At 42.2% G+C, this 144,179-nt stretch overlaps 1 protein-coding gene across 3 annotated transcripts; it reads left to right on the top strand.

The window, feature by feature from the left end:
• Positions 1-930: 930 nt before the first annotated feature.
• Positions 931-116,673, top strand: LOC148018098 (SET domain-containing protein). Of its 3 annotated transcripts, none has more exons than XM_087662291.1 (15): positions 931-1,283; positions 27,387-27,496; positions 44,394-44,457; positions 44,788-44,898; positions 45,021-45,080; positions 54,942-55,052; positions 61,506-61,578; positions 68,380-68,426; positions 68,535-68,615; positions 70,200-70,235; positions 101,298-101,381; positions 104,003-104,136; positions 104,237-104,325; positions 104,439-104,587; positions 116,447-116,673. In XM_087662291.1, exons 1-15 carry the CDS (start codon positions 1,125-1,127, stop codon positions 116,633-116,635), a joined length of 1,497 nt encoding a protein of 498 aa, XP_087518417.1. In that variant the 5' UTR covers positions 931-1,124; the 3' UTR covers positions 116,636-116,673. The 3 variants fall into 3 exon arrangements, with proteins under 3 accessions (XP_087518417.1, XP_087518418.1, XP_087518419.1); XM_087662293.1 differs by lacking the exon at positions 931-1,283 and adding an exon at positions 43,936-44,078 and having other exon boundaries at positions 44,788-44,893; XM_087662292.1 differs by lacking the exon at positions 27,387-27,496.
• The last annotated feature ends 27,506 nt before the right edge of the window (positions 116,674-144,179 follow it).

Raw genomic sequence — 144,179 nt, forward strand, 5'->3', positions numbered from 1 at the left:
CATGTCATTTTAGGGTGATGCTTTGCCTTATGGACAAAGGGGTCAATACATTAGCTCCCCCTTGTTTCTCACTCTATTTGAACCAAATGCGACACAAGTTTGTATCAATTCGGGTTGACTTGCATAAGCAATTGCCTATAATTGACGCTAAATAAAACATTAGGCGACCTTAGCAATTATTCAGATCCTTGTTTATAGGTCGATCCTTGTGGTTATGGAGTGGAGCTTCCTTTGTGAGAGACTCAAGCGATCCTAGAAAACAAAGTTCGTGATATTCCAAGGGAGCTCTCGATGGTGTCGCCTAGGTCTACTTAATGGACTACTGGAATCATGTCGTCAAGGGTTCGGTAGATAGGCACGTCACTATAACAAATAGCATCACCGAAGAAATCTTTGCTTCACAAAAATGTCTCAAGATAAAGCGTGCTTTACTTGCATATTTGTCTAACACATTCATAGAAACAATAGATGTATGTGTATATATCTTACACACAAGGGACAAAGGCGAAAACACATGAGAAAAATCCTATGTAGATATCACTTTTTTTAATCAATGCGTTAGTATGTAGAAAGAGAGAAAAATTCATTTCTAAACTAGTAACCACAATAGGAAGAGAAATGTGATAGGTAGAAGTGTTTTTTTTATTTCAAAACGAGACATCATCGTGCGTTTGAACCAGAACGTGTACATGCGGTGATATTTACTCATTGCCATCATTTCACCTCAAGTGTGCAAGGTAACAAGGAAGCCATGGCAAATTGGGATATGCCAAAAATTGTTTTATTTTCCAATTTGTTCTGCTTTCTTTGGTAAAATTTGTGCCAAGGCCCAAGGGGGGGACCCTTATTTATTTAAAAAAAAAAAAACAAGAAATTATGTGCCGGGGCCCCGGGGCCCGCCCGGCACGTTCTCCTTTCATGAGTCGAAATTCAGACAAAGCAGGCATGCGGACAGAAGAGGAGGTTGTCGTATCGGCGGGTGTTTGAACGCCGTGCGATGGGTTGCTGGTGCAGGGTTGCGCTCCTGCGTTCCTCTGCGAGCTCCTGCAGGCACTGGCGCCCGCCAAAGCCCGAGAGAGCGGTGTCGTGATTCCAGATGAGCAATTAGAAATGCCCCCGTCCCAATGAGCTTCCATGGGAGCGAGTCTTGCACAAAGAGAGGACGCCGCCCGCACAAATATCGTTCCATGTGGTCCAAAGGCAGACACTCCATCTTATGCTTGCCCCGGCCTGATGGAGTTTGCAAGAGTATCCGTCCTCGCTTTCCTGCCACTCTCTCGCAGGTTAGTTGATTCAACATTTCTCATATGAGGTCAGCTTTATCCAGAACAAGTGCCTTTGTGTCCCTCTAAACAAGCGGAGAGAGAGAGAGAGAGAGAGAGAGAGAGAGAGAGAGAGAGAGAGAGAGAGAGAGAGAGAGAGAGAGAGAAGCCAGAATATGAGACAAAGAAATTAGTACATTTGACCATGATGTCTAACAATGAAAAGAAAATCATGGCAACCGCTGATCGTTATGAAGTGGGTGTCTTTGGAGGTTTAGATGTGGACTTTGAGTCTCAATAAGCTTTCTTCTATGGTGGAGTATGTCAATAGGCTTCAACAATTGTAGATGCAGGTCCAAAACAGAGGAAAGGTGATTACCTTAGAGGACATGGCGATTACTTTTGCAGTTATCACCTCAATTTGGTGCATTCTATTCTGCCTTAATTGCTTTAGGATGGATATATACCCTTAAGTGGGAGGAGTTGACTCCGATAGTCTTGGACTAAGAGGAGTAACTCAAAGGTCAGAATGCTCCCAAGTCGAAAGCATTGATAGGTTAGTCTTCCCAACAAAAAGAAAAATAATAATTTAATATTTTGATTGTTAGGTATCAAGTGGAACACGTGCGCAGGTTATCAAGGCCTCTTGACATGGTGTATCTATTGGTTGCAAATATGTAGGCAGTTGGGATGGGCTATGTTTAGGACATGCAGCATGGTGGCATGAAATAACTAGGAAACATGTAGGAGACAGCCAGCAGGTTGTTAGGTACATGCACATGAAGGATTGGCAACGATGGATTTGAGAGATAATAGTGATGATCCAACAGGCAGTAGTTCACAAATTGCTAGTGACGGGCAGCAAGACACATGTGTGGCGAGGACAAGCAACAACCAATTGATAGACAGATATCGGTTGCATATATGATGTGACAGAACCTGTCGGGCAATAACAGGCAGATAGGAACTGTTGGGCTGCAATGTGGGACAGCTGGTGAGGAGGAGAGTAGTCGAGCTTAAGGCTCAACGGTAGCTCATGCGGCAATGGTGGCAATTGAAAGATATTGCTTTGATACTGTTGTTAGGTTAGGGTTAAGTGCGCACGCGCAGACACACACACATATACACACTCACAGTGAATGAGTGAACATGCGTTTTGGAATGTCGCATTCACTATGTGAGAATGATATGAAAGTACAATCCCTAAGGTACTACAATGAATGAGTGAATAAGAGGAGAATATTTGAATGTCACATTCACTATGTGAGAATGATATGAAAGTACAATCTCTAAGATAGTAAATACTACACCCATTGATGGGTGTTCACACGGTGAACCAATCCTTCTCTAGCTAGAAGATGAAAATTGCTTGTGGATAAGGGAATGTTCTCACCAAAACTTAGGAGGATCATGATAAGTGTAACAGTAATGCATGCAATGCATGGGAAAATCTATCTTGCTATCTTTGGCACTGTATAAATTTCCATACACAGTTAGATTGGAATGGTCCAAAGTATGTAAAGAAAAATATTTTCTAGTGCATTTGGTACTTCTAGTATGTTAGGTATACACGAGGGGCTAGTCAATAGAATGCAATGTTGCATATTAGCTATGTTGGAACTGTAGCAATGTGAAAGCATAAAGTATCACAATATTCAAGAAGGAAAAGGGCCTAGAATCTAGTGATGGATGCAATGGATGGAGGAGGATGACTTGGTAGATTATCCTAAGTGATGCACTTAAGTGATGTGTTTCCATTAGAGGCCATGTTATAGGGATATGAAATTTTGAGACGCTTTAATTTTGTTGATAACATTTGATAAGTTACTAATTAAATATGTAAGATTGTATAGCACATGTGATGCACATGGCAATTATTTTGTGGTAATAGGCCAAGAACCTTTGTCATGAGGACATGTATTTTTGAAACCTCACTTATCATATGGATTAATTTTTAATCACATGGTTAAGTAAATGTTGCATATGAGGTGTAACTGGGGTTAGAGTAAATTTACAAGCTTGGGACCCGAGGATATCATGGGATGTCAAAGACCAAAGTTGCTATAAGTTATGTTACACAGGTACTTAGTGGTGTTTGGTGCGAGTTGTTGGCCTAGGTTATTTATTTGGCCATAACGTTGATAACACTAGAAAAGTGACGTTTAATGGAGCCTAATGGCAATTTGATAGTCAAAGATGGCGCAGAGACACTCGGGAATGGAAGTTTTTTAGCCCATTTAATTATTGGCTAGTTAGATTATTTTTTTGGGTACGGAAATAATGATTAGATTAATAAAAATTAATATTTAATTATGGATAATGTTGAAAAATGAGATTAGAAGGTTGTCACTTGGCAAAACTTGCCCATGCAAGTGGAAAAAACGTTTTTAGGGGCTAACGGAGTCTATTCCAACCATTGTGAGAGAGGAGGAGGCTGTTAGAGAGCAAGAAGAGATTGTTGATGTGATTTGTAGCCATTGGGGGTCAGTCCTACAATATGTAACAGTAGTTTGGAGCCCTCCAGGAGCAAGTGACAACAGCCCTTCCAAGGTCCTTTTGGTGTAAATGATAGCATATAGGATGGGATAGCAGTCTGTTTGGTCGTCCTAAGCTATAGGTGACAGCTTCCATGACTATTTGATAAGGCGACAACAGTAAATGATTGATTTTCTTTAGTTCTTTGTGAAGAAAGTATAAATTTTATCTCTCCTCAACATTCTCTCTCATCTCCAAGCCTTTCTATAGCCTTAGTCCGAAGATTACAGCATTGAGATCACCATAGGTTGGGAAATTTGATTTCTTTGTTGTAAATCCTAATCTGTAGTAGAAATTAGGGTTTAGTAGCACCCTTGGGAAGTGTGCCATAAATTGGAAGCTTTAGACTTGGATTCAATAGGGCTGAAGCTGTTTACAATCAAATTTAAGTGGAGGGACCAACCAATCAATGAATTGGGGGCATTTTCCATCTCCATCAAAGTGGATGAAGGCCAATTGATTGCCCAAATCAAGGGGCAAATTAGATCGAAGACTTGCTGTCATTTTGGACAGCAAGAGGAGCTGGAATACTGAAAGGGATTGGGAAAATCCCATTGTACATCAAATTCTTCTTCCATTAAGTTAAAGAAATACCAAAAGGGGTGAGTTTTGGGGCCAATAGGGTGTCCATTGTCCCAAGATTGTGAGTTAATTTGCATTTCTCAATTTTGTAATAAATGTTGTTGATGTAACTAAGTTGTAATTAGGGAATTACTACCCATCCACGGAAGGAAGGTTGGTTTCATGGTTCCATTGTTGGGATACCATCAAATCCTTTGAATTGGTGGGCCCGAGGCACTCGATTGTAGCTTGGGACTATTGTATTAGTGTTTAAATTGCTCTTAGCAGTAAATTACAGCAAGCATGTCTTCACATGGTGATATGGGATCAAGTGGAGAGGATGTATCACTCCTTGGTTAGTCACGTAGTGAAGGGGAAAATGCAATGACTAATGTTGGGGATGGTTCTTAGCATAGACAACAAGCTGAAAGTGTGGGAAATGACCCAAATGTGGAAAATGACCCAAATTGTGAAGCTTCACCAAGTACCTTTTGGAAACCTTACCCTTGATTTACTCTGTGTGCTAAAATCTGTTGAGATTGAAGTTTCCCATTCCACGTTCCTCATTCCATGTGGCTATGCCAAGGACCCCAAGGATGCAGTGGGTGTGAAAGGCAAAAGTTGTGACAAGTTATCCCAGCTAGGCTTTGGTGGTCAGTCGGTGTTAATTTTGACCCTAGGATAGTTTTTTGTTTATAAGTGTAAATGGTGACACTAGGGACTAGCATTAATTATCTAATTAATGCGAGTGTAAGGGTCAATAGAAGTTAGAAACCACTCCAGGTTGCAAATGGCCTAGCCAATTTAATTATGGATGGGCATATTTAATTTTGGGCAAGATCAGAAGGTTTGAAATTAATTTTTAAAATTATTTAATTCTGAAAAATTAATTTAATGGTTAGATAATGCTGAAAATTGGGCTTAGAAGGTTGCCATTTGGCAAAAATACCCATGCAAATTGAGAAAACGTTTTTGGGGTTTGATCTTAGTCATTTAGATTAGTTTTCAGGTGGAGGAGAGAAAAAAGGCTGTTGGTCCATTTTTTGAGCAAAAAACAGTAGATTATAGTAGACAACAACCATTTGGAGCCATCAACAGGCAGCCCATAGCAGGAGAAGGCCATCAAGGGCTGGCGATAGCAATTTTGGTGTTTCTAGGCTACAAGTGACTACTTTTCTTGCTGGTTGAATCAGACAGTAGGTAGATTGGAGGGTTTCTCCATGGGAAATCTTTGAATTTTCCTTTTTGGCATGCTCTCACCTCCTTCAATCAATTCTCAGAAGATCTTATCTTATCTTAGCCATTTGGAGTAGATCTTAGGACAATTTGTTTGGATAGCAGAGGGAATTCTACAGTAAACCCTAAGTTTTTGCAAAAATTAGTGTTTAATAGCCACCTCATCAGTAGAAGGCATTGCACACTAAATTCTGGACCTGAAATTTTTGGAATTATAAGGGAATCTAGATGCCAACCTATCAATTGTGAATTTGGGGCAGCATTTGGCTTGGGTGAAATTCAAGGGGCAATTTGCCCAATTTTTGTGTCGACTGTGTCTACGGTAAGGGGCTTTTGGATCAAGCTATCAGCCAAGGAGATTGTGAAATCCGATCTTATACCCAATCTATTAGTCGATAAAGTTAATAAAGTTAAAGAAATACTAAAAGGGGCACAAGTTTTAGGGCCAACAAGGTGTCTATTGTCTAAGAATTTTAAGGTAAATTGTGCATTTTCAGTTTATGTTTATTTATTTATTGCTGTAATTAAGTGCTTGATCAGGAATTACCACCCTATCCGAGAAGGAAAGCTCGCTTCATGGTTCCATTGTCAGGATACCACTTAATAATTTGATTTGGTGGGCTTTAGGCACTTGATTGCAAGCCAAAGCTGTGTGCTATTACTGATTTTTGTGTTCAGCTGAGAAATTACAGCAAGATGTCTTCATACAGTGAGATCGAACTTAGCAGTGATGATGCCTCTCAGTATGGATATTCACATGGGAATGAAGGAAATACAATAGCTCCCAAACGTGTCAATGAAGTAAAGCAATTGGTACCAACTGGAAAAGGAATGCAAATGTAAGGCTAACGTGGAAGTGCCAATCCAATGGATTTTGGATAGCTGGACATGCATGCTATGATGGGGCAGCTAGAATACTTTGGTAGTAGCGTGATTTTTCATGCTATGGTTGGACAAGGATCGCATACTGGAATATATGGCACAAATCCCTATGGTATGCAGTAGCCAATTCATGGTGTGCAAGGCCCAATGTATTCAAGTATGGCTGGAAATGTGTAAAACCCCATGTATAGGGGCATTGACTTGATATCTAGGGTACAAAGTAGCATGTTTGGTAATGCATTTGCACTCCCAAATGTTTATTGGGCTTAAGGAACGAGTGTTGGTTATGTAAATGTTTGGTTTGTTGTTTGTTTTGATGTAAATTCAGCAAATGCTCCCTTTTTATAGCAGCCAATGTATGATAACTTGACGCCCAAAGGGGCAGCAAAAGACTATGATAGGGGTGGAAAAGTAGTGAAGTTTGAGTCCATCAGTGGTGCACAAGATAGGCTGAAAGCTTCGACTTCCATTCAATAGTTTGATGTAGTCTATTTAGGGGGAAACTTCAACGAATCTTCAAAGATTTCAAAAGTTAGTGAAACCAGCCTTTCTTCTCAGAAAGGGTGGTAATGATCTCATTTAACATTAATTACAACGAGCATAACATTCACGTAAATTGAAAATGCACACTTTACCACTTTATCTTGGACATTGGACATTGTGTTGGCCCTAAAACTAGCACCCCTTGCGGTATTTTTTAATCTTATGTTGCAAATGAAAGGAGTATAGCTAAGATAATTTGATATTCTCCACTAATCTTGATACCTCTTGTTGTTAAAACTGACCATCAAGCCTCCAAATTAAATTTCCCCTTGATTTGCTTGGGGATTGGCCCTTACCTTGCTCTTTGAAAGATAAATTTAGCCCCAAATTTGATATTGGTTAGCTAATTCCTTGAATCTCCTTGAAATTTCTTAGTTTCAACTTTTGGAATTCAAGTTCTAGGCCCTTAATTTTGCGCATGCATCTCGAGGTGGTTGTAAAACCCTAATTTCCAGAAAAGGATTTACAAGGGAGATTGATTGAGATCTCTTTCTTTGATGACTCAAATGATTGAATTTTGTTGAGATAACTTAAGAGATGGCTGGGGGATGAGAGAGGATGCTAGAGAGAGAATTTTCAAAGTTTCATTGCGAGAAACGTTGAAAAGCTACTATTGCCTTGCTCAAACAGCCATGGAAGTTGTCACCTATAGGTTAGGACTGCCAAAAAGATTGCTACTCTCTCATATATGTTGTCATTTGCACCAAAAGGACCTGTTGCAAATCACATCAATAGTCTCTTCTTGCTCTCTAACAACATGGGCAAGTTTTGCCAAGTGGTAGCTTTCTAATCCCATTTTTTAGCATTATCCAGTTTATTAAATTAATAGATATTAATTTTAAAAATTAAATTAATAAATATTCTAATATTGATAAAATTAATTTTAGTAGCCAATAATTAAATTGGCTAGGCCAATTTGTCTTCCAAGTATCCTCGAGCAATTATTGATCATTAAATTGGTGTCAATTAATTAATTAATGCCCAATCTCTAATGTCACCACTAATGTTAGTGGCCAATAAATTGGTCTAGGTCCAAATCTAACACCAGGTACTACCTAGTACCTATTAGGCATAACTTATTACAACTTTTGTCTTTGATAGCCATTGCATTCTTGGGGTCCTTGGCTTGTCACCGTGAAGTAAGTGCCATGTGTATTATAGGTGCTTAAAAACCTTGCACATTTGATTAATAACTTAATCAAATGGTATTGGCAAGATTAAAGCATCTTAAAATTTCACGTCCTCGTGACAAGTAGCCACTTTCTTAAAGGGGAATGCATTGCAATGGTGGTCTTTCTTTTGATGCAAGGTAGAGCATCGTCAACATGGGTACAATCCAAGCAAATATTTGCATCAAATTCGTTGACAAGTACCTTTGAGGTGGACATCATGACAGCTTGGAACAAGCTTGATTCTAAGGAATGTAAAAATTTGGAGCAATATAATACGAAGGTTTGGAGTGCATTGCTGCCCATTACTTCTTATCGCTCCATACCTGTTTATGAGCAAGTAGAAAAATGTATTTGTGGGTTGCCTAAAGGAATTAGGGATTTTTGCATTAAATGCATTGTCTCTAGCATGTCTTAGTTAATAGAGATTGCTGCTACAGTAGATGCTTTGCTATGTGGGAAGGGTTCAGGCTTCCTAGAGAGTAGGGAGAAGCTGAATAAAAAGTTATTTAAGATTGAGAAAAGGGGTAGATTTGAAAATCAGCATGAAAAGAGGTCAAAACAACAAAAAAAGATCTTGAAAACATTGGCACAATGAAGGGAATTGATGGTTGCAAATAAATGCTTTAGTTGTGAATAGGAGGGTCACATTGCAAGGGACTATCCTAATATGTAGCAAGCTGGAAAATCACAAAATCAAGGATTTTCTAAGGAAAAAAAGCTCGGGATTGATGCTTGGTGTTGTTAGTGATCAACCTAATGATGATGCTACTAAGTTGTGAAGAGTATTGGGTGAAATTAGGAATCAGCATGTATTGATATTCTTTGATAATGATGCACGAGTTGAAACCAGCTTTCTTTTTTGGATAGGGTGGTAAATAATCCGATTTAATACTAATTACAGCTAGCATAAAATTCATATAAACCGAAAATGTAAATATTACTATCTTAATCTTGGACATTAGACTCCTTGTTGGCCCCAAAATTGGCGCTCCTTGCGGTATTTCTTTATCTTATATTGCAAATGGAAGGAGTATAACTGAGATTCTCTGATTTCCTCCACTAATTAAAATACCTCTTACTGTTAAAATTAACCAAGAAGCCTCCAAACCAATTTGCCTCTTGGTTTGCTTGGGGATTAGCCTTTACCTTGCTCCTTAAAAAGACAAATTCAGTCCCAAATCTGATATTGGTTAGTTGGCCTTCAGAATCTCCTTGAAATTCCTCAATTTTAGCTATTGGAATTCAAGTCCTAGGCCCTTAATTTTAAGCACGCATCTCGAGGCCGTTGTGAAAACTCTAGTTTTTCTGTAAATTAGGATTTACAATAGAGATTGGTTGAAGTCTTTTTCTTTGATGGCTCAAATTGTTGGAAAATGCTGAGATAACCTGAGAGATGGTTGGGGGATGAGAGAGGATGTTGTACAAAGAGAAATTTTAGAGTTTTATCATGAGAAACGTTGAAAAGCTACTGTTGCCTTGCTCAAACAGCCATGGAAGTTGTCACCTACAGCTTAGGACAACTAGAAAGATTGGTGCCTCCTCATGTATGTTGTCATCTACACCAAAAGGACCTTGGGCTGCTGTCACTTGCTCTTGGAGGGCTCCAAATTGCTGTCATATTGTGTAGGATTGATCCATAGTGGCTGCAAATCACGAGCAGTCTCTCCTTGCTCTCTAATAGTCTTCTTCTCTCTCACAATAGTTGGAATGGACTTTCATCAACCCCTAAAAACGTTTTTTTTCACTTGCATAGGCAAGTTTTGCCAAGTGATAGTCTTCTAATTTTATTTTATAGCATTATTTAGCTTATTAATTTAAAAAAAATAATAAATTTAAAAATTAATTCAGTAATAATCTAGTGCTAAAAAATTTAATTTCACAAGCCAATAATTAAATTGGCTAGGCCAATTTATCTTCTAAGTATCCTTGAGGATTTTTTAGTCCTTAGACATGCATTAATTAATTAATTAATGCCTAATCTCTAATGTCAATTGACCTTAGTGGCCAATAAATTGATTTCGCCAAAATTTGACACTAGATACCATCTAGTACTTGTTAACTATAACTTATTACAACTTTTGCCTTTGATACTTATTGCATCCTTGAGGTCCTTGGCCCATTACCATGAAATAATTGCCATGTGTACACGTGCTAAACAACCTTGCACATTTGATTAATAATTTAATCAAATGCTATGAGCAAGTTTAAAGTATCTCAAAATTTTATGACCTCGTGACATGAGCCAAGTTCATTTTTGTAGACATGGCAGCTTGCCTAGGCATCAGAGAGGATGAGATGGGACCCATGGGGGAAGTTGGAATGGCATGTAAGGGTTATGTGGAGCTCGTCATGCCGCTTATTGGAAAGCTTTGGATGCATATAGAGGGATATGTGAACAATGAAGAGTTCTTCATTGAAAAGCCCTAAGTTTTGTGATAATATTTGGAGAAATTTGAAAGGGAAATAAATATGTTGATAAGACTTTGGTAAATTTGAGTGATTATATGAAAATTTGACTAAAAAAGCAAAATTTTCAATTTCATGCGAACAACCCCTTGATCAAAGCTTTGATTTTGAATAAATTAGGGTTTTAGTAATACAACTTTATTTGTGAAAAAAAAAAGATGATGAACAAGCTGGAGACATGAGGCAATGGCGAAGAAGTGGCATGACGAACATCAACGGTAGCATGTGGAGAAAGATAATGATAGAAAGTAATGTGGTTGGGATTGTTAGCCAGAGTAGCATGCAAGCCGGAAGAGTAGTGAAGCGATGGATAGAACTTTGATGCATGCAGTAGACACCACCAACCGAATCATTAGGAGATGCACGCTAAAGATGTGTAGTGCAACACTTGAAGCTCTTGGCAGGTGATCTTGTTGTAGCTGGGGGATATTGATGTGTTCTATGGCAGGCCTCATGGTATAGTAACAAGCAACATTGGTCATGTGGCAGAAGGCTTGGGTGATGGCTGGAAGGACCACACGGTTGTGTTGGATAGGTTGGATATCTCCTCTTCTCTTCTTTTTTTTCATCTTCTTGCTTTTACTATTATTAATGGCAAACAACTATCTCATAGGGCAGATTGTGATAGGGAGGTTGACTATTGAGCTGATGGTAGATTTGTGGCTGTGATACCACTGTTGTGTATGGACCTAGCAAGCTATGGTGGATGAAGCTCCATACTATGGATAGAGAGAGAGAGAGAGAGAGAGAGAGAGAGAGAGAGAGAGAGAGAGAGAGAACTCAAGACTAGGAGTTAGATTTGTCAGAAGTGGATGCAGGGATGGAAGAGTGGAAAACTGTTGTCATAGATTGTTGAACTCGAGAGATAAAGGAAAGAGAAACATTGCAAAAGAAAATAACGTTGCACAAAGAATTGAGAAGCATCTCTTGAGAAATGGAATCCATATACCAAGATATGAGACAGTACAGACCCAATGTGAGTCACTGGCTGTGAAGGCACTGGCACTTGCTCCTCTCCCTCTACTAGAATTTGTCAGATGATGAATGTGATGACTGTGGAGGAGTGCGTGAAATACATAGGCAAAATTAATGCTATATTTAATGTTGGTCAACCAGCATAAAATGCTAAAATAGCCACCATAAAATGCCAGATTAAATGCCTAAATAATCTAGGAAATAGATTGGTACCCTAGCCCGCTGAATCACATGCACAAACTCAACCATGAATTGACAAATCTCCTAATACCCTCTCTTAGATCATGGGTGATTTGATACAATATAGTATACAATGGTAATGTCCCATTATAGTACATATAACAAAGACTACTGGAGTAGAACCATGGATACCCAAGCAGTGGGTGCGCAAGCCACCACCAAGGTGCATCAGAGAGAACTTGATGTCGATGTCAATCATATCAACTCCTGAAAATAGAGAAGAATCATATCAGCTCTCAATATCTATTAAGAATGTCTTGTAGTAGCGTATAAGACCAGCCTTTCAAAAATGCCTCTAAACATATCTGACCATGGATTTCCTTGGGACACTTGGGTCAGACAGCCAAAGTGTTCCCTCATGTGAGCTTAGACTAGGAGTCAATTCTGCTCTTTGTCAAAGAACCGGCTCATCATGAACCTGGATGTCAATCCTAGTTCTAGGATTTGAAGCTCCGAAGGCAATGCATCAGGGAAACCCCTCTCGAGAACTTGCGCACTTGTGTACTTGTAGAGATGAGGTGTGGCTGTCCCATCTCACCATCCTCTCACACTTCCTCTCTGGCATTGGAGAGTTGTGAGGGATGACTGCATCATCTTTGCTAGTAACTTGTAAGGGAGGCCTTTGCAGCCATCGTTGGGGCCACATAGTTGGAGCCTAAACCTGGACTTGGAGATGAGGAAGACTCGCCCGTCAAGAGATTCGTCACCATGCATCACCATCCGTTCTTGCTCTTGCTGTAAAGTTGCTAATGTCTTGTAGTCCTTTTGGAGGTGTCCCTTTGTGCAACAATAATAGTACTGAGACTTCTTCTTCTGCTGCTGTATGGCACCTCTCTCTGAAACTGGAACATCTGAAGCACCAAGTGATAGCATCTTCATAGAAACTTGAAGTTGAACACAACAAGTCTCCTAAATAACACTGGTAAATGAGTAAATAATGTTTGCATGCTGACCATGAGGTGGAGATGCCGGAGGAGCCATGAGGAGGGAGGTACAGAGAAGATGAAAGTGAGCTTCAGGTAGAAGAGTATGCTAGAAAGACAAATGCACAAGGATTGCATGAGTCCTTTGCAGTAAAGAAAGCACATAAAGAAACGAGCAACATCAATAACTAGAGTGTAGTGATGAGAACATGACAACTGGATATACATGAACCCTCTCTAAAGCTGAGCAGTGTATCACGAAAGGAAAATATGGACCAAACATAGCCAAAAAACAGCTTGAAACCCATTGTTTGATTGTTATCCCTCATGACTCTCTAGTGCCAGAGAGGGAGTGTGAGAGGGTAGTGTTGATGGGACATCTTAGTCTCATTGATATGTAGTTATAGTGGACCCAGAGTGCAACTTCTGAATTCTAATAGCTTTTGGAATCCTAGAGTTGGGATTGACATCTCGGTTTATGGTGGGCTGTTTTGCTTGATTGAGAGGTTTGAGCTTACATGAAGCGACACTTTGGCAGTTTGTCCGAATGCGGGGAATCCATGGTCATGTGTGCTACGGCAGGGCATTGGTAACATGCATTGAGAGTTGCCATGGCTACTATTTGTTTTCAGGGATTGGTATGATTAACATCGACATGGTGTTATTTTGAGGCACCTTGGTGGTGGCTTGAGCACCCAGAGCTTGGTTTGTGGTTGAGAGAGAGAGAGAGAGGTTTGGAAGCTGAGAGAGATAGAGGGAAGGCTACCATAGCTGCTACAATAGTTGATAGACCATTTCCAGCCAGCAAAAACTCTCCAAGATTAGGTGACATGCCTTGAAGAGGGTGTAGCAATAGGTGAGAGACTAGAGCAAATTGAGGGCTGTTTTAGCCAAACAACATTGTATGAAGGTTGATGGCTGAAAATTGCACTGAAAGAATAAGGCTGAATGGTGGCCAATCGGTCTATTTATAGATATTGAAGGGTGCCTCAAAAAATTAGGGTTTTGGGGGACCACTAAACTCTCTCAAACCACGCACCAAATTTGTGTTTTTCATTAATTAAGCATGTTTTGGGGTTGTTAAAAATGCTAATCAGCCATAAAGTGTGTTTTAGCTCAACATCGCTAAAGGGCTATGATGAAGGTGGCAAAAGTGTGAAGTTTGAGACTTTCATTGGTGCACAAGATAGGCTGAAAGCACTAACTATTATTCAGTAGTTTGATGTAGCCTATTTTGGAGGCAACTTCATAGAGGCATCTAAGATATGCAAGGCGGCGACATTCTTCATTGCAGTGGTAGTCTACACTTCTCATTTAGCGAAAGGTACCTACCACTTGGGTCAAGTTCAAGCAAATTTTTACTTCAAATTGGTTGACAAGTATCTTTGAAGTAGACATTGTAACAGCATGCAATCGGTTGGATTTCAAAGGATTGCAAGAACTTGGATTAGTATAATAAGAAGTTTTGGGATGCTTTGTTGCCCATTACTTCTCATCAGTCAATACCCCTCCATGAGTAGGTGGAGTAGTATGTTTGTGGTTTGCCACCAAAGTGTATATGGGATTATTGCATAAAGTCCACTGTTTCTAGTATGTCTTTGCTCATAGAAACTGCTACTACAACTGATGCATTGCTGCATGGAAAAGATGCAGGGTTCCAAGACATTGATGCAAAGTCACATGTCAAAGAGGCTAAGGCTGAGAAAAAGGGGAGGTTTGAAATAAAGGCTGAAAATCAGGGAAGATCTGAAAATAGGGCTGGAAAGAGGAACATATGATAGAGAAAGAGTGCGAAAAATGATGCATGACATAAGGAATTGATGGCTACAAATAAATGCTTTATTTGTGAGAAGGAAGGGCACATGGCAAGGAACTATCTTAATAGGCAACAAGCTGAAAAAGATAATTGGGGAAAGAAAGGAAAAACCATTACTAGTTTAGTGTATGATATAGTGGTAGATTAGCCCAATGTTGATAGTGCTGAACTTTGTAGGACGCCGGGCAAACTTAGAGATTAGCATGCTTTGATTTTTCTCGATCCAGGGGCACGATCAAATTTCATCTCTCTTGATATGGCAGCTTGTTTAGGCATCGGAGAGGATGAGATGGGGCCAATGGGTGAGATTGGTGTCACAAGGATGTGAAATTTCGAGATGCTTTAATCTTGTTGATAACATTTGATTAAGTTATTAATCAAATGTGCAAGGTCATTTAACACATATGATGCACATGGCATTTATTTCATGGTAGCAGGCCAAGGACCTTGAGGATGCAGTGGGTGTCAAAGGTAAAAGTTGTGATAAGTTATGCTGGCTGGGTTTTAGTGGCGAGTTGGTATCGGATGTGAACCTAGGATAGTGGTTTGACAAATGAGTGTCGCTGGTGACACCAGGGATTAGCATTAATTCCAATCTAAGAGTCAATAGAGGTTGGGGATCACATCAAGTTGCAAATGGCCCAGCCAATTAAATTATGGATGGGCACATTTAGTTTTAGGAAGGGTTAGAAGGGCTGAATTTAATTTTCAGGATTTAATACTGAAAATTAATTTAATGGCTAGATAATGTTGGAAAATGGGTTTAGAAGATTGCCACTTGGCAAAAATGCCCATGTAAGATTGTAAAACGTCTTTGGAGGTTGGAGAGAGGGATTTAGTGCATTTAGCCTGCAAAAGAGAGGAGGGAGAGGTAGCTGGTCTGATTTGCAGCCATTGGAGGACCTTTTGAGGTAGCTAGGGGTAGGAGTAGACCCAATTGGAGTAGATGACAGCAATTTTGGCCTTCCTGGGATTTGGCGACAGGAGCTTGGAACTTGTGACAGCAGTTTGGGCCCTTCTGGCAGTTGGTGACAACATTAAATGCTGCCCGGTACATGCATCAATCAGATTTTGGGCCTTTCTCTCAAAGAACTCTTGAATTTCTCTCTTTTTTGGCATGCTCTCACCTTGTCCAGCTTGTGCTCAGTCAATCTCAGCATTTCTCAGCCGTTTGGATCAGATTTTAGTTAGATTTGGTGGACAGTAGAGAGATCTTTGCTGTAAATCCCAAATTTTTGCAGAAATTAGGGTTTGATCGCCACTTTTGGACCCGTGCCAATTGGGGAAGGCATTGTGCATTGAATTCAGCGCTTGAAATTTGTGTAATTGTCAGGGAATTTAAATGCCGACCTATTCATTGTAATTTGGGGTAGCATTTAGCCAGTTGGTGGTTCCATTTGTGAAAGTCCTGGGTGAAAATCAAGGGCAATTGGCTTGAATTGATTGCTGATCGCTGCTACAGCAAAGGGGCTTTTGGAACGGCAAAGGAGTGAATCTCAGCTTGTACTCATTCCATTAGCAATTATGTTAAAGAAATACTGAAGGGGTTGCGAGTTTTGGGGCCAACAGGATGTCCAATGTCCAAGATTATGAAGGTAATTTGCGAAATTTAAGTTACGTTCGTTTGCTGATTACTGTAATTAAGTGCTTGATCGGGGAATTACCATCCTTTCCAAGAAGGAAGGCTGGTTTCAATTGGTATGGCATGCAAGGGACACGTAAAGCCGGTCACTCCTATCATTGGAAAGCTTCATTTGCACATTTAGATATGTTTAGACAGCGAAGAGTTCTTCATTGCTCCTTTGAAGGGATGTGATGTCTTGCTTGGTATGACTTGGTGGCATCATGTGCATGCATTGATTAATGCTCACGATAAGATTGTGACCCTCTTTTATAGAGGCAAAGTTCATACTTTGGATGTAAAGTTGAAAGGGGAATCTGTCCTTGTTATATTTGCTTTTGCTATTTCCAAAGTAATGAAAAATCATCTTTTAAGTCACTTGGTTTTCACTAAGGATAAGAGTGATAATGAAAATGTTTAGAATGTGACTTGTTTGGACAAAGATCGCATGCCAATTTTGCAAATGTATATTGATTGCTTTTCTCAATCACTTTTGAGACACTTGCCACTTGAAAGACCTGAGGATTATGGCATAGATTTAATCCCTGGCAGTAGCTCTCCTAATAAGCCACCTTACAGAGTCTACAGCCTAGCAAGAGGAGATAATGAGTTAGGTTAATGAGCTGTTAGAGAAAGGGCTGATTTAGCTCAATTCATCTTTGTTTTGTTCTCTAGTGTTTCTAGTGCAAAAGAAGGATGGGTCATGGTGCATGTGCATCGACTATCGTGCTTTGAATAAAATCACGATAAAGAACAGATTTCCGATCTCTAGAATCGGTGATATCTTGGACAGATTGCAGAGGAAGCCATTTTCAGTTACATAGATTTGAAAAGTGGTTACCATGAGATTCGGATTAGGCCCAAGGATGTATCCAAGAGAGCCTTCCGAATATCTTTTGATTTGTATGAGTTTCTTGTCATACCATTTCGGCTTACAAATGCTCCTGCCACGTACAATAGAAAGATGAATCACAACATCTTACGGTAGCATAGGGAATTTGTGGGCAAATTCTTTGATGACATGATTGTCTTTTTGAAGAATGGGGACGAGCATTGTAAGCATTTGGCAGTAGTATTCAATGAGATGCATAGGCATCGGTTGTTGATGAATGAGAAGAAAAGTGAATTCTTTTTGCATGAGATTCACTTTTTGGGCCACATTGTATCGGCTGATGGCATTTGTTTGGATCCTAAGGTTGAGGCAGTTCGTTCATGGGCCATGCCCACATCTTTGGAATGTTCATGAGATCCATAGTTAGGAAGTATGTACAGACCTTTGCTGAATTTGCTTCTCCATGGCATGTTTTGCAGAAGAAGAATGTGCCATTCCGATAGTCAACAGTGGAAATTTCAGCATTTAGTGCATTAAAGAATAAAATGATTTCGGATCCTATGCGGATAGGCGTGTAATTACTTATGAGAGTTGTGTTTTCCATGGTGCAGTGAGAAATTTATAAGTCTTTGAGAAAGAGCTCTTGGCTATAATTCATGCACTTTCTACATGAAAACACTATCTTTTAGGGGTTGCTTTCACGATGTAGGCAGGCCATCAGACTTTTCGCTACTTCTTGACTAAGGCGAAGTTATTTGAGAAGTATATGTGGTGTGCAAACTTCTCGTCTATGTTTCACTTTCAGATTGTACACATCGATGGCAAAAAGAATGTAATGACTGATGCACTGTCTCGTAAGCCTTAATTATCAGCTATCAACATGGTTTATCACACTGAGTTGGATGCCATGAAGCATCAGTATGTTGTTGATTTGGACTTTGCTAATACATATGATCAGCTTTGCAATGGTTAGAGACATTACCACTTTGTATTTTGAGAGCGCGCTCCCATCATGTGTGGACAACTATGTGTCACAGAGCAATTGAGGACTAAGGCGATGACTGAGAGTCATGCTCCTTCTTATGCGGGTCATAGAGGTATTGATGCCACAGTTAAGGCAATCGAGAACTTTTTTTATTGTCTAGTTTTGAGGCATGATGTTGAATAGTTTGTCAGGATATGCATAGAATGCCAGAATGTCAAGTATGATAGGCAAAAGATGTTAGGTTTATTGTAGCCCTTACCTATTACTGATAGGTCTTGGTAGAGCATTGCTATGGATTTTATCTTTGAGCTTTCACACACACACACACACACACACACACACACACACACACACATATAAATGATGAGATATGGACTATTATATGCAGGTTCAGTAAGTAGGCTTACTTCATTCTAGTGAAGAAAATGATTAAGGTTAATCATATGGCATGCCTTTTTATGCAACATGTGTTTGAGTACCATGGTATGTCAGAGTCGATCATTAGTGATTGTGACCCATGGATGACAAGTTTGTTTTGGAAAGGATTGTTTGAGAATATGTGCACAATGTTGAAATTCTCTTCATCCTTTCATCCGCAAATTGATGGTTGGTCTAAGGAGGCTAACTTTACACTTTTAGATATTTTGAAGTGCTATGTATCAGACCAGAAAGTGTAGTGGGAACAATATTTGCAGTTGGTTGAGTTTGCATATAACACACGATAGTTCCCCTTGTAAGGCGCCTTTTGAGATGGTAGAGTGTGGTAAGAAAGTACCCCCTATTTTGCACACGAAAGATAAGATCTTTGAGGCTGATTGCTATGTGGAGAGAATGTATACAACTTATCAGAAGGTAAAGTATGCGTTTCAAAGATTAGATGATAAGCAAAAGAGAGCAGTTGATTGTCATAGGCATGCTTAGTACTTTGCGAAGGGTGATTATGTACATTTTGAAAAGGCACGGCTGAAAAAGATAAAGGACAAAGTGAGATTATATCGAAAGCTGAGAATGTGATACTATGGGCCATTTCAAGTGTTGGAGAGGATCATTGATGCATGTTATAGAGGATGAAATTGCCTCCACACTAATGGATACACAATGCCTTTCATTTGAGCTTGCTTAGGCCCTTTGATGGTGATGTGCCAGAGGATGTATTTACTAAAATTCAGCTTGAGGTTGAAAAGCTTGATGAGATATTGATACCAGAGTAGATTTTGGCACACAAAGAGTAGAAGATTAGAGGTAAAGTTTCGAGACAATACTTGGTGAAGTTTTAGAACTATTCACCAATGGATGCCGAATGGATGGAGGAGGAAGACTTGGCAGACCATCCTTAGTTGTTGCAACTTTACCTTAGTTAGAGCCGACTTTAGATTGGGCTTAGTTAGGTTCAACAGAGCAGGGGTCCAGAGTAATACTTGATGCTCGTTAGGGAGCTAGCACCTTTGCTCCTTAGACATGGATAGCTCTGTGTTGGGTTTGACTCACGCCTATGCTCATAGAGGAGCGTCAGTGATCTTCAGTAGGATATTGGGGCACTTTTTACTCTCCGTACGAGAGGTTTTTCCCCCTAGATTTATTCCTTTTATTTTATGTGCATATGTTACATAGTTTTAGGCACTTATCGTGTTTCACACACCTTGGGTGTGAACACCCTCTTACAACCCTAAGGTTCAAGGGTTGTAATTTGTACTTGCATCTTACACTTCAGATTATTGGATTGGGTGTCGTGCTCTCACACTCTACATTGTCTACTTCACTCTTAGGTGAGCTTCGATTTCTTCTTGTTTTTACATTTGGTATCAGAGTAGATTTCAGCCCCACCAGCTGAGCCGCCATTTGTTGTCCTCAGCTGAGCCACTAGTGCAGCTGCTACTTCTTGCGCGTGGTTGTGTAGGAGCCTGCTAGCCCAGCTTCTGCCTGTCTGTCTACGCCGCCACCAGAGCAGTGCCTTGTCCTCCCTGCGGGAACTTGTCCTGTGCACCGCTGAATGCCTAGCCCCAGTCTGCTGCCTATGCCCGCAACAGTGCAATAGGCGCCTGCCCCTTGCGCCAGATCCCTGTGCATTGCCTCTAGTGCGCTGCCTGCTTGGCCTTAAACTGCTCGGCTGCGCCTCCACTTGGTGTGGCTGAGCGCTACTTGCACACTTGCACGACCAGCTCCGCCCCTGTCCTGTGAGCTGAGCTCCTACAACGCTCGCCAAGTCTGCCAGATCTCCACGGGTCCAGCTTTGCTCAGACAGAGTCAGAGGTAAAAAGAAAAAATATAAAAAAAATATTTCAGATTTGATCTACAGAAAGGGGCTTGTGCGCGGGAAGCATCTCTTTGTTTCAACAAGTGTCTGGGACACATTTTACGCAGAGATTTTGTGTAACTTTGGATCAACATTTTGGGGTTTTTGTTGTTAGCTCAGAGATTAGCAAATGTACATCTGTGACAGTCTGAAATAGACTGACTTTGTGCATTTTGGGACAAGAAATTTTGGGGCTTTTGCATTTTCAGTGCTGTTGAACATTAATTGCACCTTGGACAGTGTGCATTTTTGACAGTTTTGACAGTGTGTTTCAATTTGCTAATTACAGCGAAGTACTTGCTGTAATTTTTGGAAATTCTGAAATCTCTAGGTTGGTCCAACTTGACACATTGCTCTTTTGCTCTCTGATGAGCATCATTTATCATGGCAAATCAAGGAGATGATGTATTTACTCACGTATCCAAGGAGGATAGGTTGGATGGTAACAAGTATTCCCTTTGGTCCTTCATGATGAAGAATGTGCTGAATGCGAAGAATCTTTGGGATTGTCAACGGTGAAGAAGTTAGGTCCAGAGTTGTGGCTTCTACTACTCCTTTAGGAGGACGTGGACAACAAACAACTCAGCCTGTTCAGCTTGCTCCAGGTTAACCGCTTTTCCAAAGATCAGTAGCACAAAAGGCATGGGATACACGAGATGCATAGGCTTTGTTACTAATTGCATTGGTAGTTCAGCGATATATCATCCCTCACATTTGGTCTGCAACTTCTTCATGAGAAGCCTAGCTGACCTTAGAGCAGATGTTTGCTGGAAAGAATGAGACGTGCATCTCTTTCTTGAAGAAAGAGATTGAGATAGCGAAGATGGACGAGGGTGATTCTATGCAGGATCATCTAAATAAAATTCAGGACTTATATGAGCAGCTTATGAATGTAGATGAGTATTACTCAAATGCGCAGATGATATCTACTACCTTGAATTCATTGCTGCCCTCGTACTTGGCCTTTCATACGGCCTTGAACCTCACCATGAGGATTGCCCCACAGCCACTTACTTTCCTTCAACTAGTTAGTTTGCTCTTAGAGGAATAGCAAACATGAAAGAACAGTGGTATGGATGTTATAGCCTGTGAGTAGGCTTTTCTAGCAATGCAGAAGGGCAAGGGCAACCAAGCAAAGAATGCTCCGCAGAGCTTTGGGACTTCAGGCACTTCACAGGTCAATAAGAAACGGGGGGCCACGCAAGCCAAGAAGGGCAAGTGTCACTATTGCAAGAAGCCAGACCATTACATCACTGAGTGTAGAAAGCGTATAGCTAAGGAGAAGAAGAAGAAGTCAGGGATGCCTGTTTCTGATGTACCTTCTATTGCTATTGAGTCCGCGTTCTTTGTTGTAGATAGGGACTATTGTTTTTACTCATGCAGTTATGACTCTTCTTGTGCTGATAGAGCATTTAGCTCTACTAAGGGTGGGGGCACATGTTTTTTTGATAGTTTTGCTTCCAGGCACATCACATCTTATAGAGATTTGTTTGCTTTTGTTATTGCAGCCCTGGTTGGCAAGTTTGTGTACTGTACTAACAATGCATCATACCTTGTTAGAGGTATTGGGGAGATTGTGTTGACAACCATTGATGGCTCTATTTTGTGCTTGCAAGATGCCTTGTTTGTGCGAGGTATAACGAAGAATTTGTTATCTATTTCTTCTTTGGCAAGGTGTGGTTTACGGGTCACCTTTGATGATGACAGATGCATGGTGAGAGATAAGGAACACATGACTTTGGTTTTGATTGGCACTCTATGTCATGGGTTATATGAGTTGGATGCTTTTTCAATTGATCAGTCAGTCTATCTAGCATCCACTCTTACTCCTGCTATGTCACAGGTGGAGTTATGGCATGCTCTTATAGGGCATGTAAACTATGGTAGCTTGATGCTTATGCAGCGTACACAAATGCTTGATGATTTACCTCTCTTGGAGAGACCTCCTTAGCACTTATGCAAGGGATGTATCTTGGGGAAAATGCCATTTTTCGTTTTTCCATGATGTTACTTTTAGAGCAATTGTCAAGTTAACAGATTGTGCACTCAGATGTATGTGGCCCTATGTAGACAAAGTAGTCATTGGGTGGCTATTACTATTTTGTCACTTTCATTGATGACTTTACTCGTTTTTGTTGGGTCTACTTTTTGGTGAAAAAGTCAGAAGTGTATGATGCATTTTTGACTTTTGTAGCACTTGTTGAAAATCAATCTGGCTGTAAGGTGAAGACTCTCCGTTCGGACTGAGGGGGAGAATACATGTTCTCTATGCTGAATTCTTTTTTGAAGCAGAAGGGCATTGTTCACTAGTACACTATTGCTTATACTCCACAGCAGAATGGGGTTGTAGAGAGAAAGAAACGGTCACTCATGGAGATGGCCAGATGTATGCTAAAAGCAAAGAGCTTGCCACATAGTTTTTGGATGGAAGTAGTTATGTGTGCTTGCCATGTCTTGAATAGGTGCTCCACCAAGGCATTAAAGAATGTCACGCCTTTTGAGGCTTGGAATAGCCGGAAACCTTTTGTTGGGCATTTTTGTACTTTTGGGTGTCTTGCATTTGCACACATTCCCAAGGTACTCAGGAAGAAGTTGGATAACAAGGTTGTTAAGGTATTTTTGTGGGGTATAGCAATGAGAGCAAAGGATATAGATTATATGATCCTATCTCTAAAAAGGTATTTGTTAGTAGGGATGTGGTTTTTGATGAAAAATTAGAATTATCCCTTGCTAGTTTTGACACGTATTAGGTTGCCAGTGATGTATTTGAAGGGCTGCTGCCCAATTCTTTCGGTGATATAGCTAGAGCTTCAACAAGTCAACTTAATGTTCAGCCAGCTACTTCATTGGGTATTGCAGAAAATCAGCCCATGGCTGATTTGAATGCCCAACAAGGTGCTGAATTTGAAATTCAGCAAGAGCTTGTACACAGTCAGGAGGCTAGACAAATGTCTAGATGGTATTTGCAGACTATGAAAGACAATCATTTGGATGCTCCTATTGCTGGTTGTACTAGAAGGCAAACTCGTATGCATGATGGTGCACATAGCATGGAGTTTGTTATGGTAGCAGATACATTTGATAATGAGGAGCCTAAATGTTTTGAGGATGCACAACATAGTGTGAATTGGATGGTAGTAATGCAAGTTGAGTTTGATTCCATCATAAAGAATCAAACATGGGATTTAGTGTCTTTGCTTGTTGGGAAGAAAGCCATTGGTACAAAGTGGGTCTATAAGCTAAAAAGGAATGCAGATGGATCGATTGACAAATATAAGGCCAGGCTTGTGGCCAATGTCTATGCACAGAAGAAAGGCATTGACTACGAGGAGACATTTGCTCCTACCTCCCGCATGACTACCATTAGATGTATAGTTGCTTTGGCTGCCCATTATAGATGGACTGTGCATTAGCTCGATATAAAGACTGCATTTTTACATGGGGAACTTCAAGAGGAAGTGTATGTACAACAACCCATTGGTTTTGCACCTGAGGGATCCGAACACTTGGTCTGTAAGCTGAAAAATGCTTTATATAGCTTGGAACAAGCTCCTCGAGCTTGGTATGCAAAGATTGATGCCTTTTTACTCAGCCAAGGGTTCATAAACAACTCATCAGAGTCTACCCTCTAGGTATGTAAAGAGCAGGGATCCTTGCTGGTCATATGTCTATATGTTGATGATCTTTTGCTTACAAGGACACATGCTGATCAAATTTCAGCATTCAAACAAAATTTGTAGCAAACTTTTGAGATGTCAGATTTGGGGCCTTTGCACTATTACTTGGGTATTCAGTTCATTCATGATGCTAGAGGCATTGGATTGTCACAGTTGAGATACATTGGTAAACTTCTTGAGAGGTTTGGCTTACAGGATTGCAAGCTAGTTTGTACACCAATGGAACATGGATTGAAGTTGTTATTGTGTGATGATAGTGACTTGTTTGACATCCATACATATGCTCCAGTAGTTGGATGTCTTATCTACCTATGCAATACAAGGCCGAACATATAGTTTACAGTTTCAGCCTTGAGCAAATATATGCATTAGTCACACATGTCACATTGGCAAGTTATCAAGTGTGTTTTTTGTTACTTGCAGGGTACTAGGACTCTTGGGTTGCTTTATGTCAAAGGGGGACCGCTGTACTTACATGCTTATAGTGATTCTGATTGGGTTGGTGATATGATTCTAGTCACTCCACTAGTGGCCATTATTTCTTTCTTGGCTCATCTTGCATCTCTTGGCTTAGCAAGAAACAATCCACTGTTGCCACATCGTCATGTGAAGTTGAATATAAGGCAGCTTTCACTACCACAGTTGAATGCGTATGGCTTAGACGCTTGTTAGCTGACTTGGATGTATTTGTCACTGAGCCTACTCCTTTGTTTACCTGCAGTCAGAGTGGCATTGCAGTTGCACGGAACCTAGTGTTTCATGCACGCACGAAACACATTGAGATCCATTATCACTTTGTCAAAGAGAGGCTATATACAGGTGATATCAGCCTTGTCTACTGTCCTATCACCAGTAATGTGGCAGACATCTTCACCGAAGCTTTTCCTTGTGACAAATTTGAAGCATTTTACAATGCTTTAAATTTTATCTCCTTTGGTGGATGACCTTTGTATCTTGATCACTCTTCACTCCAAGGGGGTTTGTTGGGTTTGACTCACACCTACGCTCACAGAGGAGTATCAGTGATCTTTAGTAGGACAGTGGGACACTTTTTACTCTCCGTACGAGAGGTTTTTTCCACTAGATTTATTCCTTTTATTTTATGTGCCTATGTTACATAGTTTTAGACACTTATCGTGTTTCACACACTTTGGGTGTGAACACCCTCTTACAATCCTAAGGTTTAAGGGTTCTACTTTGTACTTGCACCTTACACTTCAAATTATTGGATTGGGTGTTGTGTTCTCACACTACACTATCTACTTCACTCTTAGCTGAGCTTGAATCGTTTCATGTTCTTACACTCTAGATATAGTTGATCTTGGATGTATTCAACATGCATTCAGGGTGTTGTAGCTAACAGTATGTTTGCCAGGAGATCACTAATTGGTGTCTTAGGCACCATGTTTGGTATGCATATGGTATGGCTTATTATTTGCAGCTCTGAAACTGTATATTTGCATCAACTAATGATCATCAGGGGTTGATTATCGAATGCTGGTTTTTAGTGTATGGTTATTAATTTTCAGTGGTATTTAGCTGATTTTATGGACAACAACATATGTTATGATGCATTGATGTTTCAGCCATGATTTATGCTATATTATGGTTTAGTTTTGTTAGATTAGTTGAGCTCATGATTAATGGATTCATTGCATGATAATTTGGCAATGTTTTTGAGATTCATTGTGGGTCTTATGTTATGCTATGTTGGCTGGTAATTTCCAGTATGTGTTGGGCATATAGAATGGTTGAACAACAGTGCATAATGTTGTGTTGACTATTGTGGAAATTCTAGTGTAGTACTTTGCTTTTGATATATCTGACAGTGCAATAGGGGACGATTGCAAGGATTTTAAGGAAAGGGCTATCATGAGGACATGCATTTTTGCAATCCTCACTTAACTTATGGATTAATTTTTAATTACATGTTTAAGTAAATGTTGTATATGTGGGGTGCAATTGAGGTTAGTGCAAATTAGTGAGCTTGGGACTTCAGGGAATCAACAGATGTTCAGACAAAAGTTGTAGTTAGTTATGTTGCACAGATACTAGGTGGTATCTGATGCCAGTTATTGGCCTTAGTCATTTATTTGTCCATAAGTGTCAATTGGTGACACTAGAGATGTAGTGTATAATGGTACTTAATACTGATTTGAGGGTCAAAAATGTCACAAGGATATTCAGAAGATCAAGTGGTCTAGCCAATTTGATTATTGGTTGGTTGGACTATTTTTTTGGGCATTGAAATAATTATTATATTAATTTTTTGTCATTTTAGACTGAAAATTAAGGTAATAATATGGACAATGTTGGAAATTCAGTTTAGAAGGCTGCCACTTGGCAAAACTTGCCCATGTAAGTTTGGAAAAGCTGAATTGAGGCTGAAGGGAGAAGGAAATCTTGTTTTGCATTTTACAACTGTTGGGAAAAGAGGTTGGGCTACTATTGCCTACTTTTGAGGGCATTTCTCAGCCAGTGAAGATCATTTTGTGAAGACACTTGCATATTTCTCAAAAGGGAAGCTAGTGATCGCGGTTGATGCAATTTCGCCTGAAGATTACAGCCTCTGATGCTCCCTTTGTTGTTGGTGAATCCATTTGGGGATGGAAAATTGGGTTTGCAGCTCGATTTCACTAAATTCTCACGACGAAACTTTGAATTTTCTCTCTCCTCAGCATTCTCTCTCATTCCCAGCCATTTCACAGCCTTGCTTTAAAGATCTCAGCTTTTGGACCCTTAGAGGTTGAGGAATTTCAGTTTTCTCTGATGTAAACCCTAATTTATAATAGAAATTAGGGTTTAGCAGCTATCTCAAGAAGTGTGCTAGACATTAAAGACTCCAAGACCTGAATTATTTAGGGTTTCAGTTGAAATCAGGTGGAGGACTAGCCACCCATCAAATCTGGGGCATTTCCATTTTTCTTGAAGTGAATGAAAGCTACTTGATTCCTCGAATCAAGGTGCAAATCAGATTGAAGTCTTGTTGGTCACTTTGGACAGTAAGAGGAGTTTAGATTGCGAAGGGGATTGGGAGAATCCCGTTGTACATCAACTTCTACTTCAATAAAGCTAAGGAAATATTGAAAGGGGTGCCAATTTTGGGGCCAACCAGGTGTCCATTGTCGAAAGATTAATAGGTAAATTTGTATTTTCAGTTTTGCAATAAATGCTTAGTGCTGTAATTAAGTTGTGATTAGGGAATTACCACCCATCCATTGAAGGAAGTTACAGCATTGCTCCTCTGATAATTGTTTGGCTCTCCCTATATACAGTCCATTCTCCATTGCATGAGAGAGGAAAGGAGAGGAGGGAGGAAGGGAGGCTATATAAATCTGGTAGTGATTGCATGTGTATGATGTTGTAGGGGCCCAATATTGTGGCTAAAGAAGAACATGAATTTCTGTCATGGTTGAAGAAAAGGCAAGAGCATGAAGCATGCTCTCTAGTTACCATTGGCACATCTTTGTATGGAAGGTACTTAGTTCACAGCTTCACTCTTACTTTTTTTGTTGGTTTTGTGGAACAAGTGATCAAGGTGGATTTTATGTTTTCATGTGTGTGTCCCTTTGCTTTTCATGGGATATACAGTTTGTAAATAAAGGAATGTAGGAGAGTTTTGCATTTTAAACCTTGCTTGTGAATTCTGTGGTTTTCCATGTGCAGGGTGCTCTATACTCAGATGTACCATTGACAATGTGTGACATAATGGTCATTACCTCTTGAAATGTGGTGCACAAATGGGAAGGCAATCATATCTCTATGCATGTGTACATTCTTTGTGTTTGCAACACATCTTGAAACTGTCTACGGGGCAATAAGTCTGATCATAGGCTTGATTTGAAATATTTATCTATAATTAAGCATCTGAGATGTTTTCATATCCGGAGGTTTTGGGGCACATTCTCCCCTTCATTCCTCTTGAACTGGGGTGCAGAGTTCCTTGAGAGTTTTGTACATGTAGGAACTCATAGTCAACTTAAGGAAGACTTCCCTGAACACCATTGACATATTGAGGGAATTGAGTGATGATAATATGTCACCATATGTGTATTTGGGTTTACATTTAGCAGACCAAGCTTCAATGTGACACAAGTACTCGATGCCATGCAGCTTTGGCTTAATAGAGAGACAATGCTCTTAGGTTCTTTCTTAGAACCTTGAATAAGGAGAACATTTGATACTATTGAAGCGCAACCTCAGCTCCGATGTATGGAGCCATTTCCTGGGGACAGGACTCCAAGAGTAGATATAGCAGAAGATTGAGTCCTTGCATCATGATTTTATCTGGAATGGTGGGCTAAGAGTCTGTTTATATCACATAATTTGGGCTGAGTTTGCAGCCACCTTGATGGTAGTATTCCAAACAGGTATATACTCCTCACTCATCCTAGTGGCCAACTACACAGCACCTGCCCTCTTCATATAGAATTTCTAAGCGATACACGTGCAGGCATAATTTTGTTGCAGGTCGAGAAAGTGCTGCCCTTCTGGCATGTGTAGGCCACTGAAATGCTGCTACGAGTAACGAGCAGGCCAGGTATTCATTGCCCCCCAGTCATGTGCAGGCCATTGACTTGCCTCTTTAGGGCCTCCTAGGTTGAGGGCGATATGTACTTTTCCATCTATATCCATATTTATCAAGTAGACATCTATCTTTACAATGGTGTGTCTCAGAATATATAGCAATGTCTATCCCTTTGAAAGTATCCTCAAAATAACTTGCATCTATCTTAAGGGATCCATTGCAATTCCAGTGTGAACTTCAGGGTCTCATAGGCCATGCATCGTCATGCTATCCTTTTCTCAGAGAGAGAGAGAGAGAGAGAGAGAGAGAGAGAGAGAGTATATTAATGTCTCTAAAAGGCCAATGTGGCCTATGAGACCAAGGCAATACATACAATGATGGTGTACTTCTCAGCTGGAACGAGAAAAGAAGAAAAACATGTATATAAGATTGAAAGGTAAAATAGTGTCCTATAAAAAGAGAGCGCGTCGATCTAAAAAAAAAAGTAGAAAAAGGAAACTCTCCATCAATGAGATGTTTGTCCTTTAAGAAGATGTATCTCTGTATGGCTGAGGCGTCTCGGCGTTTGTCTCTTGTGGCACTCAATGATGGTTCTAATTTGTCTGTGGTATGGATGCCCAATCCTTCATTTGGGTGGATGTGGGCGCCTAGACCGGCTGAGTGCCATTGCTCTATCCAAAGGGCCCCTACAAAAGATGAGGTCGAATGATGATGTACTCTTGTAGGTTGTGTGTGTGTCAGTAGTAATGGTATGTGCCATACTCGATCGTGTAGCTGTGAAAAAGTCAGTGATCTCTCTGTGTCTATGTGAGCCGAGCTGTGGGGCCCTCCTACTCCGTAGAATAGCTGCTCTGCGCCTTTGGAACTCCAGGAGGAAGAAACCCAAGCATCTCTAATTCTCAAACTGCATGATTCATTCGAAGAGTCCAAAACCCTCTTGAAACAAACAATGGTATTTGCCTCATATATCATAATATACCGTGCATGATGCATCTACAGATGGTATTTGCCTCATATATCATAATATACAGTGCATGATGCATCTACAGATGTAGTGTTCCTCTGACTTTGGCTCTCTGTCGCGTAGTGGGCATATGTGTTCCTCTGCTTGTATGCCCTTCCATCTTATTGTCTCAATCCTCAAGTGGTGGGATGAGGTGTGGATCTGACCAATAATTGTTCGCAATCTGTGAGGCAGTTGTGTTGTTGGGAATAAAGGCCTCGTGCCTTTAAATGTACTCGGGTGTGAACACATCCTTAGCACTTGTACTTACACATATATATCTATCTAAAAACCTGAAGGTACACACTCGTCATTGTATCTACAAACGTGCTCACTCTCTACTCTTGTCTATCTCACTCTCTCTGTCTCTCGCTGCGCGTAAAGACTGACTGTCTCGATCTCCATGCCTAACCCGTCACTACAGTAAAGACTACATTTTTACATGGTGATCTGCATGAAGACATATATATGCAGCAGCCTGAAGGGTTTGTTGAACAAGGGAAATAAAAGATGGTATGTAAACTCAAAAGGAGTTTGTATGGGTTGAAACAAGCACCAAGAGAATGGTATCATACGTTTGATACATTCATGTAGTCCCAAGGCTTTCATAGAAGTCAAGTGGATCATTGCCTGTACACCAAGAAGGCAGTAGATGGCAGTCTGATTATCTTGGTTTTGTATGTTGATGACATGCTGATTGTTGGCAGGGATACTCATGCCTTGGATTCATTGAAGTATGTCTTCATGGCAGCTTTGACATGAAAGATCTTGGTGATGCAAATCACATTCTTGGCATGCGAATACTCAGAGATAGATCAAAAGGCTTACTCTATCTATCTCAGTAGGAGTATATCTCTAAGGTTTTGCAGCGTTTCAATATGGAGGGGGGAAAAACTATTGGGGTTCCATTGCCTCCATATGTGAAACTTAGTGCAGAGGATAGCCCTACATCTGATGATGAGAAGGCTGAAATGGCCAAGATACCCTATGCTTTAGCTATTGGCAGTTTGATGTATGCTATGGTTGCTACACGTCCTGACATTGCCTTTGTAATGGGAGTGGTTAGCAGATATATGGCAACCCCTGGCAAGAAGCATTGGGATGCAGTGAAAGGTATCATGAGATACCTCAAAGACACAAAGGAGTTGTGCATCTGTTTTGGGAAGCAGAAGGCATCTGTTGTTGGCTTTACGGATGCAGACTATGCTGGTCATGCGGATTGCAGAAAGTCCACTTCTGTGTATGTGTTTAGTTTCATAGGAGGAGCAATCTCTTGGATCTCCAGGCTACAAAAGTGTGTTGCATTGTCTACTACAGAGGCAGAGTATGTGGTTGCCACTGAGACATGCAAGGAGGCTTTATGGCTTTCATGTATGGTGGGAGAGCTTGGTATCATAGAGTTACATGTTGTCCATTGTGATAGTTAGAGTGCTATCATGCTAGCACGGAATCCTGTCTTTTATGCAAAGACAAAGCACATACAGGTGAAGTTCCACTTCATTAGAGATGTACTTGGCAGCAAGAGCATTGAGCTTGTCAAAGTGCATATAGATGATAACCTTGCAGACCTTCTCATGAAGGGTCTTCTAGCAGAGCAATTTGCTCATTGTCGATAGATGATGGGAGTTGGATAGATATATGTATTTCAGCTTTGTACATACCTAGACTTAGCTGATTCTTTTCTCCTCTTAAGGCACAGTGCCTTTAGGATCCATATAACTGGGTCGGGTGATGAAACCATCCTTAGATACTTGAAGGAAATGGGTTGGTAGTGTGCCATCCTCGTGCCGTGGGGGCTCAGATCCAAGTCTTCTTTGTATCTAACCTCAGTATGTCTACTCTGATCACATGGTTCAGCTTTGATCGGCTAAGGTCACGGTTAAGGTTAAGTTTAGGAAAATCTAGGTTATAGTCAAAGGGAGGTAGTCTGTCAATTTGCAGCCCATGTAAACTCATCCATGTACTCATTTGAGCATACCAACAATGTCTGTTACCATTTGCTGCTAGTTGTCTAGAAGAGGTCAGGGCTAGCTGTGGATATCTATCTTGAGGGAGCTCCTATAGTTTATGCATGAAAGTCATTGCTTGGACCAAGGCCTCAACCACCATGGGTGATCCTCCCAACTCATCTCTAATAATCTCATGTGGGGTCAAGCTCTTCGCTTGTATTATACATGAGATCATCATAAACAGTGGTCTTTCCATATGCTCCCACCCATCATAGTATTTCTTCTTTGATCTATCCTGGGCTCCCAAAGGTTGTCTCCTCGTGTGGAAGAGACTCGGACCCCAATAATTGCCCCATGTAGGAGTGTGGGTGTAACCAGGGTGTCAAAAAGCCACAGTTTGGTGCGTGGTTCATGAAACTGTATGTGAGCACATTGCCTCTCCAATGCACCTAAGGTTGCATATGCTTTTGCCAAACAAGTCTTTGATGTCTATCTCCAAGAGAATTGTGGTCCCTTCAATGTGACCGCCCAAATAAACACACTACTTGACCATCTCCATTGGTTCTCCGTCAAAAGTAAATTGGTGCTTAGCTCTCTTCATGCAAGTAGCTAGAGAGAGAGAGAGAGGGGGGGGGGGGGGGGAAGAGCCGTGTTTGTATGCGTAGGCTGCCGATGCTTTCGATGATTTTTAGAACAGGATTGGGAACATCCTCTGGAGTGTGCTAACTTTGTTCTTGGAGAAGTAAGGATAATGAGGACTAACTCTTTACCTAGAGAAGTAAGCATAATCAGGATGCTCCTATGATGATTGTTGATAGTTGGGAACCTAAAAATCCTCAACGTGTCCGTATGCATTGGTTGGCAATGCTTCGGATGATTCCGCAGAAGTGGATTGGGAACATCTTCTAGAGTTTCTTGACTCTTTTCTCGGAGAATATGTTCAACACAATCACAATAATCTTCCAAATTGTGATGAGCAGGACATTCTGGATGCACATGTTGATGTACAGAAAGTGCTTTGATCTTTCTTTGCACTTTATGAACGTGGTGCCATATTTTCTTCATGGGTAGGATCCCAGTGATCTCTTGGATCTAGCGGTGGTTGGCTTCGATTCTTAGGTGCGATTGTGTTGACAAGGTTTTTGTGGGCGTTAGGGGTTTCTATGAGGTCATGCTTACATTGACCACAAATAGAGATGATCTTTTGGGCAGGTTGCCCCTCTTTTTTGATAGATACTTGGTGCATGTGGTACCATGGAGACCTATGGTGGATTTTCAAAATCTGCTCAAACAGGAATGTTAGTGTGGGTTGAAGTAGAAAGCTGCTCTATGGTTTATTGGCCCCTATTAAGGGATGCAATGGCAATGATTGGGATTGTCTTGGTGCCTCTTGGTACGAGAGTAGGCAACATGAATCGTTTATGCATGCTATGGGACACCTCCGAGAAAAGGCCCACTTCTGTGTCTTATTTGCGTTGGCATGCATCCACTATGGCTTAAGCTTAACTGAAGCACCTTTGTAGATCACTGTTTCACTTGTGAAAAGCTTGGTTGTTTCATGGTTGAGTGTCTGGGCAAAAAGGATGCTATTGTTTGTCTTAATGGGGTTATTGAAATGATGATGGAGGCATTGCCTATTGGGGAATGGCCTCCGCAAAAGGATGTGGTTCAGCAAAAGCAACTTGTGCTTTATTCAAACCCGCATGATTCGGGATGGGTTGATGTACAGGGTAGAAAGGGTAAGAAGGTTGAAATTTAGTAGCTGAGGGGTTCATCGTTAGGCACTCAAGATGCCTTTCGTACATATGTGTGTAGAAAGGATAAATCTTGTGAGCTGCCACTTTCAACTATCATGGACCATTCCAGTGCTCAAAGTAGGCTGCGTAGTAGAGATCGCAAGTTGAGTGTCCTTGAGAGCACCTGAAGGATTCTTAGGCATGCCTTTATTTTGATCATAGAGGCAAGGTGATCACCCTGCTGCGGGATCGTCAATACTCTCATTTGCTAATGACAAATGGAAGCAATTCTTCCCTTGGGAAACCTCCTCGCATGGGACAAAATGCTATTGCGGTTTTGGTAGTTTTTTTGGATGAAGGAATTTTGGAGACTTTAGTTGAGGAAGTGCAAGTGACGTGTGAGAAGCCTTGCCCATAAATTCCTTGATTTTACAAATGCGGATTGCCACTTTGAATGTTCGTGGGATTTGTTCCCTTAGTAAGCAACATGACATGTGGCATATTTTGCATGAGAATTGTTGGGATGCTTTGTTTGCTGTGGACCACAAAAGCCATGATGATACTGTTAAGGCTTTGGCTTGTCATGGATTCCGTCTTTTTGATGTTGGTGGCAAGGCTAAACACTATTTGGGTGTCCTCATGGTTGTACACGAGAAATTTCAGCTAGTGCTTGTTAAGAATTATGTTCACAAACGCTTCGTGGTGATCGAGATTGTGTTTGAAGGGTAGGTCTTATTGCTGGTTGGTCTTTATTTACCCAATGAATCGTTGCATTTTTAGACCCTATGGATCCGTTTGCGGGATTCTCTGAGCTTGGGAAGATCGGGCTTACTTATGGGAGATTTTAACGTGTGTATTGACCTGTTTCAGACCACTTGGAACAATCTATGATGGATAACCCAGAAAGCAAGGCGTCACAGGCCTTTACCATGGATGTCTTGAAACAAGATCTTTGGTCTTGGCTTTCTCGATTGGCTTCAAGATTAAACTTTCACTAACCTCAATACATGGCCGCGTGGTCTTGATTAGATAGCATTTATGCCATGCACGAAGACTCCTTTCTACGAGAAATTTTGGAGATGTGTCTTGTAGTACTATGTATTATTTGACCTTTTTCTTTGCACCTTGATATGATTAGGCAGCTGATGGATGCTTTCACTGGTCTCTTGGGCATTGTGCAATATGCCTTTATAATGGAAAGAGGGGTTGATCAAGCCGATTCCGGAAGTCCCCTCCCTGTCCAAACTTACCTAGTGGAGTTCCCTTTCATTGATGGGCTCTATGTATAAGATCTTCGTGAAGGTGTTGGTAAACTGTCTCCAGAAACACTTGTCCAATGTTCATCCTCACCATTATGGGTTTATTAAGGGCATAAATATTTTTCATAATATCCTCAATGCACAAATGGCAATAGACTATGCCCTGCACACGCAGCATGAGGTTGTTCTGGTGCAATTGGACTTGGAAAAGGCCTTTGACATCTTGGAATGGCCTTTTGTTGCAGATCTCATGGAAGTTATGGGTTTTGGACCTTGCATATCAAGGTTGATCTACACTATCAGTATGGGTGCCACCTCTCGTGTCATGCTAAATGGTGGAGTCACCAAGTCTTTTTCCCTTGCGCGATCAATCAAATAGGGTTGTCCTCTCAGCCCCCTCTTCTTTGCACTTGCTACTCACCCTTACATCGCATCTTGTGGATACCAGGAAGTTAGTTGGTCTTACCTTTGCAGCAACAGTTTGTTGGCCAGGATTATACTTTCATGATTCTGAAAGCTGATGCTTTTAATCTTTGGTTAGCCTTGGATGTATGGGAGTTGTTTGGGAACGTGTCAGGCTTGTGACTCAACACTACCAAATCTTCCCTTGTTGATGGCCTCCAATATGCCAGATTTAGGATGACAGGATAAGCTTGTACAACATTGGGACATTGTAAGGCATCTTGGTTACCCCTTGGGGGTTGATGTGCAGTCAAAAGTCTTGTTGAAATGGATATTGCAGAAATTGGAAGCCAAGTTTGTCTATTGGAAATCTCAAGCTTGGCCATTCCATGTGCGTCTAAAAGAAGCTAGACCATTATGCTTCCTATTCTCACGTACTTCTTGCCATTGTTGCCTTGGAGAAATGTTGCCTTGAAGGATCTCGCGTGCCATTTTTGTTTGATTCTCTAGAAGAAGGATTGTGTGCAAGCAAGTATGTCTTGGATATTGTGGAGTCATGTTTGCACCCCGAAATCCATGGGAAGTGGGGTAGTTTTGGATGTGGGGACCTATGTCACAGCCCTCCATTGGTCACTATTTCAGGCCTTGTGTATTGGTCAACAACCGTGGGTCCTTAGTGCTTGGGGCTTTCCTTGAAGAATGGGGCCTTTGCCATGGCAATACAAGGATTTATGGTTCCTGGTGGCATGTCCTTAATGTTGAGGCTCACTTTCTATGTCTACTACCTCGGGTTTGACCCTGGGTTTACTTAACCATTTGGTGACTTTGTGGAAAATTGCCTCTCCAAGGCTTGTTGGCATTTGGCAGAGGACAATCAAGCAATCAATTCATTGCCGACGGAAATTCTAGTAGTCTCTTTGATTCTTTCGTGGGAAGGCAAATTGGAGGAGAGACCTAAATTTAATTGCATAGCATGCCTTGGATTGACCTCGGTGGCTGATGGTACTCTCTTGCCCTAAGGCACCTTGATGTCCTTTTGCACCATCGGAAGAGTCTTTTGAGTACTGTATGGCTATAGTGATCTCTAAGGTAGAGTCTTTGATCTCTTGTAGGACCGGTAGCCCTATCTTGTTCTAGATTTTGATTGCCCTTGGCAAGATTGGGATCTTGCAAGGCGTTTGACCCTTCAGTCCTCTTCAGTTAATTAGATCTATCATCTCATAATTAGATACTGCATGGATCACCACCAAAGCCAATTCTCTTTTTGGATTGCGCACATCTAAAGCTTGGTGGAAATCGACAATAATGGAGGGATGGACCAATAAGACGCCATTCAAATGTAAGGTATTCATTTGGAGAATGTTGGTGGGGGCTCTCCCTCTTACGTCGGCCCTTCACCGTAGAGGTATATCTTATGGGAATTTTCTCTTCCATACCACTGTAGTGGAGTCTTCCCGTTATAGACTCATATCTTGCCCTTTTGGTCAGAAGATTTGGGCCCCTCTCGAGCATTTGGCATGCAGTGGTGGGCACAAGGATGCATCCTTTTGATTGGGTGTTTGGAAAAGCTAAATACAATGGTTCACCTCAGCCTCACATGAAGATTTTGTTTCACTGTTTCAGATTTTGGTGTTGCTTGCATATTTAGGTCACTTGCAAGGTGTTCATTTTAAATGCTGCCTTCGGCATTCAAGGTCATGTTGCGAAACTTAAGGGTCTTCCCCAATGGCAGCTTGACCTTCTATAGCATGTTGACATCTTGGTCAGGTATGATTTAGTCCCTTGGCATACGGCAATCTCTTGGGTTCCTTTGTCGTGACTTTGTATCTTTTATGCATGATGGACTAGAGCCATCCTATATCTTATAATCTTGCAATCTTGTACTTGTATTTTTTCGTAATTAATACAATTATCTATTACACAGAGAGAGAGAGAGAGAGAGAGAGAGAGAGAGAGAGAGAGAGAGAGAGAGAGAGAGAGAGAGAGAGAGAGAGAGAGAGAGAGAGAGAGAGAGGAACGCGACGGACCTGTTCGGCATCGCCCGTGCCTGCAGGCCCCGCCGCCCTCGCCTGCAGGCCCCGTCGCTGTCGCCTGCGCCTGCAGGCCCCGCCGCCGTCGCCTGCGCCTGCAGGCCCCGCCGCTGCCGCCTGAAGGCCCCGCCGAAACCACCTCGCCTGTGTGCCCCCCCCCTGCTCCAGCTCCGCCCGCACATCCTGCAGAGGTGCGTCTTGCCAGATTTCCGCCCCTTTACAAGTCGCCTCTGTCCACCATTGTCGAGGGCTGCATCGACGTCTGTTGCTGACTGTCGCGCCTGCTCCCGGAGCTGTCCAGACGCCCTGTTTCCCAGCTCCTGTGAAACCCTAAACCTGACCTTCGTTAGAGAGGCAGAGTCCGGAATCGCGTGCCCTCTGCTCTGTACACAGAAAAAGAGAGAGAGCGAGAGAGTGTGTCGGTCAGTCCTTCTGTGGGATCAGTTCGTCATACACGATGGCTGGTTTGGATCTGGATTTCCTAGACCAAACGGTGGCAGCACTTGGCCCGGACTCTGTTGCTGAGGAACCCGAGGATATGGTTCCGTGCACTGAAGAATTGCCCCCGGGTCCTGACATCCAGCCTGCGGGCAAACGTTCCAAGCTCACCCCGGAAGAGATAGGCGTTACTCCCGATCGTTCCTATGCGCAGGTTGCTTCGGATCCGGCGGACTCTTAGGAGGTGGACTGGGAGCATCTGTTGGAATTTGCTAACATGCTGCTTGGTGAATATGTTCAACACAACCAGGAAGCCTTCTCTGCCTCTGCTCCAGACGATGTTCTGGAAGCTACCGTCGAGCCAAAAACTGTCCTACGCTCCTTTTCGGTATTTTATGATTGCGCGGTGATACTTTTCTTCACCGGTCGCATCCCGCTGCTTTCCCGTATTCGCCAATGGCTGCAGAGTTTGCTACAAGGGGAATGTGTTGAAGAGATTTTTGTTGGATCCCGGGGTTTTTTTGCGGTCCTCTTGAAAACAGAGACGCACCGTGCTGCTCTTCTGTCTAAACTGCCTTTGTTTTTTGATTGTCGCTTGGTTCATGTGGTTCCATGGCGCCCGATGGCAGATTTCCAGCGCCTCCTGCAACGTGAATGCCCTGTGTGGGTAGAAGTGGAAAATTGTCCGGCTGTTTATTGGCCGCTATTAAAGGATGCTATGGCCGCTGTGGGCACGGTTCTAGTCCCTCCTAGTCTCAGGGCTGTGAATCGCAACCGCTTGTGCATGTTATGGGATACTGCACGGAAACGGCCGGCATGGTTACGCCTCAATTGCTCTGGCATGCATCCGTTACACTTTCGTTTGAAATGGGGCAATTTTGCTGGCCATTGCTTTTCCTGTGGACAGTTGGGGCACTTTATGGCTGAATGCCCCGAGCAACAACACGTTTCAGATACAGCTCATGTTGCTCCGCCCATGGAAGATATGGTGTGTGATGCTCAGCCGCTGGATCCTGCCCACCCGCCCCAAGTTCTGGCCAAAGGTAAACAACAGGTTTCGGGTCTGGATTCCCGTGCTACTGATTGGGTTGAAGTACGCGCCAAAAAAGGCAGCAGGATTGGTGCTGGCATGGAGAGTACTGGGCCTTCTACCTCACACGATTCCATGCGAACATATATGCGCAGGAAGGAAATGATGTCGTCAGAGCGCTCTGCTCCTGCTATGGTTTCTTCAGCTCCCCGCCACCAGCCCGCCAGGAAAATGTATTCGGATCGTCTCAAGGGTCCACCAGCACAGCTGGCTTTTGATACAAGAGGCAACGTCATTACTCCGTGGGACCGTCGTTACCCACGTTCCAACCCCAAGCAAGCCGATATGCCCTCGACCTCCAAATCTGGTCCTCAGAACTCTTTTGCGGTGTTGGCAGATTTCTTGGACGAGGGAGTCCTGGACATTCTCGCCGACAAAGTCAAATCGAGGCAAGCTGTGCCTCGTACCTGATTGTGTTTTGTATACACATGAAGATAGCCACGTGGAATGTGCGATGAATTTGTTCTCGCCACAAGCAACATGCCATGTGGACTGCATTGTATGAGAATCAGTGGGATGTCCTGTGTGCTGTTGAGCACAAGAGTCACAGTGACGCCGGTAAAGTTGTGGATTGCCATGGCTTTCGTTTGTTCTATGCAGGAACACAGGCCATGCATTATTCGGGTGTGCTCATGATTGTACATGCCAAATATCAGCCGGTTCTTATTAAAAATGATGTTCATGGCCGCTTTTTGGTGGTCGAAATCTTATTTAAAGGGGAAATCCTATGGTTACTTGGCCTCTATGCTCCGAATGATTCGTTATCTCGCCGGGAGCTTTGGCAGACTTTGCAGACTTCCTTGTCACTTGGCAGACGCGGCTTCTTCATGGGGGATTTCAATATGTGTGTTAATTCTTCCCAGTCGACATCGGAGCACTCGGTCATGGATGCGCCAGAAAGTCGTATGTGGCACGACTTGACGCTTGCTGTTCTTAAGCAAGATCTTTGGTCCTGGCTACACCCGTCTTCTCCAGGCTTTACTTTCCATTCAGCCCAGTATGCCACAACATGATCGCGGTTGGACCGCATATATATCATGCAGAATGATGATTTTCTGCCTGAGATGCTTGAAATAAAAGTGTTGCAGCAATATGTCTTGTCGGACCATTTCCCTCTGCAGTTCGAGTTACTTGCACAACCCATTGCCCCCTTCAAGCAATTTCTGGAGAGACTCCCTTTGCGTTTCAACTCCTCCCACTTAAAGCATACAATTTTTCAGGGCTATATGCAGCAAATGCTTGACAGATTCTCCTTGGACTTTTCCTCTCAGGGCACTGCCTCCTTTGACCGATTGCTCTCTAATGTGCAGCGGGTTGCTCGGCAATATGGGATCTATCATGCCTCTCTTTGTCGACGCCGTCGACAGGCAGCGGAGGACCTGCTGCTTTTAGTTCGCTCCCTGCTGATGGACACTCCGGATGATGCATTTCTGCTTGCACTGGCCCTGCGAGTGGCCGATCTTGTTAAAGAATTCCAGTTAAAATCGTATCAGCAGGCCAAATTGCAACATCTAACAGAGACTTTGCAAGACAGTGCATGTCAGACCCACAAGTTCTTTCGAGCCCTCCATGCCTCTCCTGCTCGAGAGAATTTGACCAGACTCGAGGATGCACAAGGCCACCTTATCCTGGATCCACAGACTATTGTGCATATGTGCAAGAATTATTTCCGTGACCTTCTTGGTTCCGCTTCTCCTCCTTCAGCCCAAATTACTCAGGCCCGTTCGGTCTTTTATGACCTGGTCCGCAATCAGTTACCCCAGGACATGCAAGCCACTCTGGAGTCAGATATTGGTGAAGCAGAGGTTATGGATGTCTTGTTACACTTGCCCAAAGATAAAAGTCCGGGTTGGGATGGTCTCACCAATGAGTTCTTTGAAGCTTTCGCTACCCAACTGGCGAAACCATTGCAGGCTCTGTTTCAGCAGGTGTGGGAAACGGGGATCATGCCTCCCTCATGGAAACAAGGCCTTATTAAACTACTTCCAAAAGTTCCTTCGCCATCCAAGTTGACACACTGGCGCCCCATTTCTTTGATGGGTTCCATGTACAAAATCTTTTCCAAAGTAATGGCGAATCGGCTCCATAAGCATCTCCCTGCCCTTGTGCACCCTCTCCAGTACGGTTTCATTAAGGGCCGAAATATTCTACACAATGTTTTGAATGCCCAATTGGCCATTGATTATGCCCGGCATTCTAATCAGGAGGTGGTGTTGATTCAACTGGACCTGGAAAAGGCTTTTGACTATCTGGATTGGTCTTTTGTTGCTGACCTTATGTCTGCTATGGGCTTTGGTGCTCGGATGTCTCGTCTGATCTACACCATTAGTGCTGCGGCGTCTTCGCGAGTCATGCTGAACGGAGGTGTTAGTGAGCCATTTGTCCTTGCCCGTTCTGTCAGACAGGGGTGCCCTTTGAGCCCTTTATTCTTTGCCCTTGCGACACATCCAGTTCTTTCCATGTTATCACATATGGCCGCCTCTTTCCAGTTGGCCGGACTGTCGCTTCCTACAGGGCAACATTTCATTAGCCAATCCCTGGCAGATGATACTTTTATGATTTTGCGTGCGGACAAGGATAACCTTCGAAAAGCATTGGATGTTTGGGGTCTCTTTGGCCAGGCGTCAGGCCTTCGTATCAATCCGCTCAAATCAGCCATTCTAAGTTGCACGGAGTCGGACTTGCAATCCTTGGACTGGCAAGGTTTGGTTGTTCCTCGAGGTTCTATTGTCAGGCATCTTGGATACCCATTGGGGGTTGATGTTCCCCCAAAGCAGCTTTTGCAGTGGATTTCTCAGAAGATGATGGCCAGGTTTATGTACTGGAAGTCTCAGGCCTGGCCTTTTCATGTCCGCCTCAAAGTAGCCCAGATAATTATGTTGCCAATGATCACATATTTCTTGCCATTGTTGCCCTGGACTCCTACGACCCTGAATGCTCTCACTCAGGCTATTCGCTTCATGCTCTGGAAAAAGGACTCATTGAAGGCAGGTATTTCCTGGATCTCGTGGTCGCATGCGTGCACCCCCAAAAGCATGGGTGGCGGAGCTATTTTAGATGCCCAAACTCACGTGCAGGCACTCCGTTGGTCCCTTTTCCGCGCCATGTGCTCGGATGATCATCATCCGTGGGTCGCTATCGCCCGTTCTTTCCTTGAGGATCATGGGCTTCGGCATGGCAATACCCGACTCCGGAGTTCTTGGTGGCACGTTCTTAATGCGGATTCGCGGTTTTCCAGTTCTTCTTCATCGCTGCTTACTCATTTGGTGTGTTCCTGGAAACACGTCCTTCGAAAGGCTCAGTGGCACCCAACGGAGGATCGCCTGGCTACTAACTCTTTTCAATTGGAATTACTGGCAGTCTCGCGTCTACTTTCGTGGGAAGGTAAACATGAGCTTAGACCACAATTCAACCGGATGGCACGGTTGGGCTTGTCTTCAGTTGCGGATGCCACCCTTGCCAGTCGCAATGTGCTTATCTCCTTTCGTACTGCTAGGAGGATTTTCCGGATCCCTCGTGGATATAGGCCTTTATGGGAACAGCTCGTCACGGTGCTCCAGAACAGACAACCCTTTCCTGCTCTTGCTTTGGATCATCCCTGGCAGGATTGGGACCTACAAGGCCGGCTGCCTTTGAGCAAAGCCTCTGCTAATCAAGTGTATCATCTCCTGATTAAAGATAATCAATGGCTGGTTACTAAAGCGAATGCTTTATGGGGATTGCGTAAATCCCGCTCCTGGTGGAGGGTCACGGTGATGGAGGGCTGGGTCAACAAGACACCCTTTAAATATAAAGTCTTTCTTTGGAGAGTGATCATTGGGGGTCTTCCGCTTGCTTCGGCTCTTTCCAAGCGACGAATCTCCAATGGCACCTGTTTCTTTTGCACCACTACTATGGAAACCGCTCGCCACCGATTTATTTCCTGCCCCGTTGCTAAGAAGGTCTGGTTATTTTTGTCGGCTGTGTGGCGGGGGGTGGTTGGTATCACACTGCGCCCCTTTGATTGGGTTTTGGGCCAGCCCAAATACCCTTCTCCCGCACAGCCACATATGAAGCTCATGTATCACTTTCTTCGATACTGGGGCTGTTGGCATAACTGGACCATTAGGAATGCTTTTCTGTTTGACTCAGCCAATAATGTTCAGCGACATATTGTGAGGCTTAAGGGCCACTTGTATTGGCAGTTAGCTCTTCTCCATCGTTCTGATTTGCTCTCTACGGAGGACTTCCGTCCTTGGCATATGGCAATTTCCTCCGCATCCTTGCCATGAAATTGTAACTTGTAGTACTTAGCACCTCGTCGCATGACGACTTGCATTGTCGTCATGTATCTTGTAATCAAGTAATCTTGTATTTTTTTCGTAATTAATACAATTACCTTTTACGAAAAAGAGAGAGAGAGAGAGAGAGAGAGAGAGAGAGTGTGTGTGTGTGTGTGTGTGTGTGTGTGTGTGTGTGTGTGTGTGTGTAACCTTTTAGTACCCTAGTCCGGGGATTTCCCACACGTTGGCCTACGGCCCTCGTGTCTCTTGTACTCTTGTAATCATGTAATCTTGTACTTATTTCGTAATTAATACAATTACCTTTTACGAAAAGAAAAAAGAAAAAAGAAAAAAGAGAGAGAGTGTGTGTGTGTGTGTGTGTGTGTGTGTGATTGCAAGATCTCAAGCAGTAGATGTGTCTTTTGTATTACATGTGATGAGAGTCCTCCTTATCTTCTTATCTCTTGTCAAGTGGCTAGATGGATCTGGGATTTCAGTTCTGAAGTATGGGCTTTAGTGGACAATCATCCGCTCTTGGGTTTTGGGCAAGATGCCGTCCATGGCCACTTTGGAGCCACAACGTTGGGCTGGTCTTTGGCACATTTGGTGAACATGCAGTGCTTTTATTTTTGATTCGGCCTCATATATCCATGGTCATGTGGGCTGTGTTCGAGGATTGTTATGGCAAATTACTTCCATGGTTTCAGCTGGTGTGGTTCTCAGAGAGATGGCTGCTCCATGGATGGATATTATCTGCACCATACCGGTTGTGCCTGTCTTATGATCCCCTTCTATTCTTGTAGCCTTGTGTTTTTTGTAGTGTTTTGGTGCTAGATGTTGTTTTCTACTTGTCTTTGAGTGTGCTTGGTTGGCCAGAAGCCCCTTGTAATATTTCAATCCATTAGTTGAGGCCAAAATGGCCTATGAGACAAAAGGACTGATATATTCAAAACTCGGGGAAACTAAATGTCCTGAGTTGAAAATGAAAATCATGAACTTGAAAATTTGATGTGCCTCACTACATCTGTGACCAAATTAAAAAGAAAAAGAAAGTAGGTTAATATCTTGAAAAATGAACTGGCTGAACTGTCAATAGCACGAGATGTAAGTGTAGTATCCTACGATCGAGACATGAAAAATTATTATGAAAATTGTACAATGTTGATCAGCAAGAAAATGTAGTGCTACTGATCAGTGGGGCTGCTGTCATCTCCTCCAGTCAAGTATATCCCTCTAGGGGTAATCCAAGATGACTAGGCTGCTGAAGCGGCTTTTGTGGCTGGTGATAATGGCTCTGATTTGACAAAGATATGGTGGTTGGGGTCAAGGTCCGGATGGGGGATGTGGTGTGATCTACATAAGGTAATGGTCTGGTCCATTGTGACTCCTGTTTAATGGAAAGTCCAAACCCTAAAGTATATAACCTACATCCAAAGTAGGTGTTCATATGGGGAAAATGGCTTCCTTGCATAAGGGTAAAATTGCACAATAATAGGGTGTGTTTGCATTAGAATGACTTGGAGGAATACAAAGTATGTAAGTTATTTGAGCTAAACTTGGGTCAATGATTTTGTTTAGGGGAAACCTATGCTTTGTTAGAAAAAATTGCGGAATAACGTTTTCACTTTAGTAGGTGAATTATGGTCACTGAAGCAATCTGTTTTGAAATTTGGTCAGGGGATTAGTTGCTTTGAGGCCAATTCAAGCAGGAGAGCGGATCTTAAGGATTTCAAGAAATTTGGTAGATTATCTCTAACTGTTACTTTTCAATTTTTGTTAGTCCTTTTCATCGTATGAAATTAACAGCTGAAGTCATCATAACTCTATATTCGTCTCTCTTTTTCCTTTTTTGTTGTGGTTGGGGGAGGGGGGGGGGGGTTGGTGGTTGAATTAAACTACATTTGTCTTTTAATTGTGGATCATACTGTTCTCTGACTTTTTTGTTGTGGTTGGGGGGGGGGGGGGGGGTGTGTGGTTGAATTAAACTACATTTGTCTTTTAATTGTGGATCATACTGTTCTCTGACTTTTTATGCTCTGATTGTTCTTGGACACAACCACAACTTTTTCAGATCATAACTCCTGACAAGCTGCATGAGGACGTAAAAAGTTATCTAAATAAAGACATCAGCAACTGTGCATGCCTTGCACTCATCATCTTGGCAGAACAACATGCAGGCCAGGCATAGCTGTGTTGCCCATAACCTTTTATTGCCTGTCCTTAAGTAGATAATATTGATATGAAGTGGTCGGCAAGACTGCTAGCACAATTTACCTTGAACAGCATTTTACTTGCACTGTGCAGGCATCTGAATGGTTTCCTTACATAAGGTCCTTACCACAGCTTGGGGCTCTCCACAACACTGTAAGTGACCATTCTTCTTTGTCTGTGACATTGTCAGTTTCTGATCATTGTCTTGTTTACCTTAATCTGGGTGCATCAGCAATTACACTCAACAGAGTCTAAACACAATTATATGGATGTTAGGGGTCCCCTAGACCTGTTAGATATTGCTTTAAAATCCGGAAGTTTGTGCATGATGCCACCAATTTACGGATAGCAATATTATTGTTCTTTCTTTAATCACAATGACACATGAAAGTCATACATATCCTCTTGGAGCTTAATTTATACCAATGCCAACAATGGCATCAGAAGATGAAGGCACATTAATAGGATTCGGACAAGAGATTGTCCAGACTCTCTGTGAGAGGTGGGAGAACTGTCGCCTGCATGCACATAGTTTGGCATTACAGAACTTCTGATTAGCTATTCATTCAGGCCTTGTAATAGATGTCCTTTTTTAGTATATTGGTTTTTCAGAAAGTCCCTTAGATGGCTGATTTTGTATTGTGCCTTTGGATATTTTGTCCTGATGGGATTTATTAATAGAATCATAGTTTTATTTTTATTTTTGTAAAATGGCAAGAAAGTAATGATGAAGCATTTGAGGGAGGCAAAAAAGGTTTTGTATAAGGGAAGGGAAAACAGGAAGTAGGTGAACATTTCCAATGAGAATACTATTGTTTACTTGTGGTATGCAATATTCTATTTTGTTTACCTTCTTTTATTGACAGGTGCACATAGTTGAGCATTGTAGACGGCCTGGTTATTCATTCAGGCCTTGTTATAGATGTCTTTTTGCTGTATATCGGTACTTAAGAAAAGTCCCTTACACAGCTAATTTTGTATTGTGCCTTGGGATATTTTGTCCTGAGGGGATTTATTAATAGAATCTTCAATCATTGTTTTATCTGAAAGAAAAAGGAAAAGGAAGTAATGATGAAACATCTTTTTTTGGGGGGTTTTTTTGTAAGGGAAGGAGGTATAGAAAGAGGTCAAAATTTTCAATTAGAATATCATTGTTTCATTTGGTATATGCAAACGTATCCTGAGGGAAATTTCTTATCTTGAGGAAGCTCTTTTGGTTGAGGATTAGTCAACTATGGCTTTGTTTTAGTGTAGGGAGACTACGTCAACAACTCATTGTTTTATACACTAGCTTTTACTTTGAACTTTGGACAACATAACCCAATGTAGTCATCTAGCCAACATCCGGCCCACCTTTCAAGCCTACAAAATCCATGGCATGCGCTTTCTCAGTGGGCTACTTGGGCCATTGTAATGTCATTCTCTAGTAGATCTTCTTTTCCTTGAGGGCATTCTCTTGGAGGGAGAGGCTTTTCATGCATCATCAAACTTTGAGGGTCAAAGTCCTCTTCTTTGTTGACTTTTTGCCAACTTGCCAGGCTCCCACTATAATTGGTGTTTGTACAAATTCAGCCAATGTGGAACAGCTTAATGACCCATTGACTCACCTTTGCCAACATGTGTGGAGATCCATTTTGATGCGTTCGGAATGGAAGATTGTAGTTATTTTTTTGCTGCCCGAGGTTCCTTCCCCATGTAGTTCAAAACAGTGGAGATCCATTTCTGTTATGGGTAATCCCCAACTAAACATATCTTTGGACCAGCTCCACTATCTCCTCTCCATATGTGAAATGGGGTATTAATCTTCGAATCCACTGGGAGGAAGTGTGAAACACCATAACCTTGGTTTTTCCAAGGTTCATTGTGAGATCCCTGTCTTGGCAAAAGGCCTATAGTACATCTAGGTGGTGCTGCGAATCCCCCCCCCCTTTACAATGCTAGTATCCCCCATTGTTAGCGATCGGAGCCGTTAGGCCGGAAGCCAGTCGGACTGCAGTCAGACTGCCACGTGGCAGTCCGACCTGTTCCTGTCGACCTGCATATTCTGGCGCCCAGGTTTTTGACTATTTATAGCCGAGTTTTCAGTCTTCTGCCTACATTCTTCTGCTCGCAGATTACAGGCTGGTGGCTTGCACAGATTCCGTCTCTGTTCTCAGATTTCAGACAGGAGACAGTGCAGACTGCAGCGGACTTCGAGGTGAACAGCAGGTTGCATCGTCGAGGTGGAGACACGTAGTCCAGTGCACTGCGCCCGTGTATGTATCTGCATATCTTTGTATACAGCACACTTTATACAGCAGATCTTCATCTTCCACTGTCTCTTTCTCTCTCTTCTCTCTCTCTGCGTTCTCTGTCTCTCAGTCCTACGCTTCCGCACCGCTGCACTCTGACATGGTATCAGAGCAGTGTAGAAGGGCTGACTGAGTGCAAAACCAACCTAAAGAGGAGTTTCCATCGCGACACAAGGCTGCGTTTTCAGCGTTTGAGGGCAGGCAGGAGGGCTGCGCCTCGGAACAAGGCTGAAGTGAGCGTGGGCGTGCGGGAAAGGAGTCCAGGTGGTAGATTTGCTGCTGTTTGACGAGGAGAAAGTTTGAGTTTTCAGCTTTCAAGTGCAGGTTTTGCTTTTTCATCGCCTTCGGCGGGTGAAGAAGGTTCGGGACGCGGAAGAAAGAGCCCTAGCAGGCTGCGTTTTCACAGTCAGAGGGGGTTGCTTTTGCGTTTGTGAAGGCATTACAGGTCAAGATGTCTACAGAGATTGACTTGGAGTTCCAGACGATCATGGACCGGAAGGTGCTTGTCTTACCGGCTCTTCTCGCAGATCAGAAGCTCGATGGCGATAACTACCGCATCTGGTGATCCGGGTTTTTTACAACCCGGATTATTACCATAAAATTTTAGCCAAAGCCCCTATCAAGAGCTTACCATATCACTTTGGGTTTACTTTTCAAGCACTAGGTATGCTACATTGCTTCTCGATTACGATAACTCTAGCAAATGGGGGGAACAAGTTCTTAGAAAGCATGTCAATGTAAAGGGTCAAAGGGATGGTTATCTTAGTGAAGATGAAAATGGATTACACTTAGGAGTTGAGTGAATGCATAGATTTTTCAAAGGACTAGCCTCCAACTACACATGGGCTCCGTCTGTATCACTAAGATTTGGAATCTATCACCATCATTAGAGGACACCTCACCCTAGCACACAAGTCAATATCCACATCATGGTGTCATTTGGATCTTGCACAAAAGCTTACAAGCATGGACCCCTTTTGTCACATGCTTATATGTATTTATATACATATGGGGGGACTAAAGTCAAAGCAGCTTTTGAAAGCTATTTTTTATAATCTCAATAACTCCCAAGAAAAAGCGAATTTCAAGAAAATTCTCGTGAAGGCCGATCGGTTTCGACCTAGTCTACAAAGTTGCAGAAGAAACTTTTTTCAAATTCCTCACGGATTTGAAGTTACGAAGATGCAAACTGCTGGCTACATGCAATTTTCTTCTCTCTTTCACCACACCAACTTTCCACTCTGTTCTTCTTGTAAATATATTATAATAATGTGCTTTGGGCACCCACCTCTTGTAATCTAGCTCAATTTCTCTATTTTGTCTACCACTACCCTTGGCTTCTTGCATGATGACCAAGGTGGGGACTTGTCCCATCCACTATTTTTCATATTTTCAAAGATGCTATACATTATCTAGGATTATGTTAATCATGAAGATTAGCTTAATCTAATCCCACATGGAGGCTATATAAAGAGCCCATGGAGAATGAAGAAGGGGAGGGGGAGGACAATGACAAGTCCATGAGAGCATTCTAGAATATCCTCATCTCTTTGAGGTAAGCTATGAGTAAGTTCTTTTATTATGTAGTATAATGGCAAGCTTCTTCTACCTCTTCTCCTATTATCTCCCTCTCTTCTCATCTTCTCATTCCATGTAGCATAATGGCAAGCTTCTTCTACCTCTTCTCCTTTTGTCTCCCTCTCCTCTCATCTCTCTCTCTTATATTCCAATATGGTGTCTAGTACATATATTTTCTCTTGTAAATTTGTGTCTTGGTTCTCTTGATTCTCTTTGAGAAAAGGGATGTCCTAGCCCATCCTCCCTTTGGCTAGGTGGTGCCCCTCTTTAGTTCTCTTAGTGAGGATTGGAGGTTGGATGGGTAAGAGGCAACTCGTTCATCATTTCAGCTCTCATTTTTGGTGCCCCCACTGAGGAGTTCTCAAGCTATGCTCTACAACTTCCATGAAGAAAGAAACATCTAAGGAGTTGTCCTCTTCTTCAACGAGTGTTTGTCAAGAAATCACTAAGGAGGAATCTTCATCAAATCCTATTCAAGGGATTCATCGCTCAAGAGTACCGCTATAGTCTCCAAAAGAAGCTCAAGAGAAAAAGGATCTTTATCGACAAACGGCACGTATGCGGGTAAAGCAAGTTAATTACACACACCCTTCTTTGATTCATGAGAAATCTTGCTCTCATCAAGTCTCTAGGTCAAGGCATTGTGTTGAGTGCTTGGTGTCTAGTGTAAAGACACTCTCTACGGAGCTTCGTCTTCAAGTGGTGAAGGCGCTTTCAAATTCGGGGATTAACAAGTTTTTGGAGGGTGAGTTACACATCAATGGTGTGCGGTATTGGCGAGAGGCTACATATGGTGATGCGCTTCAACTACTACTAGCAAGAAGACTCAAAGTAATTGAAAAGATAGCTATCGAAGCCTATGAACTTTACAAGGCTGATGATGGTCACACAAAAGCTACGCTAATCAGTGGTGAGCAAATCCTTCGCATCTCCCGAATGGTGGGATCTAAGAGGCCATAGCTTCAACGACACGCTTCATGAAAGTTTGTAGTGTAAATTTATAGTTAATGCATAAATGACTACTCCTACTTTTTACAACTTTCAATCGGTTCAAAACATTCGGGTGGATGTGTGCATTAGTAGAAAGATACATTTTCAGCAAAGGTTGGTCTTCTATTTTGGAGCTGAGAGGTTGAGAGAGATCTTGTTGTCTCCTGATCCCATAATACTCCCTATTTTGGATTATAACATCTCCTTTAATGTACACATATTCATTCTACTCTAAGTGTATCCCATGAACCATAGAGACTTGTACGGACTTATCCGTCCACTTGCTAGACAAACCGTGCATATAATTGTTAGCACAAAGCTCAGGTTTCAAAATATTATAAGGGTCTTATTAGGCCCTCGTCGTCTTGCTGAGATTAATGCATCTGTAAATCCATTTATTCTACCCTTAATAAGATATGACTTGGGCCTAGACGTGTTCATCTTTATTTTGTATTGAGCTAGATCAACATCTTCTTATCATGGTTTTTCCAAGTTTTTTTGGGCACAAAGGGGAGAAATCTTTGGACTTTTTTGATGACTTAGAAATGGCCTTTCTAGTCACAGGCCGGGATGATGAAGCAACCAAAGTACGGGCCTTTCCTTTAGTTCTAAAGGGTGATGCTCGAGTGTGGTATCAAGCTCTCTCAGAGGCTACAAAGGGTAATTGGGAGGATCTCAAGACCGCATTCATGCACAAGTATCAAGATATAGAGCCACCTGAAGATTTTTGGAGACAGCTCTTCGATCTTCGTCAAACTATAGCAGGGGAGTACCAAGCCTATGAAGGCATGTTTATAAAATTGTGGGATAAATGGACAGCCTCTTTAGCCGAGGGAGAAAGAGTACCTGATTGCCTTAAGAAAGATTGTTTTCTAGCCGGACTCCATCCTCTACTAAGGGAGAAGGTCAAAGGAAAGTTTCCCACATCCTATGAAGAATCAGTCACTTATGCGAGGGAGAAAGATAGAAAATTGAAGTATCAAGCTCAGTTGAAGGGGGGAGTTGAGCCCATACAGGTTTTACCAACCATGCCAAGGCCTAGAGAAATAGCAGAGGCTCCACCTGAATCGGAGATACCACAGCAATAGCTCCTACAACGCATTACTAATCAACTTGAAAGCCTTTCGTTAAATTTGGTGCAAGGAGTAGGACCCCCTCCCCTCATAAATGAAGGCAATCGAGGTCCAAGAAGACAAGAAAGAGAGTATGTTTGCTATAATTGTGGGGAGACTGGCCATGGTATGTATTTTTGCCCTCATCCTAGGCGTTTTCCAGGAAATGGGTTCCAACCAAGAAGGAGGGGACAACAAGTGACACCACCTAGGGAAAGGTTTGTTCCATCGAATCCAAGGCCTCCACCACCGGTTCAAGTTCTCCAGCATCCTCGACCACTTGCAGAGGTGCCGCCCTTGCCTGTCCAACCGCCAGAGAATCATGATGTTAGGATAATTAGTTTAGATGAGAGTGATGTCAAGGGAAGGCCAAAGTAGTAGAGGTTGAAGCAATGCTGGTGAAGAAAGCCCGGAGAATTGAGAGAATGGAGCCTACACCACCAAAGGAGGTTGAAAATATGGAAGAGGAGGCAGAGTCATCAATGGCTGCAAAGACATGCAACAGTAAAAAGAGGAGGGCTCGCTCACGCCGACACATTGAGCCAGATGATTTTTCCCTGGGTAAAGGTACTAGAGCTTATGATTTGCTTGCTGATGTGAGGAATCAAGGGCTAAAAATTTCATGGCCCCAATTACTAATCTATCTCCAACAGTGCGGCGACAATGGTCAAAGATGGTAAGCATTAGACCCATGAAGAATAGACATGTGAATGCAATCCAGGCTAGAAAGATGAAAGATATTGTGCCTCTAGTGGAAGCCGAAATCAATGGGCAGAGAGTGTCAAAGACATATGTGGATGGAGGTGCAGAGATTTGTGTCATGACGGAAAAGTTGATGCATCGTTTGGGATTAGAGGTAAATGAAACTACTAAATTTGGGGCCAAAATGGCTAACAATGTAGTAGTAAATTGTTTGGGAGTTATAAAGAAAGTCAAGGTAAAGGTGTCAATTGGAGCTCGACATGTATGTGATGCCAGTGAAGGGGGACGGCTATCCGCTCATTCTTGGGCGACCATGGCTAATGGGAATGAAAGCCAGACAAGATTGGGAGACAGGGGCTTTAGAACTAAGACCACAAAAGGGGCTGCATAAAAAATGGAAGAGCACTATCTACAACATGAAGGAGGGCCGACAGGAGGATCTTGTGTTAGAGACCACCGCTGATGAATGGAGTTCCAGCGAGGATTGGTCATCTATGACAGAGTGAGAGTCTTCTAATGAGGAGGAAGAAAGCTCTCTAGAAGTGATGGGGATTACATTAAAAGGGCCTTCTAGTAGTGAAATTCCGCAGCAGCTTCCAAAGGTCGAGAAGGAGGGGTTAGAAAAAATGTTGGCTAAGGATCTATCAGTTGAGGAGAAGGCAGCCTACATGGAAGTGGTGATAAAATACTCTACACTTTTTATTTCTGATTATGAACACATCACAGGTGTGACAGCAGTACAACATCACATTAATCTAAAAGAGGGAGCACGGCCAGTGGTGCAGCGACTACGACGATTGGGAGTAGTTCAACAAAACGCTCTACTCACTGAGATGCAACGACTTTTAAAGGCAGGCTTCATCTATCCAATAGGGGATTCAGAGTGGGTTTCACCTGTGGTGGTGATACCCAAGAAGAATGGAAAATGGAGGATTTGTGTGGATTACAAGCCGCTAAATGTTGCAACAAAGAGAGATCACTTTTCTCTTCCCTTTCAGGATGAAATACTCAATGAGGTGGCCGGGCATGAGAGATACACTGTTTGTGATGGGTATTCAGGTTATTTCCAGATCCGAATAGCTGAGGAGGATCAACAGAAGACCACCTTCATTACACCTTGGGGTTGTTTTGCTTACAAAGTAATGCCATTTGGATTAACAAATGCCCCAGCTACCTTCAAGCGATTCATAAATTATGTCTTCCAACCATATTTTGGGAAATCCATCAGGGTCTTTATTAATGATTTTTGTATTTATAGTTCTAAGGCTCTACATCTAGGGAAGGTGGATGAAGCTTTCAATCGCCTTGCACAAATGGGGGGGCAATTAAATCATGAGAAGTGTCGCATTGGCGAAAGCAGTGTAACTTTGTTAGGGCATGTCGTAAGTGAGAGGGGCATTGAAGCAGATCCAAATAAAGTTAAGGCCTTATTGGCGGTGCCATCACCATCTTTTGCGTTTGGGGTTTGAGTCTTGCACATCATTGTCTAAGTCTTTGTGTTTCATTCATTGTTGTACTTTCAGTGTTTCCTCAGTGCGAACCCTAGCATATCTTCACAAGGGGCTGTAGTTTTGGAGCCAATAGGCTGTCCATTGTCCAAGATTAAGTGGCACATTTGCATTCCAGTTTATATGAAATTTATTATTGTGGTAATAAGTGTAAATTGGGTCATTACCATCCTTTCCCTGAAAGGAAGGTCGGTTTCAGCATGCATCTCTCTTGTGACTAGTGATGACTCGGATGTGTTGGTGTTGAGGGTGTTGGGGTTGTCTCCTTGTCAACGTGACTCTTTGTGAAGATGATTCCTAAGCTGAGCATGTGAGTGTATGATAAGTATCAAATCACACACAAGAACATTCCAATACTTAAAGTTAGGATTATGCATGAATAGTGAAATAAAATTAACTTTCAAACACAAATCGGGACATGAGCCTACCACAAGATACCGTAATTTAGCTAGGAGCTGATGATAGGTAAATTGAAGCATATATTTATTCTTTTTATTGAAGGTAGGGCACTTAGTAAGTTGGAAATGAAATCCCAAATTCTTATAGCCATTGGGCAAAGAAGAAAAGTGGAGATGCAATCTTCATACAAGTAGTACAAGTTGAAGAGTACGGCATTTCTTGTACCCAAGATGTGCCAAAGCCTTATGTAAAGCAAGAAATGTGACACATGCAAATGGTTTGATGATTGTGTGAGAGTTCAAGAAAATCTCCCCAAGACCTATGTTTAACTAGTAGTTCTTTGGAATGCCACGATAGTCTAGAACTTGGAGGTGATATCCCAAATTCTTATAGGCATTGGGCAAGGAAGAAAAGTCGAGATGCAATCTTGATACATGTAGTACAAAAAAGACAACCACAAGCAATCATGCTGCATTGTTATAAGGCACCAAAAGTACAATATGTTATAGTATGGTAGAATACAATACTAAATGGTACCTTAAGAATTTTAAGGTATGCTATGATAAAAATATTTTCTCTCCTAAAAGGTACTCAAAACCTTTTTTTTTCTAACCAACAAAGGTAGAGAAGTTATTTGAATCCCAAACAACATAGCCCCATAAGAGATTCATATCAGTATATGGAGCATTTAACTCATTCCCACATTGCAGAATGGATTGGAAAAGAAGTATTAAGTTGATCCGTTTTGGTATTAATATGTATGGTATGGTATCTATTGTACAAACTAGTATGAACCCTTTTGTATGTGGTACTAGTGCAACTATGATCGTGCATTAGCATACCATGGTGCTTGTAGCAAGGCCTCAAAAGAACTCTCTTGAAAAAAACCTCACTTTGATATGGGATCTTGGACTTCTGTTACTAGAACAATCTATCCTTCATTTTGGACGACAATCTCTACATGTTTACCACCTTGTTTGTATTGTTCTCTTTTTCTACTTTGAAGACCTTGAGCTCCCTTTGGTCAAATCCTTAACTCTAATATGACTGCTCAAGTATATGTTTGATTTCCTTGCTAGATCTAGTCTATTTAAAGTGGTGGACTGAATTATTGCCAATGTCCACATGTTTGAGAACTAATGGGTCAACTGGAAAGAAGAGAGGGAGGGAGAAAGGAGGAGAAGGAAGAACAGAATTAGGGACAAAGCCTTATTTGAACATGGTTGTTCTCACATGAAAAGTTTAAAGGGCTCAATATTTGTTGTTCTATTTCTTGTTGTTTGTTTAGGTATGCTTTCTTTGTATAGTGTGGTCTGCTTATTTGTTTATTCATGAACTTGAGTTTTTGAATGGTCTATTATGTTGATGTATAGTTATGTGGGTGTGCATATGTGTAACTTGAGTGCTTAACATCATTCTAACTATCTTGTCTAGGTATTGTGGACTGATGATGAGCTGGGGATGCTGCGACAAAGCTCGAGTGCATATCGCCAAAGCTTGCTGTTCAGAGCAAGTATTCTTGAAGAGTTCTCATCTTTGCAACATGTTGGTGTTGCACAACTTTTTAACTTCGTTATGCCACTTGCAATATTCGAATTTGTTGGACATTACATCTATATATTTTAAGGTTGATGGGTCAAAACTATAAGGCCTTGTATATTGGGAGTTTCAAACATGAAGAATGGCACTTGTCAATATCTATAAATTTTAGATACAACATTGACAATGGCACTAGTCAATATATAAACTTTTAGATACATGTATTTAAATCCTCCATTTTCATGAAAACAAATAGGCAGGTGTGGGAAATCAATAGGAAGGTACTTTCAAGAGACAAAAGTTCTCTTCAAATTACACAATCAGGAATTGTGTAGGATGAGGGTCCTTAAGGGTGGGGCTTTGCCTAGAGGACCTTTACTAGAAGATTTGGCCTTCTGGGCCTTGCAACTTGCTTTGCAATAATGATGCACCAAAGGAGTGTCTAGAAGTTATCTTGCTTTTGCAAATCAAGTTGCAAGTCAAAAAAGGTCACATCTTCTGTTCATAAACATGAGGATCATATAGGTGTTGCTTCTTTTGGTCAACTTGAAGGAAGAGATGTAAATTAGCTTGGGTCTTATTACAACATTGGGCTGGCTTGACCTAATCATTAATAAGACCTATCAGCTTGGCCCTATCGAAAAGACATGTTAAATAACTTGACATATTACAAAATTGGACCAGCTTGACCCTAAGGCCAAGATAGATCTATTACAAAATTGGAGGGGATAGAAGCAATTAAAAGCTTGAGAGTCCTCCAATTCTTAAGAGAAAAATGTGATGCAAATTCATATTGATGAAAGAACTCCACTATAACCAACCTAGGTCCTTTTATTTGATACAAAATCCAAATTGTCTATGAACTAACTTAAAAAGTTTGATTCCCTTCTAAGCAACATTCAACTCTTGTTAGAATGGCTTTGGAAAATATAGATGTTTCTCTTGATAGAATGACTTTGGAAAATATAGGTGTTTTCATTACTATATGTTTAACTTCAAATAGTTGAGGTTCAAAGAGTTTCAATGAAATCCAATGATGATTTTGATGAGATTGGAGGTTGCTTTCACAATGAACATTGTTTTGCTTTTGAGAATTTACTAGGGGAGAAGTAGAGAGAGATTGTAGGGCTTTATGGGTGCTAGAGGCAAGGAGGCAAAGGAAGTGCCTCTGGGGCAGAGGTCAAATACAAGCCTCTCTTAGACCTAGTCATGTCTCTTTTCCAAAGAAGGCATCCCACTTGGTGTGGTTAGGAGTGGCAGTGAGAATATTTTCGTTTACCATGGCAAAGGATGGTTAACTTATGAGAGAAGGTTGGGACCATGCAAACTTTAGGCTGCTTCTAGAAAACAATTAGGGTAGTGGCTCTTTGCAATAAGAAATGGTACATTGACATGACTCAAGTTCTTTGGATATTGGAGGGATAGGGTGACAAGTTAGTGGGCTTATTAGAGGAGGCCCTTGTAGGGATCATAGTGACACCCAGGAGAGTGGGTTTGGAGAGATCTATTCCTCACTAGACTTTGTGATGTTTAGGCTACTTCTAGCAAACAATTAGGGTAGTGGCTCTTTGCAATAAGAAATGGTACATTGACATGACTCAAGTACTTCGCATATTGGAGGGATGGGGTGACAGGTTATTGGGCTTATTAGAGGAGGCCCTTGTAGGGATCACAGTGACACCTAGGAGAGTGGGTTTGGAGAGATCTATTCCTCACTAGACCTTGTGATGTGGCCTTATTTGGCTACACCACCAGGTTGGGGAGGTGGATATAGATGAATAGGATCAATGTAGGGCCTAGTGTAATTGGCATTAGTACACACACGGTACCTTTGTGCCTTCCTTGATGGACTTTTTGAGAAGATTGGACGACAGCCTTAGACCTAGGAAGATTTTTCTCTTCTTGGATTTAGTAGTACAGGAGCTTGGCAATTGACACATGGCTTGGTTATGGCAGGTTGCTTGTAGCCTACAAGACATGCAGAGTTAGAGAAAACTCAAAGATATTGGCTATGGGGTTGATCCAGGGCAGAATAGATTCGGAGAAGTAGCCCTTAGTATGGTCTTTCATTGGACAACTAAGATTGTAAAAGTGATTTGAGGGGTAGTAGCTTGGGTCACCGAAGGAGGCCCAACTTGTGAGCACAAGGATTTTTAGGGGGCAGATGAGAACACATGGGCAGGCTATCCAGCAATGCAATGGGAAACACGGTGGTTGTCATAAGATAAAATAGATTCTCTTGTTGTTGGGGCAGAGGTGACGTGAACGATGTTGTCGGTTAATACTATGCAGCTTGTCGATACAGGCTGTTGAGCCTGATGAGAGGTTGGATGTGGCGAAGCTGAAGTTCACGTAACTGTTGTAAGGTGGTGTTGAGTAGGCTGCGATTGGTGGGAGAGGGAAGGTATGCTGATTGATGAGCAAGACACATGTGCATGTGATTGATGAGCTGATTCTCAAGCTCTTTGAGCTAACTATCAGGACGATTTGGCACAATCTGCAGGATAGGTCTTGCTGAACTTAAGCGAGTAGATGATGGTGGCTATTGGGAACAGATTTGAAGCTCCATGAGCAAGCTGCGTAGGTAGATTTCCAAGACAGATATACCATAAATAGTAGTCCAAGCTTAAGACTCAATGACAGCTCGCCAACAAAGTGGTGGCTCTTGAGAGGTATGGCTTTGATACCACTGTTAGGTTAGGGTTCAGCGGCACATGCACACTCCTACACACTTAGAGTAGACAGGTGAAGAACAAGAGAACAGATTGCCAGAAGGCCACATCCATGTGTGAGAATGATATGAAAGTACAATCCCTTTAGGTGTGTCAAAGGGCTATACCATACCTACTTTAAGGTCTTACTTGCATTGTCTATGCAGAGATTGATGTATTGCAATTACTAAAGCTTTTGGATTGAAGTGTTTGGGTCTCAACTATCACCTTAGAAGTGATATCTGAAATGAGCTATCATCTTGGTCATAGGGTTGTAAGTTTGAAAGTGATAGTGAAGTTGTGCGGAGCTTCAAACAAAGGTTCTTTGCAAGTAATATAGGATACGGTTAGATTTCTCTCCTGCATCTTTTTTCTGTCTATAGTTTCTTTTGTCTTTCTTTTGTTGAATCATATTTTTAGGACCCTAGTGGTTTTAGGCCCGACACTTTACCCCCCTCCCGTTGACACCGGCAGACTGGCTATTAATTCTGCTCTTGTATTTTTTTGATGGACTTTGTATTTCTTTACAAGGCTTATTTTATACTTTGTATGTTACCTCAAGGAAGGTTTGTCCTAAGGTAGTTAATCTGAGTAAGGTGTTAAAGTAAGCTGACCACAAACTGCACTTTCTCTTGTATTGTGTATGACATTTTCAAGGCATCTCTTCTACACAATGCCAAATGGTAATACGTGTATTGTGATGTTATTGAGAACTTTGTCAACATATGTCCAGATAAGAAAGATGCTGCTGACTTTTCACATGGACATGTTCTATTATTGCGTCTCACAATACCCCCTTTGCAAATTGATGAAATAATGAATAGTGGTTTCAGAAGGGGAAAAAAGTGATTATGGTGAGTGCATGTTCTTTTGGATTTGTGGATTTTTGTGGTAGAATACGCCTATGTGTCTCATTGGAGAACTATGTTTCTGCAACTTTTTCTGCATTTTATAAGTTGAGATTTGGAAGAGATCCATCATGGAAGATACATTCACATTATCAAAGGCAAGGTTCTCTTCTTGGAGAAGGATGATCTTGAAGGTGTTTGCATCCACATTTTGGTTAGGCGACTTTTGCAGTCCTTATTTCCCTCATTTTCAAGGTCTTTGCTTTATCAAGTAAACAGAAATCTTCAATCCCTTCAAAAGTATTGGAAGGATAGAGATGTTGGGATTGACAACCTTCATTATTAACAAGTATGCAAGAAACTTGTCAATTTTAAGCTTGACGGACCTAGCCTTCATGAACGACTTTAAGAGCTTATTGATTTGACATGTCAGTTAAAGAAGGCTGATAAGACGTGCAAAGATGATGCCATGATGATTATGTTGTTTGTATTGTACTAAAGTTTCTTGAGTCTATTCTCGCTTCAAGAGTGCCATTAATGCTTGAGAGCTTGTATAGCTAGGATATGGGTGGGCGACATAGTTTTTGCCTATCCCCTTACCTTGCAACTCGATGCATTGTGCCTTAAATTGCCACTAGCATAACTATTCTACCTAACCCAAAGGCCAGATCCATAAATGTTACTTGTTTGCCATTCGGTCACCATAGTTGTCAGGTACGAAAGGTACAATACGGTACGGTACAATAAAATACGGTACTAAATGGTACCTTAAGATTTTATAAGGTATGGTACGATATTAGTATGAAAAAAAACATTATTATTTTGGACTAAGATAATAGAATAGATGTTTAAAGTCTAAATAGCAATGCTATGAGAGTATATAAGATGAATATTTAAGGGTAACATGCCAAATCCTCATGCTGCATGCTCAACGTGCGCACTACTATTACCTACAAGTTACAAGTACATAGATGAGAGTGCATACATCATACATGAAGGATCATACAAATAGGAGTAGGCTTGAGAGAGAGAGAGAGAGAGAGAGAGAGAGAGAGAGAGAGAGAGAGAGATTTTACGAAAAAAAAGAGAGAGAGAGAGATATGTAGGCTTGGAGGAGAGTGGCCAAAAAGGGCCAATTCTTTTATACTAAATCATACGAATACATACGGTACAGTACATAGATAGGAGTGGATATATCATACATGAAGGATCATACAAATAAGAGTAGGCTTGAGAGACAGAAGGTTGAGAGAGAGAGAGAGAGAGAGAGGAGGGGGGGGGGTGTGAGAGGCTTGGGGAAGAGAGAAAGAAGAAAGAAAGGAGAAAGAAAAAGAGACAGTTATAGCCTTGGGGAAGAGTGGCAAAAAAGTGCTAGTTTTTTCGTACTAAATCGTACGAATACGTACGGTACGGTACTGTACGGATCATACCGTACTAATCAATCTGCACTACGTACAGAGATAACCCTGTTTGCCACATAGACCTCATCTGACATACAAGTCAGGAGCCCACCAATGTGTTGGTTCACACATGGCTTCTCCTCATGATGGGGGCCTTACAACTGAAAGCACCATGGATCATTGGTAGCATTTTACTAGGGTGGCGCATTCAACATATCTAATATTATAGACACTTATCTTATTGGAATTATGATAATCTGTTAGAGGCAGATGGGAAAGTTTATGAGGCGACTCATGAGTGTATGAGAAGCTGAGATGATTTGTTGCCTCGTGAGATACAATCACCTCCTTTTATTCTAAAACTTCATACATGGTTTGACATTATGTATAGACATTAGCTCTTTAATACAACAGTTGTCCTACATATTCTTCCTAGAGAGTAGCCAGCGTGCCCTTCACTTCATAATTCAAGGTCTTTGTTTTGTAGCTTAGACTAATGATGTTTATCGCTCATGTGCAAGAATTCCTTTTCTTGGAGACAAAAATAGAAAGACAAGGCAAAAGAAAGATGGAGAGGAGGCCAAGCTATACACTACCAATTGCCATGGCACCTACCTTATCCTCAGCCATACCAGCAACAACACATGGTTGGCAGTATTCGTGGATGATCTCTACATTCACACCAATTGAGAGGAACACTCAGAGAAGCTTCGCATTGTCTTTGAAAGGTACAGATAATATGGTCTCTCATTAAATCCCTTGAAGTGCCACTTTTGAGTTAAACATGGATGTATACTAGGGCACATGGTGTCAAGGAACATAATTTTTACTAACTTTTCAAAATTCGAAGTAATGTTGAAATCCCACCTCCAACCAACTACAAGGGTGTGCAATGCTTTCTCGATCACACGGGTTACTATCGGCGGTTCATGAATTATGCATTGATTGCTCCAACTCTTATAAACTACTGATCATCTTCAAGTGGACTGAGGAATGCCAACAAGCTTATGAAAAGCTGAAATAGGCCCTAACTTTGGTCCCTATCTTGAGTGCCCCTGATTGGTCAATTACCTTGCCAAGAGGAGGAAGGGTAGGTGTGGGAAGCGTGTTAAAGGTGAAGGAGCTGTTAATAGGTGCTATCTTGCTGATGGAGAAGCCAAGGAGTGGAAAGATGGGGCTGTAACAGAGGGAGGAAGGAGTTATAGGTCTGAAAGGGTGCATGTGCAGAGTAGAGTAGTTGATAAAAGCAAGTTCCTGGCAGTGGATAATCAAGAGCAGCATATTTGACTTGTTTTCTTGGGACCAGCCAGTTCCTGCTGGCAAAGACTTTTGCCATTACACTTAAAGTTGTGGTGACACCTTAAGACTTGGTAACAAATTTTCACTTTACATTTTTGAGCTTGCATTTTGTACTTGTAACTCGAGAATTTAAAATTTAGCTCATAGGCTGTGATTTTCAAACAATAAATTCTTGGTAATGGAAGGTAATCCTCTTTACAGGTCTTTCAACAATTTCCAAACCTCTTTGGTCAGAATGTCACTTCTTCAAGTTTTCGACATGCGTATGCCGTGGGTATGTGATAATAGATTAGATTGATGATGATTTGATATGTCACTCTCTCTCATCTCTTTTTGTTGAATGAAAGCACAATTGATGTACAAGTGTCCATTGAGCAATATGCAAAGCCATCACAGCTAGGAAAATAGCCCAAATAAGACAGTTCTACTAGCAGAAAAACGAAACTTGTGGAGCTTGATCTTGAACAGTGAAAGCAGTAAGGTCACGGGAATTATGCACGAATTAGTACCATGGAACCGATTTGCTTGAACAATAATATTCAAACTTGACCAATACAACGATGAACACTTGAAACCAGATTGGAGATAAAAGCTTTCCTAGTTATGCAAGTATGCCAAAGTCAGTCCAAACTCTTGCATGCTATGTGCTGAATGGGATGCTAATAATCACAGGTGCCATTGTAGATGATGGGTCACGAGGAGTCATCTTTATGTAGACATAGGACACTGGCACCTTATGGCACCTAGCACCGCATATGGTCTGGAGTTCTAGCCCACTGGATTGGTTGTTCACTCAACCATCATATTTATGATGTACCTTGCTGACCCCTTACAGGGTATTACAAAGAACTGTACATTTTATGTTGGGGGTTTTCCCTCCCAGATTAACCCACTGGATTGGTTGCTCAGTCCACTATCATATTTATGATGTACCTAGCTGCCCCTGACAGGGTCTTCTTTGTATTGCATATTTTCCCTTGGGGGATTCTCCTTGGAGGTGTCATCACCATCTTTTCTTTGGGGGGTGGAAAACATTATGCGAAAAACAACTTTTTAACTCAGTAATCCTTTACTGGGCCAGCTGGCTTCACCAGTTTAGTGACTGATTAGAGGAAAGTGCACTCCTTGAGACTGCTATAAGGAATTTCATCTCCCACTTGTCCATGAACTGCAAGTTGATTCAACTTTCTGCTTTGCCGATTTGGCTTTCATTTGTTGCTTTTATAGGTCTCATTCTCCATGGGCTCAGCTATTCCATTTTTCCTATATCTATTAGGGGCCAGCTCTTTGTCATATTGGCGATAGTTCCTGGACTCACCTTTGCGGACGTAGCCCGTGAGCTAGTGGATAGCTCACCTTTTGCCTTCACGAAGGGGGTCATCTATATGGTTCCCTGGTATAGTGGCTTCATAATGGAGGAATTCGCGCTCCACAACAAGTTTCTTAGACACCCGGTCATCCTACTATTCCTCGGATTGGCGGTAGAGTATCGTTAGTTAATGGAGGACTTTGGACGGCTCTTTGGTACAATTCTTCAGGCCTCCTTCGCAGATGTAGTGATAGCCGCAGGAGTCCCGAAGGTACGGGTGGTTGTGAAAGATACAAAGAACATACCAAAGTTTCTGGAGATTGAGGTAGGTAGACACTCCTTCAGGTAGCAGGTTATTGTGACCGGGCAGCCAGGGTAGTGCCTACGATGCCATGACTTTGGGCATCAGGCAACAGATTGCATGCACTTCGGAGCCAAGGCGGTTGTCCGACAGGCCTGTAGGTGGATGCTAATAGCTTTACACGGGTCTAGTGACGATAGAGAGGGAGACGACAGGGGGGGCCTCAGACAGCCCCTCAAACATAGCCACGGCACAACAAAGAGCAGGAGGGCAAGCGAGGGAGCTTCGACAGAGAACCCGCAGTCTCCCCCCCAGCCCGTTCCACCCAGCAGGATCACAGACCTCCATCTCCACCACCCACGGAGGCGTCACAAGCTACCCCACCCAAGATCCCACATCCACCTCCTTCTCATGGATCCCCCCCCGCACCCCACCCCCCCCCCCCCCCCCCAACCACACACACACACACACAGCTACTAGCTCATCTGACCTAGCCATGCGTCACACTTTTCCTAGACAGGGGCAACTGCATCCACTAGAGTTCTCCCGCAATGGTCCATGGTCCTACTTAAGAGTTGCGGAGCGTGGAGAGTTTGCACTACCTCTAGAGGTGGAGATCTTCGTGATCGTAAGTCAAGGAGCAACAAGGTCCATTTACTAGCACCACCGGATGGACCAAACTATGCTTTTTTCCTTCAAACCTCTCATTTAGGAGACTGGACGATGACACAGATAGAGGAGGAGGTGAAGGGCCAGGTTGCAGACCACATCTCCCATTGGATGGGAGAAGGAGGATTAGCACTCTTTTCCCAGCAGTGGCCAGGGTGCATGATGGACATTAACTGGTGGGCTGGAGTTGAGGTCCCACATTTGAGCATTATTTTTCGAGCCCCTCTACAGTGGAGAGCACCGATGGATGTGATCGAGTGGCCCCTCACATAGGCTGTCTGCTTCTATCAATGTATAGAGTCACGCCTCTCAGCCTGGCTGATAGATATCCTGGTGGTACCGCTTGGAGCATCTATTACCGCGATGGTCCGCTCGAGAGCCACCATGGGGGAATGGAGTAAACCTTCCAGGTCTATGGCAAAGCGCATTCGCATGGCCCATAGCTCTTCTTCTTCATCAGCAGCTTCCACACTGAATAGATGCTTGCTCTGTCAATTAGAGGCTTCCCTATGAGTTTACATCTAGTATCTTGGAATGTGAATAGCCTCCACTACAGTGGGACACGTGGTTCCAAGAAGTTGATTGTTTGGCAGGAGTTGCAACCTGCCCTTGCCGGACAAATCGACATCTTACTTCTGCAGGAGCACAAGCTCACCCCCGCCCAGGCCTATCGGGTAGGGAGGCGTGGCGGGACCTAGCTTTTCATAGGAGGGAGAGGTCGCTGGACTTCTCTTGGGGATACAAGCGGCTGGGCGGAGCTCTCCTGGAACTGTTGGGACCGGTTTTATGTGGGAGAGTGGGGGTGCTCTCGAGGAGGCCAGGCAGGGTAGTTGGTTGGCACCACCTTGTTTGATCACTGCCCAGTTCTTCTCACACTCGATGCTCCAGCTTCAGCCCTTGACACGTGATCCTGTCGGATCCTTGACTCAATCTAGAGGTGGAAGGAGACAAATTGAGCAGCTCTAGACTAGGGAGTGGGACAGGAGGGACCGGATCGCAAAGGAGGTTGCAGAGGTCTTAGTCTAGTCGAGTAGGATCTGCCAGGAGGCAGCCCTATAGGCCAGGAAGTAGAGCTGGGAGGAGGAGAGAGCACTCCGACGAGACCTAGCAGCCATGCAGAGACTACTCTAGGAGGCATTAGGGGATCCCACTCCACACATAGGAGGTGCGCGCACGGGTAGCCCTCGCTGGTCTCGAGGACATGCGCTTCGAGTTTTCCTTCCGTACCTTAGCAGCCTTTTGGGCGCGGAAGGGAACATGATGTGCAGAGAGTTTTTTCAAGTGCATTAGCCTCTCACCTCAGGCGATCAGATTCGCAGCCTTTGTGATCAGTATGAGAGGATTCACTCTAGCTTTGATGAGGTGATGGAGATTGCCATTGGCTACTACAAACACCTTTTTTAGCAGGAGGCAGTTCAGCTAGAGGACAACGTTGTAGCTAGCAGGTTTGGGATTGCATTCCATCCCTCGTCACAGAGGAGATGGGACGCTTCCTCCTAAACCCCTTCACAAAGAAGGAATTAGTGGAGGCTTTCCATGCAGAGGATGGGGAGAAATACCCAGGAGAGGATGGTCTTTCTAAGGCCTTCTTCACTACTATTGGGAGGTGGTGAAGGACCCCCTATTGTGGGACTTTTAGGAGATTTTCAGCCCAGGACGGATGCTAGGGAGTCTATCGGCAGGTCTTATCAGTTTCCTCCGCAAAGGGGGAGACCGGTTGGAGCTATCCCAGTGGAGATTGATCACCTTGTTGTCAATGGTCTATAAGGCACTGACCAAGATGATCGGTAGGCGAATTCGCTCCGTGCTTCTAGACATTATTCATGACACAGAGATAGGTTTTGTCAAGGATAGGAGCATCCCAGACAATGTTTTCACCTTCTTCGAGGCGACCGAGCACAGTGGTTAGGGATTGGTTGTACTTCTTTGGGACTTCTTAGAGGGCACCATGGTGAGGCTGGGCTTCCCCCATGCATGGATCTGCGAGGTTTTTGCAGTTTACAGATTGGCCACTAGCAGGGTTCTCATAGGTGGCAGGATGGGGGAGGAGTTTCGGCTGGAGGGATCTGTCTGACAGGGCTGTCCTCTTGTCCCGTATCTATTCTTACTCTTTGCAGAGGCAATGTTCTACTTCCTTCGGTCACGTGTGAGCGGGCTATGTGGCTAGATTTAGAGTATGCAGATGATACCACCCTTTATATAGAGGATGATGAGTTGATGTTGGAGAGAGTGAGACTAGCTTTGGAGGTGTTCTGCATTACAGCTGGAGCGAAAATCAACTAGCGAAAGTCGGTTGGTTTTCTTACAGACCCGGACTCTAGCACGGAGGGGGGCGTCCACTTGGGGTTCAGATGGGTGTGCAGGAGGCAGACCATTCGATACCTAGGGTTCCAGGTGGGACTCGACATCACTCCTGCCCAACAGTTTCTTCCAGTTCTGGACTCTATCAGGCGCGGAAGCTGACCTACTCGAGTACTGTCCGCCTTTCCTTAGTGGGCCGAGCCCAGGTGGTCAACCAAGTCCTCCTAGCGATGGCTTGGTACATTGCCTCATATGGGTGCTTCTCCTCGTCTTGTGTAGTTCAGCTTCGCCGCCTAGTGCGTTATCCAGGGATCCTCGGGCCAAGGTGGCGTGGGCGACCATCATTCGGCATCGGTCTGAGGGAGGGCTTGGGATCATAGACCCAGAGTTCTAGAGCCTGGCCTTTTTGGGCAAGCTAGTAGTGCGCGGGCTCACACCAGGACGGAACACCTGGAAGGTCCTTTTGTAGGAGGGTCTTCTGTAGTGCAGATTGAGGCTTGGGCCATCCTTAAGATGGATCTTCATGATTGTTCGGATTACGCCACCTAGATCTTCCCTCCTTTGCAGCCTACTTCGTGTGTGGCAGGGCCTCTGCAAGTCCCTAATTCAGAGGCCCCCAGGATGCCAGGAGGAGATAGACCGCCAGCCGGTTGTCTGGAACCCCTAGGTGAGAGATTGGGACGTGATACAGATTGGAGAGCGCCCCCACATCCTGCGGGCTGGATGGGAGGTTGGCCATGCTCGTACTATTAGGACATGGCGGGAGGTGTACAGGATGGTGGATCATGAGGTGTTGCAACAGGCATCAGGTTGTCAGCGAGGGGCTAAGGTGAGGAGAAGGGAGATTGACTCAGCGATCCCTCAAGAGTGGCTTGACCCCTTGATCCGAGAGCCAGTGGAGCTTGGTGAGGTGTGGGCAGCTAGATTCTCATTGGCAGGTATCCCCCTATAGGTGATAGGTAGAGTGGGCGGCGCCTCCTACCGGATTTTCTTCACCGTGCAGAATGGAGGGCATTTGGTCCTTGACAAAGGGCAGCATGACGAGGAGATCGTTGTCCTTCCTTGAAGGAGGATTCGTGTGGTTGGTCTCCAGGGGAAGACCCGGCATCTGGACCCTTGTGTGCTTTGCGAGGAGTTCCGTGAGTGGCGCCTATGGATATTGGAGAGGAGGCCACTTGATGAGCTGGAGTGGGACCCTGGAGAGTGGCTATGGCCGGCCACTGCGGTCGCCAAGAAGCGAATGAGGTTCTTAGAGTACACAACCAGGATTGGTAGACATGTACTAATGCAGGAGGACATGGATTGGGCACTTTCGCGTGGTAGATACTGGGCGGAGCACAGCATCACGGATGCCTTCCATCGGACTTTTGGTGTCGCCTATGGGACAGCTGGTGGTTGAGGAGGGTGTTGTATTTTCTTTGGCTTTTGGCACATGGAGGTCTGCTGGTAGTTGGGAGTTGGGAGTTGGGAGTTGGTTGGCCTAGATGCAACAGGATGGAGGGTGTAAGCGCTGCCCACAGTAGCACTTGGAAACCCCAAAGCAGTGCCTTTGGTCTTGGGAGGTGCACAGCTCGTGTGGAGGGAAGCCTGTCGTATTCTCCGCCGTGTGGCACGCAGCCTTGGATGTATCTCGTGGGGGGACTTTTTGTTGGCAGGTAGTCAGCTAGGGCCGTCACCTATTGTATGAGGCCGGGATGTAGGACACGATTTTCATCATTGAGGTTGGGTCTTGCGTAGTGGTGGGATTTTGGAGGCTTTACCCAGCCGCCAAGTACTGGAGCCCACAGCAGACCGCTTAGAGGTATGAGAGATCGTAGGGAGTCTTACGGGATGGCACAACTGGAAGGCATGTTGTTAGGAGGTTTTTGGAGGGAATTGCCTTTTAGTACATGTGACTTTGGCAGAGCTTTGGACCTCCATCATCCACTCCCTCTGCAGCCTGTGGGACCAGGTGCAGGGCGAGTCTCGACGTCGTTAGGAGCTCCGTTTTCACTTTATGCGCACTTGGGGCGGCCAGGACCTGTTCTTCATGATGCAGGCAGGCAGCCCCAGATGGCGATACGCCCCGCCTCCATGGCTTCTTGCCCCCATCCCCCCTAGACCGCTTTGAGAGGCTTGTATACATGGTATATTTGTGATTTGCATCAGCTCCAGCTAGTCTGTTGAGCATGAGCAGTCCGTTGTAATCAGCCTTCTGAGTAATATATTTAGCCACATTTTACTTGCAAAAAAAAAAAAAAAGATGATTGATTGTGCTGAGTTGAATGTCCCACTAACTGCAGAGTCTCTTAGAAATTCCATTACTGTGTTTACTGCTTACCTGGATGTTCACTATGGTAATGTTCAACTCCATCTAAGTGAAACGAGTTGTATCTGTGGACTTGGGAAGTCATAAAATAATAAAGTTTGCTGTAAAATTAGCTTTTAATGGTCAAGTGCTCAAAAAAGAGCAGATGTTTGAATTTGCTTCTGATTTTTGAACTGTTTTGAGGCAGTGAACTCACGGGCCTGGGGTGTTGATGAAGCAAATACAGTGGGCTTGGTAACTTCTTTATGGACTTGTTCTAACTTCTTTGCATGCATTTGTTGCAAGAATGAAATCTAAAACATTTTCTTCTATCAATTGACACATATTCAATGTCTTTGTCAGGTACCATTTGTCGATTTTCTCAATCATGATGCAACATGCCAGTCATTTTTGTCCTTTGACAATGAGTACGAGCATGCAGAGGTATGCTGTGCTTATTGATACATTTGCTGACAGCCTGACAGTTGGCCCTTCATCTTGTCATCCCTTGTTTTTATGAACAGAAAGATGTGGGCTAGGTAAACCAGCTTTTTGAGCAATGCAGACTCATCAAGACAAACCATTTTAATGTCATGCTGGTGTTCATCCTCTAGCAGAGTTCCCGAATACTGTTTCATCTGTAAGCAGAAACTTTATTGACAATCCACAGTTAAACTAGCTTTCTGACCAATGCAGACTCATCAAGACAAACCAATTTGATGTCATGCTGGTGTTCATCCTCTGGGTGGCGGAGTATGCGAGTACTGTTTCCTGTATGAGCAGAAACTTTATTGACAGTCCATGGTTACATGAACAATGGATTTTTGCAGCTATCCCCCTGTGCTTGTGCATCTAGTTTGGCCCCTAATACATCATTCATGATGCGATATCCACTATATAGCAGCATTGCAAGTATTTATGAGATCAGCTGTGCACACAAGAAAAAGTGTCACCTGATCAGGATCTCAACATTGTCTTGTAAACTACCTGAGTAGTCTTTCATGTATGAGCAGAAACTTTATTAACAGTCAATAGTTACATGAACAGCAAATTATTTTACACGAAATACCTTGCATCTTCCCTCCCCTGCTTGTGCATCTAGTTTGGCCCTTAATACATCAGGTCTTTCTGCTCTGTAACTGTAGTCCAGATAACACAACATGCAAGCATGAATTATCTGGATCTGAACACATCTGGAACGTCTGAAATGTGTCTCTTTCATACACTGTAATGGATTAAATATGTGGCAACCTTATATGAATTGGGGAAAAACAGGTTTCTGTAATTTATGTTCAAGCTGATGTGCAGGCAGAGCTTTCTCCTATTTAATGTTCAGGTTAATGATAAGGCAGAGCTCTTTCCGAATTAGTTGCCTAAGAAAAATCAATGAGAAAACGGAATGTCCATGTCTAGATGTCCAATTGAATGGTGAAGAGTTCTTTTTCCTTGCCAAGATTACCAACGAATTTGGGCATTCTACAAAAAAATTCCCAAATTGAATTTGAGGGCATGTTCCAGTTGAATTACCCAGGAATTTTTTTCTTCCTGAGACTGAAATCGAATCAATTCCATGAAAGGTTTCTAATTTGAATGCTGCTCAAGAAAAATACAAAATTAGGTCTCAAATGCTTATGTTGGGAATTCAGCAACAATGTTACTATTGATCAAAAGTCTCACAATTTGACAGCAGTATTGGGAGGTTTCAAATTTTCACCTAGGGCAAATTCCTGATTTCATTCAGCTAAGGAAAAACTAGGTGTGTTGGACATTTTCATAATCAAGAAAAATTTGAGAGTTTAGAGAAAAGTCCACATTTTTTGATTTGTGGAGGAACCTATTTCTGTCTTTCCTGAAACACACATCATTTTGCATGATACTGCGTCTTCATCAAACAAAAGTTTTAAAGGCTCCTTTGGCAGCATTGTGGAGTGTGCTGGTCCAATTATCACTTAGCTACACTGGAGATGTTATAAAAATCTCTGTCAGAATTTTAATGTCTAATTTTGGTTTTCTGAACTGGCTATGCAGGTTATAGCAGATAGAGACTATGCTCCTGGTGAACAAGTAAAGCAAATTTCCGACCACCGTTTACTGTCAGTTACCATGATTCATTAATGTTTGTCATGATACAAGAGAATGTTTAAAAAATTGTGTTAGGTCCTTATTTTCTTGTTTTGTCTTTTCATGAAGCCTGATTTATCGCTGTCAACATGGAATTATGGGATTGTGTGATGCCTGAAAACTGGTTTCTACTTTGTACTGCAGAGTTGAAAAAGAGAACTGTAATATATCTGTGTGTGACGGTTTTGGGGTTACTCTAAAATGAAATGCTGTATGGTTATAACGTATCTTATAATGCGCCAAGGTGTTAGTCAGAGACTTCCATAATGAAAATAAGGCCCGACAAACTTGCAAATAACTGAGATTTACAATGAGGAGAGCAGTTGAGGATAGATTAACCCAAGGTTATACACATTAGGAGCCATGGAGAACCAGTTTGCACATGTTCAGTTCCAAGATCCTCGGATGATGCTCTGGCTGTTTGACTCACTGGTTACACCAGCACTCTTATATGGAGCTCCTATCTGGGGATCAAGTCTCATAAGAGGAGATCTCCAGCAGAGCAGTTACTGCCAGATGGAGGGGATGTCTATGATGGATGGAAGCAGATGGCGAGGCCCCCAGTAATGATGATCTCTCAGATGATCAGGAGTAAGCCCTCAGTGCCACATGAGATAGTCAGAGTAGATATGGGAGCACCACTTATTGTGGGTGAGGCCCTTTTCCAGACAGTGATTCTTTTGCAGAGGTTTTTGAGCCTCCCGAGACAAAGATATTTTAGACTTGCTCTAGAGTCATCCAGGCAGCTAGCATTGCAGGGTGACATTGAGTTCTGGTATGCTTAGACAGCCACATGGTTGCAGCTACATGGGTTATGTATGGATCACCTTTCACTTCTATACTATAGCTTGGATTCCCCTTTCTTAGAGCTCAATGGAGGGGAGCTCAACAGGATCACTAGGATGCACATTTTTCTACCATGTATAGCTAGAACATGGTTGGCGCCTTTCCACTATCTAGGGATGAAGATGGCTTTCTACTAAAGACATCTCCTGAATATATCCCTAATGGTTTTGTGATCCGGCCAAGAGACATGGACACACACCTGTGTAAAGAAAAATACCCTAACACAGAAACATAAACAGAAACCGTACGACAAAGCACAGACTGATAAAAAGAACACAGTTAGGGTTAGGGTTAGAGTAACTCAGAGACAATGAACACAGTCAATAAATGAAATGATATGACTACTAATAATACGATGCTCATGCAGCAAACACACTATGCAATGAATGAATACTGAACCTCGAACTCGTGTATCTCTAGGATCAAGGCAGGGGTAATGAGCTGGAGAGTGTGTCGTGCTTCGAACGGATCCCGAATCGCAGCAAGGCAGCCTCTGGATGTCGAATACCAGCAAACACAGCGTGAGAAGCTGGATTTGATGCAGACAGCAGTGAGGAGAGAGAAAAACTAAAAACGGAGCTTGCAGGAGAGAGAAACACTAAAAACGCAGGCAGGACAGCTTGCAGGAGAGAGAAAGACTGCAGCGACTGCAGACAGAAGAGAGAAAACTGTCAGGACGGCAGCTGGAGCCTGTAAACGCAGCAATTTGCTGGCGTGGCAGGCTGCACGACAGCAATGTAGATGAACAGCAGTCAGTCGCCAGGCAGAAACAGCAGCAATCAGTGTGTGGAGGGCTGGAAATAGGCGCTAGACTGTAGGGAATAGTGATGGACAGCAAGGGCTGAGATGTCCTCCGTGACCGGGGTGTGGGCAGCAAGCTGGTAACACCTGAAACCTTCAAAAACGAGATTATGAAAGAGTGGAGGGCTGGCTGCCAATTTATAGAAAATTAGGGTTCTAGATCCTCTCCCACTTAACTTTCTCGATTCGCTCCCTGTTTTAGGGTTTTTGCTAAAATATGCCTAAAATAAGCATGTCTTGGGGCTGTTTAAGTGTCTAAGTGCATTTCTTAGCACAACACCCCCTCTCAGGTCCAAAATAGGGTGAGAAAAGTAGGCCAGCCTAAATTTTGATTTATCCCAAGGCGTCCCACCCCAAAGCAGCCAGGGCATTGGACAAAAGGTGCACGTCGGCTGCCCAGTGGCCTACCAAGACTACGGAGGTGATAGATATCTTTCCAAGGGAGCCCAAGTGATTACCCCAGAGAGGTTAGGGCATCGGACCAAGGGTGCTCGTTGGCTGCCCAAGGGCCTACCAAGGCCTACAAAGGCGGATGGAATCAATAATGGACTTGTTTGTTTTGTTTTGTTTTATTTTTTTATTTTTTATTTTTTGAAAAGTGTTTTGAAAATACATAAGTAATATAGGGGTAGCAGTCGATTAAGTGACAGATAGGAAAAGATAAAGAGAGTTTTAACACCAAGTTATTTACAAAACTAGCAAGCTAATCCCTCATATTGACGAGGATAAGTGCCTAAGAATAATAAAAGTGAGTGTATGTGCCAATCATGCATTGAATATGTGAGAGGTAAAAAAAAACAGTGGGCTTAGCAAGACAAGCAAAGCAAGCAAGCAAGCAAGCAAGGGTAGGGAAACTGCCTTTAGGAGAATTGCCATGTGCTATGCTACGAATATGGTGGATCCTAGAGTTGACCACTCCAAAAGACCGAAAAGGGATAAATGCGCACAGATGCATGTTGACATGAAGAGAATGCCAATGCATAGGGTAATGCAAAGGGAGATGCAAGATGTCATGCTCATGCAATATGATATGCAACGGTGCCACTGGGACAGTGCCCTCGCAGGGGAAGTGTTCACTTGTCAAAGTGCCCTTTTACAATTAAGTCATCCTGATAGTGCGGATGAAGTTACAAATGCCCATAATATAATACAAAAGAATAAGTGAATGTAATGTCTAAAAAACTGTAAGTATCATTACTATCACGATTAAGAGTAGGAGCCGCCCCCTCTCAAACTGGAAGGAAAAGCAAGAGGGAAGCACCCTCTCTTCGTCAAGCTGAAGAAGTAGGGGAGGGTGTACCCAAGCCGATCCTAGGTAGCATGTACCGAAGAACCGGCCGGTTGACCGCTTTGGTCAAGATATCTGCAAAATTATCTGATGAAGGCACAAACTCTAGGCGAATAATGCCTAGCTCAACTTGCTCTTTGGAAAAGTGGTAGTGGACTCCCATATGCTGTGTCCGTGGTGTGATGATCGGATTGCCCGCAAGGGCAATGGCACTCTGGTTGTTGCAGTAGACAACTGTGGGAGAGTCACATGGAAAATGAAGCACCGCCAGTAAACTCCTCAGATAGATGCCCTCGGTGGTGCCATCGAAGAGAGCCCGATACTTAGCCTCGGTTGAGGAAGCTGCCACCGTCTCTTGCTTATGACTGGATCAAGAAATGGGAGCTGTGCCCAAGGTAAAAAGGTAGCCGCCATGGGAACGTCGGGTGTCAGATCTGCCCAATTAGAATCAGTGTACCTCTGCGAACATAAACCAGAACCATATGTCAAGCCATAAGAAAAAGTACACCGCAAATAATGCAACACACGAAGACATGCAATCCAATGTGACATCCTAGTTGCTGTGAAATACTGACTGAGTATGCTAAAACTGAGTAAGCTAAATTTGGCCTAGTGTGAATTAAACAAAGAAGTTTTTCTACAACAGAACGATAGGTGTGTGCATCAAAGGGCTGTCCTAGGGTATCCCTCTCGTCAAAAACAACATTTCGCCCAACAATCACCTTGTTTGTGCGAGGATTGAACAAACGATAGGCTTTTGCTTCAGAGGAATATCCCACAAAAATAAGGAGATTAGCTCGGGGAGTAAGCTTACCTATCTTGTTATCAGGTGTGTGTATGTGCGCACGACACCTGAAGGCTTTGAAATGGAAAACAACAGGCTGAGAGCCAGAAAATGCCTCATATGGGGTCTTCTGAGGAAGAGCCGTAGTCGGGCACCGGTTGAGGATGTACACCGAAGTGTTAACAGCCTCGACCCAAAGGCGCTCAAGAAGCTCTGCTGCGAACAGCATAGAGCGTGCCATTTCCATGACTGTGCGGTTCCTATGCTCTACGGCTCCATTCTGAGTGGGGGAGTTGGTAGAGGTGAGCTGGCGAGAAATGCCATGCTTCTGTAGAAACTCGGAAAACTCGTGGGAGATAAACTCACCACCGCTATCACTTCTCATGCACCCAACACGACGACCAGTCTGGTTATGAACCAGCAGTACCCAAGCAGAAAAATATGTGAAAGCATCTGACTTATGCTTGAGGAAGTACACCCACATGTATCAAGAATGATCATCCATTATCAAAAAGAAGTATAACGCGCCGTTCAAAGCAGCAGTGGATGTCGGCCCACAAAGATCAAAATGAATCAATCTAAGAGGCTCCTCAACTCTATGTGTAGACTGCTGAGGAAATGGGGTATGCTGCTGCTTCTCGAGGTGACAGGCTTTACAGACATCTCGAGCTAGCTTTATGCATGGAAGACCCTCAACTAGCTCATGTGGTGACAACTCATAAAGTGAGTCATAACCAAGATGCCCTAAGCGAAAATACCAAAGACGCTCATTTTGCGTAGGCTCCCGAGATGTGGCTAAGGCGTGGAAGCTATGGAACACGGAGCCTTCGGCGGTCGGCTCGGTGAGAAAGTGTGTCATGTGGTATAGGCCATTAGGCTGTGCCTCACCGCGAGCAATCACTAAACCAGTCAGAGAGTCAAGGACCTCGATTGTGGTCGCTGTAAAGAAAACTGCTCGCCCCAACCGGTAAAGCTGCTGAACAGATAACAAGTTCACCCCAAGCTGAGGGACATGATATACATCGTCCAGCGAAGCCAGATCCGAACCCTTGTCAGTGGCAAAACTAATGCAAGCTTGAGCTTGAATCTTGACCGAGGAGTTGTTTCCTACACGGACCTGCCCGGCTGCAGAGGCTCGGGTACGGAAAATGTCCTCTATAGGAGTCATGTGATGTGTAGCTTCACTGTCCACAGTCCAAACTGGAGCTGAAGTGCTCGGCTGTGACGAGTGGGCCTTTGCAGTAACCTGTCGAGAAGAAACCACAGATGTGGACGAGACTCGCATCTGATGTCTCTATGGAGACGATATGCGCCTCTGCAGATCAGTCAGAGAAGCCCTCTGGAGTTGAGAACGTTGTCGACTGAGATGATTGTGCGGTGGCAGTGCGAGTCTGACCTTTAAACTGCCCCTTGCCTTCACCCTGCCTCCCTTGCTGGGGGTTGCCCGACTGAGAGGCAGGGGTCTGAGACTTAGGTTTTGGTGTTGTGCCTCGTGCCTTTGATCGACACTCGTCGTCAAAATGGCTAGCCTTTTGACAATGTTGATAATACCTATTCTTTTTAGGTACATTCTGCCACCTAGGTTTGAGTTGTGACTGGGAGTTTCCTTGAGAATCCTTAGATAGATTTAGCTTTTGAGTTTGATTTTGATTTTGAGTGGAGGTTTGGTTTGGTTTGCCCTTCCCTTGTTGCTCTTTCTGAGAATGAGCAAGAAGAGCCCCCTCTGAAGAGGAATTCATATGAAACTGATCGAACAACCGTGCGTAATGCAGCAGCTGACACTCAAATTCATAGAATGTAGGCATGGTAGGCTTTGAAACTATTCCTTCCACAAAATTGAAGTATTTCTTGGGAAGTTTAGTTAGGAACAATGTGACCTGATCGTCAGATGACTTGGGAGTCCCCGTAGTGGAGAATTCAGCGAGGAGACCTCGATACTCAGCCAACTTGACTTTCAAGTCATCCCGGTCAGTGATTTTGAAAAGCTGAAGCTCATGGTCAAGATTAATACAACGGGTCCTATCTCGAGCCGCATAGCGGTCAGTCAAGTGTGCCCATCTCTCTGACGCTAAGTCAAAATGCTGAAGCTGAGAATGAAACTCTGGCAATAAGCCCTGTATCAGATTGACAATAGCGGAGGCATTCCTAGCCTTCCATGAGCGGACGACCTTGTATGGAACAAATGCGGGATCGGGTTGGGGTTCCAACCCCTGCACTAGATCCCATAGGTACTGTGAATCAAGGACATGGCTCATCAAATTTGACCAAGTAGTAAAGTTTGACCCGTTAAATCTAGTCTTGTCATTAAATGCATTCTTAGCAGAAGATGAGCTAGAACCATGAGGTGTCGGGTGGGTGGAGTAAGATGATGGTGTGAAAGATGGTGGAGGTGAGAGTGTCTGATAAGAGTAAGAAGAAGGGGGAAGAGGTGGATAGGCACAAGCAGACTGTAAGTGTCCAATGAGTGCCGATTGATGCGGAGGCATTGGAACATGAATGTTTCCATAAGGTGTCGGTGTAGGTGGAGGCAGTGGGACATAGTTGTCAGAGTGCAGCAGTGCGGAAGCGTAGGACTGAGAGAGAGAGAACACAGAGAGAAAAGGGAGAGAAAGAGACAGTGTACAATGAAGATCTGCTGTATAAAGAATGCTGAATACAAAGATATACACGGGCGCAGTGCGCTGGACTGCGTGTCTCCACCTCGACGATGCGACCTGCTGTCCACCTCGAAGTCTGCTGCAGTCTGCACTGTCTGCTGTCTGAAATCTGTGAACAGAGACAGAAATCTGCACGGCACCGGTCTGTAGTCTGCGACAGAGAATAGTGGCCAGACTGCTGAAAACGTCAGCAATAAATAGGCGAAAAATCACCTAGAACGAGGCTCAAAAATGGGGCGCAGCCTGATAAAAATAGCTGCAGGCAGTCGGACTGCCACGTGGCAGTCCGACTGCACAGTCCGACTGTGCAGCTGGTCCGACTGCTGGACCAGCTGTGCTGCTGCCTAAAAAACAGGCTATGAACTCTAACACCCCCTCTTAGAGCCTGGACAGGGCAGAAGCCTGAGGGATCTGGAATGTTGCCGAAGTAGAGCCTGAGGAAGCGCCTTCGTAAACAAATCCGCAAGATTATCCTCCGTCTTGCAATACTCCACAGTGATGGTCTCATCCAGAAGCTTTTCTCGAATGAAGTGATACTGAATCTCAATGTGCTTCGTCCGGGCATGTAAAACAGGGTTCCTTGCCAAGGCAATGCAACTCTCATTGTCACATCGCAGCAATGTAGGACGAGTCTGGGGGCACCCAAGCTCCTCCAACAATCTCCGAAGCCACACAACCTCGCATGTGGTGGAAGATGCGGCGCGATACTCCGTCTCAGTAGACGAAAGGGTTACCGTGGGCTGCTTCTTGCTACTCCATGAAATAACACCTGCACCCAAAGTAAAGCAGTAACCTGTTGTAGACCGCCTGTGGTCCACGTCACCGGCCCAATCCGAGTCGCTCCAACCTGCAAGTACAAGATCTGACCCATCTGTCCCTGCGGGGTAATGAATCCCCAAATCAGACGTCCCCCTCAGATACCGAAGTATCCTCTGAGCAGCCTGCCAATGCACCGTCTTAGGTTCACTCATGAACCTTGCCAAGAGCCCAACAGCAAAACATAGATCAACCCTCGTGTTGAGAAGCCAAATCAAGGACACTATCAACTGTCGATAGCGGGAAGCATCCGCCAAAGGAGAAGCTGAGTGGGAAGTGGCCTTCCAGTTCGGATCCATAGGAGTAGAGAGGGCCCGACAATCTTCCATCTCAAAAGTCACCAAGAGCTCCTGTACATATCTCTGTTGGGAGAGAAAGAGCCCCCTCTGAGACTGATAAATCTCATGGCCTAAAAAGAAATGGAGTAGCCCTAAATCCGTCATCTCGAACGTCCGATGTAAAGCTGACTTTGTCTCCTGGACCTGCTGTGCATCATCACCTGTGACAATCAAATCATCAACATATAATACAAACAGCACACAACCTTCCCCGGAAGTGTGAACATACAGCTGCGGATCGGCCTTGGACCGCCGATATCCCAGCTGAGTTTGGAGGAACGAATCAATCTTCTCGTTCCAAGCTCGCGGGGCCTGCTTGAGACCATACAGGGCCTTCTTCAACCTGTAGACTTTCCCATCCGAAGAACCAAAGCCAGGAGGCTGCTCAACGTAGATCTCCTCCTTCAAATCACCATTCAGGAAGGCCGACTTCACATCTAGCTGATAAATAGGCCATCTCCTATGGCCAGCCAAAGCAAGAACAGCTCTAATGGTTGCCATACGAGCTGTAGGGGCAAAGGTGTCATGACAGTCAATCCCTGGGCGCTGGGCAAAACCCTTAGCAACAAGGCGAGCCTTGTGCTTATCCAAAGTACCATCACTGAGATATTTGGTCTTGAAGACCCACTTGACTCCAATCACCTTCTTCTTCGGGGGGCGCGGCACGAGTGACCAAGTGCCATTCCTCTCAATAGCCTCCAACTCAGCTTCCATAGCTTTCTTCCATGGGGCGGACTGTAAAGCCTCCTTCACGGAGGTGGGCTCTCGATCCTGCATAACTCGGGACATCAAACAATAATTGGAGCAAACAAGCTCCGAAGAATGCGCCTGGTGCCTCCGTGACCGCCGCGGACCATCCTGCGGTCCCCACTCCTCAGGAACCCCCTCGATCCCTGAATCACGGAGTGTGTCACGGGCCCAGCGAGGAGGAGGCCGAACCTCCCCTCGTCGTTCTCCATCAGTAGAAGACTCTGGAATGTCCACCGGTGGTAACTCCTCAGAAGGATCCGGTGGAACAGTAGACTCTGTGTCAGAAACAGAATCATAATCAAACGGCACAGGCTCCAGCGGAACTGTAGAAGGAGCCAAACTCTCCCCTGGATCTCCAAGAACGGGATGCTCCTTACCCGTTGAAGAAGCCGGAACCTCCACAAACCGCACATCACGGCTAGTATATACATCCCGCTTGACGGGATCATACAGTCGGTAGCCTTGGGACTGGGAGCTGTAGCCAACAAATACCTGTTTTCGGGAAGCCGCTTTAAATTTGTCACGGTGAGCCTTGGGAATGTGAACATAGGCATCACACCCAAAGACCCGAAAGTAAGAAACATCTGGCTTCGTCCCAAAATAAGCCTCAAATGGAGTCATCCCTTCCACGGCCGAAGTAGGAGATCGATTAAGGATGTGGACTGCAGTAGCCACAGCCTCGGCCCACAGAACCTGAGGGGTCTGTCGGTGCTCCATCATGGTGCGCGCCATCTCGATCACACTGCGGTTCTTCCGTTCTAGAATACAATTTTCTTGAGGAGTATTGGTATTGGCAAACTCCTGGTGAATTCCTCTATCTGCACAAAACCGAGCAAATTCATTAGACACAAATTCACCTCCCTTGTCGGATCGCAAGGTCTTCAACTTCCGGCCTGATCGGTTCTCCTCAAAGAGAAGCCAATCCTTGAAGTGCGAGAAAGCTTCTGACTTTAGTGCCAAAAAATAGGCCCATGTCATCCTGCTGTAGTCATCCACGATCAGCATGAAGTACGAGCTCCCACGCAGGGACTCATTCCTCATAGGGCCACATAGATCCGTAGATACTAGCTCCATCGGTGAAGTAGACCGCCGCGAAGCTGTGTGGGGAATGGCATCCCGATGCTGCTTCCCCCGTATGCAGGAGACACATGGCTGCTGGCTCACCACTATATCCGGCAACCCTCGAACAAGCTGTCCACGTGACGCCTTCCGAAGATAGTCATAGTTCAGGTGACCAAACCGAGCATGCCATAACTCGGGACTGTGACTGTGAGGTAAGAAGAGGAGAAGAGAGGGCAGTGGAAGACTTCAGTTTGTAAATGCCGTTCTCCTCATATCCAGATGATAGAACCTTCCTCGATTCACGATCAAGGACTCGCATAGTAGAACTGTCAAATTCCACTAAAAGACCAAGGAAGCAAATCTTATGAACTGAAAGGAGATGGTACCCCAATCCTGGTACATGCAAAACCTCTGAGGTATGGGTGCCACCTCGTCCATCCGGAATAAGCTGCATCTTACCCCGACCTGCAATAGAAACTGAAGAGCTGTCTCCAATAAGAACCTGCCCACGCGAAGGTCGCAGCTGGGCAACACCATCTGATGAAGGAGTCATGTGCCGTGAGCCACCACTATCAATAATCCACTCTCGAGATTGGGGAGCCGCCATTGCAGGATCAGAAGCATTCGGTGAAGCGTCCTCAATGATAACTAAATGTAGAAATGCAGTTGATGAGGGTGCAGCCACCGCTCCAGAATCCTTGGTTTCCTTCTTCTTGGTGTTCTTCGAGTCTTTGTCAGGGAAATCCTTCTTCCAATGGCCAGTCTTTCCACAAATATGGCATGTGGAGTCTTTGTCCTTGTCCTTCTCCTTGTCCTTCTTGGACTTGTTGTCCCCCTTCTTCTTCTTTTGGTCCTTCCCCTTCTTCTGAGAGGCTTGACCTGTCAACGCCTCCGTCTTGGAAGCATTCTGTCCCTTTAACTGTTCCTCTTGGTCCAAGACCATAGGAACCAACTCTTCCCACCGAAGAGTAGACTCTCGCCCCAAAGCAATAAGGGCAGAGTAAAATGTACCGAATCGTGGCGGCAACTGGGACAAGAGTGTAATCGCCATGTCTTCGGAGGAAATTGGCTTCCCCGCATTCTGAACCTGCATCTGTAGCTGCCTTAGCTTGTTAATGTGTTCCCTTAGCGAAGAAGACTTATTGACGGACAAGGTCCGCATCTGTACCTCCAAAGAAACCCTCTTCATCAGGGTCATCCGATTGTACATTTGATCAAGCTCCAGCCCTATCTCACGAGCCACCGTCAAGTGCTCGATGTGAGCGATCACGGCTGTAGTGCATGATAGAAAGAGAAAAGATCGAATCCTGGCATTGAGTTTGTCCCAATGAGACTGGGCCCTGGCCAACTCCGCACGAGCATCGGAAGAGAGTTTGGACTCATCTCTTACCGAAGGCCGGTCAATATCTTCCTGTACCAACTCCGCCAAATCATAGGACTCCAGAATGGCCAACATCATAACGCGCCAAATGCGGTAGTTGTCGCCGTCGAGCTTCTGATCTGTAGGAAGAGCCGGTAGGACAGGCACCTTCCGGTCCATAATCGCCTGGAACTCCAAGTCCATCTCTGTAGACATCTTCACCTGCAATGCCTTCTCAAACGCAAAAGCAGCCCCCTCTGACTGGGTAAACTCAGCCTGCTAAGGCTCTTCCGCGTCCCGAAGCTTCTTCACCCGCCGGAGGCGATGAAAAAGCAAAACCTGCACTTTTAGGTTGAAAACTCAAACTTTCTCCGCGTAAAACAGCAGTAAACAGCAGCAAATCCACCACCTGTACTCCTTTCCTGTGCGCCCACACTCGTTTCAGCCTTGTTTCAAGGCGCAGCCCTCCTGTCTGCCCTTAAACGCAAAAAACACAAATTTGTGTCGCGATGGAAACTCCTCTTCAGGTTGATTCCGCGCTCAGTCAGCCCTCAAACACTGCTCTGATACCATGTCAGAGTGCAGCGGTGCGGAAGCGTAGGACTGAGAGAGAGAGAACGCAGAGAGAAAAGGGAGAGAAAGAGACAGTGTACAATGAAGATCTGCTGTATAAAGAATGCTGAATACAAAGATATACACGGGCGCAGTGCGCTGGACTGCGTGTCTCCACCTCGACGATGCGACCTGCTGTCCACCTCGAAGTCTGCTGCAGTCTGCACTGTCTGCTGTCTGAAATCTGTGAACAGAGACAGAAATCTGCACGGCACCGGTCTGTAATCTGCGACAGAGAATAGTGGCCAGACTGCTGAAAACGTCAGCAATAAATAGGCGAAAAATCACCTAGAACGGGGCTCAAAAATGGGGCGCAGCCTGATAAAAATAGCTGCAGGCAGTCGGACTGCCACATGGCAGTCCGACTGCACAGTCCGACTGTGCAGCTGGTCCGACTGCTGGACCAGCTGTGCTGCTGCCTAAAAAACAGGCTATGAACTCTAACAATAGTAGCCTTTTCCAAAGTAAGTCTGGGACACAACATTATGACCAGAAGGTAGGCAATGCCATGGAGGCAAACTGTGGAGGCAACTGATCCACACTCGGGAGAGACTTAGTGGGATACCCAGGCTACAATGATCCGGAAAGTGTGTATGAGGTAGGTGAAACACCACCCGGCTGAGGGAAGGAAGAGGTCCTAAAGGATGTGCCTATGTTTCCATAATCCCCCGGAGTGATGTGCGGTGCGACATGAGGTGTCTGAAATGGAAATGTAAATGGTGTAAATGGAAGCGGTGAAGCAGCGGAAGAATGTGGTGGGATGGGTGGGTTTTGAAAGTGAGGTGTATGAGGGGCAGATTCTTTTTGTTCATTTTTATCATTTAAAGATTGAAAATGAAACTGTGAAGATGATGATGCACCATGTAATGAAGTGAAAGGAACACCAAATTCATTCTGATTATGTGAAGTAGACGGAAAAGAAAGAAGGGCAGAAGAAGAGTTACTTGGCTTTTTCTTATAATCCCCGCGACGTGTGTTAACATACAAGAATCGGTCCTCTAGAGGACCTTTTCCGTAGTCAACAGACTGGACTCTTTCTTCCACACGATCTCTACCAGCATATTGCAAAATAGAAGAGGTGAAAGAAAAAGGCACAAAAGATGAATCAAAAGTACCTTACACCAGAGAGGATGGAAGAGTCTGAAAAAATGGAACATACTCCGGATCTTGCTCTCCAAGAGAGCGGCCCATCCCTGATGGAGGTCTCGACGACCCTGCAACATCATCACACTTAGGCGCAACATCTGAAGAGTGAAATCCATGCGTACCTTCATTTAGAAGCTTTTCTTGAAGGGCAATCCTTCGGTCGAGCTCCTCAATCTTCTTTTGTCAATAGGCTATGATTAGTTTATATTTCTCAGAGGTCAGCTTGCCTATCTTTTCTTCCATGTACTCAGATGTTTCTCCCACCATGTCGGAACTTTGTGGAGCAAGCTGATCGACCCACTCTCGCTCAATTCTCGGCATAGGCTGATCTGGAGACTGAATCGGTGTTGATGTGTTCGAAGTCATTTGAACCTACTGTTGTTCTTGCTTCTTGCAAAGAGCTTTCAAATCAAAGGCCTAGGTTTCTCAGAGAGTACTAGGCTCTAATACCATGTAAAGAAAAAAATACCCTAACACAGAAACATAAACAAAAACTGTACGACAAAGCACAAACTGATAAAAAGAACACAGTTAGGGTTAGGGTTAGAGTAACTCAGAGACAATGAACACAGTGAATAAAGGAAATGATATGACTACTAATAATACGATGCTCGTGCAGCAAACACACTATGCAGTGAATGAATACTGAACCTCGAACTCCTGTATCTCTAGGATCAGGGCAGAGGTAGTGAGCCGGAGAGTGTGTCATACTCCGAATGGATCCCGAATCGCAGTAAGGCAGCCTCCGGATGTCGAACACCAGCAAATGTAACAGTGAGAAGCTGGATTTGATGCAGACAACAGCAGTGAGGAGAGAGAAAGACTAAAAACGGAGCCTGCAGGAGAGAGAAAGACTAAAAATGGAGCCTGCAAGAGAGAGACTAAAAATGGAGCCTGTAGGAGAGAGAAAGACTGAAAACGTAGGCAAGATAGCCTGTAGGAGAGAGAAATACTGTAGCGACTGCAGACAGGAGAGAAAACTGTCAGGGCGGCAGCTGGAGCCCGCAAACGCAGCAGTTTGCTGGTGTGGCAGGCTGTACGACAGCAGTGCAGATGAACAGTAGACAGTTGCCAAGCAGAAACAGCAGCAATCAGTGTGTGGAGGGCTGGAAATAGGTGCTAGACTGTAGGGAACAGTGATGGACAGCAAGGGCTGAGATGTCCTCCGTGACCGGGGTGTGGGCAGCAAGCTGGTAACACCTGAAACCTGCAAAAACGAGATTATGAAAGAGTGGAGGGCTGGCTGCCAATTTATAGAAAATTAGGGTTCTAGATCCTCTCCCACTTAACTTTCTCGATTTGCTCTTTTTAGGGTTTTGGCTAAAATAAGCCTAAAATAAGCATGTTTTGGGGCTGTTTAAGTGGCTAAGTGTATTTCTTAGCACAACCACCTGTCCCATGGAACATTGTGTACCATTGGTTAGCTTTGCATATCCTCGCATTAGTTATGGATAAAGACCAGTTGCTATGGAGCAAATTCCCTTCCCCTAGAGGACTGGATCTGTCAGCTTTACCAGCTTGAGCCAAAGATTGAGGAGCACTACAGATGCAGATGTGCAATATACTATGAGATCAAAGGGTGCTTCCATTGTCAGTTCCGAGACAGATTGCGACACTATCCAAGGTGATGGCCTTCCCAGATCAGCATTTTCAAACTCTTCCTTTTGAAGCTACGTCAACATAGAGATCGCCTCTTATAGTCTCAACGGAGGTATCTAGGGGGTCATAGCAACGCACTGTTGTTGACTTTTTCAAAGCTACAACTACACTTGATACCTGAGGGCATGTCCTAAACCAATTGGTGGTTCCACCACATGGAGCCACCTTAGATAGGGCCACCGAGAGATGTGGAGTATGCTGTCCATAACCCACCAATCCATGTTCCCACTTGAGACACCACTGGACAAAACATACAGTATTGGTACGTCACTAATCAGCTTTACCTCGACGCTTCAATCTATCCATGGTGGATAGTCCCATGAAGGATATCTTGAGATGATACCTATCCTCGTACTATATACACATTGTATTCTATCCCTAGGACTTTTCAGTATTTTGAGTTATTTGTTGTTTTCTAACTAGATGCTTTTAGATGATGGTTTCATTATTCTTGGGAAACATGGTAGTTCCTTTAACTTTAGATGTAGCTACTTTTGTTTCATAGGCCGATTTGGCCTTTTCTAAACATTAATGCAACTTTCTTTCTTTCTTTCTCTCTTATATGCACAAACAATATGCTTTTCTTTTTGTATCTCTCTCTCAACATGATTACATGTAATGCGGTTCCCCATGCCTTGCCAAATGACCTCCCTTTGGGCTGTGCACATTGTAGGAGATTCAAAGGTGGAGACTACATGGTCTCAAGGGAGCCATGGCTATTATCAAGGCCATGACAAAGGGAGATACAAGTATTAGGACACTTCTCACATAAACTTTCAAGCGTGCCATTACTTGTCACACCTCATGATATGTGATTGGACATTTGTCTTGTGCTACTTCACTTTTTCTTTTTGCACAAACTCTTTTCTTTCTACAATAAAAAGAGCTCATTTCCTATCATTCTACCCTGGTTGTAATGTCATGTACAACAGTTGAAGATAGCCTAAAGTTAGCCCCAACCATATCCATCATTAAGTAGCTTCATATTCCTCTTCTTTTACTGATGTTTCGCATGACAACAAACGTGCAAATTCATTACATCATTTCTTTACAAAATAAAAAAGGATGTCATATTGATGTACTATAGATCTGCCATATAGAAGGGCTGTTTTTCTCTCAATCTTATTGTCAATTTGTAAAGAAATTAGTTTTCTTACTCTATAGTAAGTATATGTATGTGATGTGTGTGTATGTATACATCTTTCTCATAATCTTATGAGAGAGAACTAATTTTCCTCACTCTCAGGTTAATTGTAACTGAGCTCATCCCTAAGGGATAAAAGAGGTTGAAATGAATCCCAATAAAAAAATTTGACGACTGTGAACCTTAATGGGGTTGCCCATAGTATTTTTTGGCCTATGACCCTCAAATATCGTCCCAATTTGAGGAAATCAAGCAGAGGATGTTGATGACTTTGGTTAGCAGGTTGAAGCCCGTTTTGATACTAATTATTGGATTTAGGATTGTAAGAATGCAAGTATATAACTTAGAGAAGAAGAACCTTGAGAGAGCACAACTGAAAGTGTATTGAGAGGTATCAATAGAGAAAATTTGCAAGACTGAGTATACCCTAAAAGTAAATGGATATATGTACATATTGGGGGTTAAAGGTAGTTTGTGCCTAGCCACTTACATTTACTTACACTTATTATTTGCACATTTGTACATTGCAAGTGGCAGCTACTCATCACTATCATTTTATGCTTTATTTTTCCTATGACAATAGAATAAGGGAAGGTAAGTCATACATTGTGACTGTTGGAGTTCCCACATATGAGCTTACTCTCTCTCTCTTGCTTGAACCTCTATAGCTCTCACTTTCTCTTGGTTTTGCTTGTGCTCTCACTTCAGCTCCACCTTTCAACTGGTATTAGAGTGGGCATTCAAGAAGCTTTACTAACATTTACTTTAGCTCGGGAAGAGAGCTTCATTCACATCTTTCATGGCAACCACTCTTTGAGGTATGCTACAATCGCATTGCTTCTCCAATCAACTCCACTCTTTCAGTACTGATCAGGGCCTTTCTCGGAACCTTTTGAGCCTTGCCAAGAGGTCATTGAGCTCAGTCATTACAGTAGGCAACCAATAGCCAACAACACATGCATTGAGCTTTGCTTTGCTCTTAGACATTTCGGATGTGCTTCTGTGGGATCATCTTGATATTTTCTTATTGCAAATCTTTGTTTATTTAAGACAGTGGGAGTCTCTTGTGTATGCATATAATGCTCCGTTGGTTTCGGTATATACTATCTTGTAGACAGTAATGATTGTTGGCTGATTTAGCTTTGGTTTGTATACACGGTACTTCCTCCTGTCAGATAGGTTTGTCAGTTTTGGATACATGCTACTCTCTTGTTTGGGTTGCATCTATATTCTTGACATCTTTGGGTCTCTAATACCATTTAGTACCCTAGTGGTTTATGCCTATCTTGCACTACTAGTTGCATTAATATCATGGTTGCTACTCAGATATTCTTGGCAGTGGGAGCTTTGTAATTTTACCCACAGTTATATCTCATTGATTGCAGTTTAATGATCAAGCATGCTGAAATTTCAGTTTTGAGTAGTTCTTTGAGAGATGACACTTATTACAAGCACTGTAGGACATCTATTTTGGAGCTATCTTATTGCTATTATAGCAGCTAGTTTACTCTTTGCTTTGCAATTATCATGGCATGTGCTATTATCTTGTCATTGTTCAAGCATGTTTATTACGATGTTATTGAGAAAAAAAGTGATGGTTATGATTTATGGCAAAAGATATATGATCTTTATGACAAGCAAAGTCTTGGATCTTAGTTGTATTGGTTAAAGAAGGTTGTGGATCTTTGCATGAAGGAGGGTACTCCTATGTCCACTCATTTGAATGGGTTCCACTCCATTTTGCATCGATCAATTGAGTAGCATCAAGTGATAAAGTAGCAAGTATATAATCATCAAAGCTATACTCCAAGTTATTTATCTCATCTATCTAAAGACTGGACTTAGGAACAATACTGCAATCATCAAAAGATTTGGCATCATATTGCGGTTTCCCTTTGCCTTTTTTGTGCTTGTTATTGTGTATTATGGAACTATGGCCATACATGTAATCGTTATTTATATGGCAAGCAAACTCGTAACTTGTATAAAAAGTTTGATTCTATGCGCGTGGTGAATCATTAGCTCTTGTGCATTCAAATCTTTATGGTTCCATGTCCTGTGAGGTCATTAGGTGGTGCAAAGTATTTTGTTATATTCATTGATGATTATTCACATAAGGCTATATCTCATGTCTATGTCACAATGTTATGTTGCTATAGTTAAAAACCATTCTAGAAATAAGTTGAAATGTCTACGATCTGACAATGGTGGTGAATATGTTTCTAAGGTATTTAAGCAATTTTGTGATAAAAGGGATATTAGTTAGTTGACCACCACTTACACTCCATCCCAAAATGGTGTTGCAAAGCACGTGAATAGGACTATTTAGAAAAGTATTCACAATATGCTTAGTTAGAAATGCTTACCACAACATTTTTGGATTCAGATAGTTAGTACTATAGTTTATTTTATTAATAGATCCTCATGCATTGCTCTTGGTAGTAGAGTTATTTCCAAAGACAAACGCAATAAGTCGGATTCAAAGTTCGTCAAATTCATCTTTTTGGGATATAGTGATACAAGTAATATGGGCTATTGCCTTTGGGATTTGCATGCTAAGAAGATTATCCGCAGCCACGATGTTGTGTTTCATGAGAATAAGATGTATACGAGACCAGAGCAAGTGGTTGAGATTTGTAGGGTGTTGTTTTAGGGAAAAAGTAGGGTGATTGTCTTTCGTTAGAATAAAGCTAGCCCTAGTTCGACAGCTTGTAGTTGATGATGATGTAGTGGCCCAGGATCTGCATGTTGTGCAGAATCATGATGTTACACAAAAAGGACAGGTAGTACAAGCTCCATAGCTGGTTTTGAGATGCTCTACTAGTGCCTCACATCCTCTTGATCATTTTGAGCCCTCTATACATTATATCTTGGTGACAGATTTTGATGAGCCTCTTACTTATGAGGAGGCTATGCGCATAGGTGATAGTTGATAGTTACTCTGTTTTTTGCAAGTAAAATGTGGCTGATTATATTACTAGAAAAAATTGGTTACAATGGAGTGCTCATGCTCAACAGACTAGCTGGAGCTGATGCAAAGTCATAAATATATCATGTGTACAAGCCTCTCAAGGTGGTCTAGGGGGGCTAGGGGCAAGAAGCCATGGAGAGGGGGTGTATCGTCATCTGGGGTTGCTTGCCTGCATCACGTAAAACTGGTCCTGGCCGCACGAAGTGTGCATGAAATGACAACGGAGCTCCTGACGAGCCCTGGACTTGCCCTGCACCTGATCCCATTGACAGTGGAGGGAGTGGATGATGGAGGTCCATAGCTCTGCTAAGGTCGCCTGTACTGAAAGTCTCTCTCCGCTAAAAGCGAATAAGACTTCCTATGATCTCCCATACCTCAGAGCGGTCTGGTGTGAGCTCTAGTACCTGGCGGATGGGTAGAGCCTCCAAACCAACCACTGTGTACAATCCTGGCTCAATAATGAATATCGTGTCTTGCATACCGGCCTCATACAGAAGGTGACTGCCTGCCAATAGAAAGCTCCCCATGAGATACAGCCAAGGCTGGGTGCTATACGGCGAAGGATGCAGCATGGTCCCCTTCACACGAGATGCACCTCCTCACATGACCAAAGGCAGTGCTTTGGGGTTTCCAGAGGCTGCTGTGTGCAGCGCTTACAACCTCCCTCCTTCTGCATCTGGGCAAGCCAACTTCCCACCGCCAAGCCTCCATGTGCTACCAGCCATAAAAAATACGATACCCTCCTCGGTCTCCAACTATCCCATAGACGGTGCTAGAAAGTTCGTTGAAAAGGCTCGGTGATGCTGTGCTCTATCCAATCCATATCCTTCTGCATCAGTACGTGTCTGCCAATCTTGGCAGTGTACTCTAGGAACCTTGGTGGATTCTTAGTGACCACAGTGGCTGGCCATAGCCATGCTCTTGGATCCCACTCCAGCCCATCAAGTGACCTGCTCTCCCAGATTCAAAGGCGCCACTCCCTCAGCTCCCTCCAGAAAACATAGGGGTCCAGTTGCCATGTCTTCCCTTGAAGGCCCACCACCCGAATCCTCCTCCAATAAAGGGCAGCTATCCCCTCATCTTGTTGCTCTCTGTCAAGGGTCAGACGTCCCCCCTCCTGAATAGTGAAGAAAGCCCCTTGCAAGGCGCTGCCTACTCTACCTGCCTCTCCAGAGGTATCGCTACGTCTATCTCCCTTTCCCTTACCTCCACTCCTCTCTAGCAGCCTGATACACGCTGCAGCACCTCGTCCGCCATTCTGTACACCTCCCGCCATGTCCTGATGGTATGAGCTGGGCCGGCCTCCCAACTAGTCCATTGGATGTGGGGGTGCTCCTCAATTTGTGCCCCTTCCCGATCGTTGACCTAGGTGTTCCAGATCACCGGCTAACGGTCTATCTCCTCTTGGCAGCCTGGGGGGACTTTGAATTGGGGCCTTACAGAGGCCTTGCCAAACCCAGAGTAAGCTGTGTAGAAAAGGTGATCTGGGGGGGTGATCTGGGCAGATGTGAAGATCCATATCAGGGACGGCCTCCACTCTTGGCAAAGTCTCGGTCTACAATCCGGAAGACCCTTCTGCAATAAAACTTTCCAGGTCTGTTTGCCTGGTGTGAGGCCGTGGACAACTAGCTTGCCCAAGAGGGCCATACTTTGATACTCTGGGTCTATGATCCCAAGCCCTCTCTCTGACCGATGCCGTATGATGGTTGCCCATGCCACCTTGGCCCTGGAATCCCTGGAGCCATCTGACCTTGACCAAAGGAAATTCCGCATAGGCGGCGAAGCTGCACTACGCAGGATGAGGAGAAGCACCAACACGAGGTGATGTACCAAGCCGTCACTAGGAGGACTTGGTTGACTACTAGGGCTCAGCCGGCTAGTGAGAGGCGAGCCGTGCTCCAATAGGTCAGCTTCCTCCGAATAGAATTAAGGACAAGAAGAAACTGCTGGGCAAGAGTGATGTCGAGTCCCACCTAGAATCCTAGGTGCCGGAGGGTCTGCCCTCTGCTCACCCATCTAAATCCCAGGTGGATGCCCCACTTTATGCTAGAGTCAGGGTCTGTGAGGAAACCAACCGACTGTTGATTTTTGCTCGTGTTGCAGAACAGAATACCTCAAGAGCTAGCCTCACTCTCTCCAGCATTAACTCATCGTTCTCTATGTAGAGTGCTGTGTCATCTGTATACTCCGAGTCTAACAACTCAGACTCCTCTCTCACTGGAAGTCGGAGGCCGCGTAATCTGCTCACACGTGAGTCCCCCGCCATGTCCTGGTAGTTTCTGCCTGTGCCTTGGTGGTCTTCCAAAGCCTTCAAGTTGTTGACGTCTCCTCCAACGATCTAGGAGTCTACCTTTTGGGAGTCCATCGGCGATCTCCACCCAGAACCTGTTGCGTGCCCTAACCTCTATAGGGGCATAGACATTGAGGACTCCAAGGCACGAGTCCCCAATATCCAATCTGATCCATAGAACCCTCCATGCCACTATCATCCCATGGTCTCGTACACAAGTGATGAGACTCGAGCCAATAGAGGTGTATATGTATTCACTCTTGCCATGGGCACCTATGGTGTGCTCCTAGTAAGTGTGCGAGCTGCAAGGGAGTACCTTCCCAACCTGCTGGGCCTGGGTGGGAGTGAGCTTGTGCTCTTGTAGAAGTAAGATGTTGATCCGTCCAGCAAGGGCAGGCTGCAGCTCTTGCCGAACAATCAACTTCCTGGAACCATGTGTCCCATTGTAGTGGAGACTATTCACATTCCAAGATGCAAGGTGTAAGCTCATGGGAAAACCTGTGATTGACTGAACAAGCATGTGTTCAGTGTGGAGGCTGTTGATGAGGAGGAAAAACTATGGGGCATACAAGTACGCTTTGCCGCCGGTCTAGATGGCAAACTCCAGTCCCCCATGGTGGCCCTTGGTTGAACCATAGGGGTGATAGATGTTCCAGGTGGTACTATCAATGCATCTATTAGCCATGTTGAGAGTTGTGACTTTGTAGACTAGTAGAAACGGGCCGTCTGTGCTAAGGGTCATTCGATCACATCCCGCGGAGCTCTCCATTGTGGAGGGGCTCGAAAGGTAATGCTCGAGTGTGGGACCTCGGCACCAGCCCACTAGTTAATGTCCATCATGTAACGAGGCCACTATTGTGCAAATAGTGCTAGCCCTTCCTCTCCCATCCAGTGGGAGGTATGGTCCGCTCCTTTGAGTGAGAGGACTGAAGGAAAGAAGCGTAGTTTGGTCCATCTAGTGGTGCTAGTAGATGGACGTTGCCCCTTCTTTACTTACGAACCACGAACATCCCCACCTCCAGAGGTAGTGGAAACTCTCCGCGCTACGCAACTCTCAAGTAGGACCATGGGCCATTGCGGAAGAACTCCTGTGGCAACAAGTATGCTTGTCTCGGGAAAGTGTGATGAGCAGTAGGGGGAGCTGAGCTGGTGGCTGTGTGGGAGGGGGAGCATTGTTGGTGCGAGGAGAATGTAGGCGTGTGTGGCTCATCACGTCCTGTGGGAGGAGGGGAGGTGGGTCTGGGGGGGATCACCTAAACCAAGTGCGGATTAGGGGGGGTACTCGGCAGGGGAGGTGGTGGGGGGAAAGAGGGTCGAGGGATGGTTGGAGGTACGTGGCGGGTGTGGGGGGGGGGGACTGCTGGTCCTGGAAGGGGGGGGCTGTGGGCCAGGGTCAGAGGGGGCATGGGAGGTGGGGGGTGGGTGTGGGGGCTGTGGGATCTTAGGTGAGGTAGTCTGTGGTGCAGGTGGTGGACGTGGGGGACTGCGGTCGTGTCGGGTGGGGCGGGTTGTGGAGTGCTTTGCCGAGGAGTCATCGCTCGCCCTCCTGCTCCTTGCTGCCGAGGTTGGGTCGTCTAAGGAGCTGGCTGCGCCCCCTGCTATCTCCCTCTCTGTGGTCTCTAGACCCGCGTGAAGCCGTCGGCATCCACCTTTGGGCCTATCGACGGAGCTGCCTTGGCTCTGAAACGCGTACAATCTGTTGCATGATGCCTAAAGTCGTGGCAGCGCAGGCACTGCCTTGGTTGCCCTGTCACAATGACCTGCTGCCTAAAGGAGTGACCTCTTGTCTCAATCTCCAGGAACTTTGGTATACTCTTTGCGTCTTTCACGGCCACTCGTACCTTTGGGACTCCTGCAGTGTCAGTGTATCCATGAAGGAGGTAGGAAGAACTATGCTAAAGAGCCGTCCAAAGTCCTCCACTAACTGGTGGTACTCTACCTCCAGTTCGAGAAAAATTAGGGTGATTGGGTGCCTGAGAAAACTGTTGTGGAGTGCAAATGTCTCCATTGTGAAGCCGCTATACCAAAGAAGCATGTAGATGACCCCCTTTGTGGAGGCATAGGGCGAGCTCTCCACTAACTCACGAGCTGCGTGTGCAAAGGTGAGTCGAATCATGAAGATCCCTCGGCCCATGAAGATAGCCTCCACGATCTGTGCTGTGCCAATGCGCAGTGTGGAGTGAAGCCAATCCTGCAGCTAGGCCCTCGATGGGGAGTGTCCAACGACTTGACCAAATAGCGCTGTTTCTTTTAGCTCCAACTCTATGGTCCGGACGACTAAGAGCTGTTCGTCAGAGAGGATGATGTGCAAGGTGTTTGACTGGGGGGCACTCGTAGAATGCGCCGGTGTTTGACCAGGGGTTTCCATTGTGCGTCCTTGCTGGGAACTGGGGGGGAAGTTGTTGCAGGGGGGAGGGAGCAACTGGAGGTGGGGGGCAGGAGGGGAGGGGGAAGTTACTGTTTTCCAAATGGTGGTAAGACTGCTTGGCCAAGCCTCAAGGCGGAAGAGGCGGGCGCGCTCCGGGGGGGCAATAGGCGGCTAGGGGGGTGGGCGGAGCATAGGGCGGGTAGGCAAGGGGGGGTGCAAAGCGAGCACAGTTGGAGGGCGGCAAGGGGGGGGGGGGGGGCAAGGCAGATCGCCGTAGGGGGGGTAGCAGGCGCAAGGCGAGGAAAGATGCCACAAAGGGGGGGCGGTAAGGGGGAGGACTGTCGAGCAGGAGAGGGGAAGACTGTTGAGAGGACACAGGGGCCGGGGGGGGGGGGGAGGAGGACCGGCATAGGGTGGGGGCGGGGGGATTGGCACAAGCGTTGGATTGGACGGAGGTGGGTGGCAACGTTGGATGCGATGGCGGGAGTTTTTTAGTGATGAAGTTCATGTGATAGTTACTCTTGGGAGGGGGACCATGCAGTTTGAGTTTGATTCATTGCACAAAATTCATACAAGGTATATTTGGTTGCAAAGGATTTTAAACAGGAAAAGGAAGTTGACTTTGATGAAATATTCTTCCCTGTGGTTAAGATGACCACTCGGCGCTTGGTTTTGGTCTTAGTTACACAGTTAGATCTAAAGCTTTATCAAATGGATGTGAAAATGGCTTTCTTACATGGGGACTTGCATGAGGACACTTTATATGTAGTAGACTAAGGGCTTTGTGAAAAAGGGCAGGGAACATCCAATGTGCAAGAGCATGGGACATGCTTGGTATGCACATTAGGTGCAATCGCTCTACAAGACTTCTTTACTTATTCCAAAAAAGGAGTACATACATAGAGTACTTAGGCAATTCCATATGCAGGGTGATAAGCCTATTGGCTATTTGTTATCTGCTCATGTGAAGGTTAGGTAGGTCGATTGTCCCTAGTCAGTCCCTAATAAGATAATGAGAAGGTCAAGATATCCAAGATTGTATATATCTATAGTGGGTAGCTTGATGCATAGTTGAGGGAAACTTTGGAACGGGAACAGAAATGGGAATGAGGACGCGAATTTTCAAGAGTGAAACGGTCCATAGGCAACTCAGGGACAAGGCTTCCGCAGGCAGCTCAGGGACAGGGCACACTATCGTCCGCCATCGCTTTCCATCACTCTCAATACAACTCTCTCTCTCAAGATAGACTATTGCAAAAGCTGTAGACGTCTCTCTCTCTCTCTCTCTCTCTCTCTCTCCACCTTATAATGCATTCCAATTTATAGCTTCATTAACATCTTCCAAGTTATAAGTTCTTGCATATTGATAAATTTACATTTTTAAAGAAAGTCTTTATATCTTATTAACTAGGATATCATGTAATCCTTATCTTCCCTAGATGACCTGGTGGAAGAGATTTATGATGGACCGGGGGTTATTTTGAGGTCCTCTTCCGCTACCCAGAAGTGCGCGCTCATATTATGCAAGCTATCCCGTTGTTCATAGATAGTCAGGTAGTTCATATGGTTCCATGGAGGCCTATGGTAGTGTTTCAGGAGGTGCTTCGGCAGGCATGTCCAATTTGGGTCGAGGTGGTTGATTTTCGTGCACATCTTTGGCGACTTCTTCCCTTGGTTTTGAGATCTCTTCGTGAGGTGTTGGTGGAGCCTTGGTTTGCCTCCCGTAATAGAAATAGGGCCAGTATGCTTTGGGATATAGGGAAACCTCGCCCGAGCAAAGTGTGTTTTGAGGTTCCGAGATTGCAAACTTTGGTTTATGAGCTGAAATGGGGCACATTTGTGGGACACTGTTTCAGATGTGGACAATTGGGACATTTCATTTCAGAATGTGATAGAAGCCAAGAGGTAATGTAGGGGTCTATGGATCCTGGTTTGGATATGCATGGTCATCTTCCCGAGCAGATGGTGCAGCAGCCTGAAGCTGTTCCTGCGTTGATTGTCCAGTAGGGACAAGTAGATGGAAAGAAGGCTGCTTCTCAAGCGGGTACTCAGCAGGTGTCGCTTTCGGTGGGTCAGAACTTGGCTCCTCAGGTTGTTCACCGTAATGCTAGATAGGAGCCTCGGTCAAATCTTATTCATCCAGCTTCGCAGACTATCACTCAGACTTTTCAACGCTGAGTTAGGGGGTTTTACATGGAACCTCAACCTGCAGTTGGTGTGAATGAAAAAAGGGTTTTTGATACTACTCTGGACTTTGATTCGTGAGGGAGGCTGGTGCCTCTTCGAAAAGTTTTCCGTGCCCAGCAACAATAGCTTCCTTCTCGTACCTTGATTGCTAGTTTACAAAGGGCAGATTTGGTAGATGTGATTCGAAGCGAGATGGAAAGATTTCAGATAGCCAAAGCAGCTGATGTTAAAGGGAAAGGGAAAGTGGGGGTGCAGTAGTTTCCTTTTCTGTGGTCCATCATGAGAATTGCTTTATGGAATGTGAAAGGTATTTCTTCGGGCAATAAGTAGTATTGGTTGTGGAAAGTTGTGTTAACTGGCAATTGGGATGTTTTTTGTGTTGTGGAGCATAAACAACATGCTTTGGTAGGATCATCTGATGTATATGATGATTATTTTTTTAGTGGTCGTGTTCGACATAAATCTAGAGTAATGTTGGCCGTTAGATCTTCATTGCAACCATCTTTGATTTCTCAGGACCATCGAGGCTTATGCGGGAGAGGTTATATGGATAGTAGGTGTGTATGCTCCCTTTACTGCTCGTGAACGTCGTCAACTTTGGGATGACTTGCATTGCCTTGCCATGGCTCATCAAGGCTTTGTAATGGGGGATTTTAATGCGTGTACATCTCTGGGTGAGATGACTTCGCAACACTCTGTTATGGATGGTCCTGAGCGACAGGCTTGGAATGCTCTAGCAGTTGTGTCTTTGAAACATGACATGTGGTCTTGGATGCATCCCTCTCGGTCAGGATAAACTTATCGTTCTCTTCAGCATCCAAACACATGGGCCAGACTGGATAGGATCTATATTTGTCAAAGTGATTCTTTTCTCCCTGCTGTCATTGATATGTGGATAGAGTGACAACATGTTTTGTTTGATCACTATCTTTTGATCTTGGAAATGACACACTGTCCTGTTCATGCCTATAAGGCTCTCTTGGCTCGTTTGCCTCTTCGTTTCAATCAATCCTTTCTCTTGCAAAATCAGTTTTTGGAATGCATTCAGCAAATAATTGATTCCTTTCAGTCAAGGGTCTTATTAGAGGGGATGGAGGCATGGGCTGTTTTTAGGGATAATGCGCGTATGTTATCCCGACAGTATGGGATTCAGCATGCTTCCCTTTTATGCATTGAATTACTGCATGCACAATCTTTCTTGGTCCATTCTTTGCCTCTGTGTGAGTCAGGGGACACCACAAATGATTTGCTTACATGCATTGAATGGTTGAAAGGCTGAGTTCAATCTCGACAGGAATAAGAATATGCAAAATAAAAATTGCTGTCCAGAGCGGAAGCTTTGCACAACAATAACTGGTTGCATTCTCATCAATTCTTCGCCCAGTCACATTAGAAATATGCCCGGGAAAATATTGTGCGTTTAAAGAATGAGCAAGGTGATATGGTGACAAATCCTGCATCCATCATTCAGATATGTGTAGATTTTTATAAGTCTTTGTTGGGCCCTCAAGAGATTCTTTCGGATGCCGTACACTTAGCTCGCAGATACATTTGTGATCTGGTTAGTAATCAGGTTCAACCAGAATGGGTAGTCTTAATGGAGGCTGATATTTCGAAGGATGAAGTGGAAGAGGTGCTGTCCCATTTGCCTAAAAGGAAAAGCCTTGGTTGGGGTGGGCTTTCTAATGAGTCGTTTTCAGCCAGTGTTGAGCAACTTAAGGATCCGTTGACTCCCCTGTGTCAGTAGGTTTGGAATTCCGGTGTCATGCCTTCAGACTGGAAGATTGAAGTCATTTGGTTATTGCCTAAGGATCCCTTTCCTACCTCTTTGAAACAATGGAGACCCATTTTTGTTATGGGTTGTTTATACAAAATCTTCTTAAAAATCATTTCCAACAGATTGCAGAAAGTATTTTCGCATTTGGTTCATCCACGTTAGTATGGTTTCATTAAGGGTCAGAATATAATGCACAACATTCTGAATGTTCAATTGGGGATTGATTTTGCAAAAGCTTCAGGCCAGTAGGTGGTCATGCTTTAGCTTGACATTGAAAAGGCATTTGATAATGTAAGCTGGTCTTTTTTGAGGCAGCTAATGTCTAGCATGGATTTTGGGCCATGTATGGTTTCTCTTGTGGATACTATTGGTCAGGGGGCAGTGGCTCGTATTGCACTTAATGGAGGGATCATTGATGAAATTGCCTTGTCTCGGTCTCTTCGGCAAGGTTGCCCTCTTAGCCCTTTGTTGTTTGCATTAGTCACTCACTCATATGGCTGCTTTGAGGTCAGCTCTTTTGCAGGTACTTTGTGTAGAGATTCATATCGAGACAGATATATCAAATTTTTTTATAGAAAGGACTTGCATTTCTCACAGTAGTATGGTTATTCATGCTTCTTGGTGGCACGTGCTTAACTCCACAATATCTTTTGAGGTCTCCCAGTTTTTTCTCCTTTCCCATAAGATCACCTCTTGGCAGGCGATGTCACATTGTACAGTTTGGTGCCCCTAGATTTTCGAAAGGAGGAGAATTCCTTGCTTGGTGAAGTACTGGCTTCCTCGAGATTGTTGGTTTGGCTTGATAAAGATCTGCAGCATGACAAGTTTAACTGAATGGCTCGTTTGGGTTTACAGACAGTCTTGGATGGTTTCATTTCTAGGCAGGCCGTCTTTATTCCTTTGGGCATATTCGTTAGCACTTTTGGGTGCCTAGGGGATATCATAATATTTGGACGGCCATATAGGTCAGACTTGGGAGCTACTATACTTTGCTTGCATTACAGCTTTTGTTTCCCTGGCATGATTGGATGTTTGTGATTCGTGATGATTGCGAGAAAAGGTCAGCTAACTAGATATATCATCAGCTGGTGGAGGCCAAGAGATAGGTCACGGATAAGGCTAATAAAGTATGGCATATTCGGGACAGCAAAAGGAAATGGCATGGTAGATTCATCCAGCTTTGGAAATCTAAGGTTCTATATTAGGGAAAAGTGCTTATGTGGAGGCTACTTATTGGGGGTTTTCCTACTGGGAATGTACTGCGTGCTTGTAAAATCTCTACTGGGCAATGTATCTTCTACACCACATGTGATGAGACAATGCTTCATCTTTTTGTCTCCTGCCCTGTTGCAAGACAGATTTGGAGTTTTGTTTCTTGTGTGTGGCTTTCATTGACCGAACAATGGATATCACCTCGTTCGTGGATTATGGGAAAGATGACCTCCATGACCCCTAGATGGACAGCCTTGTGGCATAATTAGCGTACTCAGAATGCCTTCATTTTTGATTTGGTATCTGGCATTCATGGTCATGTGGCCCGAATCCGGGGTTTAGTGTTGTGGCAAATCTTCTCTATGGTGTTTGTTGATCTGGTTATTCCTGACATTGTTGTTGCCTGGCTGGATACTGTTCACTCCACACCAACTGTTCTTTTAGTGAGAGAATCACTTGATAAACGAACTATAGTGGGCACAATTCTCATTTCAATTGTTCTTTTTTAATGTTTACATGTGGAAGAATTACAATTTTTCTTTTGTGAAAGGTCATGATTGAAAGGGAGGGCTAGTGCAGATCCCTTTTTACTCAAAACAGCACATTTGTGACTCAAAATTTGTTATGTTTTCTTAAAAGGTTTCAAACCTTCAATTTTTGACCATAAACATTGCATCCTATTCCATGCATAATTTTTATGTCTCAAAACATATTCTAAAACGTTTCGGGTTTGGCCTAAAATGCCACGCGGTGCCGTTTCGTTGTAGGAAACACATTTCGAGAGATTTTGACCCTATTTCGGCATTTCGCTGCTTCCTATGTATTGTTTCAAGCCGTTTCATATAACTATGGCTTGATGTATACCATGATAGCCACTATGTCTGACATAGCATTTGCAATGGGAGTTGTGGCTCGTTCAACACTTAGCCGATAACATTGAAATGTTGTGAAGGGTATCATGAGATATCTTGAGGGCATTGGAGATATGTGCATTTGTTATGGTGACCAGCATACTGGAGTTATGGGCTGCACAGATTTTGATTATGCAAGACACGTAGACAATAGAAAGTCCATCTCTAGCTATGTCTTCATCTTTGCTAGAGGTGCTATTTCTTGGATATCCAAGTGGCTATTGTCCATCATTGTCACCTTATTCTTTATTCTTTCTATGACAATAGAATAAGGGAAGGCAAGTCACACATTTTGACAGTTGAAGTTTCCAAATACAATCTTTCTCTCTCTCTCTTGCTTGAACCTTCATAACTCTTGTTTCCTCTTACTTTCATTTTTACTCTTACTCTGGCTCTACCTTTCAGAAAAAACCTCTTAAAGAGAGAGAAAAATGCCTTGGTAGTCTTGAGTATATTCATAGATATCGCTACAAAAATATGGCAAACCTAAATTCTAGGAGCCTTGGATTGGCCTTAGCTAGTCCTAAAAATGGGGATGATGTTCTAAGAGTAGGAAGTTCTGTATTTTGGTAGTGCTTACTAAATTTGGTTGTTTCTATTCTTGATAGTTCATAGCCGAAAAGGGAAGGCCAGAGAGAGGAGATAAGTATCACGACACTTGTCACACAAGCTTCCAAGTTTCCCACCACTTTTCTTGTGTTAATCCACTTTCCCTTTTTGCACTAGCTAGTAGCTCTCCCCTTTCTCCTATGAAAAGAGCTTGTTTCCTCTCATTCTACATAATTTCCTTGGCTATAATTTCATATAGAGTAGCTAAAGGCAGTCCAAAATTAGCCCCAACCATCTCCATCATCATCAAATACCTGCATATTCCCTCTTCTTTTGCTGTTCTTTTACCAGAAAATTTGTAAATTCATTACAGCATCTCCTTCTTAAGTTCTTTTTCCATTACAAGATCAAGAACAAAGCCATATTGATGTACCATTGATCCACCATGCAGGAGGGCCATTTTTCTCTCAATCTTACTCATAGTATTCAAAGAAATTAGTTATTTTGTTCCAAGCAAATGTATATATGTGATACATGTGTGTATGTATATATTTCACAATGATCTTGTGAGAGTGAGAACTACTTCTCATCACTCTCAGGTTGATTGTAACTGATCTTCAATCCTTAATTCTCCATTTCTTTAAGTGCTCATGATTGTAATTTTCTAAAGAATTGTCATACTCGGCCTCAAGTATTCGTTCTTTCTATTTTCTTGAATGGTTCAACCTAAAAAAAAGTGAATCTTATAATTGTGAGCATACCACATTGTTTGGGGTGATTCCAGCAATGGTCAAGTCACTAGTTGATGATGTGGTCGCCTGATCATTCAGTTTGCTAGTACACTGTAATGTAATAGACTTGAAAGATAACTTTGCAGTAAAACTAAGTATGAACCCTGGATCATGTGTATCCTGAAAATGGATTCTATACAGAGGTTACAATGTGAAGGACCATGCACAAATGGACAAGTACAATGTTGAGAAGGAAGATATAGAGTATGGGCAGAATAGAAGAACAGACTTCGTACAACTGGCTGAGAATGAGTCCAAAAGCCCTCTAAAACTTTATGGCTCAGCCAACTTCATTTCCCACTTTTTGTTCATTAAAACTGTCATACCTTGGATCCTCTAGCTTTTCCCACTCCTGCACAAGCCCTGTGCACACTGACTGGTGAGGCCATAATGAACTGCTCAAGGAAATGTGAATTGTGGAACTTAGCATGCAGAACATGGGCTCTGATTTGTTCTCCTGTTCTTAGTGCTGAGATGGGTCAGTGTAAAAAAGAGTTATGGGGTATGCTCGATCAAGAGTGGTAGAAACAATGAGGTAGAAAAAGAATAATTGTATTTGGTTTGCCTGGTTATGTATTGTCGAATTGGGCAGTTTTAGTATTCTTTACTGTGACATCATTTTTCAAGTAATAAGCTTCCTCAATACAGCTATAATCCATTCATGTGTAATCTCTGCATATGTACAGGTTTTAATCAATTATGGCAAGTTTGGGAATGATGTGTTGGCAGTGACATTTGGATTCACCTTGGAGTATAATCCCTTTGATCAGGTATTTAGTAAAGGACTGAAAGTGTAAGGATATGGCATAGTATCATGATTGTCATAATTTTCATTTGGATTTATCTGAAGTCTCCTTACTTTGCATGGAGTTGCTCTCATGCAATTAGTGAAAATTATGCTTCTATTGGATTTATCTAAAGTTGTCTTGCTTTGCATGCAGTTGCTTTCATGTAATTATTGAAAATTATGCTTCTAGAGCATCACACGTGACAAAAATCTGCTGCAAAAGTTGGAGTGAAAATAACTCCAACGTGCCTAAATCAAGGCCTGAATCAAGCTACTGGTCTAGAGCTCCCGGTAGCATCTTTGACTGTGATTTTTGTTTCAACCCATTCGTAATGAGCATTCACCATGGCACTGGGTGGCTAACATAGTAAAGCTGTCTGGCTGAGAAAATGAAGGTCTAACATGGATATCTGTATGCGTTAACTTCTAACATCAAACAAGTGATGTGAGACAATTGGATACATTCTCTAGGGTCGTGAGACTTTGTAATGGATTGAGCAGTGCACTGGTGGGATATACACTTGATGGCCATCAATTGTGTGTGTATGGGTTGAGACACGTTTCTACTCTACTAATTACGAGTTCTAGATAAGGACTGTGAATCCTTCAGGCAGAGATGGCGAACAGTAGCACTTTGGTTACCAGCTTCTCCAAGTTACTAGTCTTGTATATTGTTTCATTGACAGATTAGACTTTATGTTCAAGTTTGAGGGAAACCTTTCAGGTTCCATATCATGCTGCTGTCAAGACACATAAGCCAAGCATGTTTGGGCATGCTGTGGACTTGGCCACCACCTTTCACACAGGAGAAAAGGCAAAATGTTGGAATGGCAGTCTATTAAAGCTAATGACATTGACTCTGCATTTGATCAGATGGCAACAAGGACAAGTGTTAGGGACTCTGAAATGTAAAGGTGCAGCATCCATTATTGTTGCCTTATTACGCATTGAGTAGGGTCCTAGAGTTTTCACAATTTGGTGGAAGCTTTTGCTTTGTGGACTTCAGTTTAAACCTGCAGAGTGATTATCTTCCAGAAGAGACTGCACTTGGCACACCCTTCAAAAAGGATAGTATATATCTTGTAAGTGAACAATTTTCATCCGTTTTGTTATGATAGCTAACTTTAGATCTTAGAGGTAGAATTAACATAAACTTGAGTACATGGCCAAGCTCTACTACCTTGAAGACATCTCAAGGAGGGCCACTGGATATAAGCTTGAGCACATGGCCAAGCTCTTGCTAAAAGAGACCATAGAGAGAAGGCTGATACAAGCTTTGGATACATGGCCAAGCTCTATCTCAAAGAGATCTCAATGAGAGGGTCGATATAACCTCAAGCACATTTCCAAGCTCTACCTCCTTGAAGAGATCTCAAGAAGAGATACTTAATATAAGTATGAGCGCATGACCAAGCTCTGCCTCCTCAAAGTGAACTCAAAGAGAGGGTTGCTATCAGCTTGAGCACATGGTCAAACTCTGTCTCAAAGAGGTTTCAAACTGAAGCTATGGCTTTGGAACTGTTAGATTCACACAAGCTCTTTTCAAGCATATGGTGGTGGTATCGCATGCTTAGACTTATTAGCCAATTTGGTTGCTTGAACAATGGATGTCAGAGACTTGTGGACCTTGAATAAAAGGCGTCCTTGAGTAATTTTAATATCATGTTTCATGCTTCTGCTTGAGGAGTTTGTTTGTTTGGTTTTTCAAAAAACCTCTTTGTATCTTTCACATAAAGAACAAAGAATAGAGAAAACTCATTTGTTGTTTTTCAGCAACTCACTTATGTAAGAAGATATTGGTTCCTGTATGTTCTGTTTTGAAGTATTACAGCTCAGATTTTGTTATCATTTATTTCTTTGTTCTACATGTCATTTCCAAGGTGCATGTGAATTTTTGCATTTCTGATATGCCGATATAGTATTATCAATGAAAATAGACAACCAATCCATTACCTTTTGGTCTTTTGCATTCTATTCTTTCCACGCCTTTAATTTTTCTATAATTTGCAAGATCACTTAGCTCTGGTTTCTCTTCTTCACTTGAAACAAACTCGTAGAGGGCTTTTCCAATAAGGAAGATCATCACATAACTTCTATGATGGGTGGTTATTCTTGTCTATCTTGACATGTACAATATGGCCCATATAATGATTCTGATGAATGGAAGTGGATTCTTGGTAGTATTGTGAGGAGTTTGAGGTGCATTGGAGGGGAGAAAATGTTGATAGTGATGGGGAGCCATTTGATTGTAGAACCCAAAGGCTGTCGATACCTATAAGCCAGCAAAGGTAATGCTAGGGTGCCTAGTAGTAGTATAATGTGGCATCACGTTACATATGCAAATTCGGCATCTCTTTGCCACAGCTCGTAAGTGGTCTTTAAGATTCTATGTCTGCATATATCCTCATGGTGACAGCTAGGGTTCAAGATGCTGTGTGTAGTTATAAACTTGACTATAGAATAAGCACTTGTTGATTAACCAAAGACTTGTGTGTTTTTTGGAAACTTCTAAAAGCTTTCCATTTCTGTGAGAATGTAATCAGCATTTTCAAACTGCTTACATCAATAAAGAGAGAAAATTTAAGAACTCAATGTTATGTGCAGGTAGAGGTCTGGATGGGTCTATCTCAAAGGGATACTCTTCGTAAAGAAAAGTTGGAATTGCTTCATGAGCATGGAATACAAATGTGGTCTGAGCTGACAGATTATAATGGAGCTGGCAATGCTTTTCTTATCAAGTTGGACCTTACCCTACAGCCAACATGGTCTTTTGTTATCTATGCATTTTATGGCTTATTTGCTGTCATGAAAGAGTAAATCTGTTTTTCTTCTTGCCAGGGAAGTCAAATCAGCTAAAGGACGAGGGAAAGGGATTTCCCAGTCTCTCCGTGCGTTTGCTCGTATTCTTTGTGCTGATTCCAGTGAAGGTAAATGTAATTTTTAAATTTTTGAATGAAGTTCCCCCCAAACAGAAATCAAGAAAGCATTACTCTCAATAAGCCAAAGTTTATGAACATTGTGACTTTGTATCACTTCACAGAACTTACTGACATGGCCAGAGAAGCATCAGAATTGGATGGAAGACTAGCACGAAGACCTCTTAGAAATAGACACAAAGAACTCCAAGCAATGGTGTTGCTACTGGCTCGAATTGAGTCTCTCATTCAAGATTACGTTACAGCAATTTTGGTAAGAAACTAACCATAATATGATTTCCACTTGATTTTCTCATATACACTTTATTTGAAAGAGAAGAAAGATTGTAAGGGGCTTGCAAAACAAAAAATATACAACAAAGGGGAAGCCTATTGCAAGGCCTAAGTGAATAGCCAGTCAGGAGATCTATAGTGCCAGACCATATGTGGCTGACAATGAAAGAAAGTTCCAGAATCCCCAGTCTTGAGAGAAGCATCTTTCCACCTTCTCACTTTTCTGACCTGACTTGTATCCTCTTCCATCTACCATGGAGTTATGGACAGTCTTTGTCCAAGGTCTGGAGAGAGTCCTTGTAGTGGGTATGTCAGATATATCTCTAGCATGGCTCCATCTGGCACAGAGAGAGAGAGAGAGAGAGAGAGAGAGAGAGAGAGAGAGAGAGAGAGAGAGACGATGGCAGATCTGACTCCCTGTGTCGCTGCCATGTTTCCCTCCCCTGTGCACTGCCTGAGATCGTCCTAGGGCCTGTTCTGCCCTGCCCTGCCCTGAGCATCGAGCCCTGCCCCCAGCATCCCTTCTTGCTTAACTGCCACCTACCAGCTGTGCCATCTACCCACCCTTACCTGTGTGCAACCTGCTTTGAGCAATAGCACCCTGCCTGCATGCACCCAGCCCTGAGCTTCACACCCTCTGTGTGTGTGTGTGTGTGTGTGTGTGTGTATGTGTGAGCACAGACCTGGGGGACTGCATCCTGAGCCTCTGCCCCACCGCGCCCTCTTCTTGCCTGGCACCCCATTCAGCAGACTGAGCAGGCCTGTTACTGCAGGCAGCGAGAGAGAGAGAGAGAGAGCTCCAGCGAGGAGGAGAAGAGGGTCGTCTGGGTCCAGTGCCACCATGCCCTACCTGTAACCCTGAACCTCAGCATCTATGTCCTCTGCCTGCCCCCAATCCTAACTGCCCCCTGTCCTTCACAGCTCTGCGCTGCCGGTGCAGAGAGACAGACAGACTGAGAAAGCGAGAGGGAAATAGAGCACGCTGTAGCCTTCTGCAGCCCATCAACAGTGTGTGAGACAGATGGGTGCTTCCTCCCCTGCCACCCTGACATCCAACCCTGTGTGCTGCCACCGGCAGTCCTGCTGATGTCTTGCTCTGACATCCTGCCAGCTGCCTTGTTTGTCAGCCTGGCCTGCAGTGCAGGCCCCAGCAATCTGTACAGACAGAGACTGTAACTTATGTGGCTCTGTGCAGCCACATGCACTGAAGAGAAGTGGGAAAGAGAGAGACTGATGGACAGCAATGTCACTCTACCAGGTCCTGCTTTTGCAACAGTTTGGCTGATGCCTCCTCATGGACAGCACTGACTCACCCTCCACAGCCAGAGATCCGGCCATGGATGTTGAAGATGCTGCAATGGAGGTTGAAGATGATGCAGTTGAGGAAGATATGGTGCCTTGCACTAATCGGATGGCTTTGTCTCCCCACAAGGTTCAGCCTTCTGTCAAACACAGCAAGTATGAAGAGCTTCTTATAACATCTAAGGTCCCTGTCTCAGGTGATTCTCCACCATACTCATATGTCAAGTGGCTTCGATCCCGTAGGATTGGCAAGAGGCCAATTGGGACGACTTGCTAGAGTTTGCCAAGTCTCTTTTGGAGGATTCTGTTGAGCATAACCAGTAAGCTATACCTATCGGTGCAAAGGAAGAGATCTTAGATATGCAAGTGAATACTCCTAAGGTTCTCCACTCCTTTTCAACCTTTCATGAGCGAGGTGTCATCCTCTTTTTCATTGGCCAGCTTTCCATCTTGCCCACGATCTGCCATTGGTTAACATCCCTTCTTCAGAGTGATGGTGTGGAGGAGATTTTTGTTGGTCAGAATGGCTTCTATGAGGTTGTACTTCATTCTTCCTCAGCCTGAGATTTTCTTCTTCATCAAGAACCCCTCTTTTGTGAGAAGCAGTTGGTGCATATTGTTTCGTAGTGTCCATTGGCTGATTTTCAAAGCTTGCTCAAGCAAGTGAGTGGAAGTGCAGCACTGCCCAATTGTTTATTGGCCCCTCCTTAAGGATGCTATGGCCACAGTTGGTCGTGTGTTGGTGCCTCCTAGTCTAAAGGCAGCCAATAGAAATCGTTGTGTATGCTATGGAACACAACCAAAAAGAGACCGAACTAGTTGGGTCTCAATTGTAACAATATGGAGCCCCTTTGGTTTCAACTGAAATGGGGCACTTTTGTTGGGCACTACTTGACTTGTGGTTGATTGGGTCACTTTTTGGCAGAATGTCCTAATCAAAAGAGTACCTTGGTGGACCAGCCCATGGATCAAAATCGCAATGCACCCCTTGCCTTGCGAAGCAACAAATTACTCAACCCAACCAGCCTAAACCCTAGTAGCGAGATCCTCCTTCAGATTTGGAGATATAGGGATGGACGGAACTGGGACATAATAAAGGAAAAGCCAATGAAAGTTCTGTGCCTATTGTGATGGTTGACCCTTCTTCCTCGCCGAGCCTCCTCCGCACAACAGCCATGGCCCGCGCACGGTTAACCCTCCAGCCTAAGTGGCCTTTGATGTTGTAGGTCACATCATTACTCCATGGGACCGCAAGAATCCAAGATCTACATCTCACCTTGTAGATGGACCCTTCTCCTCACAAGATGCACCACACAGAGGCCAAACCCTTTTATAGTGATAGGAGATTTCTTTGAAGATGATGTGCTGGAGACTTTAGTTGCAAAGACTCAAGCCCATGTGACCACATCTCATGTGCATTCTTGAGTATATGTCTGTTTAGTTGTAGGGTGCCTCTTGCACACTCATTCTTTTGTGTTTGTTGAAACCATTGTATTGGTTCATATATAATGGCTTGGCACCACAATGTGCTGTGTAATCTTGTTTCATGTACTTTTCCTCGTAATTGATATAAAGTACCCATTAAAAAAAAGAGAGCTTCGAAGACAGCTTATGCAATAGAGAAACAGAGGACAAAATGTAGCTTGTTGCCATGTCCTATGCCACATCAACGAACATGCCCAAGTTAAACACAGCTTTAATCAATCAAGTAGTGGAGGTTGAGGAAGGGGAAGAAATGGTTCCGTGCATTGAGATAGTGGTCCCTTATTTTGAGGTTCAGCCAGGTCTGGATACGCAACCACCAGTTGAAGAGATAGCAAGCATGCATCCAATGCTTTGATGGAAGAAACTAATGAAATGCCGTAGACTAACCATCAAGTGTGCTCGTATGTGCACGTCACTTCTGCTAGTGAGGACTCTTAGGATCTTGATTGGGAACACTTATTGGAATTTGCCAATACTTTGCTGGGGTGATTATGTTCAATACAATCATGAAGCATTCTTTGAATAGGATCGGGGTGATGTCTTAGATGCAACCATTGATACAAAAATAGTGGTGTTCTTTCTCAACATTTTATGAAAGAGGGCTCATCCTCTTCTTTATAGATAGGATCCCAATACTTTCATGGATCTAGCAAGGGCTGAATTCAACACTATTAGGTGACTATGTGGAGGGAATCTTTGTTAGTCCTCGAAGCTTTTATGAAGTAATGCTCAAATCACCAATGCTACGCAACAATTGCCTAGCAAAAGTGCCTTTGTTCTTCGATTGACATCTTGTTCATGTGGTACCATGGAGATTGATGGCTAACTTTCAGCACCTACTCCAACATAAATGGCTAGTTTGGATGGAAGTGGAGGCGTGCCTTGCTATGAGTTGGCCTTTACTAAATGAAGCTATGGCAGTTGTTGGCAGGATTTTGGGGTCCCCCAGTATGAGGGCCAAGAATTCTAAGCGTATGTGTATGCTATTGGATACTGCTCACAAGTGGCCTGCTAGTTAAGGCTAAACTCCCTAGAATGCCATCTTTGCAGTACTGTTTGAAATGGAGCACCTTTGCTAATCTTTGTTTCTCTTGTGGATAGATAGTCTCAGATAGGAAGGTGAATCCAAAGGTAGGAATTTCACTAATGGTTAAGGAAGTTGGTATGGTTGGAGGCCTTCAGGATGTGGAGGCTCCACTATCTAGTCTTAGGATCAATCAGAACAATGTTGGATGGATGGTTAAGGAAGTTGGTATGGTTGGAGGCCTTCAGGATGTGGAGGCTCCACTATCTAGTCCTAGGATCAATGAGAACAATGTTGGATGGATGGTTCCAAAAGAAACAAAAAGATCCATGTTGACACCTCAATTGCTAACTCGGCTACTGTCTGGGACTCCTTGTGTACCTATGTGTGATGCACGGATAAGCATTCCACAGTGAGTAGATTTGTTGATATGGTCTCTTTTGCCCCCACAAAATGCCTCTGCCAGAAAACCCTTGTGGATGGCGTTAAAGATCCTCCAACTGTGCTTGCTTTTGACGCATGCAGTAATGTGATTTGGAGTAATGTCATGCAAATTCCCTAAGCATAAAATAGACAAAAACCATGACAATCCACAATCTTTCCTGCTTCACTATGACTTTTGTGTGCAAGGGCACATAAGACATCCCATAAGTTTTCGTGCAAGATAAGCCACATATCATGTTGTTTGTGGTGTAAGCAAATTCATGCACATTCCAAGTGGCAACTTTCATATGTAAGCAGGAGCAAAGTCAAGGTCGAGACTAGTTATCCCTTGCTTTAACTTTTCTTGCTAATAGCTCCAGTGTTCCTTTATCCAAAAGATCTACCAATATTGCAAATGAGCTCATGCACAGACTCATCAATTTTGAGGTAGAAGGACCATTCTCCTTTTTTGTACGGTCTTGGAATAATGTTGACCCCAAGTGTTCTCATGGTTCATGAGAGATTTCAGTTGGACCTTGTTAAAAATGATGTGCATGGCTGCTTTTTGGTGTTTGAAGTTGTGCTTGATGGGGAGTTCCTATGGTTGGTTGGTCTCTATGCTTTGAATAATCTTTTACCTAGACGTGATCTATGGAGTAAACTGACATCCTCTTTGACACTTGGCAAACCAAAGCTTGTTGATGGGAGATTTCAACATGTGTGACTCATTGCAATCTAATTATGGGCACTCAATGATGGATGCTCTTGAGAATCGAGTCTAGCAAGAGTTTGTCTTGAATGTTCTTGAATAAGATCTTTGGTCTTGGTTGCATCCATCAGATTCGGGATTCACCTTTCACTTGGTGCAATATTCCGTGATATGGTCTAGACTAGATCGTATGTATGTCATGCATGGTGATGTCTTTCTGGTAGAGCTGCTGGATATGCAAGTCTTGCAATAATATGCCTTATCAAATCATTTCCCTCTGCAATTCGAGTTGCTTGCATAGTCAGCCATGCCTTTTGTACAAATTGGAAAAGCTTCCTTTGTGCTTTAATTCCTCTTATTTGAAACATTCAATTTTTAATGGCTACGTGGGACAGTTGCTTAACTACTTGTTAGACTTTCCATGGGATGGACATCGCTCCTTTGAGCAATTGATTAGTAATGTGTAGAGGGTTGCTTTACAATATGGCGTTCACCATGCATCCCTTTGCAAACAACTCTAGCAGGTGGGAGACGAACTACTAGCCTTGGTTCATTGCTTCTTGAGTCACTAGATGATGCATTTTTGCCTCCATTGGCCACAAGATTGGTTGATCTTATTTAGCAGCTCTAGTTGAGATCATACCAACAAGCTAAATTTAAATCTCTAGGCTCTGATTAAAACTTGCAAGATGCCTCCTACTAGACCCATAAATTCCTTGGAGGTTTACACCCTTTCTTTGCCCAAGAGAATATGGTTAGACTCCAAAATCTAGAGGATAACATGGTCATGGATTTGTAGACTATTGTCGAAATGTGCCATAGTTATTGTTTAGATCTTTTTGGCTCAGCTTAGACCTCTACACAAATCTCTAATGCTTGTGCGGCTTTTTATCATTTGGTTAGGGATCATTTTTCACCAGACATCCATGATGCATTGGAAAGTGATATTCGTGAGAACGAGATAATGGATGTATTATTGCATTTACCCATGGAGAAAAGCCCTAGTTGGGATGGCCTCACTAACGAGTATCTTTGATACCTATGCTACTAGTCTAGTGAAACCCTTGACCACTATGTGCCAATAGGTTTGGGAAACAGGTTTTATACTAGCACTGTGAAAGAAGGGAGTCATTAAATTGATCTCAAAAGTGCCTTCTGTCATCATGTTAAAACATTGGAGACCCATCTCTTTGATGGGATCAATGTGTAAAATCTTCTCTAAAGTCTTGGCCAATCGCCTTCACAAGTGCCTCCCTAACATTGTGCATCCCAATCAATATGGATTCATCAAGGGCAGGAACATATTGCATAATGTACTTAGTGCAACTGGACTTGGAAAATTATCTGGGTTGGTCCTTCGTAGTAGAACTTATGTGTGCATATTCTGGGATTTGGGCCATGTATGTTCCAGTTGATATACACGGTCAGTGTTGATGCATCCTCCAAGTGATGTTAAATGGTGGTGTTATTGATCCCATTCCCCTTTGGCGCTCGGTCTTTGGCTTATGACATCTTCATGATCCTTAAGGTAGAAAATGATAATCTCCATAAGGCATTGGATGTCTAAGCTTTCTTTGGTCATGCTTCTAGTCTTTGTGTTGTCAATGCTACAAAGTTATCCCTTGTCAGTTGCATTGAACTTGATTTTTAGTCATTGGGATTGTGTGGGCTGATCATACCTCATGGTGGTGTTGTTAGATACATGGGGCATCCCTTTAGGGTTGATGTTCAGCCCAAAGTTTTACTAGAATGGATTTTGCAAAAGATAGAGGCGAAATTTGTCTATTGGAAATCCAAGGCTTCACCCTTCCATGTACATCTCAGAGTTACACAAGCCATCATGCTACCAATGCTCACTTTCTTGCCACTTCTACCCTAGACTATTGCTGCTATGAATGCCCTTCTGAAGCATGACCACTTCATGTTGTGGAAGATAGATTCTTTGCATGCAAGAATTTCTTCGATTTCTTGGAGTCATGCCTATACTCCTAAAAGTATGGGTGGTGGGCTATTCTTGATGTGAAGTCTCATATGGTGGCCCTTCGTTGATCACTCTCTCGAGCTATGTCCATTGACTCTCATCCTTGGGTCTTTATTGTCCAATTCTTCTTGGAAGGCTAGGGCCTTGTCCATCGTAATACTAGCATACATGGTTTATGGTGGCATATTATTAACTATGACACCCACTTTTGGACATCTTTCTCCTCTTTGGTGAATCATTTGGTTTGTTTTTAGTGCTTGATTCTTCAAAGGGTGCATTGGGATTTTGACGAGGATCGCTTGGTGGCTAATTCTTTTCATGTAGAGCTATTGGTTGTGTCACAATTGCAAGATGGGAAACATGAGGATTGCCCCAAATTTCTATTGTGTGTGTCGTGGGGTTTTCATGTCCTTCTGCACAACAAGAAGACTTTATCGAATTCCTCGTGGTTATCGCGACTTATGGGGTTAGCTAGATAGAAAGCTATAGCCTATGCAACTCTTTTTTGTCTGTTTATGATCATCCCTAGCAAGATTGGGATTTTCATGGTCGTGTTACCCTTCAAAAGGCTTTAGCTAACCAAGTTTATGATCTCACGATTAAAGATCTGGGTATGCATCAATCTAAGGTCTGGTGAAAGGCTTCAGCTAACCAGGTTTACCATTTCATGACTACAGAGATTTGGGGTATGCATCAATCTAAGGTCTAGTGAAAGATGACTGTGATGGAGGGTTGGCTAAATAAGACACCTTTTTAATGCATGGTCTTTCTTTGACAACTGATCATTGGTGGGCTAACCCTTGCCTCAACTCTTTTGAAACGTCGGATATGGAATGGTAGTTTCTTATTTTGCACGAGTGCAGAGTTCTCACATCATAGATTTATTTCTTGCCCTTTAGCTACGAAAATTTAGACTTTCTTGTTACATATTTGAAAAACAATGGCTTTTCCATTTCTATGCCCCTTTGATTGGATTCTTGTCAAGCCAAATATCTCACCCCACCACAACATATGGAGATTATGTTTTATTTTTTCTGTTTTTTTTTTTGGGGGGGGGGGTTGTCATAATTGGATCACCCAGAATACTTTTGTCTTCAATTCAGCTGCAAGTGTTCAAGGTCATATTGCTAGAATCAAGGGTCTCCTACATTGGCAATCGATTCTTATCTAGTGTGTTGATAGTCTTCCTCGAGAGGATTTAGTTCAATGGCATACAACAATATCCTCTGCTTGATTGTTGTGACTTTGTATCTTTTTTGGCATGATGGCCTAGAGCCATCTTGTAATCTTGAATCCTATTCTATTTTCATAATTAATACAATTACCTATTATGAAAAAGAAGAAGAGAATACGATATGTTTGTGATGCCTCCAATAGCTCTGTTGTGAGCAACACTTTATTGTCTTATCACTCTAAGAATAAAGAATGAGTGTGCATGTATACAATTAGGGTTAGTAAGATGGGTGACTAGCCACATTGGCCTTTTTTACTGCAATAACCTCCCACTTAAAAGCCAATGTGTCTTTAAGGAAGACAAAAGAATAAGAAAATGCATTAAGTAAATACATGTAAGTTACTCAAATCTGATAGGTGTTAGATAGGTGTAAGTTATGCATTAAGTAAATACATGTAAGTTACTCAGATCTGATAAGTTAATAGTTTGTATAAGTAGTGGTCTGTCTCACTTCTCTTGTAGCGATGAGATTGCATAAAGGCATCAAACTTATTGGACAATTCTTGTGGGGCTTGCTTTAACCCATAAAGACTCTTTCTTAGCATCCAGACAAGCTTTTCTTTGTTATGTTCCACAAAACCCTTTGGCTACTACACATAGATTATACATAACGCCACTTAAACTCCAGGCCTTCATGTCATATGGACTTTCCATTATCTTGTCTCCATCTCTTATATTAAAAGAAATGTGATAAGTTGAGGGCTTCAAGCCTTTGTGTCACTATTTAGTACTACCTTCTTAGTTATGCAAATCTTTATGTGATAGCTTTCATTCTCTTGCTCTAGTTGCCTTTTACTAAAGTGAAATAGGCATGCAAACACATGCAATAATCATGTAATTTGTAGGCTAGAATTAAAAGCTACGAACTAAACCACATTGCGAGTCAGCCAAAAACCACAACATAGGTGGGCAACGTTGAAGGTGTCTCTCCCCTAATAAAAAATCTATTCCCCATCCCTCACTTAAAAAAAAAAAACTCGAAATGGCTTTTAGAGTTTTGGAGACATTTCCACCATGTGCTATCACCACTTGTTGGAGCCTTTTGTATTGGGTAGAAATGCTCAAACACTATTGGGACAATCTACTTGTACACTTTCTCCTTCTCCCTCGGCTAATCCAAGCTTCACAGTGGTTGGTAGCCTTTTAAATGGATTTTTTAGCTGTTTAAATTAATTTTTAGAATTAGTAGCTATGAAGATTGATTTAATCATTTGTCCTTGGCACTTGGCCAAAAAATTAAAAGTGCTTGTGTCCATTCATAATTGGTTAATAATTAAAAATGTCAATCTATCCCATTGGCTACATTTCTTTATATAAGCAGCCAAGTTTATAGAGAGAAAATTTGCTTATGCATTAGGATCAAAGAATATCAAAGTATGTTGATCTCTTACTTTTTCCTATGCTTTTTAAAGCTTTGTAGCATTTGGATTGGATTGATCATTAAGCATATTAAGGACTAAATTAGTTGATGTTTTGGGTCTTTTACCTTTTGGATCCTCTTTACTTTCGGGGTTTTTAGTTTGTTGTTTACTAGGCCAATTCCTTGCCATATGCCCCTCCTTCCATAAGTGAAGCATTTATTTGTAGCCATCAATTCTTTACACCAGGTAATATTCTTCTATGTTTTTCTTTTTGCATCTTTTTGAGCCTATTTGTACATTTGCCCTTCTTATGAGCCTTGGAGGTCCACTTCTATATTCTTCATTGCCAAGATTAAAGGATTCATCACTACAATAGTATGGACTTTTGTGCATCTTGAGAACTTCGCAAAATACCCCATTGATGAGATTATCACGAAATGGAGGAGGATAAGAGAGAGATGTTTGCAAATCAAACAAAGTTTAGCTATATAGGAACAACTCAATTTGAAGTTGTTCTTATATAGGTTTGGATGGTTTTGATAAGTAATCTCTCCAAGTCCAAGATTTCCCATGGGAAATATGTTTTTTGTGATAAAACTTTCATCTTTTTCTCTTTGCCATGTCTTTTGGGGAGGAGAGGGGGGTTTTATTTCCTACATGTGGTTTTCCATGTCACTTCAACGAGTGATTGTTCGTTCTTATGTCTTGTGTAAAATGCCATCCACTAGTAACTTACTACAAGAAGACCACGATGTCTTTTACTTCATGCAATGAATTGTTCTTTGACATGTTTGGAGAACAAAAGGCGTTTATATTTGATTAAGCTATTGGTATCAATGGTCATATATGGTTATGTCTAGGGATGGTCGTGGCAAATGGGTTTTGTGATCATTGTTGGTATTCTAGGTAGTTGTTGCATGGATGGAGATTACTTGGGGTCACTTCGATTTTTCTTGAATGTTCTAGGATCCAACCTACACATGGGACACAACACAATTCATGCTCAAAAGAAATCATAGGCGAATGCACATCATGCTCACTTCCCATCCTTAGTGGCAAAAGGGCTTGGGACTAACAACATAACAAGTCACACTCGTGTCACACCACGAGTGCAGACCATACTAGGTCTAGAGTCCAAGTGTAATAAACACTTATGCCAAGAAAATGAACATGTAAGTCCTCTTTGTAGGACTCCTTACCCAACTTGGCCAAAGGTTGTGTCCATACCTAGTCCCAAGGCTATGACTATTGCTACATGTATCTTGGACACCCACAGATGCCTACTTTCTTCCTTACAAATGAGTGATATCCTCATTGATACCTCAAGGATGAACTCAACGAGATAACTCTCAAGTGAGTATACCTAATCCCATATTGCCTCTGCATTTGGGTGTCATTCTAGTTAACTAAATACTCGGGATAAAAGGATCAATGGCATAGTTTGCCCTATAATTAAGCACCAATTGGGGTGAATGGAATGTATCAAGCTTCAAGCATCTTCAAATAAAGCCACATGCATTCTCAAAGTTTTTGAGTACAATTTTTGTCAATATAAAGCATAGCATGATCCTAGGCTATTTTAAATTATTTCCTTTTGATTGTGAATATCTCTTGTATATGAGACCACAAGCAATACTCTTTAAAAAAGACACCTAGGGAGAATGGACAGCATCCAAGCCAAATATCCAAATAGACCTTCCCTTGAGCTTAGGCTCAACAACAAAGGGCATAGACTATGCCATAAGGATTCATGTCACATACCACCACCCTACATCGAGTGTATAAATTATACATCCATAGGGTCTAGTCAATTTTGGTAATCACACTCCATGTCGCACAAATGGGCCATTGATTTTTTTTTAACAAACTAATCACCTAGCCTTAAGGGCACATTTACACCTAGTCACTAAGTGATCCAAGATTGTGATTGATGCTACATGCACCCATCTAAGAAATTGAAGGATGGAACACTCCCTCCTTGAAGTGTCTTCTTTCTATTATTAGACTTTTAGTTTTTTAGGTTATTTCCTAATAATCATGAAGGATTGAATACTCCCTCTGTGAAGTGTCTTCTTTCTGATAGTAGACTTTTGGTTTTTAAGGTTGTTTCCTAATTGTCACTTTGGTTGATCAAAAGGTTGTTTTCAAGTTTTAATATATTTTAATTCGTCGATCACACACACACACACAAGTGTGGGGGGTAATGGTAGATTACTTTATACTCATAAAGAGGACTTAATAAATGCTGTCTTTATGTTTGTTAAGGTACTAATCCTCTTTACTTTTAAAGCTAAGACCATATTTCTCACCTCTATTACAGGCCCTTGAGATGGCAGACTTTTGTACAATAAATCACAAGTATCCATCATTGATACGTAGGGACATGGTTGAGGCTATATTAAGTGGTGAGCTACGAGTTCTTCGTTCTGCTACAAATTGGCTAAAGCACCATTGCATAGAATTAAACTCTTATTGTAATTTTTCTATGTATAATAGGAATGAAAATTAACTTTTTGAAAGTCTTGTATTTGTCAACTTGTGTTTTGGCCTTTCCATTGTCAATGTCTCATTTTAGAATATTAAGAAATATATTAAGAAACTATCATTGTTGATATTAAATGAGGCTTATCCTAGATGCACTAGTCATGTTAAAGAAGGATAAAGCGAGGTTAATCTCTCTCTCTCTCTCTCTCATGTGTGTAATGGGCAATTATATTAGTAATCACATGAGAAATGCAAGAGTCATGGCAATTAAACAGAAGAGATTGCCATATGTTAAGGGACTAAATCCTCTTTAGGGAGAAAATCAGTATGCTAGGCAAGATCAAATTGCCAACAAAGATGACCTTTCAACTTAGCAAGATGACTTTGAACCTCGAATATGAAAGCATTTTAGGTGACCCAATTGTGCTAATAACCCCAAAATTTAAGAAAATGAAGTAATGTTTTTATAGATGGTTACGCCAAAGTTGGATATTTTGCCCTGTGAAAGACCCAATTTGATGGATGAATGGAATGTTCTACCAAAGCCCTCCAAATGTCAAGCAACATGGACCAAATCTTCTTAGCCAATGCGCAAGAGCTCAATCTGTGATGGGAAAATTTTACACTAGTACAAAAAAAATAGTTGCCATTTGAAATACGGCATTTGCAGAGGGCGGAGGTGAGGGATAGGCCACTCATCAACATTGTCTAAAGAAGGCTTTGCATTTGAATGGGGCCTTTATTACACCATCCTTCCATAACAATTGATTTCTACTAGTCTTTGCTTTTGTGTAAGCCCCAACCAACATTGGCCTTGGCCTTTAGCCAATAAGAATCTCTAGTAAAGAGGATAGATTTGGTTGATTGAATTATGATCTAGATGCTATCAACCTACAAGTGTCCAATCTTGCCAAGGATAACTCATCTAGCTTTGTGGAAAGACATCAACATGTAACAAGTGGATGATTTTATTTGCAATAGAAACCAAGCCTTGATGTAAGTGATAGATAGTTAATAATTCGCTCTACAAGGAATTAGTAATATCGCACACACACACACACACACACACACACACACACACACACACACACACACACACACACACACACAATACAAACAATTTTTTTTCAAATATAGTAAAGTTGTTTTATACGATTATTACTATGTGAAAGGAAGAAGTAATCCACCATAGGTTTTGGTTCAAGAGGACAAAGTGGTATTAATAATAGTATTATAATTTAGCAAAAAGTGGTTGTAAGCTACATATGATGCTTAGACTTATCCTATCATAATCAAAATAACATGTGCATAATATGTGGAAAGATTATGCGACTTATCATTTGGCTAGATAATAGAAACAAAGGTTCAAACCAACTTTCATATGAAATTGATTCATACAAAAACTAGCATTTAAGAAAAGCATAAGAATTGACTAAAATAAGTGGCAACATTGTTAGGAGTTATAAAAAAATTATTCAAAATCTTGTGACAAAGTATTTTTCTTGACATTCGAGCTTGACAAAATAATCTTAGATATGCTTATTACAGATATAAAAGGTCCTATTGTTTATGAAAGTGGTCTTAAACATGGCAATCAATAATGCTCTCAAGTAATTTTGGCCCTTGTTTTTTCAACTGTTTTTCTTAAAATGGTTTCTAGTTTTTGCAAGAGAAAAGAATGGTTGCACTCAATCTCATTAAGCCACTCCAAAAGAAAAAAGTTAAAAGAATTCTAAGAGCAATGATTTGCATGAAAGGATCGAGCATAGCTCTTGTTAAGAACTCATGTTTGCGAGTGTAATTGATCCAATACCCACGTCCAATGAATTTGGTCTCATTGAAAGGCAATTAAAAAACACAACCTGAAAATTAAAAAAACTTGGATGAAGGGGAGATTTTGAATGTTACAAGGGAAAAGACATGCTTCTGTAGGGTAAAGGAGTTGAAAAAGTGATGGCCCCTCTTTTTGTGACGTTTCTTGAGTCACGTGAAAGGGTTATTTTGTGTCAATCCCACACCACTTAGAAAGGGGAAGGATATGAAAATAAAAACATGTCACTCCTCACAATATGGATTTATGATTGGTCACATATTTGCAATTTTTGTCCAAGCTTGTCGTCAAACTGGCAACTTCCCATTCTTTCTTTGGTCTTGGTAGGGTTGTTAATTCTAGTACAAATCTCTCCTCCTTGTACCCAAATACAATCTCAGTCATCTAACTCATTACTACCAATATTGGGAAAAAACAATAAGCTCAAATCTCGACTTGTAACACACAAGAGAATGCAATGTGTCAAAAAACCCATTAGTACCAATATTAGGGGAAAAAAAAACATTTGGTTCAAATTTTGCATTAATGCTCGCTTTAGATTATCATTCCATTTTTCAAACGAACACAAACATGTACCATTCCTGTTCACCCACCAATTATAATGCACTATGATATATATAGATTCCTAATCTGTCCAACCTCTTCTAAACAACTCATAACTTGCTTTTACCAAATGTATGCAACACTTCCAACCCTTTGTTAGTGCAAGGCCTGTTTAATTGCAAGATATCCCTTTGTTGGTTATATCTTGTGCGCAAGCTTGCTCTTGGATAAACAACGGTTGTCCTTTTGGAGGCATACATGTTAAGGATGCTACATTTTGCCCTGCCTATAAGCAAGCTTCTTCTTGCAAAAGCCCATCCATCAATGTGTTGCTTGCATTATTAAGAAATTTGACAAAGCTAATTCCTACTTCAGAATCTCTCTCTCATCTCAATATGTGAGGGATCTCAACATCCTCATGTGCAAAGTGAACAAAAAAAACAATCAACAAGCTCATTTGTATTGTTGGCAAGTGAAGAAAGGAAATCATCAACAAGCCCACCAAAGAGGAGGATTCTTTGTTCAAATTACACATACCTATTAAAGTGATACACACTCAATGTGGTACTTGTTAATTGCAATACCTCACAATTCTCCATTACCTACTGATCTCTATTTTTGTCTATAATTCTAATTACAGTTTGAATGGTTTTTAGATTAATATGGTGTTATGCAAAATTATCATCATACTCTTCTGTATTCACTTTTATCGCACCCTTGAACATTATCTTCATTTGCTTCATGTTCAAATCAAACTACCTACACCTTTCCAAAGAGTGACTCATTCTCGTGTTTGTGGACGCAACCACCTCTTTTTCTTGCTATCATGAGGACTAGATGCACAAGGATTACCAAAAAAAGAAATGAAAGGGGCGAAAGGCATAGTCTCTTTAAGGTATGTAAGATTAAAGGTTATTGAATTGTGCCAAATGCGTGAGATCCCTTTTGCCAATGGCATCCTCGAAAAGAGTTGGTGGGTTGGGTGTCGGAGGAGATACCCACATCTTACTTTTCAAGTAAGTGAAAATCTAGACAAAGCAAGGGCAATTAGTCTTCATCTAGAAGTGGTAAAAACATTCCATGACAACATGTAAACTATTTACAATCTACATAATTACCCTCCAAAGAACATTTGGAATGCTGATGAAACAAGCGTGCAAGGTAGTAAGGACAAATGTATGATGGTGTTGGCTTGAAAGGGTTCAAAAGTTGATGTATGGCATAACACTAGAGGATTGTGAGTGGCTCATGATTCTTTGTTGTGTCAACGCTACTGAATAGCCCTTCTAGGTTGTTCCAACAAAACTACTTGATGGCTAGAACATTTTAGAGCTTTGGTGGCCAATCCTCCATCTCCCTCAAATTGGCACTTGCTAGTTGTTGATGGCCATGGAAGCCACACACACCTTGGGGTGGTACAAAAAGCTCAAGAGTGTGGTAAAGATTGTGAGAGTATGCAATGAAAGAGAAACACGAACACAAAGAGAAGCAAAGAGAGGGAAAGAGGAAGCAAAAGATGAAGAATATTGCACTGATTGAAGGAGAATTCTAATACAATGACAAGGGACCGATCAATCCCTACACAGAGGGCACTAGAGACAACAATGCCACAACAAAAGAAATATCCGTCCGAGTGTGAATGCCTATTTGACAAGCACCTTTTGGCCCTATACACTCTCATCACAAGACGAAGGTATCATGACATGTATATATCGAATACATGACACATGCGAATCCTAGTATCCCACAAGTAACACAACATGACACACATGCACACTTCATCAATCCTCATGACATGTATATTGCTAATTCACGATACATGCCAATCAAATGGGCCCTTCAATCACACACGTGTATGTGCACATACATACACATTAGGAAACATAGTGATCAATCTTCAGCTTAAAGTCCATAGCGGCAATCACAACAAGCTATAAGCCTACACACCGAGATCGACAATCATTAATGTTCACCAGCACCAGTGTGAAAGGCGACATCATCTAGCTATCACAATTGTGGCTATTTGTGTAAGCCATCTTAGTCTCAAACATGGCTTCACTAATGCAAACAATGGCATATTCATTTCAAGGCATCATCCGTAACTAATTTTGATGACTTTCATAGCTCATAATAGCTCATGTCACATTTTTATTAGTGGACCATCAATCAGTGTGGCTAAGACATAATCAACATATCTAAAATCTCCATTCCACACTTCGCAATCATCAATGGTATCTCAATCCTAATTGTTGGTGCTAGAATTGTAAAATGCTATCTATAAGGTTTTAAGCTTATAACTTTATTAAGGTATTGAAACCTTAATATTCTCTGATCCCCCATTTATATTGAAGGAACCAAGCCTTGGTTCATGTGCTTATTATATCTATGCATTTGTGCTCACATTTGAGCTAGCATTGGTTTGTACATTAAGCTCTCTCTAACCCTTGTACGTACACATGGGAGTACACACTACATTGTCTATCAATTCCAATAAGGAAAAGGAGAATCTTTTATCAAAGAAGCCATTAACAAGAAGCCTCAATAAGTATTTACCAAGGAGCAAAACATGGAGCCAAAGCCTCAAACTTAAGGGTATGAGATCAGGAGTACATGTTTCCATGCTACAAGCAAGGGAGCATTATCCACAAAGGTGCTTAACAAGAAGAAGAAGCTTCATGTGCTTCTTATGAGAATACTATTTCTAGCCATCAAGAGAAACAATGTAGTAGAAGTTTGTGCATCATTAGGATCATCAACAAAATTGTCCAAAACAATAGTTCTTCATCGATAAACTACTTGGAGAATTTGAAGACAATTATTTTGTAGTGGCTAGGTTTTGGTATCTCCTCACTACTTGTTTTGTAATCCTAGAATAATTGTTTAGGTTCCAAAATTATTTTGCCTTGTAATCCTAGACTTCCTACTTAAGTTCCAGATATAGTTTTTCTAGTATTCATGGACTTATTGTTTTATGTTCTAGAAGTCTCTCTTAGTAATCTTGGTCTTCATTTGGGTAATAGAATGAATTTGAGATTTGTAATCCTAGAATTCTAGTTTTGAAGTTTGAGATGTTATCTTGTCTTATCAGAGTGAGTACCAAGTGGCCCACATCTATCATATCCTACCTTGTCCATGTCTTGCCTACTATTTAAGCTAGTGAGGGTGTTGAAATATTCCTCTCTAACCATCTCATGTGAATCCTCCTCTTGTTGGTGGAAAAAGGGGGAGATGTATTTACTCTCTTTTGAGAGAAGTAGTTGGACCCTACATCACTAACGACATAAGAAATCCAAGAGGCTCATTCTCATTGTAGCACACAACATTTGGATCTATCACTTACGAATATATTTCTACTTTGTATCTAGCTTATCTATCTTACTTTCTCTTTTCTGTCCACACACATTCTCTCTTACATATTATCATGATCACTCTATGGTATTATCCTTCACAGCCATGGCTTCGAGCTAATGATCGTGTGGAAGCACCAAAATTCCAGTTGATAAAGCCAAGCATGAAGTATCATGGTGATAAAAACCCTCTTGCTCCTAAGAGACAAGCCATGATGAGATAAACCTCTAGGATTTCACACCATCAATTTACCAACAAATCAAAATCTTGATGTGATATGGAGGTATCAAAGCAAAGTCTTAATGCATCAATATAGGATAATCTTCCAATTTTGAGTGTGCTATGCACCAAGCATTCAAAAGAATCATCCCAGAAGGGCACAATCATGTCCTAGGTCCCCCTTGAGTCTTGAAAAAGCCTTGAACTTCAACAATACCTACTTGATTAATCACAAGATGTGCCCTAACAAGAAATAATGCTTCAAAAAAGGTCACTATGCTCAAACATGCATGCTTTTTGAAGAAATGTATAGTAGGAGATCATGCCATAGAATTCAAACACTCAATGTGACACACAAAAGGATGAATGCCTCAATAGATAGTGCAGAGCCTAGACTATAGAGAGATGTTCTATACATTCATAAAAACATAACAGGTTTCTTCATCATAGTTAAGTTGTTTATACTCAAACCTTGGAAAAGAGATCTCTACTTTGCTCCCTAGCTCATTATTATTCTTGATTAAATCAATCACAAATATAAACCTCTTCACTTGGTGCTAACTGCAAAGAGAAATGAACCTACCATTTTTTAAAATATTTTTTTAATAGAATTTATTCTATTGTTTTTGAGAGCTGAGCTCCCTCTTGTGCAAACTATAACATGACATTTTGAGATTATACTTTGTATTAATTAAAATTTTGGCAAATACTAAGGTTTAGAAGCATAAAATAGGAGCCACAACCAGTCAAAAGGGCATAGGATGCCCAAGGGGCTTAGAGAAAATTGAAGCCTAAATTTCATGTATAAATAAGATAGAAACTAATAGAAGAAGCTATTCATGTGTGTGCAAACTTTTCTCTCTTGATTTATTGCAATCTTCTTGCTTTGAGAGTGAGAGTAAAGGAGGGGGAGTGAGAGATTGAGGGACATGGATTGTGAAGCTCTTTGCATACATTTTCTTCTTCTCCATCCCATATGGTGAGTGCATTCATCAGTAAAAGCATGTGAGAGTGAGAGATGTGGGACTAAAGCTACCTTCTTGTCGTCATCTCCTTGAGCTCATTATGGGTGTCTCCTCTCTAACATGGTGATAAGGAAGCAAGATTGAAGGTGAAGGAGTATGCACTGGGATCATGAATGAAGGGAGCCAATACATGGACTACAACAAATGTAAGTATAGGTAAGTGCATTCTCCCATGTTGTATGGATCCATTGTGTGAGTAGGTTATGTGGGAGCTAGTCATGAATTTTGTGGTTATTGAAACTCTTAAAATAATTAAAGCATGTCCAATGTTCCCAACATCAAGCTTGTAGTGTATGAAATTTTGATTTTGTTAATGGAACAAAGGACACTTTGACGATGAAGCCACTCATTCACATCAAGAGCACAGAATAGGATATGGTACTTCTGTGCTGATTCCAAAACATAAGAAGTAGATAGATCAGTTTTAGGTCTAATTCTTGAAAACATTGTTCCTACTATTGGAAATGAGTAAGGTAAAGGAATGGTTTACATGTATTACAAAGGACATCAACATGTTTGAAGAAGGAATTAGTAAAAATAATTTAATAGAACAATATTCTAAATTTTGTGAAGACAATTGCACCTAGTGCTTCTGTGGAGAGAGAGAGAGAGAGAGAGAGAGAGAGAGAGAGAGAGAGAGAGAGAGAGAGAGAGAGAGAGAGAGAGAGAGAGAGAGAGAGAGAGAGAGGGAGAGGGAGAGGGAGAGGGAGAGGGAGAGGGAGAGGGAGAGGGAGAGGGAGAGGGAGAGGGAGAGGGAGAGGGAGAGGGAGAGGGAGAGGGAGAGGGAGAGGGAGAGGGAGAGGGAGAGGGAGAGGAGAGAGAGAGAGAGAGAGAGAGAGAGAGAGAGAGAGAGAGAGAGAGAAAGAGAGAGATCTGCCAAACCAATTTCTCTTTTGCTTTTAGCATTATATTAAGAAGTTTGGGAATTTTCATATAGTTTGGGAATTTATAGTATAGTTAATATTTGATTATATAGTCGAATCTTATATTCATACTTGATGGTGGAGTCTACCCTAAATACTATACATGCTCTATCTTATCAAGTTCCACTTTCAAATACGGGTTAAGATTTAGCCACACAATCAAATTTTTACCTCTTAATTGAAAGTGGGACTAGAGAATCTCCCAAATTCTCTAATAAGGAGTTCTTTTAAAGGTGAGTCCTCATTATTATTATCATATCATTGTGAGCATTTACAAGCACCTTATTGGGGTGAATTGTCACTTGTCGTCTATACCATTGCTTGGCATTTGTGTATGAGAAACATCATCATCATCATTTTCATCTCCATTTAGAGTAGTAGCACCAACCAATAATCATCCTCACCATCATCACTGTGGGTAAAATGATTATATCTTATTTTTTGCTAGTTATCGTGGGCTATCCTGCTAGTCCATGTGGCCTTGATTGTTGTAGGCCACCCTATTGTGTGCAAGTTGCCTTGGGGTTTCATCATCACAATCATCATCATCTTTTTTATCATCACCAACATCAGGATCATCACAATTAGTATTGTGATCTTTGTCACAATCATCATCATGCCCTGCATTTGGTTTGCTTTGTCCCATGCCACCTTGTTGTAGACCACCTTGCTGCATGCATTCTACCCTAGTGTGTCTTCATCATCATGCATATCATCTTGATCAATAGACCCCCCATAATTACTACCATAATTAGCGACCCAATGTACATTGTCATCTCTACCTCCTTTGTCAATAGGTCACGTTGCTGGTTTATGGGCTAGGCATATTCTTAGAGCCTAGACAAATCTTGAAAACATTAGAGGCATCACCAACATCGTCATCTTCATCAAAATTTTCAAATCATTTGCTATTGTTAGGTGCACAGCAATTGTTCATGGCTTCCTTATGCAAAGCCCACATTGATATGCATAATATACCTCCTATTATCCTGCACCATCTTTATCATCTTGCTACATGTCGTCATCATCCTCAACAATAGAATTGTTTTCTTCAACATCAAGAGCAATAGATATATAAGCATAATCTTTAGAAGCATCTCAATTTTGTGGAGCATCTTCTTTATTAAAACACCATCATATGTTGCATCTTTGTCTCTTTTACTATGCTTGGTATCTTCTCTATTATACCATGTGCCACCTATTTTCCCTATTTTCTCGTTGACATCTTCTTGCTTCATATGCCATACTTGCAACCCACTAGATGAGAGAAGGAATGGTTGAAGGAGAGGAAGAGCCATTGCAAAGGGGGGAAACTGGAAGAAGAGAGAACAGAGCCACCACGTTTGAAGGTAAGAGAGAGCTTTAATCAACAATTGCACAACATGTAAGAGTTTATTTAGAGCATTTAATCACATTGGTTTTGCATCTTCTTAACAAAAGGGGGTTTGCTATGCATTAAAGAAAGAGAGAGTGGGGGAGAGGCTGCATAACACCCTAGCTTCTTTGACATCTACCTTGTTAGCAAGGTGGGCATAGAGAGAGAAGATATAATGGGAAAGAGGTGGCCTACTTACATTTGATGATTACCAAGCATAACAATTTAATTTAAAAAATGATTAATATATTTAAATTGAGGTACATTAAACTCCTTGGGTGTTTGTGGATCCACATCTTTGCACAATGCACAACATATGTATATATTTGCATAGTACTCGCACATATGCATAGTGCACAACATACATACATATATAGCTGCATAATACATATGCACATGCACATATGCATACATGCATATCACCCATTGCATACATGAGTATACATTAGATATTCTTTCCTCTTTCCTTTGTCCACTACCCTATTTGCAAGGGGGGAACAAGTAGAAGAAGGAGAAAGAGAATCAGTGTATGCAAGTATTTAACCTTGTCCACCAAATCCATGCACAATGCAATACCCACACATATGTGTATATTGTACAATGGACATGTACATTGCACCCCCATGAACACCATGCACATAAAACCCTACATGTAGTATAGCATAACACTAATGTACTTGTTAGGTCTCTCTTTCTTTGATCTCTTTTTTGCATGACACCATCCTCTTCACAAGGGGAGAATAAGAGGAAGAGGAAGGAAGGTGGTATATCATGGTGTGGCCCACAATAGTACATAGTGTATAAGGCGCACAAATTGATGTAGAGTGCACAATGTACACATGTACAACACTTACACTAGGACGCAACACCAAGTTCATTGAGCACACTAAGTCCTCAATTTTGTATCATATTAATTGACCCAAGTGCACACATATGTATATGCAAAACCTCACAAACATACACTAGTGTGCTTGTCATGTCTTGTCTTTTCTTTTTCTCTCTTGAGATTGGAACCTACCCTGTTCACAAGGGGGGTTGGACTGGTAGGAGAAAGAGAGTATGAGGCACCTTGTAGTGCCTTGTGTAGCATCCTAGAACCTTGCACTTAGCCACTTGCACAAGGACTCTATCCCAGTGCATATACCCTATGTACTAAACCCACCACACTACACTCCACCCCAATGCATTGTATCCCTATACACCCACGTGCATCTAAATCACCATGATTTCCCTACACCTAGTGCACAATCCCACTGTTGCATTCACCATTGCACATTGCACTACACAATGTATCAGTGCACCCATCAACACACAATATACAATCTACACATGCATAGTGCATGTACACTAGAGCACATGTACTAGTGCAGATGTGCACTAGTTTACACATACACAAGTAACCATTAGTGTACATGCCTACTTGTACTTAGCTTACCCACAGTTAGTAGATCCACATACTAGCATGCTAGGAAATTAGATTGATTGCATAGTACCCTAGTGCATGAGTTGCTACACCTGATAGCTCTATCCTTTTCCTCTCTTGCTCGATCTATTCACAAGGAGGAGCCAATGGGAGTGAGGAAGGAAGAATAGGCACCTTACAGTGCATTGATGTAAGCCCTCACAACATGTAGCTAACCCATTTTCTCTTGTTTCTAGCTTAGGACACTGCCACTAATTACTTGCACCTCACTGTTGCACCATTTTAGTTTCCATTGGTGCACTAGATAGTGTACTAGTACATAAACTAGTGCACAATACATAGTACATAGTGCATAGTGCATAAGTGCATGGTGCACATGTACACATGGATGTACAATGCACATTTTCATTAGGCACTTCCATTTGTACCAATTACCATCACCTAGTAAGCGCATTGTGCACCACACCTCACATAGTAAGTTTTCAACACTCCACATCTAACCCCACACACCATGTAGTGAATGTGTGCATTGTGAATAGTGCATAGTGCAAGGCACACAAGCGCAGAATGTACTAGCACGCATCCACATAGACAACTCATTAATTCATCTACATTGTATCTAGGTTAACATACACTAAAATCAAAGTAGCATTGTGAATTAAGAATATTATCACAATTAATTTAGAAATAAGCACACAATGCATCAAGAATTCGTAAAAGTTAAGACAAGAACTTGGCTCTTTGGATATTTGAAACATTGATGAGTAGGATAGCAAAACAACACAAATATAGAAAACTAAGACAATAGTAGAATGTCTAGGGGTTGTAGAGAATGAATGTTGAATATTGAAGGTAGATATGTACAAGGGCTTTGTGGGTATGAATTCCCAAAATTTCCAACAATCTTAGAGATTTTCCTTAACCAATACACCTTCATTTCACTATCAAATGAAAATAGTTTAAGTTGTAAATCTTCATCCATAAACCTATTCACATTGAGCCCTAGGAATATTGAGTCCCTATTGAAATTTAAAGGTCATCACCATAGGTCTCCCCCAACACCCTCTATTCACTTGTAAGTATAAAAAGAGTATGCATAAAAATTGATTTAAAGAAGTTGCCTATTTTTTTGAAGCCACTAGAACTCGCATAAACTTATGTAAGCCGATTGTTGTTTGTGAGTTGAGGAACTAGAGTGGGATGCAATATTCAATATCAACAAAGATGAGTATGAGATCCTCCTATGTGTAGCATCCTCCTATATACTAAGATAATAATAGATGCATTGTTAGTTATAAATCATAGTAAAGCAATATGCACCTTCAATTGACATATCAATACTTTGAGGATTCAACTTCAATTTCCTTTGTTACAAAATCTACTCAATGAAAACCCCTCTCCAATAATAGATGGTAGTATGTATATATTGATGGCTTCTTATATAATTAAAGCTAATATTGTCATGCATCAATGGACCATGATGTAGGCATATACTGATGCTAGGTTGAATCTCCATTTACATTGTACAAGCTCATGAATTATGATAATTTTCATTATATGAATAAAGATGAATGTGGTATTTTTTTCTACTTAATCATCACATATTGGTGTTCAAATATTTTGAATAGAAAATATGTAATAATCAAGGAGAACAAGAGACCACCAACCCTTTCTTAAGAGCCATGGACATATTTTATCTAAGAGATGCATTACAAATGATATTTTCTTAGAAAAAGATATAATTGACTTTTTTCAAATTTAAAGAGTTCCTAGGTAGAAAAGATCTGTAATTTAATGTTTGTTTTTAAATGTGATAGGCAGTAGCATATGGCACAAGCCACACATCCCATTTAGGACTAATGGGGGTATGGATTAATTTCCACTTTTGTGAGTACATAAGAACATTTTTAGATTTTGTATTTCATATGCAAATGACTTTTAAAAATAGTATGTTGTTTATAAACAAACAAAAGACTATGGTCATCCACCCACTTTTGTAAAGATAGAGCTTGCAACATATCATGGCTACTAAGCTTGCACATGTGATGCTTCCTCTGACACAACCTTTTGCAAGTTCTTAAATATATTAAGGTTCACAACATACCAAGGATATCATGCTTTATAAGTGATGCTTCCTTTGATACAAACTTCTATAAGTAGTTAAATATATCTATGACCCCATACAATTTCTAAGTAACACTTAATTCTACTAATATTGCACATTATTAATTAATGTGCAAGAGATTCATAGGACATGCAATATGAAAGACGTCAAGAAGAGGCTAAGAGCATGTACAAGACACCAAGTAGATGGAGGCCGTCCCAAGTGGGGGTGTAGATATGTAGGTCAAGCAGATGACCCATGGAGAGTAAGACTAGAGTTTTTAGCATTCCAATTCTGATCCATAGGCTGATAATGAGATGACTCAGATGATAATGATGGCAACACAGCCTAATCTTAATTTTACATGTATTAATGATTGGACACTTGAACATTATCCGATTCATACTTTGATTGACAAGTCGACTACTTAGCCATTCATGTATCATTTAACTAAAATTCTATTCTAACATTTCCATGTATTACTATTATGATGTGATACTTTTTCATCACATAATATTCTTTATTTGGTTTAATGCACAAATTGTAGAGTTAGAAAAATATAATGTGTCACTAGCCTACCATGATTGCTGACTTTACAAACATTGTGTTGTGTTCTCTAGCTTCTGTTCTTGATCTTCGTTCTCGATCTTATATTGTGTTCTCCAACTTGAGAGAGAGGGGGGGGGGGGGGGAGGTGGGAGGGAGAGATTGAGGGATGGAGAGTTAGAGATAGAGATAGAGTGATAATAGAATATGAGAGATCAGGTTTAATTTTTCTTTTTTCAAAAGAATTCATTGACATTGCTTACATGAAACTTAGGCTATGTGTCCCTTTATGCAACACTCTAACTATGCATTTGTTATGTGACATTCATCATTGCATATATGATGCTATGTGGCCCATTGCTATTCATATCGCTTAAGTCATGTGCAAGCAACACCTATAGCAATGTTGTTTGTGACCTTTATGTGACACAAAATGGCATCATTATGGCCTACGAATTTCGCTAGTATAACTTTCACTTTTAGGTAATTCAATAGTTAATGATACCCCATTTATGACTTTGGTTTGTTCACAAAGCCAAAAATCAAAGCAAACAAGAAGTCCTTTACAAGGTGTCTAAAAGCTAGGGTCAAGAATGGAAGGATGAAAGGACCAAAAGTTACTCCATATGCTTGAGAATTTGAAAGCATTACCTATAGTGCCAATAGCTCTTTGTATAGTGAAGAAAGCTCAACTTAACTCTAGCTATGTTGCAAAGTATTCAATTGCACTTAAATTTTTATCATTTTATATTGAATTGAGTCTTGGAATAAGAAATGGGACCACCATCTTTGAATGGCATTAATATGAGTCTTCACTTGTTCTAATATGGTCAAATAGTATATGTCTTTTAGTTGTAAAAAACAATGCACTTTCAAAAGTTTATCACATCTACATTTGGTATTTCAAGGGTGGATATATCACATGCCTTCTATTAGCAAGTAACAATCAGCAATGTTTGTGAAATTTTAGCATACTTTGGAGTTGAATAGAGGAATCATTTAAAGAGAATAAAGGTGCATAGGAAAATAATAGTCCATGAACTAGAAAAAATAAATTTGATAAATGTAGCTATCAATGCCTTCTAAACCTATATAGATGAGTTGATTAGTTATCCAAAGAAACTTAGGGGGGAGTTTCAAACATAATGCTATATCTCATGTGTTAAAAGAAGTTGTGTCAGAGACTTATGTTTTATATTGGCTCCTAAGCTCATTTATATGGGAGTGCATAAAGTGTTTATTGTTTAAGTATTTTAATACTTACCTATCCTGTTGACATTACTTGAAACATGGAGCATACCATCGGTCCTCTTTGTCTTGTCTAGGTATGTATCATTGAGAAATTTGTTATGTTTATGATGATTATGATTTTTAAAATTGAATCAAAGTTAAAATGTCATCATGTGCATAATGCCGCACATTTTTTAATGGGAGTTAAGTTTTACATTGCCAACTTCTTGAAAGCAACGTCTAAGAATTGTGGGAGACACTTTATTCCCACTTAGTAAGACGATACTCAAAATGTGTAAGCTCATGAACATCACATGCATGTTACAAGGACATACACATATATAAGATGTCTTTAATGGATGATGGGTGTTGTGATCACCAAAGTCAATGCATGATTGGTAGGTCTAATCCCCAATAAAGTATAAGTATAGGATCTTTTTAAATACCCCTTGGAAAAATTTAATATACTAACTCCCAAGGCACCATTAATTCTCAAAAAGTGGCATGGACTCATTGTATGTTGCACAATCTTTGGCTCTATGATTTTTTAAGAACGTTCATATCCATATATCTAATGCCATAGAAATATTAAATATTCCAACATCCATGTGATAAATTTGAATTAGTTTTTAATTTCCAATGCTTTGCATGCACTTCATTGATACATTTTGTCCTTAGAAACAATTGGCATCATGTTAGTTAGATATTATGAGTTGTCCATATATGTGCGGGTCCACTAGCCTACTACACAACAATTTGCACTAAGGGCTTTCTTTAATTACCGCTTATTCAAGTGAAGGGTCTAATCCATTCTCCAACCTATAATATAGAAGCATAGTAATGCAAAAGTACATGCCATGAATTTACTAGTAGAATAAAATTACAAATAAATTGATATTATTTATAGAATGCCAAATACACAAAGGCATTGTAACTATAATATAATGACGTTGAAAAACATAGACAAACACTTATACTTGGGGATCTACCTTATAGAAGAAACGGTATATTATTTAGTAAAATTTAGAAACTTATCTTTATAAAAATGATTTTTAATTGTAATTAAAGTAAAAGGGATCATTTTATGACCTTATAGCATATAAAGAAAGGGTATTTCTTAATATCCTTTGGGCGGGGGGGGGGGGGGGGGGGGGGGGGGGGGGGGGGGCAGTGACCTTAAAAAATGTAAATGTATCAGGTTATTGTTAGACTAGAGGTTCAATGAAAAAAGAGTAAGGAAAAGACATCCATACAATAATTTTGAATATGTGCTTATGGTCTACTTGAACATGTTTTTCACAAGATTTTCAAGTGGTAGGACTTGTCTATCAAAATAGTCTAAATATCCAATATTAAGTTCTAATAACTTAACGAAAAGTTTGGATAAATCCAAATACATGCAATGATCTATTTTGGATAGTACGCATTGTCCAAGACTAAAAATATCAAAAGGAGATATGTTTTACGAAAAGTGTATTTTTTAGACATTTTGAGAAGAATTTTGTAATTTTGTTCACATTGACTTGTAGGTCAGGATAATTCTGATCGTTTTGAGTACTTGGATAACTATAGTTGGAGTTCATATGACAAAGTTATGGTTGACATAAGTTGTAGATTGTTGACTCAGGGCGTGCATAAAAATGTAAACAAGGAAAGCAAAAAGTAAAGGAAAAATAAAGCTTTTGTGTTTGGAAAGCAAGATTTTGAGTTTATAAACATGGGATAGAGTTGTATAAATAAAAGCATGGATGAAAGAGAAGGCCTAGGCAATTTGAGAACTAAAGATATCTTGTTTCTTTGATATGAGAACGCAAGCTTGAGTACCAAATGGGTGCCTTACCCCAAAAAGCTATCCAAATAAGGGGATTAAGCAAAGATTCTACTTGACTTTGGCCTAAAAACTAAAGATCTCACAAAGAGTAATCATTCTTGTATCATTAGAGTTTGCTTGAAGGTTTATCATCTTTCTGTGGTGCTTATATTTAGTAATACACTGTATTATTTGGTGCCTACTCTTCTTATCTCTCATATTCTATCTTATCTGATTAAGAATCCATGCATTTAGTGGCTATTTGCAAACTTCTTGATATATTTGGTGAACTCGACGTGAAAGCCACATTGTTAGCAAGATGGAAGAACCACTCTTTTCAATAGGTGCATCGGAATCAAGTGATGAAGTGAAGTAGCATCTCTACACCTTCGATGCATACATGCAACAATAGCAATGACACCATCAAGAGTAGATACTACAATATATGTAGCTTGAAGCCAATGCACAATACAAAGTTGCGGCCACCAAAGGGCTATGGATGTGGTAGAAAGCCAAAAGAAGCTCTTTAATGGTCACAATATTTCAAGTTATTTGAAGCTTTATGAGTCAAAGATAGAGTTCTTTGGTGTGCCTACACATACAATGAGCCAATACTTTGTAAGGCTACTTACTGTATCCCTAAAGTTATGCATTAATGAGCTCTATATTGTGTTTCCTATTTGGTATGTATTCAAGAAAGCCTTGAAAGAAGAATACTACTTGGAAGATATCATGGTAGATAAGAGTGGATACATACGCCAAACAAGGGCCTAGGGGGTCCACCTTATAGAACATGTAAGATGCTATGTGAGTTCAAAACAAAAGGGTATTATATTTAGTAAAATATACAAGATTATATTTACAAAGGGGTTTTTTTATTACAATTTAAAAAATATATGTAAATTTAGTAAAGTAAAAGGGGTCATTTTAAGGCCTTATAGCATGTAAAGAAAGGATACTTCTTAATGTCCTTTGGATGCACGTTATATAAATGATTTCTTATAGATGGATTTCTCAGGAACAAGAGCTTGACCTTCTTCGAGAGTCTAAATCTAGATTTAATGAGATGGATGTTGCAAGTCAAGCTGCCTAAGAGTTTGAGAAGGTAGAGTTATTTCTGCAGGCTGCAAATCTAATGCTTCAAGCACAACTAGGAGAGCTCTTGGAGAATAGAGCACATCCTATAGCCTGTTTGAAGATTGATTAATAGGATGCAAAGGATGTAGTCACTACCTTCGTTAAGTAGCAAATGTGAAAATCATGATTGCAAAATCGTACGATCACTTCTACAATTTTTTCTATTTTTGTACATTCTACTATTCCGTCTGTAGCTCCCATTTTACTATGCCTAAAATCCATTATGCCTATCCTTGTTTCTATGCATACACCTATCTCTATGCCAATACTAGTGCCTATGGTTTTGCCACTAGCTTTTACAGCTCTGCCACTCAATAAGGACGATATGACCGAGTTACTTAAGGGTATAAGAAATCTAAAGCTTGATTTTACTAGAATTGCAGGTCTGATTACTGCACGAGAAAAGGCAGGTCCTTCACATGCTCTACCTAGGAGGAAATATATTAAGAGAATCAAAAGTAGTTTTCAACCAACAAGGTACGAAACCCAAACTATCCAAGACGGCATGAGTGTTGAGGCTCGAATTGCACTATATTAGTACTTTCATACCTTAGTACTAGCATACATGTAGAACCAGCATATGGAAAGTGACCTAAGATGTCATATGAAGCATTCACGTTTTTACCTGACATTCAGGCGCCTTCCTGACAGTCAGGAGTTCGTGTCTTTTGTATTCCTGCATGATGAGAAATGAGATATTCTTCAGGACAACGCCATATTCTGGTCGCTTATGTCTGGTTCTAACACTGTGTATCTGTGTCCTGAATATTCTGTCTGTTTCAGGTTATTTGATCAGGAGTGAATATGATGATGATAAACTGTGTGATCGTTTTCAGGACAGTGGTTCAGCATTGATGTTTACGATATGTAGATCATGTTTGCATGGTATTCTTGAAGATTAGGTGTGTGTAATGGCTATAAATTGTGTCAGGAAGTCCCCTGCAGTGCTAATTTCCTGCATTTCCTGCATTTCCTGTTATGGTCCTGATGGCCCATAACACTTTGGCGATCCTGCCCAGTTTCATGAGAATATTTCTCATGATTTAGGTATATGGCTTGGAAGAAATACTTACACAATTTGGCTGCAGGAATTTAGGATGCTAATGGCATTGAAGATGTACAAGGTACCTTGCATGGAGAGTCTTTATGTCAGAGAATTATCCTCATTCCTCCAATCTTATTTTCACGAGGAGTAGATCTTGAGCATTGAGGGAGGCATTGTCAAGACAACAACAACAATCTGTAAGGTCTAATGATATAGATGAAGTGGTGCAATTAGGCAGGCTGGATGAAGAGGAGTTCATAGATGTTGGACATAATCTTTTGGGGGTGGGTTCTGCTGAGGGCACTTCAATAGTATATCATTCTCCTGCCACCTCTATAGAGTCCATCCCTACACCTCCAACCCCTTCCAGCATACCAGATGTATCAGATAATGAAGAACCAATATTACCACCTGACTATCATGGTACTCTCCAAAAACAGGCACTTGAAAGATTGTAGCATGCAGTTCTAGGGAGAACATTCCTGTTAAGGAATGCAGGGGTTTTAGTTAATAAATCTTTGAATTTTTATCCTTTACCACCTCAAAGGAAACCTAAGAAGAAACACAATATGAATCAAAATCAAATTTTCAACCCAAAGCTGAGGGCATCTAAATTTTCAGGCAGGAAGAAGGAAGATCCAGATTGTCATGTAGCTCAGTTTGAAACAAGGTGGACAACAAGTGGATTTAATCAATTGTATGGAGATCAGGTTAAAGAGTGGCAGTTCATAGCCACTTTGCAGGGAAAAGCCATGGATTGGTTTTCCAGTTATGGCATGGCAGCATTTAACACCTATGATGAATTGAAGAATGCATTTTTGGGCGGGTTTTGGAAAGATAAAACACCAGGAGATATTTTGAGGAAGATAAAGAGAATTAAGCAAAAGAGGATGTTGGTGGAAGATTATGCTCAAAAGTTCAGGAACCTATTGAATAGGTTGAATAATGCTGATGCACCATTAGTGGAAATGCAAATTACTTATTTCATTAAGGGTTTGCAAAGCAAGATCAGGAATCCAATTGCTAATGTAGAATTGGGACAGAATGGTACACTGGATACCATGATTAGGGCTGTTATAAGAGTGGAGAGAAGGCTGGGTACTTCTCATTCAAAAAGACATAAAGAGGATGATTCTTCAGGATCAGAGTCTGACACAGATTCAGATTCAGAATCTGAAAGTGATACTAGTGATGATGACAGTGAAAATAGTTCAGATTCAGAAAATGATGCCAGTGATTCTGATAGTGAGACTTCTAGTAGGAAGAAACACAAGAAGAGGAAGGAAAAGTCAGGATCAATCAAGTCCAAAAGGAAGAAAACCAAAGACAGAAATGAAAGAAAAGCAGAGGAGACTAAACTAGATAGAAAGATCAAGCAGAAGCTGAAGGATTTAGGTCTTTCAGACACTAAGAGGAAAGAAAAGTATTGTGAGATATGCCAAAGAAATGGCCATGAAACAAGGACATGCTGGTACAATCTTAATGTTAGGATGCCACAGCAGATGCTAATGGGGTAGCCTAGGGTGAGGCCTTTGCAGCCAGTTGCAATAAATCAGGCTATGACTGACACAATGCCTCAAAGACCTTTCAGGGGATCTGGAAGAATAGGCAAGACAACCTTGAGGAAATTTAAGAACACAGTAGCAAACTACTCAAATGGGAGCATGCCATTATTGTGGAGGTCAAGGACACTTTGTGGGACCAAACTGTGAACTTTGGGCAAGGCATAGGACTGAGAGAGGAATGCCAATAGCAAGGAACTGCAATGACAGGAGATCTGCAGGAGCATCTCATCTACAGCATCCACCTGCCCCAGTTGCAGTAGTCTTAATAGAGTTACCTGATCACGATGAGGAATGGCAAGTCCCTGCTGATACCGGAGCTGTTTGTGGTAGGGAAATACAGCAAGAAGAGGTTCAAGAAGGTCAGGAGAGGGTGTCAGGAAACTTAAATGCTGCAAGTATGCATATTCAGTGTGATTGTTTTAATTGCCTTGAAGTTGAGGATTGTCCTGATGAAGCTATGGTATTAGCGGTTACTAGAAGCCAAGCACGCCGGAAGCTTGATTGGCAGGAACAAGAGGAATCCAGGAGAAAGGTGACAAAGTAGGCCAAAAGACTGCAGAAAATTGCAGAGAAAGACAGATTTGAAGAGCCCGAGGATCAGGCATAGTCAGGAACACTGTTTCCTGATGATCAGGATCAACCTCCTGAAGATATAGAATCACGAAAATTTTAGGAGGGAGGTTCAGCAGAGCTATTTCAGGCTCTAGCAAAGTGTTCCTTGCAATTAACATTGGAGCAGATCTTGGATTTGATCCCAGGGTTCAAGGAGAAGTTACTCCTGAAGATCAGGGAAAAGCAACAGGAGGTTATTGAAAGTACATCAGTTCAGGATCAGGTACTTCCTGACTGTCAACCAGTTATACCAACTTAAAAGGAGGTGGTAGATTATCAAGTGCCCACTATTCAAGTTGAATATCAAGGGAAGAAGTTTGATGATGTCCTGTTGGATGGAGTTAATATCCTTCCTGAACATACATATTTAGCAACTAAGTAAGAAGAGTTGCTACCAGCCCCATTTCAGGTCAGGATGGCAGACCAGATGAGGTTACAACCTCTGGGAATTCTTAGGAAGCAAGAAATTCAAGTTGCTGGTCTGAAGTTCAGGGTAAGCTTTGTGGTATTAAGAATGTCAGAGATTGGAGATTCTTACAAGATGCTGTTGGGAAGACCGTGGTTTAAGATGGCTAAATTGAAGCAGGATTGGGGAAATGATTATGTCTGTATACCACAGGGATTGAAAGAGATCATATTATCAACCATTAATAAGGTAATCTTGAAGAGTTCTTCTCGACCTGTGGTAGCTCAGACTATTAATTTGGCTGATGAAGTGGAAGATGATGAGGAGGAAATGTTTCTTCAAGCAAATCATTCTGTAGTTCCAGTGTTTGAAATTGATGTGGATAATATTATTCAGAAGTATCAAGATTCTTCAATATCTACGAGCTATGAAGTTCAGGACCATTCAGTGGTTCAACATGTAGGAGGAAACCAGTCAGGACAGCAACCTGAAGCATTTCCTGAAAGTCAGGAATAGCTTGATGTTCAGGAGAACTCAGGAAATGAAACTTATAATAGGATTCAGGATTAGGGCAGTAGTTATCCTGAAGAATTTCAGCCAGAGCAACTTGGAAATCAGCCTAAGGATGTGGATAAATGTAGGGATAGTCCTGAAGTACTTGATGAAGAGGGACAAAAAGCAATCATTCACGCTGAGTTGAGATATGAGCACACCTTGAGAACATCTGCAAGGGTGGTAGAAGATGAGGTGCAGGAAGTCAATTTGGATCTTGAAGGGAAGGTTAAACTCATTAAGGTCAGTATCTTTGTGGACCAAGAGTTCAAGCAAAACCTTGTTCAGTTGTGCAAAGAGTTTCAGGATATCTTTGCTTGGGATTACACAGATATGAAGGGTTTTGATCCAGCTGTTTGTCAACATAGAATAAATCTTAAAAAAGATGCCAAGCCAATTGTTCAAAAAAGATATAGGATGAATCCCAATTATGCCAAGCAGGTCAAGGAAGAAATTGACAAGCTTCTGAGGGTGGGATTCATCAAACCAGTCAATGAGGTCACTTGGTTATCCCCTATAGTAGTGGTACCTAAAAAGAATGGAAAGATTCGGGTTTGTGTGGATTATAGGAAATTGAATGCAGCTACTATTACTGATCCTTTTCCTATTCCTTTTACTGATTCTCTTCTTGATGATGTGGCTGGTCATGAAATGTATAGTTTTCTGGATGGTTTTTCAGGCTATAATCAAATAAGGATGCATCCGAAAGATATGGATAAGATAGCCTTCATTACTAAATGGGGAGCATATGTTAGTACGGTCATGAATTTTGGATTGAAGAATGGGCCTCCTGAGTTTCAGGGAGCTGCTCATAAGACCTTTGGGCCGTATTTGACAACTTTTATGAGGGTGTTTATTGATGATTTTTGTGTTTTTGGCAGCACTAAAGATCATCTTCAACATCTTAGGTTATGTTTTGAGAGATGCAGAAAATTTGGCTGTGGGAGCTGTTTTGATGCAAGATAAGGTGCCTGGATGGTATAGACCTATTTACTATTCAAGTCGGAGATTGAGTACTGCTGAAAAGAATTATTCAGTAACGGAAAGAGAAGCACTTGGTATGGTGCACTCAGTTCAGAAATTTAGACATTACTTGCTTGGGAATCAGGTTATATTTCATGTGGATCATCAGGCACTGTTGTTCCTGATCAATAAACCTCAGTTAATAGGTAGACTTGCTAGATGGATGTTGCTATTGCATGAATTTGATTTCAAGGTTATTCATACTCCTGGGAAAGAGCATGCTTGTTGCTGATTATCTTAGCAGATTGGACAATGATGATATGGAAGCAGGAGTTCCTGATCAGCTTCCTGATGCTAAACTTTTTGAAGTTCAGGCTATAGATCCTAACTCTTATTATGATCAGTTACTGCATTTCTTACAGGAAGGAGTGATGCCTGCACACCTTATAGCAAATCAGAGAAGGAGATTAGCTTTGAAGAGTCGGTCCTTTCAGGTTATTCTGAATCTTTTGTACAAAAGAGGAGTTGATAATGTGTTGAGGAGGTGTGTTCCTGAATTTGAGCAACCAGCAGTTCTTCATGAAGCTCATTCCGGACTGTCAGGAGGTCACTTTTCTAGAGAAATTACAGGCAGGAAAATATTGCAAGCAGGTTTATGGTGGCCTACTGTGTTGAAGGATGCTCATCAATATGCTAAGGAGTGTTTGCAATGCTTGAAGGAAGGTCAACCTCTTGACAGGGATAGAATGCCGGATCATCTTGTATTACCACTTGAACCATTTAAAAATGGGGAATTGATTTTGTTGGACCTTTCAAACCAGCAGCTAAAGGCACATGTAACAAATACATTTTGGTTTGCACAAACTACGCCACAAAGTGGGTGGAAGCACAAGCCCTCAAGGATAATAAAGCAGTTAGTGTGTCCAAATTTTTGCATACTAACATTATGACTAGGTTTGGATGTCCTAGGGTAAACATTTTTTGAATCAAGTTATTCGGGACCTGACTGTCAGACATATGATTCTTCACAAGAAGTTAACTCCATACCATCCTCAAGCTAATGGGCAAACTGAGAGTTCCAACAAGATCCTATCTTGAAGAAGATCGTTGAAGATAACAGGAAGGATTGGGATGTCAAGTTGGATTCTTCTTTGTGGGCTTTCCGGATTGCATACAAGGTGACAACTAGATTAACACCTTTCAGGTTAGTGTATGGATTGGAGGTTGTTGTCCCTATGGAATTTGTGGTTCCCAGTTTAAGAGTTGTTGTTGAACATAAGTTGGATCCGGAAAAGTCAGTGCAGCATCAGATGGAACAGCTCTTGAAGTTGGAGGAAGACAGAGTGTTAGCTGCTTATGTGTCAGGAATCACGCAGCAAAGGAGACAGGCTTGGGTAAATCGACACATCCGCAAGAAAATTTTTGAAGAGGGGGATTGGGTAGTTGTTTATAATTCTTGGTTGGGAAAATTTCCCAGCAAATTGAAGCTTAGATATGCTGGACCATTTATTATTCATAAAGATATTGGGCAAGGTACATTTCTACTCAAAAATTTGCAAGGCAATATCTTGAAGCCTGCGGTCAATGGTTTTCGGCTTAAAAGACTACTGTAACCTTATTATTCACTTGTTAATTTAATTTTTCCTGTTAATGTACGGGAATCAAATTGTGAAGGTTACATGTGTGAAGGGTCACTTGTGCATGATGCTGACATGACATTTGGCACACAACAAAGTTCACTTTGCAGAAGACTTGGACTTCACTTTTCAAATGCAGAAGGAAGCAAGCATTCTTCGTGATTCTCCTCTTTCTCCATCGCCGTGTGCTGTGTGCCCTGTTTGTGCCGTCATGACACATACATGCCAAAGCTCTGCCTGGAAGCTGGTTCTTCCAAAGCATGCTCGCCAAGAGGAGGAGGACGTTGAGGAGTATGAGCTGTCAGAAGATGATCGGCTCGGTCGACACAAGGAGGACACGTCAACACCGATGTCGGTTTCTCAGCTGTCAAGCCCGAGTGCTGTGAGTACACTGTTTGTTGATTCTTCCCTGGTCCTTGACGTGGATGATGCGGTTCATAGCGCTTGGCTACAACGCATTGGATTATATGCGTTTGCATGTTTGCCATGGTCTCGGTGGGCTGCCAATGTTAATGCATCCGCCCAATTGGACATGATGAGGCAAAGTCAGGGCATGATTGCAGGCCGTTTGGAATTGACTGCTGCAGTGGTTGCACAGGTATTTGCATTACCCATGAATGAAAATCCAACTTTGTGGAAATGTAGTGATGAGCAGATGTATCAGGCCTTTGGGGAGCCTGCTAGTCCTCGGCATGTTTACATTTTGAAGAGAGTTGATGCTGTGCGAAAATTGCAGCTCCGATGGTTTATTGAGTGTTTCATGCTATTCATAAAAACTGACAGCATAGCAAGGGAGACTTATGATGTTATTTATTATGTTGAGAATGTGGGTATGCCAAATTGGGCAGGTTTGATGTTTGATAGGCTTATGGCTGAGATTAATATCTCTAAGCCCAAGAAGGTTTTTCAGAAGTCACGTATGGGATGCTATTTGGCTGCTCTTTATGAGTATGCACAGTCCAAATTTCCTGATGTTGTTTTGGGGAATGTGTTTGACTCGAAGCCATTCTCTTCAGTGGATAATGTAGTGCATGTTGATGATCAACATGTAGAGTCTAATTCTCATAAAAAGGATGCTGACAGTGATAATGTTTTTGCCAGCCATGAGCAACAAAAGGTTATATACAGGGACTTGGTGCAGGTTGGTTATGATGAAGCCTATGCTCGGAAAGTTGCATTGGATTTTGTTCCAAAGAATTCTGTCTCTTTGGATGATGCAGCAATTCATGAAAATCAGGGTAAAGAAGATTTTCTTAAGTCTGCAGGTTATGGGCATGCTAAAAAGAAACCTAGAATCGGTAAGATTTGGTTGAGAAACATGGAGGAGCCTTAGGTTCAGCAGCAGACTTTTTCTGAAGACCCTTTGGTATCTGCAGCATCTTTGGATGTTAAAGAGCAGATGGATGTTGTTCAGCCCAATGTTCCCTTTGTTCCAGATTGCTCTCGGGTGGATGAAATTGCTGTCAGTAGTGTGTCAGATGCTTGGATTGTCATGAAAAAGGTGATGTCATTTTTTGAGCAGGCTGACAAAAATAGTGCTCAAACTGCAGCTGAATTTAAACAGGTCAAGTTCCAGTTAGATTTTTAGCAGAAGCAGTATGATGCCTTGGTTAAATAGTTGAAGATTAAGCAAGATGAGTATGATGCTTTGTAAACAGAGTCTCTTGGCAAAATTACAGCTTTACAGCAGTTAGTGGATAATAGAAAAATGTCAACTACTTTGTTTGAGAAATGGACTCAAGAGTTGCAAGATAAGTGTATACATGAGTTGCAAAGTTTTGTTGATATGCATGCTAAATTGCAGGTTGAGCATCAATTGTTGTTGGAGAGGTTTCAACCTCTTAAATATGTTGAAGAGCTGATTTTGAAGAATTTGGAAGTAGATGTGGATGCCTCGGTTGTATTGAAGTCTGAATTTTCTGAGATGTAGCAAGCTTTGATTGGTGATGTTAGAAACACTTGGCAGCTGGTGATGGGAAAATTTGACACTTTGGTTTCTAGACCTTATAATATGCTTAAAAATGCTTTTGTTCCAGCTGAGTTTGATGCATTAATTCAGGAAAAGGATGCATTGCTTCAGCAAGTTGCAGATTTGCAAGCTGTCAAAGTGGATCTTACTACTAAGTTGCAGCATGCTTTGGATGAGAAGAGAAAAAATGATGACTATGTAGCATCTCTTTTGCAGCAGAAGGATTTTAAGTTGGAAGATAAGGACGCTACTGTGCAGCAAGTTTTGCATGAGGTACATGAAGAGATTAAGGTTACTAGTAGTAGATCTGTTGAAGACTATGCTGCTGTACGTTCGGAGTGTCAGATTTCTACTTGCACAGATATTATTATGTACACTCCTAGTTTGTTTACTACTTGACTTTGATATGTATCTTCTTTTTGCTCATGACATGATGTAATGACCTCAGCTAACACTTAGGATCAATTATGCAACTGCACAAGAGGACTATGAGTATCCTACAGGGGTTCTACTCATGGTTGCTCAGTGTGGCTTGTTAAGGGGTGCAAGGCCTCTGGCAGGGCATAATTGTATTCTCTGGGTTATTTCTTACTTTGTATGTTTTTCGTTATATAGCTACATACTTGTGGGTTCGAGTCTTGACTATCCCAGTCATCCACCGGGCTGTGCCAGGTGTTGAGGCTCGAATTGCACTATATCAGTACTTTTATACCTTAGTACTAGCATACATGTAGAACCAGCATATGGAAAGTGACCTTAGATGTCATCTGAAGCATTCAGGTTTTTACGTGACATTCATGTGCCTTCCTGACAGTCAGGAGTTCGTGTCTTTTGTATTCCTGCGTGATGAGAAATGAGATATTCTTCAGGACAGCACCAGATTCTGGTCGCTTATGTCTGGTTCTAACACTGTGTATCTGTGTCTTGAATATTCGTGATGTCTGTTTCAAGTTATTTGATCAGGAGTGAATATGATGATGATAAACTGTGTGATCGTTTTCAGGACAATGGTTCAGCATTGATGTTTACGATATGTAGATCATGTTTGCATGGTATTCCTGAAGATTAGGTGTGTGTAATGGCTGTAAATTGTGTCAGGAAGTTCCCTGCAGTGCTAATTTCCTGCATTTCCTGTTATGGTCCTGATGGCCCATAATAGAGAGCTATCAGATAAGGAAGAAGATCATTTAGTGCAATAGTCCCGATCATTAGTGTAAGGACTATGAGTCATTTAGAGATGTCAAGAGAAAGAACTTGGTTATATGAGGCATAGAATGGAAAAATCTACTTGACCGAGACAAGTATA

This window comes from Lygodium microphyllum, chromosome 21 (genome assembly GCF_053477565.2).
Source record: "Lygodium microphyllum isolate KBCC chromosome 21, Lygodium_microphyllum_v1.1.10, whole genome shotgun sequence".
NCBI classification, from domain to species: Eukaryota; Viridiplantae; Streptophyta; class Polypodiopsida; order Schizaeales; family Lygodiaceae; genus Lygodium; species Lygodium microphyllum.

Bases quoted from the DNA above. Each gene is read 5' to 3' on its own strand.
- LOC148018098 (XM_087662291.1), top strand. From the start codon at position 1,125: ATGAGCTTCCATGGGAGCGAGTCTTGCACAAAGAGAGGACGCCGCCCG. The intron at 1,284-27,386 runs GTTAGTTGATTC...ATGATGTTGTAG, and splicing joins TTCCTGCCACTCTCTCGCAG to GGGCCCAATATTGTGGCTAA. The intron at 101,382-104,002 runs GTATTTAGTAAA...TGTTATGTGCAG, and splicing joins AGTATAATCCCTTTGATCAG to GTAGAGGTCTGGATGGGTCT.